At 36.3% G+C, this 124,750-nt stretch overlaps 2 protein-coding genes across 3 annotated transcripts; one reads left to right on the forward strand and one right to left on the reverse strand.

Annotated features, from left to right (window-relative positions):
- Positions 1-3,822: 3,822 nt before the first annotated feature.
- Positions 3,823-65,867, reverse strand: LOC110092967 (5'-3' exoribonuclease 4). 2 transcript variants are annotated; one of them, XM_020817689.2, is made up of 23 exons: positions 65,625-65,867; positions 65,433-65,535; positions 65,269-65,345; positions 65,017-65,196; positions 64,829-64,948; positions 64,680-64,742; positions 64,460-64,585; positions 61,728-61,892; positions 61,422-61,499; positions 60,034-60,111; positions 54,832-54,898; positions 54,597-54,670; positions 54,412-54,507; positions 52,054-52,124; positions 35,785-35,913; positions 35,405-35,481; positions 35,278-35,318; positions 16,991-17,065; positions 16,730-16,887; positions 11,443-11,547; positions 5,376-5,451; positions 5,203-5,288; positions 3,823-4,279 (listed from the first exon to the last, which is right to left on the reverse strand). In XM_020817689.2, exons 1-23 carry the CDS (start codon positions 65,826-65,828, stop codon positions 4,075-4,077), a joined length of 2,454 nt encoding a protein of 817 aa, XP_020673348.1. In that variant the 5' UTR covers positions 65,829-65,867; the 3' UTR covers positions 3,823-4,074. The 2 variants fall into 2 exon arrangements, with proteins under 2 accessions (XP_020673348.1, XP_028548120.1); XM_028692287.1 differs by lacking the exons at positions 65,433-65,535; positions 65,625-65,867 and having other exon boundaries at positions 65,017-65,192; positions 65,269-65,326.
- Positions 65,868-81,915: 16,048 nt separating this feature from the next.
- On the forward strand, positions 81,916-105,520 carry LOC110092958 (putative ABC transporter C family member 15). Its single transcript, XM_020817677.2, has 11 exons — positions 81,916-82,137; positions 84,713-87,075; positions 87,223-87,309; positions 87,693-88,364; positions 88,469-88,633; positions 94,111-94,405; positions 94,506-94,720; positions 103,885-104,190; positions 104,470-104,533; positions 104,638-104,877; positions 104,958-105,520. Exons 1-11 carry the CDS (start codon positions 82,122-82,124, stop codon positions 105,107-105,109), a joined length of 4,575 nt encoding a protein of 1,524 aa, XP_020673336.1. The 5' UTR covers positions 81,916-82,121; the 3' UTR covers positions 105,110-105,520.
- The last annotated feature ends 19,230 nt before the right edge of the window (positions 105,521-124,750 follow it).

Raw genomic sequence — 124,750 nt, forward strand, 5'->3', positions numbered from 1 at the left:
ACATGAGAATACTTTATGTAAATTGAAGCTGTACTTTTCTTTGAAAAAAAATGAAAGGGATGATTGTAATTTGAGTGCAATAAAAAACATACACACATACATAAGGAGTCATATAAAATTTATACTGATCTACGGGATATACCGTCATAACCGGACATCAGACATATCTCCATTGAGCACATGAAGCGAGAGAATCTCTTAAAATTTTTTCGTTAAGTTTCTATTCAGTTCCAGATTCGAAATTAATTTATCGTCCAGGATGATTGCCTCGTAACAATTTTCATCCAGACATAAATTACGACATGCGATGGTCCTCTGTTAAATTTTCGTCTAAAACGAAAGATAAATATCGATCCAAGGACGATCTGCGTTCTCTGTATACATTTCATCACAGACGTAAATAATTATCGTAATATGATGGTTCCTCTGTAAAAATTTTCGTCCATACGAAATAAATACTCCAGACATCTCTTCTCTGTAAACAATTTTGTCCGACGATTCAATTTCTCCAAATGATAACCGACTTAGAAAGTGTCTTCAGCAGATTTTCTAGAACCGACCTATAATAACCGTTCGTACCGGAAACTAAGTGTTACGGAAGGATCAGTTGTAGAAAGAATTTCGACACTTACAAATAGGTGGTTTCAAATTGTTTTAAGTAAAACTACGACGTCCACGTGAGACGCATCCACGATCGACGGGACGATCCACTGCGACGAATTGGCAAAACTTGCTTTTGCGTTTGGTTTCCTTACTTTTTATAATAGTCCAAAATTGGACTGACACCATAATTTTGTCATTGATCTTTTTATGCTCTCTTGAGAGAATAGCCAAGGAGAGAGTGGAAGAGTGCATTCAAGGGAAGGATCCTCACACTGGAGCTTGAAGGCTTACTATGGAGTCCAAAGCGTAAGAATCTCTACTTGTGAATGGGATTACTTACGTCACCCACCGACTACAGTCCTTTCGACCTCCGTCACTTGCAGACTATGGTCCTCCTAAGTTACGTCGCCCACCGACTACAGTCCTTTCGACCTTCGTCGCCTGCCGACTACTGTCCTCCTATTTTATGTCGTCCATCGACTATAGTCCTTCCGACCTCCGTCGCCAGACAACGGTCTTTATGACATTTGTTGCCCGCCGACTACGGTTCTTCTAACATCCGTCACCAGACTATGGTCCTTCTGACCAAAAGAACACATCAACAATGATTCTTTGTATTCCTTCAATGTAATGTACTCCATATGGTATACATAAAGCCAAGGCCTTTCCCCAAGGAAGGGCATCATTTGTAATCAACTGCAATACTATTGGATTCATTCAAATTGGGCTAGACCCCGTGATTTTTCCCCTTTTTAGGGATTTTTCACGTAAAAATCTTGGTGTCTCATAAATACTACACCGTCCCTCTTATCTGATTGCGTGCCAGATTTTCGTACAAAGTTTAGGCGTTAAACTTTATATTTCTCTACCACCGCGAATACTCCAGGACGCAACAATATTGAAAATGAATAACATGTTATTGCCTTCAATTTGGCCAAAACACATTTTGTAGCCTTCCTTGCACATTTAGTTATTGTTGATAATTGTTTATCAGTCCACTAATAATTGATTTACATGTTTGTGCAACCTTTGAATTTGTGTCACTGCTACTGCTGGATATGAGAAATTATTATGTGCGGTCACCGGACCGTTCGGAGGCCAATCAGGACGCGATATGTCACCTGATACACAGCGTTACATAATAACGATACACAATAAATTAGTGACATGACGCATTCTGATTGGTCTTCAAACGGCTTCCGATGACCACACGTAATATATCATAACTCATTCCTTCTATTACTCACAAAGGCAACAACATTAATGATGTTGACTATAGTCAAACATCACATCATGTGTTCCTTTGATGTCTTTAATGACTTAATCCACTATAATATACTGTGGCTCCCTCTAATTATTTTATGAAGGATGTTATACTATGTTTCACCCTACAATAATAGAAATTGTTTGAGTTGACAATTTACCAACATTTCTCTTCATTGTGATTTCCAAACAAGACTTGTTACATGTTAGCACTTTACGATGGCAGAGTCAACCTGTTTATTTTTATGGCATCGTACAAAGATCTAATAAATGCAAAGATAAAGCAACTCTAGGCTTTTTAGATGGAAATCTAGAAAAAAATTCATATGATTTAACCCAATTAAAATAATTCAACAGGTGTTTTTCATAGATTACAAATGATGCTACTTGTGAGGGATAGTGTTAGTATATAGTAAATATATAATGCATTACATGTTGAAAGTTGGAAGAGCGCATAGAACATAATCGAGTGATAAATTTCAGAGAATCATAGTCAAATAAGAATGATAAAAGGATTATAAGTGAGTGATTGTAGCTTGAAGCTCATAATTAGATGACAGTAGTCAGTGCACCATAGTTAGGTAAGGGGGGCCGAAGGACCCTCTTTAGTCCTAATTTGCTTGAATATTAAATTCTACCAAATTTTGTTTTTTTTTTTTTAAATGAGATCAATTTAAAAATTTATCATTGCAAATTATTATAAAAGATATTAAGAAAAAACGAAAAATCTACTTGTACTTTTTCTATCATCATGGTCTCCAGCCCAATCACAATTTGAATATCCTTAAAATTGAAATTCTTTAGAATGAGAATATTAAAGTCCATGATTTTGTGTACATTTAATATATCGAAGAATTCTCTTGACTGTCTATAGGCGTGTCTTAGTGGGAATTTTCATGTAGCGGCTAAAAATTCTAACTACATATAGAATGTCCGGTCTTATAACTGTTAGATATCTCAGGCTTTCGATTAAACTTTTGAACATAGTTGGATCTACTATCTTCCTTTCTTCTTTCTTTGATAGTTTGATTCCACATTCTATTAGAGTGCTTACTGGATTATAATTTTTCATGTTAAATTTTTTTAGAACTTCCTTTTCTTATGTTTCTTGTGTGATAAATATTCCTTATTTATCTTGCTTTACTTCAATTCCAAGAAAAAATGACATGAGTCTAAAATTTATCATCTCAAATTCTTTTACCATAGTTTGCTTAAACACCTTGAATAAAAGTAAATTATTACCAGTAAAAATAAGATCATCCACAATTCCATATATAAACCAACAAGTAATCTATCTCTATTATATTTCTTCACATAGAGAGCGTTCTGATAAGAGCATGAGATATAATTATTTTGTTTGAAGTATGAATCGATTATTGCATTCCATGCTCTTAGTCTAAGAGTCTTAGAGCTTGCTTTAACCCATATAAAACATTTTTTTAATTTATAAACTTTTGATTCATGCCCTTTCTTAATATATCTTAATGGTTGTTCGATAAAAACTTCTTTATCCATTTAAAAATGCAGATTTAACATCCATTTGTAAATAGATCGATTATTTTGTGAAGCAAAAGAAATAATTAACCAAATAGTTTTCATATGAATAACTGGAGAAAATGCCCCAATTTTTTTTTTTAACCTTGAATCTTAATTAATTGGTACTATATTATCTCGACCATATGTATCATCTTATAGGATATAATTCTTAATATATATAACATAAATAACATATATTAAGAATAATATCTAGTGGAAATATATTTTAAATATTTTAAACAATACATATGTAAACCGATGGAGATATATATATATATATATATATTAAAAATTGTTTTAAAAAATAAAAAAAAAATTATCCCAAACAAAACCTAATTAGCTCTTGTTTTCATATTTCTTTAAAAATACATCAACATATACATCTTAAACATCAAAATGAGAACCATGTTGCCTTAAGGATGAAATCAACAGTACTTTGTATAAAAACAAGCCAACACAAAATTCATCAATCCAATATTCTTCATGAGTTCAATCTAACAGAGTAACATAATAGATCACCATTACCATTATCCAACTAAATGAGGATCAGAATAATGTAATAAATATTAAGAAAACAAATTAGGTCGCCCAGCAGAATAAAAATAACTTCAGATCAAAAGAAGCTGATGATACATTCAAAGAAAAGAGGGCTAAAAATAGTAAATAAAAAGCTCAGTTTCTTCTCTTCTGACGGCCACTGCCACCACGGCCTTTCCAACTACTCCATTTCCTTTTTCCCAGTATGACCTTATTGTTAGTTCTCCCATTTTGTTCGCTTCCATTGTTTGGTTGTTTCCGGTGAAGCAAATGTTCTGAAACTGTAGGTCGCCGGGAAATTTGCGATGACTGCTTTGCATATACATTTCTAGAAACAGGTCTGCAAGGCATTTAACAAAACACGTTACAATAGATAGAAGCAAAAATCATCAGTATGTCAGCCTGTATAAACAAATATAGCAAATGTTTAAATGAAGTTAGATTAAGTTTTGGTTTGAACAGCTTTCTTTCTGATTCTTAAAGTAGTTTTTTAATATAAAAATTAAGTTAGAAAGTTGCTTTAGAAAAAGAAAACAGTCCCAAACGAAGCTTAAAACTTCTACTTATTAATAAAATGAAAAATATTTCTTATGTTGTATTTAGTAAGCTGTTATGGAGGAGAAATATTAGGTGCGGAGTCCGAAGTAGAGATACGCCTGGACTCCAATAAAATGTTGACATGTGGAATGGGCACGTGGATATTCAATTGAATTTAATTTTTTACTTTATATATTTAATCTGTCCGCGAAACTTCAAGCCAAGCGCACCAAAAGCGCAACCAAAGCATAGGTAAAGCACAAATAAAGAGCAGGTAACGCGCAATAAAAAAACGCAACAAAAGAGCAATCAAAACACAACTAAAGTGCAACTAAATCGCAAGTGTAGATAAATTGCACAAAAAAGTGCAACAAAAGCGCACTCCACGTGTCACATTTTAAGTGGTTTTCCGGACGTATCTTTGTGTCTGGACTCCGCACATAATAATTTCCTCAGATTCGTGTCAAATAAATAATTTAGAAATCATGCCTTAAGAGGAGGTTCCAAGACAAAATTAGAAGATCAAACATTAGGAGTTTCATGCATTAAGTAGGCCCTTCAAAAGGGGCCTATGACGGCTGCTATTTTATGCAGTCTTAAATTTTAATGTTATGTTCTGTGAATGGGCAACTTAGAAAGTGGCTCAAACCATGGCAGTATACAGCATAAAAAAGCATAGTTTAAATTCCCCAGATCAAATAACGAATTTTAGGCACAATATAGTACCTTCTCAAGAAGCCAAAACTTGGTGTTATCGGTGTCTCGTGCCAGAATCTTCTTTTAATTTGCTGCAGATCTCGTATGGAGATTGACTGGAGATAAGCAAGACAAGTACAAATGGTTAGCGAAGTGTTGAAGTGGAATCGACATATGTGAAGAATGAGGCTCAGATTGCAAACTTTTGCTGGGAAAATTACACCCTCTGGTGGTCTGGGCACGTGTGTTTTGGTTGCAAGGCTCTTGTAATATACAAATCTGTAAAAATTAATTGAATGCATTTATAAACAATACAGAAGATAAAATAATCCCACTTCTCAAACGGGAATATCATCCATGACGTCATAGGGTTTTGAATTTACAAAAACATAAGATGTGGTGCAAAAATAAACATAAAATATCAAAATTTGCAGTTCATTGATTATTAGTTAGACAAATTTTCTCTCGAAAATAAAAACAAATAAAACTCCACCAAATTATTGATCCAAATTGAAAATTTTCTGAAAGTATATTTTATATTGAAAGCATGAATATAATTTTTAATTACTGTTTCTAAAAACAGATTTCTAGTTCAAAATTTGTAATCAATCCTCAACATTTATCATGCATTGTAGTTTTTTTATTATATATAAAATAAGAAAAGAATAACAATAGTTTTTTTTAATATATCTAACATCATATTATGGATGCATTAATGAACACATATACATAAAATACACCAATAAGCAAACTTAGGGTATTTAGAATTACTTAAATTTTGTTGGTTGATTGAGCCAAGAGCTGCATTGTTGTCATGTATTCCATTCAATTAACCCGATCCATTAGACTTTAATTTGCATCATTTTCATTAAAATTTGAAAATATGTTTGTTTCCCTAATGTAACAAATTGAGTTTGAATCAATGAGATGTTATTAAATTTTTAAATTTTAATGCATTAGAAAACACTTGCACACATAGAGGCTAGTCTTGTTTGGTTAATCTAGGCCAATCCCCTGACTTGACATAGGCTAACTTAGGCTTGCCCTAGGATGAACATGCTCCTCTTTGCGCACATCATTTTGACATGCATAACATTAGAAATAATCAAGGTTCTTTATTATGCACACCTTTGACCTAGATTTATTCACAAATCTGATAGAGCAGGGTGGGTTTTGAACGATATAAATCAAGCCTTCCAGAGCACATCTGAGCACATTCACATCCCTAATACGCAAACATTTAGGGTGATCTTGTCTTTGAAATGTGGAGGTCATTCTCCCACTATCTTCAAATCAATCTTAGGGTGTCCCTTCGTGACATGAATTTTCACTTTCATTGGACCAAAATATTGATCATTGCTGATCATTCCTACATTCTCATCTAATTAGCAATTTTCTGGCATCCAAGCATACATGAAATTCAAAAAAATTGGCCACATCTAAGCCCTCTTAACCTTCATTGTGCTTGAACAAGCTTAACGTATTTGAGCCCTTCTGCACCAATCAGACTATACTCTTCCTGACCACCAGCACCTCTCCTAGGAAATTCACACTTACCTAGGTTAAAATTAGAACTTGAGCAAAATCAAACTCAAATCTGTATATATACCTCAATTCTATATCCAAGTGAACCACGTTCATCTAAATACTCTCTTTTCACGTGGGCAAATCTATATTTGTCCAAGAAATTATCTAGGAAAACCACACTCACTTGGATGAAAATCTCAGAAGCGTGTCAAGTCAAATATATTGATCCACTCATTCATATCTTAGCTGGAAATTGATGCAATCAAGAAAATTCCCCAACCAAGAGGGAGAAACTCGATATGCAAAATGCCAAAAAACACACTCCATATAATTTAAGATAAAACACAAAACAAGCTCCAAAAGCAATTTGGAGAACACCAAAACAACTTTAAGGACAAACTTAAACAATATGACTTTCAAACTTGTAAAATAAAACTAACACAACTTATACTTGGACTAAAACTTGAACATACAAAGACACAAGTTACAACTTATATGATATTTAAAAGCTTGGAGAGACTCGACAAAACTAAAATTAAAATGAACATCCCCTCAAAACAACCAACTAGTTGCCACCTCACATGTAATTGATAAAATAGGAAATTAGAGTGCTCTTTAGGAACATGCCAACCAACAGTCCACCACAAAAAACTTGATTCAATGCCAACCAACTGACCAACAACAACACCTCAAACCTTTTGTAGAGAAGAAAGATACAAATGGGGTGGAAACTTGCGAAGAGAAGAAATAGATAAGAAGTCCAAGATGAAGTTATAGAGAGGAGAAGAGAAGGGGATACATAGAGAAGAAAAATTAAAATGAACATCCCCTCAAAACAACCAAATAGTGGTCACCTCACATGTAACCGATAAAATAAGAAATTAGTGTGCTCTTTAGGAACATGCCAACCAGCTGTCCACCACAAAAAATTTGATTCAATATCAACCAACTAACCAACAGCAACACCTCAAACCTTTTGTAGAGAAGAAAGATACAAATGGGGTGGAAACTTGCTGAGAGAAGAAATAGATAAGAAGCCCGAGACGAAGTTATAGAGAGGAGAAGAGAAGGGGATACATAGCTTGCTAGCTATCCAAAAACCCTCAGGTTTTATTTCCAAAAATCACTCCATAACACTCTTTATCAACAGCCATCACCCCATATGAATAGGTAAAGAAGTCCAAAAGACCCCAAAGTAGCTGCCCCTTCCAACCAACCAAAAAGAAGAGAAAATTCCAAGGAAAAAAGGTTCGGCCAGCCCAGAACCCAAGCAGCCAGCATACCAAAAGCCAGCCCCCCCCCGTCCACTTAAGCAATCCATTTCTTCCTACGTATATCACATTTAAATGGGTTGAGCACTTCAAATTTCAAATGGGCAAAACATATTTGAATACATCCCTTCTTAGTGGGTTGAATCCATAAAGAATTCATTGCTTGGGCAAACTATTATTGATTAAGCATACTTTACATACCCCTAACAAACTGAGTGTTTGGACCCTTTTTGATCACTCAAAAGTTTTCTTCCAGGTGTTTAGACTCTTATCTAGGTACTTAAGCTTAGTTGGATGCGTCGTGAACTCATTTTCACATAATCACTTCACCATTATATTAATTAGCATACATGTACATTAACAATTTCAAGTCAGCACGTGAACTGGCTAATGGATTTAATTTTAAGTCTAAGATTGAAATAAAACATGATAGAATGATTATCATTATTAATGAATAGTTGTTATATAAGGATAATCAATCTGCTAAAGTAAAATCCTATATGATTAGTAATGATCTAAGGAATATCAATTTAACTCTATTTTAAAATCAAATTAACTAGATCATATATAAGGTCATATTCTGAAGCATATTATTTCATTTAAAATAAATAAAATTTATTTTAAAAACTATAACAACTATTTTTCAAATAACTTTATCTCAAATTAATACTTTTATTAAAACCTGATAAGTTAAGATGACAGTTCTTATCTTATTTGGATATTTGAGATAAGATCAGACTTGACAATCTTGCTCTAATTATATGAGATAACCCCCAAGGCCATAGTGACTTTTGCACATATTAGGTGTTGTGTTAGGAACGCATTAGACATTTGATTAGTCTATGGTAGGATGTAGCTAGAATTTTTTACTGTACAACCAATGTGGTATGTATTGTTTGCGTGCTGCATTTTATGATGTATTTTTGTAATGTTTTGTGATAGTGTGCATTATGAATTAGAGATATGCATGCATTCTTTCGTAGGAATCATGTCCACTGAGAAGGGTACGTAAATAAAATAAAAATGTATATATATGCTTTGCTTCTTCCGCAAATGTTTTTTTTAGCATACTCCTCGCAATAGGCATAAGCCCAGTAGTACTACCAAAACCTCTGTTTTGTAAAGATTGGTTTGCACATTTTATTTTTATTATTTACATTTTAGTTAGTCTATATGAAGTAAAAGTATGAGCATGAGTCACAGAGAACATTCAAATCTATATCAAAACCATATGGAGGTAAAGATCAGGAGCAGATAGCTGGTATCTCATACCTTCGGTATAGATGTATATTTTTTAGTCTTAGGATCAGGTTTAATATATGCAGAGCTGACCGCATCTTTTTCTTTAACTTAAGAATGGAAAAGATTATAGGGGAAACAAAGTTGAACATGAAATCGTTGAATATGGGGACTGAGAAGCATCAAATGTGATTATCCAAGTTGTTGGGAAGATCAAAGTCGAGTTATTGTAGAACCAGCATCTATTATTAAAGTTAATAATAATTAAAAAAAAAATAAAAAATAAAAAAGGGTCTAAGGAAGATCAAAGCTGAGTTGTTGTAGAACCAAGACAGTCACACAATTACACACTAAGAGGGCCCCAGATGCTACATCAGAGACGATTCGTCTCACCGAGAATATCAGGGCACATCCCCAAGTTGTTGCAGGAGTACCATGGCAGCACAATTGGAGGCCATTCAACAGTTCAAAAAACGTATAGTCTGTTGTCCATAGAATTATACTGGATAGAGATGCATAGAGGGGACACGGGCACATGAATTACTAATCAAGTGGAAGGCGTTGCCGAACAACGAAGCAACATCGGAGCCCTACAATACGATCAAGAAATAGTTTTCATCCTTCCACCTTGAGGACAAGCTGTGTCTTTTGGGGGGGAGGGGAGTATTGTTACGCCCACAGACAGGAGCACTCTGCCCGATTCAGAAGAACCGAACCCAGCAGAGATGTTGGGCGGAAACCAGAGCAGCAGGGAGGTTTTAGCCCCTCGTGGGGCCGAACAAAGCTATAATTCATTATGTAAGGAGGAGGAATCAAGAGGGGGATAAGTTTTATTTACAATTAGGAAGGAATTATTTAGGAAAGTTTTAATTACAATTTGGAGGGAATTAATTAGGGAAAAAAATCTAATTTGAATTCAAATATGAGAAGGAATTATTTAAGGAAAGGGGGGTGATTTGGGAGGGAATTAAGGGAGTCTATTTAAGGCTAAGAATATTGGATTTTGGGGATCAGACAATTTGTTTTCTACCGTAGTTTTATTTTGGAGAGCTTCCTAGCAACTTCTAGGGTTGTGGGAGAGCTGATCTACCTCTCGTATAGCATATCAATTGTATCTTTCATTCTTGTTGAAGAAGAAATACAAAACCAGCCCTAGTATTTGATTCCTGCATTTTTTTCTTCTTGTTTGCTTGCTGTTTTTACTTCTGAATCACATCAGAAAGCGAAAGCAGTTGCCAAAGAAGGCACCTTTTACCAAAGGCAGCGCCAACAGAGGATCCTAAACCAGAGAACTACACTACAGAAAAACCGAGGAGGAGAAGAAAACAAGCCAGCTACAATGCAGTGCAAAGATACTGCAATCCCTGATCCCAATTGCTTCTACAATAAAAAATCGTGTAGAAGGAAACAGATAAATGCAAACAGCCACATCCGAATACAACTACACAGCAAAATACCAAAGAAAACAAACAGCCACTGTTCTTGATTTCAGTAGACGGCTAGGAAGGAATGAAGCAGCCACAACTCTTGACTTCAGCAAGGAAACCAACCAGTGAAATAAATAATAAAAGCAACAAGCAAAACATCATAGATTTTAGAGAACACAATCTTTCTCATAGAGATCAAGGCTATATGCATCAGCATGTTTACATAAAAAGCGAAACATCAAAATAATGAAAATGAATCAAAACTCAAACTAATAATGCAGTTGTAAACTATTGCACAATAACAAAACTCTGTTTGATTCGAAGGAATCAAAAGAGAGGAAATGAAAGCAAAGAATGTAATTAGAAATGTTAAAATAATTAAATAGAAAACATTTTCAGCCATTTGTTTGATTGATGAGAAATTGAGTGAAAATTTTTATTTCTTCTTTTTTATCTGGTTAATATGAAATTGTTTTTGTTTCTTATGAGGGATCATGTTAGTCACAATAAAGACGGGATAATCATTTCTCCCATTTTTCACAAGATTGGGTATGAAATTTTCAATGTAAAAATTTCATGTGCTCACATTCAATGAAATCAAGTTACCAACTAATTACAGTAGAATCAAACACCCAAAACTAAATATGAAGTAAAATGCATGTCTTTCCACCAATTCCTTCGTTGTGATTTCTAATTGTATCCAACCGAAAGATAGAATTTAGAAATTTTAAAAAATTTCTAAAATAGGTTTTATTTTAAGCAAACAATAGACTAAACAAAGAAGGAAATAAAAAAAGTATACATACATTGTATTGTTGTTTATTATCGTCTCCAAGTCCTCAATAGGAGAGTAAACTTCCTCTGAATAAACGGTCTTATCAGAGATGTACATAAATCCATTCATTCCACCACTGCACAAACCCTAAATATTAGCTCCTCGGCAAACTAGTTTATAAATTCTATTAGTAAAACAAATCACAGAATCCAGATTGTTCTGACAGTTTGGTTGAAATATAAATATATAATCCGTTCTCATTTGCAGTGCGATTAAAGCAAAATTCAAAGAACATTTATTTTCAGCATGGTAGAAGTTGAAATTCTTCATTGACTAACAAGGAAGAGACAAAAGACGCCGTCTCTCTGGGTAACTAAACAGAAGAGCAGAAATCAGTAGGTTCCCCTTGACAAACAAACAAGCATTTGCAATTGAAACAGATAGAAAAAATTTTCTAGAATATCCCAACAAAAAATGTAAGGACAATCATTCTAAGCACCATAATTGAGCCTCCATTAAAGCAAAGTTATACATTAAAATAAAACAGTAAGAGAAAATTGTCAAAATAATCCCCAAACTATTGTAAGGGGTTATTTTAGTCCAAACTATATGATGTGTTCATATTAATCTATTGACTCTTCAAATATGATATAAAAAAGCCCCTTAGATGGATTTTTTGGATTATCTTTGAAGAATAAAGAATTAAAATAATCATAAGATAGTTTGGGACAAGAACATCCCCCATATATAGTCCAGGGACCATTTTTACTTCTCTGAGTTAGTAATCATCAGATGAAAACTCTCTAGATTATTGGTTCATTCAATATTAGTATACATATGATCTATAATAAGAAATACATGAGGTATATAATAGTAAAAAGCAAAAAAATAATAATAAAAGGTTATTCAAAAATTATATACAATTAGCTAGTTCATCAATGCAAAATATTGTGTAATTTGCTATTGCTAAAAAAAGTTTAAGAGATAATTACATACATAACACCCAAAAATTATTTTTTTTACAAAATTACCATCCTCCTACCTCCGTTTTTGAAGTTGACACTCAAATATCGGAATTCACACTAAAACTCCAACAAGTATTTTTTGCTTTTGTCAAATTACCAATGATTTGATTGTGGCATGCGCATGGAAGAGTTTGGTAATTCAAAAAATTAACATGGGTGGTAGGTTTTGTAAAGATCAAAGATTTAAATGTTATGTATGTATTCCCCAAAAGAGTAATGATAGGGAATAATTCCTCTCCTCCAACGATATCTTCGATAGCACCCTATGAATTCCATCTTTGGAAGCAAGTTTGGGTGGCCTTGTATAAGATTTTACTATATTTTGTTACCATATCTAAACATGGAATGCTTCCTTGGCAATGGAGAAGCATATTATGTCCCACTCACTATAGGCACTCAATTTTTTTCAGGGGATTCCTTGTCTACTATTAGGCCGTTCTAATGATGAAAGCATATATTTCAGGCTTTTGACTATGTGGGCATTCTTGAGTAAAGTTTGACATCCATGTGTGATTATTATACTCCAATAAAGACTACCTTTTGTTACAATGCCTTTACGAGTAAAGTGACTAACATAATTTTTTTATGTAGGTATTTGCAGTTCCAAAAAGGTTAGAGGCTTCTGTGTAGGATAGATTTTTTTTTAATAGTGGGAGACTTGTTGGAGGCGATATTTTTAGGAAAACATAAGGAGATTTAGTAACCATAAATAAGGGTTTGGTGTGATGTCCAAAAAAAGTACTTTATTTTTTCATACAAATTTGATTTAATTTATTATTTCTTTGAATCAACTCCTTGATCAATTGATATACTTAAAGATTTCCAAGAAAAATTATCACCTAAAAGTGAGAGGCATAATTTGGTGAGCTATTTCATTCTATCTTATTTCTTCTTTAAATCTCATAACTGCTTTTAATGTGAATGAATTTATTAAATTTGCAACAAGTGCATGTTTTCTTAAATAGATTGTATCATTTTCATGCTTCTAAGTTTCTACATGTTAATTTAAGAAAAAAAACTATTTAATTGCCATCAAAGTCAAATTTTAAAACATTACTCCTTTTAATGCAAGCGAAAAATAATTGAGAAAAATTAAGAGTTGTGACATGCAAAATTCCAATTGTGTGTGGCATGAATTTGTGCATTTTATCGTAAATCCAAATCAAAATCCTAGATCCTGAGACACATAAAATTTATTAAAAGACCTTAGGGTTTAAAAATTTATAATACAGATACACAATGAAATATGAAATATCTTGTAAAATACACAAAATTTCACAAGAAAATTATTAAGAAATTATTCGTTAAAAATTTGATGTATGATGGGATACAATTTAGTTTACAAAACATGCACCTGTAGAATCACACATTGTATCCAACTTGAATAAATTCAATAATGTATAAACATTGACAAACAAAAAGAGAAAAAAAATAAGGTAGAAGGATATAAGCCACCACATCATGCCTTCTAACTCTCCCGGAAATTTTCGAGCCTCTCACTTGATCAAAAGGTATACTAGAAGAAATAACACATCCAATTCAAATTTTATTCAAAAAAGAACTTGATTGATTAACCCTTATTAATAATCACAAAGTAGACTAGAAGTAGTCAATCGCCACCCACACAAAAAATCCCTCCAAACGCATAACTCATAAAATTATTATAATAAAAGGCAACAAAATATCATATAAATCTCGAATGAGGTTTCCCTACCCTACTGATGGAGAAAGTGGTCTTAAGATGTCGTTGAAGATCCTCCAAAAGGAGCGTGCGATGAGTCCGAAGAAGAGAGGTCTCTCCATATAAATGTTGCCATGCTTGAAAATTTTGACATTGAAAAATTGTTCAATCAATATTCTCCCATTAGATATTGCAGATCCCTAAAAGAAATATCCATGAACATTCACATACAAGTTTGTCTCTCCACCACACAACGTGTTTTTGATATCCACCATAACTAGTGAACATAGTAAGATTTCCAAGAGAGGTTATATCCTTGGATGGTTGATTAATGACTTATGTCCTTTTATCTTTTTAATTTTCTAAAACATAGTATTGGATTGCATGTGTGACAAATTTATTCAAGATCAATATAATCTAGGGTTTACAAGTGCATCGTTTCTTAACTAGATAGTATGGCGATGTGAAACCACCGGGAACTGTAGGGAAATAATAAAATTATTGTAAGCTCGCTTCTTTAAGATTCATAAACCATAGGAAATAATTTAAGAATTATTCGTTAAGGTTTTGCTCCGGCATGCAGTTACACTTTTAGGAGAATAGATCAATTTAAAACAATATAAAAAAATACAATAAAACTTGATGTACTCGTAATAATAATCCACAGGTTAATATCAAGAGCTTTCACCTTTCCTTCCTCACTCACGCTTTATAGGGCTTTAGCGGAGAAAGATCTTCAGCAAGCCAAACGATGCCATGAAGAAAGTTACGATGATGACAGTCTTGATCCACAGGAGAGTAGCCGGAGAAGGAGGCGCAGGTGGATGACCGACGAGTTTCCATTGTCCGGATGGTCGTTGTTCGTCGATCGCCTCAACGAGATGAAAGAGTATGCGATCTACGTAGCCTTCAACGGAATCTTCAAATCCCTAGTCAGGATCAAAGAAGGGCGATTGAAGGATGTCGATTTGTCCTTGAGAGCTGTATGCAAATTTGTGGTCGACTTCAGGATCGGCCATCCATAAACATGGGAGTCGTCTTTGTTATGAGCCTTGGAGGAGCCGGCGGAAGTAAAGAGTGAAGGGAGGGGAGGAGCTGGTGGTGGGGTTTCTCGGGTAGAGGGGAAAAAGGGAAGGGGCGGCTAGGGTTTAAGGCTAGGGAGGTGGAGAAGAGGTTTTAGAAAATTAGAAATTTATTTCAGAATTTTTTCTAAGAGAGAAAAGGGGTGATTTAATCTCCCAAACTATTCCCAAAATAGCTCAAGGGGGCCGACGGTTTAGGAGGGTTTAGGGAGTATTTAATTTGAATTAAGGAGTTGATTGGGGAGGGAAAAAGGAAGGTAGAGGGGGTCGGCCATATGGGGAGGGGAATATATGTCTAGGTTCAATGCATGTGGGCCCCATAGGAAGTAATTATGGATTGGAATCAAATTTGAATTTTAATTTCAGATTTGATTTAATTAGGGAAGCTTCCTAATTGGGTTTTAACAATATAAAGTATTTAGAATTCAAATATTTAATTGAATTCAAATAAGGGTACTTTCCTAAATGCTAATGGGTTAATTTAGGAAGGTAATTAAAATAGTTTGAGTTTTGAAATTCAAACGTTGGGGCAAGGTAGGCCGACGGCTAAGGGAGAACAAGGGAGGGAAACTAGCAATTGGAGGGTGGAGGACGGCGGCTAGACCGGTGGTGTGGGATGTCCGGCGGCTTGGGTGGAGGATGGGGGTTCGGTTTAAGGGAAGAATGGAGGGGGCCAGTGGGAGAGCAGGCCAGCGGTGGGGAAGGGACTAGTCGGCGACTTGGCACCAAGGGGAGGGGATGGTGGTTGGCTTGAACTGAGGGAAAAGTCGGACCACGAGTCCGAAGCACCTCCGCGACTAGTGGGTATTGCTTTGCCCACTCCTTTGGGACTTCACCACTCAAGAACTCACAAGCTCGAGAGAAGAAAATCAGAAATTTTATTAATCAATCATTAAAAACCAATACAAAGACTAAGACTGTCATATATAGGCCTCAAAAATAAATAAAACTTAAAGACACATATGCCCTCCGGACTACAACTCACTAAACTCCCTCATAGGAGTACAAAGGTCAAATAAAAGAAATAATGAAAATAATACTAATTCAATAACATATAATAACTCATAAATAAATACTCCTGATCGTGGCCATCGATCTGCGATGTCTCCTGTGATAGATGCGTTGGAATCTTCTACTGATGTCCTCATCATATGATTTCCTATTTCTGAATTTGTAAGACTTATTCTAATAATAAATTATTAAATTATCATTTGTTGAATTTTGTTGTAATTAAATTTTCATCGCAAATAACAACATCGATAAAAAATTTAAGGTTACGACCTGTGAAGTTTATTTGTTGAAAATTAAGAGATGTGCATGTTGTATGAATTTGCGCTTTTCATTATAAATCTATATCAGAAATCCTAAACACTACGACATCCTACGTCAATTAGTTTATATAAAAAAAAATTCTCAATAAAAAAAATCTGTGTTATTCCAATTGACATATTCCATAATGTTCAAGCTCAGATAAAAATGTGCTTTAGGAGACCAGAAACAAGTCACATCGAAGCTTTTTCCCAAACAAACCTGAATTCTGGATCAATTTTTCTTCTGACTTTAGTCATGGACAACTTTGGATGATGCTTTTTCCGTCTAATGAAAGAAAGAAATTTTGAAGATAAGGGATGTGAAACATGAACAAATAGCATATCCAAAGCCCAGCTGTTTCTTAGCTTCTCCTCCTCCTAAAGCAATGCACAATTAGATAAACAATTAAAATTTTAAAAAAGTACCAGTGAACAAGCAAAACTGTCAATAAAAAAAATGATGAAAAGATCATCATTATACCGTTAAAGTGTGCTCTACTTTTTCTATTTCAGCAAGAAGGCGAGATTCTTCAATAAATGGTAATTTGCAGACCGCCTAATCATGATAAAAATGTTAAACGGTAAATGAAATGCTCCACTATATTTCTAACAATATGCATTGGAAATAATCTTTCATCAAATAATCTACGAGAACTGGGGGTAATCACTTAAAATAAAATGCAAATCATTCATGTCATTCTTTCCTAGGTGGACAAAAAATAAGAATAGGAAGGGAGAACCATTAGGGGAAAATTATAGCACCCTAAATTTGTCGTTTCCTTCCAACCCAAACATATCTAAGATCATGAAGATAATTCACGATGGTAAAGTATTTCCATACCACTGACTGCATGTCCCAGTGGTATTACCCTTAACTTCAAGATGGGAGGTTTAAAGCTCAATTCCATAAATAATAATATTTCCATACATTATGCATAGTCTCTATGATGGATATATAAATATTTATGAAAAGAATTTTATGTTAATAGCTCTCCCAAAGAAAAATGTCCATAGCAAGCAACTTGATTGGAAAGAAAGCATGATCTAAAATGAAAATGAATAAAAAAGTACGTAAACTTTAAATTTAAATTACATCTATCAAGTGCTCATAGCCTCAAGTTTTACCAACATCAAAACAAACTAGGTAGCTTTGCAGCCAACTGCTCATCACGTTTCAAAACCCTAGGAGACTCGAAATAGGAAGGCGAACAGCAGCAATGCAATCAGAGTGGAGTGAGCAGCAACAATGACAAGTGAAGTTAAACGACAAAAAAAAAAAAATCTTATAGTTCATTTTTTGGAAAGTGGCTAAAATCAACTTCATGAAATGAAATTCAGTTTCAGTCTTTAGTTGAAAAAAATAATAAAGATACGTTGCACTATCATGAGATGGGGATTATAATTTTCCATGAACCTATCATAATGTGCTCAGTTCTACTCGTTGCTTCTTGGTCATGACCTAATAGCCTTTGTATCTGGCTTTGTAGTCAGGGTAGAAAGATGAAACAGGATGGCATATGTACTCTACATCTAGCAGCTATGTTGCACCGATACACCTATTTATGAAGGCATGTTGTATCTAATACACCGACAAATGGATACGCCTCCAATATGGCACTGATACTGTCGTATACGGTTGATGTGAAACCAAATGCACAGGAGCTTATTAAGAAATTTAAGAATAATTGGCAATGTAATCCAAATCAATAACTTATTGTAATAACAAGCAAATTCATTAAAGAATCTTAGTTTTCCACTTGTTTAGACGAAGGAGTACATGTAGATTAACCAAATCTCATAGATAAACAAAGATAGTAGCAATACTAAAAGCTTTTAATCAACAATCCACGATTTAATAATGAGAGTTTTCACCTTGGGGAATGATCACTCGACTACTAGGCTTTAGCGGGAGAAAGTCTGCAGCACACCCAACGATGCCACGAGGACGGTTGCGACACCAATAGCCTTAATCCACGGAAAGGTCGACGGTGGTGGAGAAGTAGTCGGAGGCGGAGGTGGCTCGGGTGGATGGCCGTTGATGGTCCACTCGTAGTCTGAGAATTGGTTGTCAATGACATCCATGAGGGTGGGGAGGATTCGGTTCAAGTAATCTTCAACGGTGTTGTCACAAAACCAAATCCGACGTCGAAGAAGGGTGATTGAACGATGTGGATGTCTCCGTAGGCGTCGAGTACAAGTCCACTATCAACTTCGGGATCGTCCATTCATCATAGTATGAGAAGTGAGAGAGATGACGGTGGGGAGGGAGATGGGCGGCGGGAGAAGGAGGGAGAGGGGCCGGCGGTTTCAAGGGGGAAGAGGGCTAGGGTTTGGGGAGATTAGGTTTGGATGGAGTGTTTAAGAGATTTAATCAAAATTTGAATTTAATTTCAGATTTGAGTAAATTTGGAGGGAGTTTAATTTGAATTTGAATTTTGGAATCAAGTGTATTGATTGCATTGAAGGAGCATTAAAGGGGATTCCACCCTAGCATGGCCGGTGGCATGTAGAGAGAGGGGGAGAGTGTGGGAGCAAATTATGAGTTTCCAAATCAGCACTTAGGATTTAGGAAAGTTTATTATGAAATCCTTTTGAATTTGAATTCAAAACGATTTGGATTTAAGTATTAGGATTGTCAAATAAGGAAAGTTTTTGAAATTTGAATTTCAAAATTCAAATTGTGATAATTTCTTTCCTTTCTCTTGGAGCTAATTTTGGCATGGGGTTAAAATGATTGAAATCATCATAAGGGGAGGATTTTAATGGATGGCCGGCGGTGGAGCTCGGAGAGAGGGACTTGGCCGGTGGGTATGAGCTCTTGGCCGGTGGGTGGATTGGGTGAGGGCGTGGTAACAAGGATCTAAGGGTGGTAGGAAGGTAGTCGAGGGGTTAGGTGGGAAGGATATGTGGCCGGCGGCTTGGGGGAAAGTTTGGGCCGGCGGGTGGGGGAAGAAAAGATGAATGGAGATGGAGGAAGTAGACCACGAGTCACAGACTCTTCCAATGACTGGTGGGTATTGTGCTCACCCTTACCTTTGGCTCTCTCTCTTCTCTCCAGTGCACACACAAGATGAAGAAGAAGACAAACAATAAAATTTCATTCAAAATAATCATCCCCTCATTACAATAAAATTGACCTATATATAGGTCTCATCATAAAAGAAGGAACAAAGACTAAATTGGGCTACAAGATGACTCAACTCATAATAGGGGTACAATAGGAAGACTCAAAGAAAATAAAATGCATAAATAATTAAAAATATAAACTTTGAATCGTGGCCGTCGATCTGCGATGCTTCCGGCGATACACATGTTTGAACCTCTGATCAATGTCCTCATCAACGGCTTTGCCGTATCCAATTAAAATACTATTTAATTTCAAAAGGTCACACGTATTCGATACGCGTGTCCATTGAAAAAAAAAAACGAAAAAAAAAACCCTGTCATATTTACTTCTACGACTGCGAGCGAGGTTCTCTCATTTTCGAGATGGATTTGAGTCTCTTGATGATATGAGAATATTAGAAATTGCTAATCTTTCACTTGACGAGCCTGAATTAGAAGCTATGATATTTATTGAAGATGATATAGAAGTTCAAAGACAAACCACTCAAGAAGCTAATCATATCATTCCTTCTATTGAATAGTTGAAACTTCATGTGATAGACAATTTATGTTTATGTTTTTGTTGTTGTACTAGATATTTAATGCTTATTTTTATTTTGATATTATAAGCTACAATGCTATAAATGATGTTACTTTCTTTCTTTTTTTTTTTGTAAGATAGAAGAATGCTTTTTTTTGTAAGCTACAATGCTTATTTTTTCTTGAGTGGTTTGTCTTTGAACTTCTATATCACATTCAAATATTATGCTTTGATTGCTTTCTTAATTTTTATGTATGATTTATAAATTATAATGCCGTGTTTGCGACGTACCCGTATCTTGTATTTTTAAGAATTGTTAAATAAATTTTGGTAATGGTAGAAAAAGCAACCATGGACGGTTCACCTCCTTTTATCATGATTATTATGGAAGACTACAATGCTTGTATGTGAAAAAGAATATTTCAAGAAAATTTTAATTTAGATTTAATCTGTAAGCTGGGGAATGTGATAAATTAAAAATTTTGCATTACTTAAATCGTTTACAGTAGGACAAGGTTTTCAGTGATCGCTGCAATGAGGCTTGTCCTATTTCCAACCGTCTGCTGGATAAGATGCTCTATTTTTAATTCATTTAGCATATTTCTTTGTCTCTTGCAAGTAAATTTATGTTGATTTAAATTTGTATGTAAGAAATGCATTAGAAGTCTTTCATATCACAAGGTGCATGTTTGTATCCTACAAATTAATGATCAAGTGTCAATTTTAAAATATCCAATCAAAAGTTTGAAGTATTACGTGTATTTTTATATTTATAAAAATATGCATTTTAAAAGTAGTATGACTACTAGCACTTCTAATTTACATATTGATGCTCATAATTGATTAAGTTGTTTTAAATGAACGCTGTATGCATTTAAATGCATAACAATGAAAATGAAATGATGCTAAGAAAAATTCATGTTATGTAGGATAGGACAATGATATGCCTATAATAACCTTACATGTACGACAACAAAGATGAGTCATTTTTAAGGTGCAAGGTTCCTCATGTAGTTCAATAACAATAATGTTGGGTTACACACTTACACTTAGGTTTCTTTCAACTTTATGATGTAGAATTCTACCTAGGTTTTCTACCCTATGATATTTGGTGTTGGTCTGATATAATCCTCTCATGATAATCGATAAACCTAGACAATACATGACATATTCTAAGATAAAATAAGATATTTCATGCTAAGAAATAAAGTTTATTTAAAAATATATAGTATGTTAATACGTGTACACTAGACAAATATAATGCATAGATTATTTGTACATTTAACATTTCCATGAAGATTTCCTTCAGTAAGATTACCTCACTTATTCTTATATCATATTATTTTTCAATTAATTTATCTTCATATTGATTATACTTAATGCAAAAGATAAATATATGCTCAAAAATTTATTTCCATATCAAATATATGGTTTGTATATCATGCCATTTCTTTTTCTTTTATATTTGAACCGTGCATTAAAGTTGTTTATGACATTGAACATTATAGCGCATTAAATATTATATGGATGTTGTTTTAGGTAGAGTTAAAGATAAGGTTGAAACTGAGTGAAATCATTATTTAAATCAACAATCCTATGTTTTGATGTAATACATAAAGCGCATTAAGCCATTAAGGTATGTATATAATGACAGTTTGATGGTATGCAGATAAACTCCCATGCATATTAGAAGCTTGAAAGTTGAATGAATGAAAAATTTTAGAGATGATTCTACTCACTGACATTGATTAATTTATTAGATATCTGTGAGTTTGGAATTGTTTGTTATATTTAGTTTAGGTCATTCAAATCAGTGATTTTATGCTTTTTTGCTTATGATATTCTTCTTGTTGATAAGACAAGAGAGGGAGTTGAAGGTAAACTTGAATTATGGAGGTCAGCCTTAAGAGTCTAAAGGCTTTTGTTTGAGTAGATCCAAAACTGAATATATGAAGTGTAATTTTAGTAATAATAGTTCTTGTGAGGGAATTGTGATTTTGGGTGATCAAGTCATTAATAAGAATACACGTTTTAAATATCTTGGGTCTATTGCTCAAAGTGATGGTGAAATAGATGGGGATATTATTAGTAGAATTCAAGTTGGATGGTTGAAGTGGAGGAATGCGTCAGGCTTGTTGTGTGATAGAAAAATCCTCCTCAAACTTAAAGGAAAATTCTAAAAAATGGTGGTTAGATCTGCAATGTTTATGGTGCAGAATTTTGGCCATTAAAAGATAAGCATAATATTAAGTTAAGTTTCGCAGAGATGAGGATGCTCAGGTATGAGTGGCTTTATCTCAGAGACAGGATACGAAAGGAGCATATACGTGGAAAGGTTGGAGTAGCTCCGGTTGAAGATAAGATTAGAGAGACTCTCCTTAGATGGTTTGGTCACATAAAATAGCGGCCTTCCAAAGACCCGGTTAGGAAAGTAGATGTATTAGAATTGACTTATGTTAAGAAAGATAAAGGTAGACCTAAAAAGACTTGATTTGAAAATATTAGAAATGACATTTCTATATTAGATTTAAATGAGAATTTAACTTTTAACATGACACAATGGATAAAAAATGATTCATGTAGCCGACCCCACAGATTTATAATATATCTAAACTTGCACGGTAAAATCTTATGAAATCAAGAGATAATGTATTTTTGATAGATTTAGGAGAGATAAAATCCATAGAATCAAAATCATTGAAAAGAGAAGAGCTTATTCAATTACAATGAATAGAACAAATTTGTAACCATAATGGCTGACAAATATAATCCAAAGGCTTTTCTCTCTCCTCTCTTCTTCCCCTCTTTCAATTTCTTCCTGGCCATATATATATATATATATATATATATATTGTTCATGGTCTAGCACCATAACACTCATTAGATCAACGTCAAAGCGCTCTACTTCATAATTTTCATATTTAAAAAACAAATTATTTTACATATTTGAGTTATTACATTCCCCGAGATTTGCAGCCACTTCATCCCCAGGATGACATCAGTGTTGCCTAACTGCAATGAGAGGAAATCCTCCCTCACATGAATCCCCTGTATGGTTAGCACTACTCCCGTACAGATGCCCTTGCCCGTCTCCACCTTCCCCGTACTCATCATCACTCCATAGCTCCCTATATTTACCAAATTCACCCCCAATTGATACACGACCTAATTAGAAATGAAATTGTGGGTAGCTCGAGCTGCTCCACTGTTGATTAACACAACCACCTCCCGGCCGACTATTTCCTCTTCACCTTCATGGTATGTCTAAGAGTGAATCATGTCACTAAGTTCAGGGATACATCTACCACATCCAGATGTAGCTTGTCCTCCTCCTCTACCCCTATATCACTCTCACCTCCCTCAACTTCCTCGTCAACACAGACGGTGACAATTTGAAGAGTTCAGTCTCTGCACCAGTTCCCTGGGATATACTTTTCATCACATCGGAAGCATATTCCCTTTGGCCTCTTTCCTGCACCTCCTTCGCAGTCATCTTTTTGAAATTTCCTCCACTTCCTTCTCCTACATGCTTCTCCCTTGGGGTCTCACGAAGGTTGTCTAATGTAGGCCCCTTAGGTGCTAAGAAAGTGGTGGTCATCCTATATGAACCACCAAAAATGTTGCCTCTGGCTTCCCTCTCCTGGAACTTCTGGTTCTCCACCAACTGAGCTAGCTCCATAGCCTCTTCCAAGTCTGAGGCCTCATGAGACTCACTGTTGCTTAGATCTCTATTTTGAGCCCCTTCATGAAATTCCCCTCTAGAATAATCTCAGACAGCTGATCCAGTCGACTTGTCAGGTACTCAAATCTCCCGCGGTATTCTGCTACCGAACTTTCATGTACTAGGGCAAAGAACTGTTCATAGAGTCCCCTTGCGAGCTGTTTAGAAAACGTTCAAAAAAGCACTCTTTCAACTCCCTCCATGATGCATTCAATAGCTTTCATTTTATGTTTATTTTTTTAAACTATTGTAATTTGTTTGTATTTTTTTATGTTTTATTTTTGTTTACCCAATGATGGAAGGCAACCAAAGATCATGAGTAGGTTAGGTGCTCTTGGGTCATACCATTCCTTTGGTTTGCTAGTTTCCTTGGTTCCTTGAGTAATTATTGTTGGGCTGAAGTTAGCTTAATAGGATTGCCCTTTGGATGTTTGGTGTTTGGGGTGTTATGGCTAATTGGGGGCTTTTTTTTTTTTTTGAGCAATTGGTTGCTTGGTTCCAGAGCTGTCATGCTCCTTTCTTGGTGTCTGTTTGGCTCCTGACTGTTCCGATTCTGGCTGGTCTTTTGAGGAGGCCTGGTTGCTCGGTTTGTAGTTCTGGCATGCCTTTTCTCTTAGGTTTTTCCTCTGTTCTGGTTGGTTGTATGGGGCGGCTGCTTTGGGTATCTTTTGAGCTCATTTGCCCTATATTTAGATGAGACGTTTGCTACTGTTTTTTAGGAGAGTGAAAATGTGATGATTTTTGGAAAGTGAAACATGTGGGTTTTGAATAGCTTGCGAGATATCCTCTTCTACTTCCTCTCTTCTAAAACTTCGTCTTGGACTTCTGATCTCCTTCTCTCCATGGTATCCACTCCATTTGTGTCCTTCATCTAAAAAATTCTATAAGTTGTGTTGTGCCTAGAGTTTTATTACAAGTTGTAAGTTGTTTTTTTATGTGAAGTTGAAAGTTGTTTTTTTTTTTTTTTTTGAAGTTGAAAGTAGTTTATTTGTTTCTTTGCTATGTGTCTTTGAAAGTTTCTTTTTTCCTAAAGTGTTTAATGTTCTCCAACTTGTTTTAGAGCACTTGTTTGTGTTTCTTTTTGTTCCCATCACTCCAACTCTATATGGGCCCCCTCATGTCTCTCCATTGATTCCAAGCCAAGCCTTCCCTTTCAAACATTGGCAAGCTATCGTCAATTTCCTCTCCTCCGTCAACTATTGATGGCAAAGTATCTTTCTACCTTATAAATCCCTCATGTGCATCCTCCTCCGTCAACTATTGATGGCAAAGTATCTTTCTACATTATAAATCCCTCATGTGCATCCTCCCCTTCAAAAATGAACATCTTTAGTTTATGTACCTTTTGATCTCCCCTATTTCCCTTGATTCCTCCATAATTTCCCCTTCCCCAAGTATCCTGATCCTTCCTTCCACATTCATACCCAAACCCTTCTTCAATTTCACCCCTCCCTTCAAAATTAGCACCTCTCTAGCTGTAATCCCCCTCTATTTCCCAATCAGCACCCCTTTGCTTATACCCCACATACACAAGCCTCTCCTCATACCTTCCACCTCTCTCCTCCACATGTAAATATTCCATATGGGGTCTACTCCCCTCTCCCTCTATAATCTTCACATCATTTTCATCCCTACAAATTTCAAAATTCATATTTCTCCCTACCGGCTCTATTTCCTTTGATGCCGCTATTTGGTTTTGATGATCCCATATCTTCTTAACCAACTTCTGATGATCCAAAAACTTGCCTTCTATGGAAGAAAGTCTATCCTCCACCGTCGCTTTGATTTGACACATCTCCCCCTCAAGACATTCTTCCAAAGCATACACCTTCTTGGCCGCCATCAATACCCGAATCTTTGTTAGACTCAAAAATCTGAATTTTGACCTCAAAAATAGCAAAAACCCATAGTTTGGAATCAAAATCTGCTTCAGGAAATCATCAAAACAACAAAAAAACAGTCTGAAAAACTGTTCTGATACCAATTTGATAGAAAATAATTGAAGAATCACGTGAATTGAAAAAAACAACAACGAGAACTCACCACAAATCTTCCACAAAATCAGGAAAAAAACATTAGTTTTATTGTAGGAAACGATGAAAGTGGAAGAAAAATAACAAGATACACTTGACCCTCTATTCAAGAGGAGGGTCTATCTCTCCAAATTCTCTAGACGCCGCTAGAGCCAAGAATGCCAAGCACCCAAATAAAAATTCAACAATACTCCAAATGCCCTAACCCTAATACAAAACTTCAATTTAAAGAAAACAAAAAAATAACTCAAGGGTAAGAAACCCTCTCTCTCTCTCTTTCTTAGGCAGTGGACCCCACCCCAAGGGGGGGGGGGAGCATTTGGAACTTTGGTTCAGCAGGCCTCCGCCTATTGAAGCACCTGAGCTAGCCCAAACCGAATGGACCAATCCAAGAGGGACCAGCCTATAAAGCAACAAGCGCAAAAAAAATCATCTATAGTGGCGAAATGAACTATAAGTAGAATGGTACTTGCGCATGTGGTGAAAGAAGACTTGCACTTAAAGCTATGGGTGTAAATGAGTCGAGCCAAGCTCGAGTTTGGACTAACTCAGCTCAGCTCATCAACTCCAAGGAGAGTTCGAGTTCGAACTAGAGTCAAACTGTGGGCTCCGACAATTTGGCCCTTACCTCCCCCACTGCTTTGCTATTCGGGGGAGTTTTAATGGATTAAGTTCCAAGGTAAATTTTGGGAATGAAGATGGGTTTGTAGATAAGACACTACCCCAAGATTTCGCCCTCATTTTGTGAGGACTTTATGATATGAGTTTTGGTTTCCTATAGGCGCAAGCCCCTATAGTTAATTACCCCTCTCGAGCACGAGAGAGAACCTTCGATTAAGGCTAGTCATCAATCAGATGCGTAGAAAATGTGTTATCTGTCATATAATAGCAGCATGGGCTTAAATGATTGTAAAGATTGATATTTAAAATTGAAGATTTCACCATCTTGCACTTAAAGTGGATGGTGAATGAGTGGACCCGATCAAGATCTCATGGTTCCGTCGTCCCGAGCCATTGTGATCCCTAGTCTACTTTGTCAAAATAGGTAGTCGACCCAACCTGACAAAAGGATCCTTGTCGGCAGCCATGGGATGCTTCGTCCAAGGGTACCTTGTAGACTTGGGTGAGTGTTTGTCTAAGGGGACAAATTTGAATCCACCTTAGCTGACACAGGGCTTTAAACCATATCAATCATATCCTATTAATTCATATCTCAATGATTTGATGGCACTAAGGAACGTATTGGCTCTGACCATAACCATAATTTAGTGGTGTCATTTGGCGGCAAAACTACTTGGTTCAGAGGGCCCTGGGTCATAACCATTTATCTTGTGGTACCATTTGGCGACAAAACTGTCTGTCAGAGGACACGTACCACATCCTTACTGACAAGAGATTATTTGAGAATGGATACTAATAGTATTTTCGACTAGGCATAAGCTCAATATGAGCTGAAGTAAATTTCTATTTGTCCATCCCGGCAAACTGCTATGGAGGGTGGGTAGATTTTACTTTAAGTGATTGATGGCTGAACTTCAAATTTTAAATATTTTTTGGATTTTGGATTTTTGAACTTTTGCGGGTATTTGGGAGGTATTTGAAATATTTGAAATTAACACATCTAATTAAGATCTACATTCAACATGACCGTCATCGGAGTGTTTGGGGTCATTACCATTTGAGGATTAAACCTTGTCGACTCTATCGAGCTATCGATAGAAGATTGAGTTTCGTAGGCTTTATGCCTTTGTTTATGAATTTCTTTTGTCATCGACCTTGAAGGTCTTAAATGAACATATAAAACGGATATTTTAATCGATGCTTTGAGAGTAAATCTGTTTGATAATTCGAGCCATGTTGACTCCTATCTATCCATATAGAAGGATCGGGCTTGAATTGAAGTTCATTTATTGACCCATATAGTATCCCTAGACGTTACGCTTGTAACCATAACATGCTCACCGAGGCCCATGCAGGTTTTGCGATTGCACTTGCCCCTTTTGTGTACATATGAGCATAAATATTATAGTGCATGTGAGAGGGCATTCTTGGAATATTTGTAAACACCTTCTGTCCGCCTTGCATGGATGTTGCGTATCTAGTAACGTGGCGTTTTACTGGTTATATGCATGTTTCGTACATATAGAATGTCGTGCACTACTTGTTGCTTTCTGTTGGTGGATTGTAGTGCAATAATGATTCTCCTGCTTTAGGTTGTAGATGCTTGCATCCATCACAATTCTTTTACATTTTTGCTTATGGTCTTTGATCTTTGCTGGGGATCTCTTGCATTGTGCTTGTAGACATCAAGTCCCTTACAAGTACTTGTAGGTATTTGCATTTATCAAAATATTTTTGCATTTGCTTATGGGTGGCATGTTGTATGCATGACAAGTTTCCTGCGGTGATTTGTAGGAGCTCGCACTTATTGTGATCTTTCTGTATTTTGTGCTTTTTCGTCCACAAACAGGTTGTAATGCGCACATAATAATCTTCTACATTTAGCCATAGGTATTTATACATATTGTAGGATTTCATCTATGCTTGTAAAAGACACCTTACATGAGTATCCATATGCATAAGAAGTTCATCGTATATGCAGCATACTTCCTATCATCAATTGCATGCATTCCTTATGCCTTTGCTACAATTTTCAATATTTGATGTACACCTGCTATTGTTGTTTGTAGGCATGTAGATGCATTCATCCATGGCTCGGTGTTGAACTGTTGATTACATAATATTGCATTTGCTAAAGCCCTTCTATATTTTTTGGCAACGAATTGGTGTATTTGCAGGATATTATATGGTGGTCGATTGTAAGGGTATAATGTACTTGTGCACAAGTTCAAAATGATTGTGTATAGGTTATTTTATTTGTTCCAAATTTCTCAAATTCATCTTGGTTAGCAATTAGTTGCATATTAATTGGAAACACACTTTTGTATTTGCCGAGAACCCATATCAGTATTTGCAAGGGATTCTTCATACCCATCGTATACTGGATATGCTTACAAGGGTTTGGTGTAGTTGTTCACAACTACATGACGTCGACCGTATGCAAGTTTCAATTCCTAATGCTTCTTTAGCTCTATTTAATCAACAATCCATTTCATGTTGGCTTTCTTTGCTCGTAGGAAATTGACATATTTGATTGGGATCGAACTGCTTGTTGGAGCATTGCATCCACACCCTTCATGATTATACTTTTCATGCATCTCATGCATTTATTCTTTGCTGCAATTGTCTTCATTGATTCGTGCGAATATATTTTATGGACAGGTCAAGAATCATGTATTATTACTTGCAATCAAAGTGTTTGCTCACATTAGTCACCCTTCATGAGCAAGATATAGAAATTTTAGTTGTTATGAGTTATTATTGTAGTTTCCCATTGACATTCATTTGAATTCTTTAGATCGTCGCTCATAATTTGTATAATTACAAATAATCAAGTGCGAGGCTCAATTTGTTATTGTCCACTCGAATTTAAGTATCTTGTAGTCAAGTTTGACTCAAGTCATTTGTTCAATTGAAAGCTCAAGTTCATGTTCAAATTGTTCAAGCCAAATCTTTTGTGTTTGTTCAAGTTTCTGATTCAGTTTATTTTCAAGTCTTCTGTATTTATTCAAGTCCCTTCCCTCAAGTCCCCAGTGGTCCTTTGCAAATTCAAGCCCAAGTATGGTTTGTTGTGTCACATTCAAGTCCAAATCCAAATAACCTTGTTCAGTTCAAGCTCTTTTTGATCAAGTTTGATTTAAGTGTTTTGCTCATTTATTTGAATTTGAGTTTAGTTCATTTGATGCTCAAATAAATGTCCAAATAAAGTCCCTTTTTTGTCCAAGTCTTGTGCATTTTCAGTCCAAATTTCGACATCCTCCCATCGTCGCCACCTTTTAGGGGAAACTAAAGGAAATCGGGCCTTCCCACAACGCCAAGAAAAGAGTGTATGGTAGGTGTCCTTGGACACCGCGGCCATAATCTTAGTCCCCCACCACGCCAAGAAAGGCATGTAGGGGTCTTCAAAGGTTCATGTTTAAAAATGCAATCGGCTTTCCCCGCGTACAGGTACTTATAAGTGTCCTCACCTCGCCGTAGGCACCGCACCGGGTTCCCATCTTACCACACTAAGAAAAGCGTGTATAGGCGATTTTTCGGTGCGCCGCAAAAGTCGATATTGAGGCTTTTGATGATTACCTGCTTCGACGCAAGCATCACAACAAACTTCCTCCCACCACGCTAAGAAAAGCATATATAGGTGGTTGTTTTGTCGCGCTGCAAGCGTCTAAATCGGGCTCTCAGAGTTTTAGGGATCAAAGGGTTATACCTTTGCATTATGGCGGCCATGGAGTTTTACAAAAATGCACAAAATCTTTTTCCCTCTTTTTTTTTTTTTTTTGTTTTTTTAGTTGAGAAGGATAGAGGAGGCTAGGGCAAGAGTTTGAGCTCTAAGTGCAGGAGTTGGGAAGGTTCCTGTAGGTCAATCGGAGGTCTGGATTGCGGCATAGAGGTCAGCGGGTGCTGGGTCCGGCGGGTTCTATATGCTGGAGGCATCTGATGGAGTAGTGGAGAAGATGAAGAAGCGTCGGTTTAAGGGGAAGATCGATACAGAGGGAAGAAGGGGCGGAGGCTAGAGTGGTCTGCGAAGTCTTGAGCTTGGGTCGAACCTTCGAACAAGGTCTAGTGGCTATTGGGGTTTCATATTGGAGGTCAGATATGCGACTTGGTCGACGGGATTGAGGGTTATAGAAGGCTACTCTTGCGCAAGAGCAGGGGGTCGAAAGGTATGAGGTAGATGGAAGTTCGTCTACGTTAGGAAGACAAGTTGTAGGTGGCTTCAGTCGAGAGGCTTAAAAGTGGCAACGAGATCATGGCTTGCAAATAAAGATAGGGAAGTTCGTCGCGAGAGGTGCGGAAGTTTGGCTTGGAGAAATCGCAAGCAGCGAATGGAGTTCGGCTTGGAAGAAGTGAGCGAGAGGAAGAGATGAATCGAGAAGAGGTCGGAGGGCTTGCGAGTAGGTAGCGAATGTGAAAGAAGAGAAAAAGGCTCGTTCTTATCTCCCTTTTATTGATCGAGTGCAGTGGCATCGAGGCGACTAAATTACAGGATTTGCGAGACGAGACTGTTTCGGCGTCTATTTGTAGGAATTTTGGCCGAATATCTGGAGATTTGAAGTGGATTTGGGAGTGATTTTGGCAGGTACGTACTTTGTATTTTTTTTTGTACTTTAGTCTGATGCAGAGGTCAACACGAACTCATATGGTGAGCTCGAGCTCAGCTTGCCAGACTTTCAAAAGCTTTGAGCTCGACTCCGAAGAAGGAAGTGAGGGCACATGGTCATCGGAGCGAAGGCCCGAGAGAAGGATTGACTCGCAAGTCGCAACGATTCACTCGCCAGAGTTACATCGGGCTAACTTGAAAGTGAGGACATTGGTGAGAAGAAGAAATGTTGAAGAAGGAAATGCTTTCTTTTAGGAGAACATACAATAGAGCATTAAAAGCAATTGATTTCTTGAGAAAATCAATAATAATTTTTTAAAAGCTCAAAAGTAGATGGCAACTCATTAAAAACAATTTGTCTTTGGCAGCTTTTATAGTTGCTTTTAAAAAGAAAATTTACTTTTTAAATTTTTTTACATTTTTAACACATTTTTATATATTTTTAGCTATACATTACTTAAATTAATAATAATATATTGAGCTCGCGATCCGACAAGCCAAGTCTCATCAAACTCCAGCACGAGTTTAAGCTAGAGCTCGAAGCTCATTAAGGAGACAAGTTCGAGTAGGCTCGACTCACGTACACCCCTACTTAGAGCAATTGGATGTAAATACAACTTTTCTTCAAGGTGACTTGGAGGAAGAAATTCATATGATGCAACTACAATGATTCATGTTATGGGGGATGAAAGAATTGTATGCAAACTTAAAAAAAAAAAAAACATGTATAATGATATCAAAAGGACTCCAAAATAGTGATACAAGAAGTTTGTAGCTTCATGGAAAGCAATATTTTTTGAGGTGCCATGCAAATTAATTGCTACTATATGAAACCATTGAGAATATATCGAAGTTGAAACAAAAAAAAACATTTTTGACAAGTTGAAAAAGGCATTGGATAAGAATTTGCAATGAAAGGTTTAGGTATTAAGAAAATACTTGGAATGAGAATTGCAATGAATAATGATGCTCTGAAGCTATCACAAGATGAATATTTAAAGTATGGGCTTAGCAGGTTCAACATGCAAGATGTCAAACCAATAAGTACTTATTGAGTTGGTCATAAGCCCAAAAGAAAAACGCTCCTTATGCTTCAACTATTAGCAATTTTACATACCTAGCAGTGGAATTGTAAGTAGGTACACGAGTTAACCAAGCAAACAATATTAGAAGATCATGAAGAGGATTCTCAAGCAACAGAGGTAATGTAGATTAAGTTTTGTTTTTCAGGAAGTCTGACTTGGAACTATTCAGGCATGGTAATGCTGACATGGCTAGAGATATTGACGATGGGAAAAACACTATTATGTATGTTTACACCTTATAGGTAGTACGAATATCAATTGGGTTTCAAAGCTTTAAAAGATAGTTGCTCTTTCTAATATATAAGCAGTGTTTGTTTTGACCAAAGTAAGCAAGGAGTAGTTTGGTTGCAATCATTCATAAGAGAATTGGGTCAAAAGTATACAAATAATAAGCTGTATTATAACAATCATAGTGCTATTCATTTAGAAGAGAATCGAGTTTACCGAGCCAGAACAAAGCACATTTAAGTTCATTACACTTGATGTGATGCACGGTTGAGTTACACAAGATTCTGAAAGAAAATTTACTAGTAGCTTAACCTCTTATAAAAGCATGCATCAATTCAAAGTTGGCTATAAAAATTCTTTGTGTTCCACTTGCTTAGGCAAAGACATTACAAGGAAATTAACCGTACGATTTAAGCAAATACAAAGGAGAACGTAAAGTTAAAAGCTAGTAACTTGAATTCAAAGATTAATACGGAGTTGTTCACCTTGAGGCCTTTCTCTCTCTTTCCTACGAAACTAGGTTGAGCGGCGGAAGAGCGTCCACGCTAGAAATGAGGTTGCCACGAGGATGGAGGAGCCAAGGAACGTCGTTGTTGAGAAGGAACTCGGAGATGGAGGTGGTACGGTGGGATGCTGTTGACGATCCAAGTGTAGTCTGAAAATTGACAGTCGATGACGGACACCAAGACGGGGAGAATTCACTCCAAGTAATCTCCAATGGCGTCGTCGTGCTCAAATCCCACGTCGAAGAATGGAGATCGTAGGATGTTGATATGACCGTAGGCGTCGAATACAAGTCCCCATTCAAGTTCGGGATCTTCCATGCAACATTGAAGTGGAGGGGGAAAGGTGTCGGCCGAGGTTGGGGGTTGGGGCTTGGGATGAGAGGGGGCGGCTAGGTGAGAAAAATTATTTAGGTAGTTTTCAAAGAAATCTGAAATTAACTTCAGATTTAAGAGGTTTTGGAGGGAGAATTTTGAAATTTGAATTCCAAGCTTTGATTGCAATTAATTCCTTAATGAGGGGAATTAATGGGAGGGAGCCCAATAAGGGCCGGCGGCATGGAGGGAAGAGGGGAGAGAGCTATGTGTAGAAAACTGAAATAGATTTCAGTTTTAATTGGGATGGGAGGGAGGTTTAATTGAAATCAATTTCAGATTTCAAAAATTAGAGGGGGTGCATTGATGGAAATCAATGTGGAGCCCAAAGAGGGGGCCGGCGGTATGGAGAGAGAGAGAGAGAGAGGGAGTTAAGGAAAGAGGGAGAGGGGTTTCCAAACATGAATGATGACTAGGAAAATTTTAAATAAATCCAAATCAATTTAATGTTAAATTTGAATTCATTCAAAAATTTCCATAAATAGAATTTTCAAATTTGGAAAGAATTTGAATTTTGAAATTCAAATTCCCAAGAAGGCTAGGGAAGAGAGGCGTGGGGGGAAGTGGTGGAGAGGGGAGTGGCCGACGGCAAGGTGGCCGGTCGGTGGAGCTAGTGGCTGACGGGTTGGGCTCCAAGGGTGGCGGCACTAGTGGGGGGTTCAGCTTCTTCCAACTCTTGGACTTTGCTTGTGGTAGTTTATGGAGGAGAAGAAGAACTATGCTTGTAATTACCTAGAGAACTCACAAAGAGATCTCAAACAAAGAACTCACCAAGAGATCTTCACGAAGGAACTCACAAAGAGAACACAAGAGTAAAATTTTTCATTCAATAATAATCATCCTCATACAAGATACAAGAGCCATATAAATAGGCTCCACATGACAACAAGTACAAAAGTCTAATATACCCCTTAGGCTACAAAAGCAAACAAATACCCACAAGGGTAAAAATGGAAAAACTGAAAATAAATGTGTAATACATAAAATGCAAATACAAATAATCATCAATAGTAAAGGCTCTCCATCATGGCCGTCGATCTCCGGTGTCGTCTCTGATAAACGCACCGGAATCTCCTGTCGATATCCCCATCAACACTACATTTGATTGGCTTTGGAAGATGATATTTTACCGTTTGAGAATATTTTTGGAAGGTTGAATCTAGCAGATATGTTGGCAAAGATTATTCCAATCATAAAACTAAATTTGTGTGCTGCTTCGCTTGGACTTATTCATTAGAGGTGAGAAATCATTGTGTTATGGTGGAGATGTAAAGATTGATTAGTTTTCAAGAGGGAGATCACCAAGTTGTGTCTCATTTTGTCCTTTGGAGACAACGTGGACCGCAAATTTAATTGGGAGTCGACCATGATGAAACCGATGATGCTTTGGAAATCTTTTTGTATTTTAACTACCCTAGGTTTTTTATAGGGGAAGGGAGAGATCTTATAATTGGGCTTGATAAATTAGGATTATATTTTCTCCACAATCAAATCATAGTGCAATCTACAGTGGCAACAATAAGATGCAGCCAACAATTAGGTGAACTTATATAAAATTATTGTTTTTCTTTGTTGGCGTTGACTTTCTTTTTCTATTTTATGTTCTTTTTCACTTTCAGTGTTTAGAACAAATATTGCCTATTTCGAAACATCAAAGGCCTAACATATAGAATCCACAATGTGGCATGTCGGGTTCAATTAAACTCGAGCAAACTTAACAAAAATTCACAGCGAAGTAACCTCTAAATTTAGGAGATTCTGAAGTTAAAAAAATAATAATAAGTAAAACCTTGGCGCAAATCAGCTCCTAATGCGCATTAATAAGGTTATAACTTTTCTAGGATGTTCTTATAGTATGTAAAATGTAAGAAAAAGATGGTGACATGTCTAATTGATAAATGAATCTTTAAAGAAGGATTGCACATGATTCATTAAAATTAAAGAAGCTGCAACTACCTGCCAGGAGAATCGCTTGCCATTCAAATCAAGCTCAAAATCTGTTTAAGGAAAGTTTACCAGTAAATTAGACATTCCACTGTGGACCATTTTAGTTATGCAAAGAATGTCAAGGATGTATAATGACCTGTTGGATAAAAATCCGCAATGGATGAAGATGGATCTATCATCAATTTCCTATAAAACAATGGCAATGCATGTGCACTGCAAATGTACACAAGATAGTTAGTAGATTCCCGTGGAATATAAGAAAAGAATAAATAGTATCCAGGTCCCTCGAGTTTGGACCATCTGATAAATAGGTCTACTACATTAAGATTTTATAAATAGGTTTCAATTATGTTTCCAAATTCATATGTATTAGCAAATAAAGCGAAGAACCCATATGAAACAGTTATAAAAACATAGGAAACCATAAAGTTTGAAATTTTAACTGATAAAGAACGTACCTTAAACAAATGTATTTAAATAACTTTTCTTCTTTGAGTAGATAATTAAAATTCTAACCTTGCTGAAGGTAAGACACCCATTAATTGCTCAAATGGTCTGAAAGGGATGCCAAGCTTGAAATGCATCTTCAAATGTTTCAAATCAGTAAAATCTGAAGCAAACGGAGCATAATGATATGGATAAAACCTGTAAAGTTTTGAAACAGTAAACGGAAATAGCAAAGAAACTACCGCAAGGAAAAGAACAAAAACGAACATATATATATATATATATATATATATATAGGGAACTCAAAAAGAATTGTAGAAGTGGGGATGATGTAACATGCCATAACAGATATTCAAATCAAAAGTGATTAATCGATTAGCTTCATACTTTTGAGGCTTTCTTTTATTAATCAAACAACATTCATATGGATTAAAAAAATGAAATTTCGCCAGCCATTGAGTCATTCAAGGGGCTTCAGAAAACAATGTTTGTATGCGTCAACGCTTGAACAATCTATTGTCACAAGCAAGATCGTTAGTAATAGTTGAAGTGGAAAAACATGTCATAACAAACAACTTAGATATTCTATTTATGAATCATTCTATCTTCTATTCCCGAATAATATTTTTAGTTCAAAAATGTCAAATGGGATTTAAGAGAGAAGCAGGTGAAAATCAAAACACGATACAAATAAATATTTCATATTATTCATTCTACAATTTGTGCGTTAATCCCTTGCATTTATATTTCAAGGTCAACTAATATTCAAAAGGGAAGAAAGCATATAACACAGCTTTTGATACATAAGCAAACCAAAGCATCTACCATTTATAAAAACTAGATAACTAGAGTGGGATGCTAACTGATTGATTTTTTGAATTGTCTATGCAGTTTCATTTAAATTCCAAACTGTCCTTTTGAGATTACCAGTACAAAGAGATTAAAGCAAAAAGAAGTACATAAGAAATTATTTCATCCTTTGCCTACAAAAGTGACTATATTGTGGATCATCATTAAAGAATATGTAAATTTTATGGTGTCAAATTTTGCCCTATAGATAACCAAGTTACCATCATGGATACTTTCTTGTCCTTTAATTTTTTTCTTAAAGCAAACTATTAAATGCTGTGTATTGTATACCAAACAATCCCCTATTTTAGATGCTATGCTTAACCATGTTTCACATAATCTATTAAACATGTATGACATAGATTACAGAAGTTGCTTTAAGAAATGAGCCCTACATTTTTTTTCTTTTACATTTTAGCTTGAGTTTTGGAATCTTGGCATTGAGTAAAAATTGAAATGGACCCAACAAACCAAAAACAGAAAGTCCAAGAGACTTTTTGATGCAGGACTAAAATGTTTTAAACGTATGTGATAAGAATTTGCACGATTTCTTGATTAGAACAATAAAGATTAAAACTAGTAGCAATTAAAACGACAAAAGAAAACAAAAGAGTGGTGCCTAGGTTTAGGCAAAGCCACTTGCCAAGCACTTGGAATATCAAAAACAAGTTAGAAGCTCAATAACATGCAAAGTAAAATAGCTTTCAACAAAATCCCTAATCTAACAATAAGTTACCCACATAGAAGGCACGCTCAATTCCTACGTTTACTAAGCTCGGTAGAGATAGGCGAACAAGACCTTCATGACTTAAATCAAACCACAAGAGAGAGTTAGACTATGAAAATACAATAGTAAGAAGATTGGAAGACCTTCGTCACGGCTTGGACGTAATCCTCCACTGAACGAGACCAAGTTGCTCCTCTATGGCTTCAACAAGGGTGTCTAGAATGCGCTCCACGTATTCCTCGACGGTGTTGTCGATATTCGGGTTGACGTCGAAGAAAGTTGAGTGAAGGATGTGCACGAAACCTTGCTCGTCGTGATCGGCCATGCATCGATCTTGTTGCCTCAAAGTATTAAAGGAGGTGGCCCTTTGCTGTCCTCGTCGTTTTCCCTTTGAAATAAGGGATTTCTCTCAAGACTCCAAGTAAAAGAAGGCAAGAGAAGTGGCCGGCCAAGGGGAAGAGGTTTGGGGAATTTAGGTTCAAATATTGGGAATTAAGGTGGGGGAAAAATGTTTCAATCAATCCTCTAATTAATCTCTAGGTTTGGAAATAATTAAGGAAGAGAGAGAGGGGGCATGGGCGGCAGCAAGAGAGAAGAGGTTAGGGGATTTGATTCCAAAATTCAATACTTCGATTTTGGAAAGAAATAACGAGGTGGGGGCTTAGGAAGTTTCGGCCAAGGAGATGGAGGGAAATAGGAAATGTTTCCAAGAGGGGTTTAATGGGTTTTGAAAATAAATCCCAAGGGAATTATTAAATGGGACCAGCGGCAAGGGGGCTAGGGAGGGTAATTAAGGAAGCTTTAATGCTTCCTTAAATTAGGTAATGAGATTTGGAATGAAATATTTCATTCCAAATTAAGTTAAAATCAAATAGGAAAGGGTTAAAAAACTTTCCTAAAATAGCTTTCTTAAATTAGGAAAGAATTCTGATGGGGACATCAGAGCATGGAAAGTATATCAGAGGCGTGGCCGTCAATCTACGGTCACGATCGAGTCGATGTATTTTTTAGTCATTTCATGTATTTGCTTTCTTTTTATTATTATGTTATTTGTCTTTTATTATGTTATAGATGTTTTCCATTTTTACCCCTTACTTAAGAGAGGTCGTATCTAAGCCCTGAGGGCATTGTCGTCTTTCTTATTTTGAGTCCTTTTGTACGAGGCTATGTATAGCCCCCTATGTTTCTATTTGAAAGTTTAATGATTGAATGATAAAAAAAATTGTGTCATTGCTTGAGTTCTTGAGAGATCTTGAGAGTACTTAGAGAGATAGAGAGATCCCTAGGAGAGGGAAATCGAATCATCCACTAACCTTGGAGACAACCGGGTTCGTAGTTCTTCTTTGTTATCTTGTTACCGTCCTTCCCTCATCCCCTAGCCACTGGCTAGGAGTTCTCCCGGACTCCTAAGACACCGGCCATCTAAACCCCCACCACCACTCGCCGCCTAGGCGCCCAACCCCCATTCCCCCTTCATGGCCAAGCCCTCCCACCACTGGCCACCCTTGGCTTCTTCCCCATCCCCACGTGCCACCACACCTTTCTTAAATTAGGTCTCATAATTTTGGTAACTTTATTTATGATTAAATTAAAATCAATTTGAATTTGAAATAGTTACCTAATTTATGAATTCCTATTTTAGGAAACTTACTAAATCCCTTCCTATTTAAATTATAAATTAAAATGGGATGAGATATTTCTTTCCAAACTTAATTCAATAATTTAAGCAAGCATTAAAGGCCTCATTAAACTCCTCCCTCCCACTTAATCGTCGGCCCCCCTTGTGATTCAAGTTAGGAATTGTTTCCTAAACGCCCACCTCCTCTCTTGGAAACAATTCAAACTCCCTCACCCCTCCTTAGCCGAAATTCCCCCCATGCCCATGTTTATTTAATTTCTTTCCAAAGATATTCTCTTCTATTTGGAATTAAATTAAAATCACTTTCTCCCCTCTAGTGTCGCCGCCCCTCATCATCCTTCCCCTTCTTTAGTTATTCTCAATCTAGAGAATAATTAGAGAATTGATTGGAAACAATTTCCCTCCACTTTATTTCCCAAAATCTGTACCTAATTTCCCCAAACCTCTTCCCTCTTGGCCGACCACCTCTCTTGCCTACTCCTACTTAGATTCTTGAGAGAAATGCCTCTCTTTCAAAGAGGAAACAACAAGGACAGCAAAAGGGCAACTCCTTCAACACTTCGACGCAACGAGATCAATGCATGGTCGATCCCGATCTTGACTACGGCCTTGCCTACGATGAGCAAGGTTTCGTGCACATGCTTCACTCGACTTTCTTCGACGTCACCCGAATATCGATAACACTGTTGAGGAATACGTGGAGCGCATTCTAGATACTCTCATCGAAGCTATAGAGGAGCAACTTGGTACCGTTCAGTGGAGGATTATGTCCGAGCCGTGACGAAGGTCTTCCAATCTTCCTCTTGTATTTTCATAGTCTAACTCTCTCTTGTGATTTGATTTAATTCATGAAGGTCTTGTTCGTCTATCTCTGCCGAACTCAGTAAACATAGAAATTGAGCGTGCCTTCTATGTGGCTAACTTATTGTTATATTAAGGACTTTGTTGAAGCTATTTATTATGCATGTTATTGAGCTTTTAACTTGTTTTAATATTCCAAGTGTTTGGCAAGTGGCTTAGCCTAAACGTAGGCACCCCTCTCTTATTTTCTATTGCCGTTTTGATTGCTAAAAGTTTTAATTTTACTTTATTATTCAAGAAATCATGCAATTCTTATCGTATACATTTAAAAACATTTTAGTCCTGCATCAAATTCAAATTCAAATAATTTTGAATTTTGAATTTAAACCTTCCTAACTTAAGAGTGGTTTCTTATGGAAAGTATTCAAGAGAGAGTTGAATTTGTGGAGGGAAGATGGGGAGGTGGAGTAGGGTCGGCGGCTTGGTGGGTTTGTCGGTAGTTTCGGTGGAGGGGTGGTGGGGGTTATGAAGGTCGGCGGCTTGGGTGGTGAGGTGGGGTTAGGTGGCCGGCGGCTAGGTGATGAAGGGAAAGGGAAAATAGATAGAGAAGAAGAACCACAAACCCAGCCGTCTCGAAGGTTGGTGGGTGATCTAAATTCCCTCTCAAAGGGGCCTCGCTCCAATCTCTCAAGCTCTCATAAGAACTCAAACACGGGGAAAATTTTTTATCATTCAATTATTAACTTTTAAAGAGAAACATAAGGGTTATAAATAGCCTCGTACATAGGGACTCAAAAATAAAAGACAACAGTGCCCTTATGGCTTACATATGACCTCCATTAAGGGGTAAAAATGGAAAAAAAAAACAAATACAACATAAATAGCAATAGACAAATAATAAAATAAAAATAAAAACATGAAATGACTCAAAAATACATCGACTCGATTGTGGCGGTAGATCGACGGCCACGCCTCTGATATATTTTCCATGCTCTGATGTCCCCATCATTTTTCCTACCAACAAAATAAAAAGAAAAAACTCAGGAGACTTTTGTCCTATCAATTATACTTTATTAGACAATGTACACCATTCATTACTAATTTCTCTTTTCATATAAAAGGTAAATGACTTCTGTCGTAGTTTCAGAATAGTTTCAACATAGCTTGAACTCAAACTGATCAAGATAGTCAACAAATCATAGATTTCATTTTAGATTGAGAAAAAGATCAAAATGACTCTTTATAAAAGATCAGAATAGTTATCAACTATATTAAAGGACCATTTTGGTCCCTCAACTCCTTAAAGATGTATCAAAATAGTATCACTATGAAATTATTTTGATTTTTTTTTAAGATTCGATAGACTAAAATAGTTTTTTAATATAATTGAGGATAATTTCAATCATTTTCTCGGTTTAGATTCATAGATGACAAATATATCAAACTATAAGTTGAACCCCACTAAGCATTTCAAGCTCAAGCATTAGGTACATAGACTAGTGTAAAAAAGGACTCTTACATGAGCTTAAGTTCATGTGATGTTCCCGCACTTTTGAAAATGAAAGATAGTTATTGGTGTATGAAAATGAAAGATAGTTATTGGTGCATGAGTGTTAACATTCATGCAGTTAATAAGTTTACTATAAAGTATAGTTTTCCTTTGGTAATATTGAATGATGAGGTCACTACAGTTTTCCAAAATTAATATTTAAGGAAAGAACGAAGAGATCCTGATTCATCCTGAACATGCATGAAAGAAAACATTCAAAGCATCTGGTCAGCTTTATGAATGAACTGTCATGTCTTCCGGATAGTATAATACATAGAATTATTTTATGGAACCAACGAATCCAGTGTTTAAACAATTAATTGGCAATTTTTTAGTTGTGTAATTTGATGATATATTGATTCACAACTTGACAACTAGACAATTCTGTTAAGAACCGCTTATATTAAGGGATGACAAGTTTTACGATAATCTCAAAAACGCATGTTCACGCAATCATAACACATATTTCTTGTCTTTATGGAGTGCTTTAAATCCTAGAACCATATCCATAAAATATTAAGGAATTAATGATTAGTAAACACCCACTTCTATCTCTAAAGTTAGGACTTCTGATGGGTTGAAGTACATTCTATAAATATTTTATTAGGAACTAGAGCCTAATCAATGCATCTATAACAAAAATTCTAAAAAGTGATAAATTTGTTGGACATCATATGCTTTTAAAGCCTTTGGACAAATAAAGGTGCTGATGATTGAATCACCAATTTTAAGACTTCTTCACAATAGAAAGGTTTTTGAGATCTATGATGATTCCTCTTGGTTGGTATAGGTAGCATCATTAGCCAAGGAGAACACCCAATCTCTTATTTAGTGAGAAGTTGAATAAGCTAAGCAAAAATACTTGTGATAGCAAATTTAATGCCTTCATTCAAGCTTTAAAATATTGGTATAATTATATGTTGTCATAGAAATTTCTTCTCATTTATTATCACCAAGAATTGAGAAATATAAATACCTAAAAAAGTTTAATCTACATGTCAAGTGCATTAAGTACCTTCAATACCACACGTTATCTTTAAACATACACATAACAGACATAACATACACACAATACTCATGTCCATAATATACACACAATACTCATGACATGCACTTTGCCAAGTTTATCTACTACTAACTTCCATATGCATCAATGTGCCTAATTTTGAAAGAACAGAAGAATACTTCTGATGCAGGACTACGTAAACGAAAAGATTATGAGTTCATTTGGGTATTGCACAACTCATGATTAGAATAATACTAAAACAAGATTACTAGCAATTTAAAGCAATGAATAAAAACTAGTAGTAGTTATCTGCTTAGGCTAAATCACATGGTAAGAACTTTGAAACTTCCAAAAATAAATAGAAAAGCAACACAATGAGCAGTAGTAGTTTTAAAACTAATCCCTAATCTAACAATGAGAATTAGGATGCATCGAGGTGCACTCGAATCCTACGATTACTAAGCTTAAGCAGGAGCAATTGGAAGAGTCCGTCGTGACTGCAATCAACCGAGGAGAGTTTAGACTAAAAGGAATAAGACGCAAGGGGAAAGATAAACCTTCGTTAGGGAGAGGTGGAGATCCTCCACTCGACGCCTTCAAAGTGTTCGTCAATGGCTTTCGTCAAGGCAAATAGGATGCGCTCCACGTAGGCTTCAACGGTACAACCAATACTCGGGTTCACGTCGAAGAAAGTGGATCGTAGGATGTCGGTGAAGTCGTCTTCGTCCCAAGTTATCCCGTACTCAATCTCCGGATCCGCCATTCTTGGATGCTTGAAGCACTTGGTAGGGCTCTTGAGTTCAATTGAAGAGAAAGAAGTTTCTCTTACAATTGAAGGGAGGAAGAGCCAAAAGGAAAACCTGAAATAAAATTTCAGATTTAGTTTGAAAGTTAGAGAGCTATTGAGAGAGGAGAGAAGTGGAGAAGAGAGGGGCGGGTTGGGGAAGGGGGCCGGCGGCAAGATGGGGGGAAAGGTTTTAATTTTGTTTCCAAAAATAAGGGGTTCACTTTGGAAACAATTTTAAACAAAGAGAGGGAAATTTCGGCTAAGGAGATGGAGGAGAAAATTAGAAATATTTCTAAAGAGGTTTAGAGGGGAATTAGGAAACCAATCCCCAAATTCCTTCTATGGGGGCCGGTGGCATGCATGGATCAAGGGGGCAATTAATGTTGTGTATATGGTTCCTAGAATTGGGACTTTAGGAAATATTTATTTAAGATCCTTTTGAATTTTAAATTTCAAATAGATCTAAATAAATACTTTCCTAAAATAGAAATGTTAAATTAGGAAGGTTTTTGAAATCAATTCAGAATTTTTTTGAATTTCAAAATATATCCCAATTTATCTAAGGCCCAATTAGGAAACACAAGATGAGAGGGGCTAGGGCTGAACAAGCCGGCGGCTAGGGGTGTGTGGCCGACGGCAATGCTCGGGTGAGGGCTCTAGCCGTGGGTTTGAGAGAGGAGGAGGGGCTCGGGTGGGGCTTTGGTCGTGGGGATTAGGAGAGGAGGAAGGGGTTCGGGTGAGGGGAGTAAAGGTGGCCGGATGTGGTGGTGAGGGAAGAGAGGAGGACCAAGAGCCACCGGTGGTGACTGTTGGGTACGACAGGTGGCCTCGCCTAGGCTCCACCAAGATCTCTAGCTCTTTCTCTCAAGCTCTCGCATAAGCTCTAAGAAAACAATCGTAAGGTAAATTCTCATCATCATTCATTCATTAACTTAAAACAATAAACAAAGGGCTATATATAGCCAAGTACAATGGACTCAAAGACTAAAAGACTCAATTGCCCTTTGGACTCATACATGACACATCCCGTCAAAGGGGTACAAACGGAAAGACCAAAATAACAATAAGCAAATAACACATACATAAATAATGAAATGACAAAAGGACTCACAAATACAATGACTCGATCGTGGCCGTAGATCAGTGGTCATGTCTCTGATAAACCTTCCACGATCTGATGTCCCCATCATTCTTCCAGGGTGGGAGAAAACTCGACTTCGTCGAGTAAGTATCTCTGGCGCTCTCGTAGATCTTCAGTGCATCCGGGTCAATCTGCTGCAACTCCTCGCGATCTAGCCACGTATCTTCTGACTCGGGCTTTCTTTTCCACCTGATCAAATACTTTCTTCGTCCTCTTGTGGATATGATCTCATCACTTAAGGCTGCCTCCACTTGCGCTCTGCTATGGGAAATTTAGGGATATCTGGTAGTGGAGGTAGGTTCGGGATCTCACAAGGTGGGTTCACACAAGGCTGCTTTGATAGTGGATTTTGTGGGTTAAAATCAGGACCCTCATATGCCATTAAGTCTTCTATGTTAAAAGAGGGATTTATATTGAACTATGCAGGTAGATCTACTACATAAGCATTGTCGTTAATTTTCTTAAGTATTTTGAAAGGTCCAGCACTCTTTGCATGCAATTTCTTACCTGTTCCGGGAGGGAACCGTTCCGAACGAATCCGCACCATCACAAAATCACCAACCTCAAAAGTTTTAAATCGACGTTTTAAATCTACATGTAATTTATATTCATGATTATTCTTTTCAATTTGTTGTGCAATATCCTTATGAAGTTCATGCAATGAGATGCAAATGCTGATGCAGACTCAGAAATCCTATACCTAGAACTCATAGGTATCAGATCTAACGGCTGTCTAAGTTTGAACCCATATACAATTTCAGAAAGACTTAGACCCGTGGTTCGGTTAATGGAATTATTATAAGCAAACTCAACAGTAGGTAGAATGGAATCCCAATCTCTAATGTGCTCACCAACCAGGGACCACAACAAATTACCCAGACTCCTATTAACTACCTCGGTCTGACCATCCGTCTGTGGGTGAAAGGCAGTGGAAAAGTGAAGTTTGGTGCCCATTTTCATCCACAGGGTTTTACAAAAATAACTAGTAAACTTCACATCCCTATCCGAAACAATGGTTTTGGGTAAACCATGTAAACGGACGACCTCATTGATGTATAACTTCGCAATATGAGAGGCATTGGATGTTTTAGAACATGGAATGAAGTGTGCCATTTTGGAAAATCGGTCAACTACTATACAAATCGCATCGTGCCTACGGAGTGTCTTGGGCAGGCCTAAAATAAAGTCCATACTAACATCCTGCCAATGACAACTGGGGACAGGTAGAGGAGTGTAAAGACCAGTGTTCTGCTTACGCTGCTTGGCCAGTTGGCAGGTGTGACACCGACTGACCAGTCGACCAACATCTCTCTTCAGGCTGGGCCAAAAGAAACGGTACTCCACGGCTTCGATAGTCTTGTCCCGTCCGAAGTGCCCAGCGAGGCCTCTGGCGTGGAGTTCCCAGACCATAAATTCCCTAAGGGAGGTGCTCGGAATGCAAAGCCTCTGGGCTTTGAAAAGATAACCATCCTCCAATAGGAAATCGTCCATAAAGCGCGTGCTACCTGTGGACAAGAGAGTGTAGGTCTCTTTGAAGTCGGGGCATTCCAAATAATCCCTCTTTATTTGGTCAAATCCCACGACTTTTGCTCTCATTTCAGTGGCGGCATCATACGACGACTGAGAGCATCGGCAGCCTTATTTTCAACTCCCGCCTTATGTCTAAGGGTGTACGTGTATTCCTGAAGGAACTCAACCCATCGACCATGGCGTGCATTCAATTTCTTTTGGGAGTTGATATAACGCAGAGCTTCGTGATCCAAGAAAATAACGAATTCTTGCGGGAGTAAGTAATGTCGCCAATAACGAAGTGATTGGATCATGGCGTAGAACTCTTTGTCATAAGTAGAATAACGCTGCCGGATATCATTGAGTTTCTCACTGAAGTAGGCAACTGGGTGACCTTTCTGGGAGAGGACTCCTTCAATTCCGACCCCCGAAGCATCGCAAGTTACTTCGAAGACTTTGAAGAAATCAGAAAGTCGCATCATTGGGGCTTCCAGCATTTCTGCTTAATCTCATCAAAAGCTCTGGTGGCGGCCAGGATCCAGTGGAAATCACCCTTCTTTAGGCAATCAGTGATAGGAGATACGATAGTGCTGAAATTTCGTATGAATCTCCTATAGAAGGTGGCTAACCCGTGGAAGCTACGGACTTCCCGGATAGTTTGAGGGATAGGCCACTCTACAATGGCCCTCACCTTCTCGGGGTCTGTCAAAACCCCTTGGGCTGAAATAATGAAGCCCAGGAAAATGACGCAATCAACTAGGAATGCTCATTTCTTCGGATTGGCATATAATTGCTCCTTCCTTAAGACCTCACAAACTTGCCTTAAGTGGTCTAAGTGCTTGACTAATGGAATGACTGTAAATAAGAATGTCATCAAAGTAGATGACGACAAACTTTCCCATAAACGAACACAGCACTTGAGTCATGACTCGCATAAATGTGCTAGGGGCATTGCTGAGCCCAAAAGGCATGACTAACCACTCATAGAGACCATCCTTGGTCTTGAAGGCAGTTTTCCACTCATCACAGGGACGGATCCGGATCTGATGGCACCCACTCTTAAGATCAATTTTGGAGAATAGCGTGGCACCCGTCATCATATCGAGCATGTCATCAATATCGATGATCTTGTTGATAGCACGGCTATCAACACACATTCTCCAAGATCCGTCCTTCTTCGGAGTGAGAATGGCCGGCACCGCGCAGGAACTAAGACTCTCCTTAATGAAGCCTCGCTGCAGTAACTCGTCGACCTGCTTCTTAAGCACAGCATGTTCCATGGGGTTCTTGCGATAGTGGGGCAGGTTTGGGAGGGAGGCTCCAGGGACGAAGTTTATAGCATGTTGAATGTCTCTAAGTGGGGGTAACTGATCTGGAAGATCATCGGGAAAGACATCAGCATACTGTCCTAAAATAGGCTGCACCTCCTGAGGAATGGGCTCGTCAGATTCGGTGGGAATCTCATGGCCTACTAAGGCAAACAGAGGGGCGCCTTGAGCAATCTTACCAGTCAAGACCTTAGCGGTGACAAGGTTCACGCCTTTCTTAGATTTGACTAGGTTGGATTTCGTGGCATCTGCGACCCGGGGCTGCGATGGCAAAAGCTTAATCTTTTCACCAGCACGTTCAAACACGCAGGTGTTTGAACGCCCATAAATGTGGACATCGTTATCGTAGATCCAGGGGCGACCTAGCAAGATTTATCCAACATTCATAGTCAACACATCACACCAGACATTCTCCTTATAAGTGGCAAAGGAGATGGGCACGTGGCTTCGTTCCTTCACCTCCAAGGCATTGGAGTTGACCCACGATACCTTATACGGGTTGGGATGAGGAACGGCCGACAGACCTAACTGGGATACCATGCTGGATGAAAAGCATTTATGCAACTACCGCTATCCACTATGACTTTGCAGTTCTTGTCTTTGATTTTGGTGTAGGTATGGAAAATCGAGGTCCTACGCCAGTCATCAGTGGGTGTCGGGTGGGATAGTGCACATCTCACCACGCATATGGGAGAGGTATCCAACTTCTGAAGGCAATTGAGGACCGTAGTGTCGTCATCCTCCTCGAAGTACTCGCCTTCTTCCTCGACTTGGTGGATCTGATCAACCTCGGGCTCGAGATCGTCCTCAGTAATCTCCTCGATGATCGAAACCTTATAAGGACTGGAGCACTGAGAAGCGATATGCTCATATCCCTGGCATCGAAAGCACTTGGTCCCGGGACTGGACCGAGGGGTATCCGGTGGGGGAGGTTTGCTACAAAAATCAGATCTAGGTGTAGGTGGACCCGTGGGTGGTCGGGTCGTGCTCCCAGCAGTGGTGTTCGGGGTAGAACTACCAGCATGTCTAAAGGAGGGCTTAGAATCATGTGAACGACTCGGGTGTTGTGAACGGGACTCCTCTAAATCCAATACCAGGCTGTAGGCATTCTCCAGTGTAGTGACGTTCCGGTCAAACAACTCATTGCGAAGATCCTCTCGCAACCCGGTACGAAACATAGATAGGATCTGCGCAGGGGTGTAGAGGTCTCCCCTTTGCAGCGAATCAAGTAGTCATCGAAAGTGGTGATGTACTCCTTCACTGGTTTATTGACTTGAGTCAGTCTATTCCACTTGTCCAATAGGCGGAGGAAGTACGACTGAGGTAAATACTTCTGCTTGAGTTCCCGCTTCATGGACGGCCAATCAACTATGGGGTACTCATTCCTAACTTCCCTAAGACTCTCTAAATTGGCCCAAAACTGACTCGCCCTACCCGTGAGTTTAGTCTCCGCAAAGCTGACTTTTCTAGTCTCAGAAATGTCATACCACTTAAAGAAGCTATCTATATCTTTGATCCAGTCCAGGAAGAGCTGGAGATCGAGTGTGCCATCAAAGGTAGGAGTGTCAACTTTAATGTTCTTCATAAGTGGTGCATCAGGATCATGTCCGCGGTAAGGTGCTCGATGATTGGCACGGTGATGTCTCTCATCTAAATCTGGATCATGACGTGGGTCATGTCCGTGGTAGTGAGCTCGATGATTGGCCCGATGTAGCCTCTCATCCGGGTAGGTCTCATCCCCATACATAGAAGGTGGTCTAGATGTGGTGTAGGGAGTATGGTGGTCTCTAGCTCGCTCAAGTGTATCAAATCTCTCGGTTGTGTTCCTACGAAGCTCAGCTAGATCCGACTGGTTTTCCTTGAGTTGCTGACTAATAGTGTTCATTTGACCTACCAAGAGGTCTAAGGTCCTTCCTAGTTGTTCCGGGTCCATTCCTAAACACAATGGGGTACTAGGAGGGCTTCCTAGGAAGTGGACAGCAAAATAGGGGATGGAAAGGCACTCTAAAATGACCCTATATGGTGCAGGAATTTCAGGGACAGCAACTACACTTAAGTACTAAGTCACTCTAGCAAGTAGTAATGTTTGCGAAGCTAAGGACAGCAAATAAGCACTTGATAAGTGATCCTAAAGCATGCTAAAAAACTGCATAAATTTTCTGGACAGCACACTTAAATGAGGTGTAAGGGTGAACTAAGATGTTTTATGCATGTAAAATGAAACACGATGATTTGGTAGCACCCTAGGGATAAATTGAGTAGCTTACTAGATGAAACCAATGCAAATTAAATGCATAAAAGGAAAACTACCAGGAATCCTAAAACATGCAAGAGCATACCATGCTCTGATACCAGATGATACAGGACTACGTAAATGAAAAGATTATGAGTTCATTTGGGTATTGCACAACTTGTGATTAGAATAATACTAGAACAAGATTACTAGCAATTTAAAGCGATGAATCAAAACTAGTAGTAATTATCTGCTTAGGCTAAATCACATGGTAAGAACTTTGAAACTTCCAAAAAAAAAATAGAAAAGCAACACAACGAGCAGTAGTAGTTTTCAAACTAATTCCTAATCTAACAATGAGAATTAGGATGCATCAACGTGCACTCAAATCCTATGATTACTAAGCTTAAGCAGGAGCAATTGGAAGAGTCCGTCGTGACTGCAATCAACCGAGGAGAGTTTAGACTAAAAGGAATAAGACGCAAGGCGAAAGAGAAACCTTCGTTAGGGAGAGGTGTAGATCCTCCACTTGACGCCTTCAAAGTGTTCGTCAATGGCTTCCGTCAAGGCAAAAAGGATGCGCTCCACGTAGTCTTCAACGGTATGGTCAATACTCGGGTTCACATCGAAGAAAGTGGATCGTAGGATGTCGGTGAAGCCGTCTTCGTCCCAAGTTATCCCGTACTCAGTCTCCGGATCCGTCATTCATGGATGCTTGAATGTAAAATCTTCTTAGCACTTGGTAGGGCTCTTGAATTCAATTGAAGAGAAAGACGTTTCTCTTACAATTGAAGGGAGGAAGAGCCAAAAGGAAAATCTGAAATAAAATTTCAGATTTAGTTTGAACGTTAGAGAGCTATTGAGAGAGGAGAGAAGTGGAGAAGAGAGGGGCGGGTTTGGGGAAGGAGGCCGGCAGCAAGATGGGGGGAAAGGGTTTAATTTTGTTTCCAAAAGTAAGGGGTTCACTTTGGAAACAATTTTAAACAAAGAGAGGGAAATTTCGGCTAAGGAGATGGAGGGGAAAATTAGAAATATTTCTAATTAGGTTTAGAGGGGAATTAGGAAACCAATCCCCAAATTCCTTCTATGGGGGCCGGCGGCATGCATGGATCAAGGGGGCAATTAATGTTGTGTATTATGGTTCCTAGAATTGGGGATTGACTTTAGGAAATATTTATTTAAGATCCTTTTGAATTTTAAATTTCAAATAGATCTAAAAAAATACTTTCCTAAAATAGAAAAGATAAATTAGGAAAGATTTTGAAATCAATTCAGAATTTTTTTGAATTTCAAAATCTATCCCAATTTATCTAAGGCCCAATTAGGAAACACAAGATGAGAGGAGCTAGGGCTGAACAAGCCGGCGGCTAGGGGTGTGTGGCCGGCGGCAATGCTCGGGTGAGGGCTCTAGCCGTGGGTTTGAGAGAGGAGGAGGGGCTCGGGTGGGGCTTTGGCCGTGGGGATTAGGAGAGGAGGAAGGGTTCGGGTGAGGGGAGTAAAGGTGGCCGGAGGTGGTGGTGAGGGAAGAGAGGAGGACCAAGAGCCACTGGTGGTGACTGTTGGGTACGACAGGTGGCCTCGCCTAAGCTCCACCAAGATCTCTAGCTCTTTCTCTCAAGCTCTCGCATAAGCTCTAAGAAAACAATAGTAAGGTAAATTCTCATCATCATTCATTCATTAACTTAAAACAATAAACAAAGGGCTATATACAGCCAAGTACAATGGACTCAAAGACTAAAAGACTCAATTGCCCTTAGGGCTCATACATGACACATCCCGTCAAAGGGGTACAAACGGAAAGACCAAAATAACAATAAGCAAATAACACATACATAAATAATGAAATGACAAAAGGACTCAAAAATACAATGACTCGATCGTGGCCGTAGATCGGCAACCACGTCTCTGATAAACCTTCCACGATCTGATGTCCCCATCAACTTCATATGTCCTGACTTTCATTTGTTTTATCACAATCACCATCTTTGTAAGTGAACTAATGCACTCAATGAATAGTTCGGCTTGCCTCAATTAAAACTTGTTCAATAATAATTGAATAAGTATGAGCATATATTAAAAGCTTGAATATTAAATGAACCAAACTTGAACATAATCCAACTTTATTATTTACCTTCACAAACATCTTGCATATTGTTCAAAACATAACCTGATAAAGGCTTGATGCTAGGCTTGATGATTACTCGTCTATTACTTGATTAAAATTTGCTTAATTGTAACTTATTTGATTATTTGTTTAATAATAATATATTATATATTCATTTTTTTAGGCTAAGTTATTTTCCGCCTCTCTTATTTCCCTCTTTCACGTATCTCTTACACTTTCAATGCTTTCGACCTCCAAAATAGAATCGCCTAAGTTTTAGTCAAATACATTGAAGAACTATAATAGTAAGCTGAGAATATTTACTCGAGCAAGTAAATATGCATTATAATGTGAGAAATGGATGTGATGTTACATGACATGTAATGAAACAAATCTTTAATGCTTAAAAAAATCACATATGACTATTTTATATGCTCAAAACACCCAAAAGCCTATATTTAATTATCATATCTTCAATAGGAGATGGTCATCATCTATCTAATAAAATCAATTCTAAAATTATTTATAATTTTGTCATACATTCATCTTAACTGTAACATTTCCATCACAATTAATTATCTAACGTGACAACTTTATCAAAAAAATTATTGATGGCATCAAAGTTCACATATAAACAAAACAATGCATTAAGATTATGCACAAACCATTGCCATGAGCACACGCCTTCATAATAATAGTGCATAACCCAGCATATTCCTTCAAAATATTTCTTGACCTAGAAACAGAGCAGATTCATAAAAATTAAAAAATTAACTCAACTTTAATTGATTATAATTATAACTAATGCAAAATAAGCACATCCAAATAAAGTTCAAAGGGGAAAGGTAGAAGAGAAAGGAGACTGCATGCTATAGAATATTGAATGTAACTTTTCAAGCACTATTGAACAAGGAAATGTTTTAGAGGCAGTTTGGGATCACTTCATGTTTTTCACTTTTATTTTTTTCTTTTCTTTTATTTTGTTAATATTTTAACATGAAATAAAATATGTTTGTTATATTTTAAACATGGAATGCTTTTATTTTGCATATTGCAGAAATTAATTTATGTGATAGCAGTGGAGATTGCAGACAGTGGTCAGAGGTGGTTATTAGTGATGATGGAGGTGGTGGTCAATGGCAATAGCAGTGCATGGGGCAATCAATGGCAATGGTAGCGGCCGATGATTGTTGAGCCAACGGTGGTTGATGGTACTAGTTAATTTTAGTTGTTTTAAAAGTTATTAAAAATACCATGATTTGTTTTAAGAACAAAAAAATAAAAAATGACAAAATACAATATAATCAAACATGTATTAAAAAAACTAAAAATAAATTGATGCCAAACAGCCATTTATAGCATCATGGAAATTGTATTCAAAATTTTCAAACTGAAATGTTGAGCATAGTACAATCCTCCTCCGCAATATAGTTTCACAGATTATATACAATTTGAAGCACTTGTGATGGCCAAATTTTAGCGAAAGATAGAAGACATGTATAAGACCAATCAATAAAATATTGATGCACATTTCAATTTTATTTTTAATTTGTACTTTATTATAATTTGAATTTTATGATTTTTTATATTTTTTCTAAACTATGATGGAAGACAATCAATGATCATGAGTAGGTTGTGCTCTTGGACATAGCAAGTCTTTGGTGTGCTAGCTTCTTTGTGGTGGTTAGACTTGGGCTGATTTGGGTTTGGTCTATTTGGGAGTTGGTGGGTTCTTGGTTGCTTGGGTTGGCTGTTCGGTTCCCTGCCTGCTGGGCTATTCGGTTCCCTGCCTGCTGGGCTGTTCGGTTCCTCTGCCTGGGTCCCCCGGTTCCTATTTCTATCCCGGTTCCTGATTGTGTTTGTTCGATTTCTGGGAGCCTTAATTGTCCTTTTTTCCTTTTTTGTTGGTTGGTTGTTTAGGGCGTTTGAGCTGTCTTTTGGTCTCTCTTTTGTGGCTATAAAAGGGAAGTTTTGGTGGCCATTGGAGGAGATTTTTGGTGAGTGATAAATACTAAAACCTGAGGGTGGTTTCTTCTTTATTAGCTTGTGAGCTATGTTCCCCTTTCTCTTCTCCTCTCTATAACTTCGTCTCGAGCTTCTTATCTATTTCTTCTCTCTGCAAGTTTCAACCCTATTTGTATCTTTCTTCTAAAACTTTTGAAGGTGTTGGTTGACCGGTTTGTTAGCATTTGCCGGAGAAGTTTGTGGTGGACATTGGCCCAAAGTTGCTGTGGTGGACCACTGGTTTGCATGTCTTTGAGCACTAATCATTTTACCTACTATTTCGATGCATATAAGGTGACCACTAGTTGGTTGTTCTGAGGGTAATTTTTTTTATTAATTAAGTTTTCTCATTGTATAATTTCTGATTGTTTTCAAGTTTGTTTGGTGTTGGCTTACTAAGTATTGAATTGAGTCAGGTTCTACTTTCCCTAGTGTTCTCCTTTGATTTTTTTAGTCTATTGTGCTAGCATCAAATATTCAAAAGTGCCCCCAGGTAGTAAGACTAGACCCCAGTTTCGAAAATAATTTAAAAGACAATAAAATAATGCACTGAAAATTTGTCTTCACCAATTAAGTTTAGGGAAATTTACATACATACCACTTTATAACATCCTATTAACATATCTAACACCTAAAACTTTAATATTACATCCATACCACCCTATATTATTTTAATATCAAATATACCACTTATATTTCTTTCCTACCACTCATATATTTCATTTCTACCACTCATATTTTATATGAAAATGAACTATGGATGGTATTTATGTAATATTAAAGTTTTAGGTGTTAAATATGTAAATAGAATAGTATTAAGTGGTATGTAGGTAAAACTCCCTTAAGTTTAACAGACTATCTGCAATTAAGCTCTTGTGACAGCCACAAGATCAAAAATTTAGCTAAACATAGAAGGCATGTATAGAGCTGATGAATAAAATATTCAAGAGAGTCCTCACATAGTAAGATTAGATCCCAGCTTGCAAATAACGTAAAAGACAAGAAAACAATGTGCTAACCATATGTCTTTTGATTTTCTCTTGATCATGTACACTACTCGATTCTAGTTTTTCAGCGTAGTACCGTTCTTTCCATCCTTCCTCTCCAAGTTTCACCTATCAAAACAAATTTCAATATTTCTACAAAAACAACTGCCAGCGCCACCAAGTTCTTAATGAGATATCATAGGCAGAAGATATCAAACCTGGTCAATTGTGATTCCAGGTTTTCCATCATTTGACGAAGTACTTGTGGGGATGTTACTGCAACTTCTAAAATCTATTTAAGAATCTATTTCATGTTACCGAAGGAAATGAGCACTATTAAGTACTTTAAAACAAAAAAGCTTTTTTTACAAAAAGTAATTGATGAATATTTTACATTAGGACTACGGATAATCTAAACTCAAAACTGTCCATACGAATGAATAAAGGAGCGACCTGAGGTTCTATTTCCCTTTTTAGGATCTGAAACGGTCCCCAAATGAACAGCCCTCTCCTTCTGTATCTGTAATAATAGGCGACTTGTCACTGGAAAATCAGTGGATAAACAAGTAGACAAAACCATTTGGATGATGATAAAGATAGCAATGGGAAAGTATATGCATAGTTCTAAAAGCTAAAAGACTTCAGAAATAACGAAGCAGTATAAGCATTCTTAAATTGCTAAGAAGGAATTCAGGTGCCAGCTTGCAAGTTGGGAAAACTATTATTCAAAAAATATGCGATATTGGTAGACGTAAAATCTTATTTAGTTGGGGAAATTAGGTATAGCAGTCTACATGTGGCACTGCTGGACCCATACTTTGAAGAACCCTTTTCTAGATGGCTAAGGATGCCATGGAGATTACAATAATCTTGCGTATGGAAATGCCAACTAGACAAGAAACATTCTCTTTTTTAAGTAAGGTACTGAAAAAAATGATGCCATAGAAGTTATTAACACTACATCACAAAGTGGCCATTTATCAAGGATCCTTTGAGACCATATTAAGTGGCATCTCAGCTAAGTTCTGCACCCATTATCTGTGCTCCTATTAATTTCCAACTTCATCGACCACAAATCACTAGGTTCCAAATTAACATTTTGACTTCTCTCACACTCTCTTTCATCCTTAAACAATAAGGCTTTTCTACATTCTTTCCCTATAACAGCATATAAACTAATCCGCAAATCTCAAGCCATAAAGCACAGCCACAACTCTTTCGTATTAATTTAATCCAAAAACATAGCCTCAATCCAAAAAACAATCGAATTGAACAACAAACAAAGCCTTTTGAGGAAATTAATATAAACTAAAGTATATTAGAATTAGGCTTCGTTTGGGACAGATTTCTTACTATTTCTTAAATCAGCTTTCTAGTAGAAAATTTTTATTTTTTATAATAAAAAATTATTTTAAGAAGCAGTAAGAAAGTCATCCCAAACAAAGCCTTAATCTCATAAAAATAAACTAACCTAAAACAGAAAAATAAAATAATAAATAAAATCAACCAACTAATGAAAATAAATATATAAATTGCATATAAATTAATGTTTGATATGATTTTAAGTTTCTAACATGAATAAACATGAATATTTTCATCAATTCTATTTAGCTTGGACAAATTTGGTTCTAAAAAACTTATCATTTGATACTCATCAAGCCAATAACTATAGAATAATCCATGAATCATCACAACTAGGTCTATCTCACTAGTAAATAATATAGATTTAAAATATAACATCACTAATGGACATAATCTCATCATTTAAAATAGCTTCAAAATTAAGTTGCCTAGAAGTATCTCGTAAAGAATTGGATATGCACTAACAAGAAAGAGGCAGCAAGAGAGTATAATCAAAGAAATTAGCGGTAGGCTCAAGAAATAAGGTATAATAAGACAAATTCAAAATTGAGTTTATATCAAATTTTCCTAGAATTTTCAATTTGCCGGCATAAGTCTTACATAACTTTAAATGTCCCCTTCCTTCCTTACATTCAACTTCTTAAAAAATCTAGATTTAGATAAAGCATGATCACATCACCAAGTTTAAATTCAACATATCTCATATTCACATCAGCATAAAACTTGTAATTTTCATAAACCGAAGCCAATTTTATTTGAATATCAACGTACAAGTCATGCATATGTTGTACAAATAATTATGCAAATTAAATAAGACAAATAAGAAAATATAAAAGGAATAATATCCATGCAAAGAAATTCTTAGAAATAAATTCTTACAAGCAAACAAACCATACAAGTATGACATGTATATATAAACGGGTAACATCTTTAAGGAAAACTAATTGAAATGATTTGCATATAAGTTGTAAATTGTAATGCATTATACACTTTTAGAATTGACAATATATATGAAATTTTAAGTTTTAGATTTGTTTTAAGGTGTGATATTAATGATTTCCTGAAAAATTTTGTTGCAACTTAAATTTCCCCATAAGATTCTATTTATGAATTAGTATATTAAAAAACAAAGAACTTAAAATAAAGTCAACATCAATCTCATCATCCATCGTATGAGTCCTATAAACAAAAAACTCATTCAAAGCTGCATTTTCAGATTGTTGCATTTGATCAACAATATCAGATACAATTGATTCAGTTTAACATTCAAACATAGGTTTAATTTATATTAAAAATTCAAGTTGAGGAATAATCTCATGTCAAATTTCATAATCAAACTTTGAACTATTAATGAAGTAGAGATTCGAATTCGTGAGCATGATCTATTGTAAATATAGATTCAGATTCCAAGACATTGAATGTAGATTCGGATTATAGCTGCAAATTATATATTATATCTAATAAGTCCTCAAAAGAATATTCATAAATTATCATTTCTTCAATTGAATCAACTTCGATCATACATTTATCTTGCATTAGTTTACTTTTCATATGCTCCAAATAAGAGGTTATTGAGCTTTCCTTAGGAATCAATGCGGTTGCACCAACCCTAATAGAGCACTCATAACATGTCGCAATACACAAAAGTTTAAATAAAGTCTCAGATAGTCTTTTTTGGTAAATTCTTTTTATTGCATTACTAAACTCTCATCTAAGATCTTTAATAAAGCAAATAGTGATATCAAAATAGCATAAAGACGAGCAATGTATAGTTTATAAGACATGTAAAGGTTGCAAAATGTTTAAAACGCATTAGAATATATTTTTTTTTATAAATCTAAAACTGATTATGCAATCTATTTATATATTCATCAAATGGTGGATACTTTTAACTGTACATTTAATAAAGCTATCCTATATTGATTTTTTTCCACTTGAAACACATTGCAAAAATAATTAAGGGGCCGTTTGGTTAGCTAAAAGAAATGCAATATATTTGAAATGTTTTGTAGTTATTTGGATGTTTGTAAAATAAATGCAGGTAATTAATTTTTTTATTTGGCTTTAAAATAAAATGAATGCAGTATAAAGCTCAAACATTAGTGGTGGCAAATGGCAGTTGTGTAAGGTGGATACCGCACCCGGCGCTAGCAATGAGCCAATGACAGACAATTTATAGTATATTTAAAACTTGGCCAAATCTACAAATTTCCAAATACACCAAATTGAACTAGAGGGTGAATTTCAAATACTTTTAAAAGTTACTCTGGATTTTTTTATTTCAAACCAAACACCAATATTTTTAAAATCCCTATTTTTGGAATACTTCAAATCCATTTTAATTCAAACCAAACAGCCTCTAAACATATCCCACTAATTTTCCTTCATAATTTACCATTTTATCAATCGCAACATTTACAATGCTTCTGCTAATTAGGCCCATTTTATTTCAACGGGGGCTCTAAATAATTTTATTACGAAATAGCATGAAAGAAATAGTGCCAAAATAGTTTGAACACGTGTCCACGACTACTAAATTCTACTATTACATCATAAGTTCGTCGGAGAATATAATTTCTTCACTATACTAGAAACAGAAAGTTAGGACATTGCAAGTAAGGTTGATGTAAAAATTGAACTTTTCAAACATATGCTAATGTTCAATTCAACTGAAAAGATCCTTCAATTTATCTAATAATCTAATTGATGAGATCTTAGCTAAATTAGATTGTTTCTTCCTTGCCTCCTATCATATGCTATTTTCCCTAATGGAGGATAAAAAGCAACCACTAAACTATTTTTTTAATAATTTTCAGGTTTATTTTAATATAAATCTCAATCCAATTGACTATTGTCATATCTCCAATCTGATTGATGGAGTTAGCCTAATTGGTGAAGGGGTTTTCTCTACTCAAGATGATATAGTAAAAAGGTTATTTAAGAAACTTACACAGCATAAGAGGTGTCTTAAGACTTGGATGAGGCACCAAAAAATTATCAAGCAGCAAGAAAGACCAACATAATAGCTAAACTTAATCAAATTTAAGTCAAAGCTGAATAAAAGGAAGAAAGTGGCTTTACAACAAATTACAGGAAGAAATTTATCAGCACCATAGGCGGAAAGTCGGAAGAAATAAAAGAAATTTCACAACAAATTCAAAGAGATGGGGGCTTTATTACTAATCCAAAAGAATTGTTATCAGTTTTTACTGACTACTTCAATAACCTATTCAAACATAATGCTCCAACCAAATGCTCGTTGATTTTCATAAGTTTTACCCTTCTAATGATCATTACTTAACAGATTTGGAGTCACCCAATTTCTTTAAAAGAGATTAAAGGATGTTTCTTTCTCTTTCAAAGCTTCTAAATTGCTTAGACTTATGTGGAATTTTCAACGAGCGTGAATCTACTCATTTTGATCTGATGAGTACATCTGAAGATATTTTTGGGTAAGGCATTTCTTTGATGCTTGAGCTATGCTTTAATTTGCCTTAATTCTAAAAAACTGTCTGTAAGAACTATGAATATTTTAAACCTATTTGTCTTCTTAATGGGACCTTCAAAAATTTTACCAAAGCTTTAGTTAACAGACATAAGAACTTCCTTCTTAGTTTTGTTAATCATTCTCATTGTGCTTTCATTGAAGGGAAAAATACTTTGGATTGTATCGTAGCTGCTCATGAACTTAGCCACTTTGCAAAAGAAAGATTCATTTATTTTCAAGGTTGATTATGACTGTTTGCTAAGAAATGATTGAAGTTGAAAAACATTACTCTTTGAGAGGCACTCAACTGTACCATTTTAATATTATTCTATTGGTACAATCTAAAATGCAAAACTAGTCTCAGAACCTAATTGGATTTTGATCTGCATGCTGGACATAAACCATGAAATATTAATCATATTTCGTCTTGTCAACTAACTGTAACCACTTATAAACATTGATGTTGTCAAAAGCCATTTAGCAAGCATAAATTTACGGCTTTTAGCGAGCATAAATTTACGCCATTTCTGCAACATCAAAATTAGTGAACTAACACTTTAAGAAGAAATCTACAAATCACGCATTTATACTACATTAAAGCTGTCTTGAAACAGCATATGTTAAAAACTAAAAAACAAATGCTACAAGAATGAAGAGAAACAATGCCAATAATCAATTATGCAAAATTCACGCAGTTTTACCAATTTCAGTAAACAAATCATCTATACTGGAAAGTGGCAAAATGCTATATGTCTATTTATAAAAAACAGAAAATGTGAAAGCTGCAAGTATCATGAGCTAGGGACCTGATAACGCTTTTTGAAGATAGCTACTTCATAGGATCCAACTATTTGTAAGAAGTGATCCACACGTGCGAAATCCACCTGCAGATCTTGAAGCAAGCGTTGTCACATATGCGAATATGGAAATCACGAAAAGAAGTGTAGTAATAAAAGATAGTTCAAGGTTTTTATGAATATAAGGTCATAATTATAAAAAAAAATTGTTAAAAAATGAACAGAAGCTTGCAATTCAATGAATTCATGGTGTCTTCATTTACAAAACAGAAAAAGTGACAAACATTAATGGCCAATTCTGGCAGAACAATCAAATATATTAAGATAAGCATCACCATCATCATTAGCCTCAATCAATTGAGGTCAACTGAACTCTTACCATGTTAATTTATCGTCGTCATAACTTGTGCTTGGTTCTGTGAGCATTCTTAATTTTACTCATATTTTTTACAATTTGATTTTTTTATTGCAGTGTATTTCTTGATCAAAGTATAATTTTGTTTTTTTCTAAAATTTCATGAAGTTTCCTGTTAGACCCGTCCAAAGAACACCGGTCCAGCCGGCCCAGCCTCTTGGGCCGGCTCAGCTCGTATACGTCAGGAGGAGCCGGCGGAAGCAAGAAGAGGGGAATTAGGTGGGGTCCACTTGAAATTCGAATTGAATCTTGGAGCCAAAAGTAGGGTCCTTTTGTATTAGATTTGAATTGTATGCATTAAGTAGGGAGAAAAGAGGGGATTAGGGTTATGTCATATTTTGAGAGTTTTCTTGTTCTTCTTTGGTGGCTAGGGCTCTAGATCGAATTCTAGAGATTGGGAGAGTGCGATCCTCCTCTCGAATAGAGGATCCTTGTATCTTTGCTATTTTTCTTGCACCTATTAGTAAAATACAAGTCTTTTCTCCAAATTTCTTGCCGTTTTTCTCTGTTTTTTCCACTGTTTTGGGCTGTTTTCCTGCTGTGGACAGCAGTTTGTATTGCTATTTGTTGTGGAAGTGAATAGGAAATACTTGAAATCAAGTATTTCCTATCATTTCCTCATTCTAAGCAATATTAAATTATCATGTCGATAGTCTTGTGGATTTCTCTATTGTGTTAAAAGTGGATAAGCAACTGTTTTAATTGGTAGTTTCTAACCTGCAAGTTCTAAATATTGAATGTTTGTATATCATGCATCCCATCATTTACTTACATTTGAAAACTTGCACTCTAACACATCATGTACCAAAGAGTAAATACACGTCATGATTATTATATGCCAAAAAAGAAGTTAAATAAATGAAAAAGTGGTCCAAGAGATAGAATTAACTATCTGACATCTATAAATTGTCAACCAAAAATCATAAACGAAAAGAGGGATTGCTCAAAACATAAAGAATGCAAAAACTTTCTAACAACAAACCTTAATGGACTCAGTCAAGTAACCGCCCAATGTATTGAACTCCTTACAATAGACTGCCATTAGCAGATCAATTGCACCCTACATTACAAGTTTATGTAAGAAAAAACAAACATGTGGTTTAAATGACTTTGAGAATGCAAAGATGTGGAACAGTGCATATGTAATTACAGAGTATCATTTAAACAGAATATGAAAAACATTATATAAACGAGCTTCCTCCTATCCTGCAAATGCACTGAAGAACTGCAGAAGTATTATGCATAATAAAAGATAAGAAAAGAAAGAAGAATAAGATGTAAAAATTACCTCATTAATTTCCAGTGAGGGAATATGAGGAAGAAAATCATTTCCAACAAACAAACAAATGAATACGAAGTCATCAATCAACCGTTCCAAATCTATCTTCACCACTGGATCCGGTATCTTTAGGTCACGTGATAGATACTCCCTAAGAACCCAAATGTTGAGAAACTGCGATGAAACTGATTTAAGCTGTATCCGGACAAAAAGCAATTCACGAAAACAAGTAAAGATGTATCATAAGGAAATATGAGATACGATAAGATGATCTCTGAGCATAAAGATTATGCATGGGTAATCATTTCTGACATTGGATTTATAAGTGAGATTTCAATGACTTGATCCATCTGCACTATCAAACAAACAAAATAATCTGTACAACGGTATAATCCCTATTATTCATGAAGGGTTTACTTGATATAATTTTCCTGGATTTCTTAAGTACCCCGATAAATACTAAAAAAGAGGTAAGGTGACATGGACGTAAAAAACGATTTCCTCTAATCATATTCTTCTTTAGTGAAAGAGCCGGCAAAGTTTTTGCTAGCTCATCAGTAAAGTATTATAAGGATTAACGGGTAATATCTTCCATGCAAACACCATGATATTGCTTTCCATTACTGATCCCTAAATGAATTTACGCACTACATGAAAGCAAGGCTACAGCTAGCATCAGACAACTACATTGTGAGGGTTTTAGTGGCTATCAAGCTGAAAATAATAGCATTTCTTTGTACTTAGCAATACTATTTGAATTTATATATTTATAAAGCAGAAAGGAACCAAATGAACATCCATTATATGCTGAACAGCAATTTTTAGGAGTTAAATGAAGAAATATAATGGAGTATTATCCCTGATTTAAGGGAGTAAATATCATTGCCTCAAGACTAAGGGTTCATTTTGGGGAGTTGCGACTACCTATAAAAATAATTTTAGATCTGTTGTGAGCAAAGTATAATTTTTTAAGTTGTTTTTGGAACTATAAATTATTCCTATATAAAAAATTTGATAACATATTTCTTACCACCCCTAGCAGATCCCATCGTAAAAAACTGCTTATTATCATAAAAGTTTTCAAAAGCAAGAACAAAGTTTTAGCAAAAAAAAGATAAAAAACAGCAAAAGTTGTCTGGAAAAAAAGTTGTGGAAAGGCTACCACAAATAAACCCTGATTCAAAGAAACAAGACAGGCTAGTGTTTTGATTAAATAGTTCAGGATCTGCATTTCTACCACAAATAAACCCTGATTCAAAGAAATAAGCCAGGCTAGAGATTTGATTAATTAGTTCAGATCCTTCATTTCTAAAGCAAGGCCTAGCAGTTTACTAAGGTTGATAGATAAATTAATTGATAGACAAACAGGTAGGTAAACATATAAAGAAAGAGAAAGAACAAATAGGATAAGAGAGAGATTCTACAAAGCCACCTTCGAACCATCAATTGTCCCTTTTATAATAAAATGGAAACACCACCCCCACCCCCCATAACACAACCCACTACCTTTTGAAAGTAAGTAAAAAGAATATATATATATATATATATATATATATATGTGTGTGTGTGTGTGTGTGTGTGCGTTCTGCATGTACAAACCAGCTAAGCTAATTATCAATTAAATTATCTTCAATAGATTTCACACAACAGTTCCTCTAATATGATCATTCATTAATTTTCTTCCTAATGTTGTCACGCATCATATTTAAATTCTCTTTTTTATCACACTAAACTTAGATATCAATGAATTTTTTAATACCCAATATTTAGATCCACACAGACCAAATTGTGATCATCTAAAATCTACCTTTAAGACTTTATGATATCATCTAATCACACAATACTCATAATGTCCATCCCCAATTAATCATACAATCTTAACTCTAGTTAATAGCAACCAAACGCCTAATAATGATCACATATAAATTATTTTGAAGAAAAATCACTCTTGAAAAATAAATCATATCGACATAAAAGCAATTTTTATCAAAATGATATTCTTCTTTGTTATTGAACAAGGTGGCAAATTAGTATTCCTACTTGGAAAATAATATCCACCATCCACAAGTTTACCACACCATGAAATAAAAATTAAGAGAGGGTTTAACAATAAAGAGGGAATAACGAAATTCTTACTGAAAGTTAACTTTCATTTTAATGATAGAAAGGAATCAAATAAATGTTGAGATGTTATAATATCCTAAGTTTGACTGAATGCATGCACATCATGCAATATACAGCACATTTTACTGAAGAAAACAAATGGAAAAAAGAAGAGATGAGAGTATACATAATGCCTGAAAGCAGGGTACAAAGTGTTGTTTCTTTTGCTATATTTGAATTCAAATTTGAACAAGAAAACGATGTTATTGATGCATGGAAAGTTAAATCTATTAAGAAAATACTTCTATTCATAGCAATAGAGGGAGGAATAACCAAAAAACTTTTATTTTGCAAAAAAAAAAAAAATCTGGGAAGATGGAGTTTACATATAGTGGTTGGTTAGAAAAGTTTTTCACTTGACAACAACGGTCACTAGGTAGGTTACGATCACAACAATGATAAATTTGAGGAATATATAAGAAATCCAAGAGAAATCCAATTTAATATACATTTGAGGAATACACCATATTGATGAAGATAATCATAGAATAGGACCATTTTTCATTAAAATTGATACTTTAAGTCAACAAGAAAACACCTTATAAGAAGCCAAGGTAGCATGCAGTAAAAGAACAAACCTGAAACCTCTTTGTTGTAATGCCATTGGAAATTTCTGTTTTGGATTTATTTTCTTTGTTACAGTTTGCCTTGGCATTCTTAGCAAAGTTAATGGCTCTACCATTCTTTTGAGCCATGCGAACATCCTATATCACACAACCATATGATCAAAGGTGCATTTAGCAGGAAAAACTGAGACAACAAATCAAATGGGTTTGTAGACGCTACTCAGATGCTAACCTCTCTAAGTATTGAAAAGTGTATTTCATGTGTAGCCAGTGCCAGCATGATCAGGTCAGCATCCTGCAACAAACATGCATAACTCACTTATTTCTTAAGAAAACCATCAAATCATTGAGAAAAAGAAAACGAAGAGGAATAGCATTTACCAACCCATACAAGCAATGCCGTGTATTGGGGTCAAAACCAGGAAGATTTCTCTGTAAACGAATAAATGACGCTACCTTATGCTCTCCTTCCCCAAGCACATTGGCGTCAGAAAGAATGATCTAGGAGCATATGTGAGTTACTAATATAATAACATAATGCAGACAAAGAAAATGAAACTGAAACTTACCTTGACGCCCTTCCATCCTGGATCACTATTCAATCTCATGTGAATGTAGTACTTCAGCGCGGAAGATAAAGCCGCCATGAATTCAGTTCCAGGAGTTATAACATTTGAATCCAGATTGCTTCTTTCCTTAGATTCAGTTTCTAACTGTGAGCCAGACTGTAGCTTCTCTAATTCTACTGCCTAAAACAATGCACACATGTTATCAAATGAATAAGATGCAGACCAACAAAAGGCATTTTCAATCAAACCCACTGCATCAGCAGATTCTTTGGCAGCTCTAAATCGCCTTGCTCTTTGCTGGTTCATCTTTGCTCTGGGTGCAACTCCGTCTAGCACAAATATAAGATAAAATAGAGCTCAGCCTGTATGTCAAAAGAACTGCTTTACAAGTTAAAGTTTTTTGGCTCCCTGCTAACCGATTGACATAAAAAGAAGCTTCCTCGGTCGAACTATAGAGAAGAGGTGATCGATGTACTTGAAAACCGACTTAAATACCTCGTCATACGTTTCAGGGGAAGGCTGGCGACAAAATTAGGTTGCGAAATGAAGCCGAATAAAAGGGTTAAATGTTTGTTTAATAAACTCATTACGAAAGTAGCACGCCAAACCTGGTCTTCTGGGTGGAAACAAGGGTGGATGATTCCGTTCATGTCAAGGTAGAAATTGTCAAACTCAACACCGTTAGGGTTTGGCCTGCTGGAATCGATCGGCACCGAAACGCCATTCACAGACTTAGTGTCTTCTTGGCGGACATCGATGACTGAAAGCGGGTACTTGCCCATTAGCCAACGGTAGAATGCAGGAATCCCCATTGATTAGTTCCCCTTCTAGCTATCTTCTAGCTGCGGTATCTTCTCTTGCCGCGCGGAATTTGGTGCTAGGGTTTAGGTCAGAGATTTAGGAGGTCGCTGATGCGGAGCATCGTGTCTTAAATGGAACCGGGAGGAGTAACTTAACACTTTTTTTCTTTTTAGCCGTTAGAATGTGGAATCTCCACTATCTTAGTACTATAGTTAGTTACTTAGTATATTTTCTAGCTTTTTGCCTTTATGCCGATTACTGCAAAGGAGTGCGGATGGTTTATATCCCGCTGGGAGCTCCTAGATGAAGCAGTTTTTCGATATTTCCCTTCAATACAGAACTTAGTTCTCTGTTATTTTGCTTGCTTGTTTCTCTGTTTCCATCTTCTTGCAGGTATCTACATCAGTCGCGTTCCGAAAATAATTTAGCATATATAATCCTACTGGATTACCGTGAGTATGGCTTAGGATTTTTAGACTGAGATTAGTGTAGTTCAATAATATAATAGCAGTAATTTCATCATAAACTTACTATGGGCTTCGTTTCAAAATAGGCTAAGGCCCGATTCAGGCCTACAAGCCCACGATTGAAAGCCTGATCTTAGAATAAATAGGCTTGGATGACAAGAGCCCACATTATTTTACTTATTTACGATGTCCGGATGAAGATAATAGTTATTTTCAAAGTTGTTCATTGGTGGCATCAAAATTTAGTTAGTATGGATCAAACTAAGAGGAAAAATAAGTTGGGAAAAGATAGTGTATAATGAGAAGTTCTAAAATTTTAATTTTATTGCTAGAAAGTATAAGTTGAGAATTGATTTGATATATCAAGTTTAGTGTGAGACTAAATTTAAATAATATAAATAAAATACCATAACAAGATTTAATAAGCATTTTCTATCAGAATATATAAAAAATTTCAACGGAGATGTAAATAAAGAACTAGTTTAGCAAGATTTAATAAGTGATTTTTATGAAAATATATATAGAATTTCTACGGAGGTCTAAATAAAGAACGAATTTAAGTGGGCTATGGATTTCATAATATATATAGTACTATTTGGTTAAAAGGATTTTCTTTGACATATTTTTCATATGTTAGAAGTTTGGAAGGGGATAAATGATGATTTATTATGTACTTTGTTGGGAAGGGTAACACCTTAAAGTCAGGCACAAGTATGATGACTCACAATGTAATTCCTACTAAGATGAGGGCTAGATGGGAAAAATGAAATAATAGTTCTGGTGTATTTACTCTCCTCCTATCTTCTCCATTGTGGAATCTAAATAAAAGCTATTAAATGATATGATTAAGAGATTCTTCTCATACTAGAATCATAAATAAAAACTGTTACTCCTTTTTTTAAAGTCTCGAAGAAATCCCCTTAAGTAAATTTTTTTTGTTTACGCTCATTTTCTCTCTCTTTCTCTCTCTCTCCTATCTTCATGACTTCTTGTTGTAGTTGATTTTCTTCTATTTTATAGTAGCATGATAAGTTGGTATGAGTAAATGATTAAGGCTTCGTTTGGGACGGTTTTCTTTCTGCTTCTTGAAGCAACTTTTTAGTTAAAAAATTTTAATTTTGTATTAAAAACTTGCTTAGAAAGCAATAAGAAATCTATCCCAAACAAAACCTTAGCATGCCCATAAGTGTCGATCTTTTAAAATATTTTTATGAACAAAAACATCATTTATATTAGTTCTACATTTTTGTATGGCACCCCCTCTTCTCTCCATCTCTCATACTCTCTTATATTTTTATTATTGCTTCTTATTGTGGACACATAAAACTAACTATTTACTCTTACATATTCAATCATTACATCATAAGGTGGTAGATGCAAAGGCTTAAATGCGAATGATAGTAGAGAAGATAGCCAACATTTTTAAGAATTAATTATGAATAGATATTGAATTGATAACCAATAATCTTAAAATATAAAATATGAATGATTTTCAAATTTGATAGGCCCCAATCATGAAAATCAAATCAAAATCAAAACTTATCCTAAATAATTTATTAAATATAGACTGCACACTTAACAATTTACTAGTATTCAGAAATACATTTATATAATATTATATACAATAGTTGCAGGCCTGATTGGTAAATCAGCCGTGAAGCTAACAACAGTTTTGTTTCATTGATTGGTTTTACTTTACTAAGCTTAGCTAATCCTTGGACTGTACTTCTTGTCAAATGCGCAAGTGACTGATGCCCTTTTGATCTTAAATTGGATCAAATATTAAGGAAAAAAAAACCACACCTTAGCTTAAGTTGGTTGGTGGGCGAGTACGGTTGGGTACCTCCAACCCATGTTCAATTTCCCTCGAGCCGCAGCGCCTCTTAAGTAGGAACAATTATTATGTCCTCCGACCGGACATAGAGGAACGTCCGGTCGGAGGCCAAATCGCGCCAAAAAACGGGAAATACCGAGCAATACCAAACAATAACGAGGAATACCATCACGTGAAGACCAAATACCGAGTTATACCGAGCATGCAATACCGAGTTATACAAAAGTTGTACCGAGTTTTTCCTAGGAAAAACTCGGTACAACTCGGTATAAGTTGTACCGAGTTTTTCCTAGGAAAAACTCGGTACAACTCGGTATTGCTCGGTATAACTCGGTATTGGTCTTCACAGAGCGGTATTCCTCGCTATTATCAAATAATACCTAGCAATACCGAGCAAATACCGAAATTTTTGACGGAATTTTGCCTCCGACGTAATGTTCCTCTACGTCCTTACACCGGACCTAATAAAAGTTCTTTAAGTAGGCCCCAACCAAATGCGGGCCAGGAGGTTTCTGTGATGGGTGCCTCTTCTAAGTCAACCGAGAGGATTAGCCATGCCGTCAAGAATCCTTTCAGAGGTGACAGCGGATGAATACCCCGTTCCACACCAGTATATTCTGATAAAAATTTTGTCCAAATAAATTTAACTGCCCTCATATGGTTGCTAATATTAGATGTATATATCACTAATTTTACTATAAATTCAAAGTTATATATGCCCATCTTGATAAAAATTCTACATGATTAAATTTTTATTTGTATTTTATGCTAATCGTGATGGGTGTAATAGTTATTTTTAAAAACATTCCAAGCATATAAAAATTAGTTTGAATATTTTAAAATAAAAATAAAATAGGTAAAAATACAATAAATAAAAATATTTAAAAATAAAAACAGAATCAATAAACTAAAAATGATCCCTAGCTAATAAGCACTTAGATAATTAGAAGAAGAAAAAAAACTTTCAGAAGGAAACAAAACTCTCCTCTCCACTTCCATTGCATGATGTCCGCCATTTCTGCTGCTGAGCAGGCGGGATGAAGAGTAGTCGCTTTTCTTGCTTTTCTGCTTTGGCTCACTATCCACCATTGCAAAAAGATTAAAAGAGAAGCCACTGATGATTTGAATCTTTCTTTTTATGCATGCTTGATTCTCTTCATTACACGATAGAGTTTCCACCATATATTTTTTTCCATGTTAGTCTTTTTCATGGCATTATCTACCAAAGTTTCACCAAAAAGGAATGTGCTAATTAATCTGGATACCTTCATGTTGATTTGGATTTATTTATAAATTTTTAAATGAATCATTGATTAGGGAATTAATTATTTTCTAGTTAGTTGATTTAATTGGAGATTTAATTTGGAGTTGATTAGGAGTTGATTGTGAGTTGATTGGGAATTAGTTTAGGAGGCTTTTTTACTAAATTTTTCTATCTCAAATCTATAAATTAAGCCTTGGGGGCTGTTTTTGTATATATGTGAGCACAAGAAAGAGCTTGAGAGCAATTATATTTTTTATTTGTTTATTCAATTTAGTGAAATCATCATCCCCTCCTCGTGGACGTAAGCATTTTCTCCGAACCACGTAAATCGACATATTCTTTGTTATTGTTTGTGTTCGTTCTTGACTTTATTCCAGTTGTTTTCACAACTAGTGATATCAGCCGGATTTCAGCGATTTTCAGTAACGGCGTGAAGAGTAGGATATTTCGTCCTATGATCTTGTGGTTTCATCCAGGCGAAGGAAGACGTGCTCGACTTGTAAGAGGGAGGTGCTCATGTAAAGGAGGCAGGTGTGCGGCATTTGAAGCACGAGTTTTCGAGCATAAGGCAAGGCCAAGCAGATCACATTTGGATGGAGGTTGAATGAAAGCGTGCTTGCCTAATGCTCAGTTTCTCGTGGTCTGATCAGAGCAAATCAGGCAACGTGACTTCCGTGCACGGGGAGTCTATACTAATATGGGTGACCTAGGCACAATTTGGCTCGACAGCAGGGCACTCGACTAGGTTGCATAGGCGTTACAGGCGTGTACCAAGAAGCGGAACATGTCATGCAAATTGAGCAAAGGAGCACATTGTCGATCTCACGTCAACGTGGAGGCACGTGAAGGTTTTGGATTAATTGGTACTGCACATGAGTAACGTTTAGTGCACACCTGAAGGTGCAACTACTTGGGTCATAGACAGATCACAAGACACAAGATCAGGGAGGCTCGATCGGGTATGGTGCCACACAGAGAGGACTTTCACTCAAGAACAAGTTTCTGCTAGGTGTGATTTTTTGCAAATCAAATGGCTTGCGGGTCACACAAAGGCTGAATTTGGACTTGAGCATGAGATTGAGCAGTTTTTTCTCCAAATTAGCCTTGGGAGGAGAAACAATCAAGCATATTTTTTGATTTTATAGTTGTTTAATTTATATTTTGGATCATTGCTGGAAGCATGTTGCGGGACAGATTGGTGCAATTCTGACATCATACGGAGACTACAATTTAGTGGAGCTTATGCAATCCAATGGAGCCATGGATACATCCACCTCGATTGTGGAGAATGCGTCGATCCATCTGGTGGTTACATATCTTGTTAAAATCGATGTCATAAAATTTGACAACAAAAGAAACTTTGACATGTGGCAATGTAAAGTGATGAATAGGTTGTGCTCTTTGAATCTAGAGGATGTTTTGGACAGTGATGAATGTCCAAAAGAGACGTCATAGAAAGGTTGACTAAAAATAAATCGGAGTGCTTGTGGCTTGATAAGAAATTGCTTGTCTCAAGAGATTAGGTTTGGGCTGATGATGGAAACTTTTATTGTGAAGCTGTGGAAGACTTTAGAGAATAAGTACCTAATTAAGCTAGATCGTGGAAAATCAACTTCATATGAAGCGTCACCTCTACAAGTTTCAGATGATACATGGTATTGCAATTGATGAGCATTTGAATGACTTCATAAAGCTGTTAACATATCTTTTGAATATGGACGAGGAGGTTGGAGATTAAGATAAGGAGCTCTTTCTACTGAATTCGCTCCCTGATGAGTACGTAAACCTCACGATGATGCTCATTCATGAGAAATGGGTCTTGAATTATGGTGAGGTGATCACTGTATTACTGAATCATGTCGGGACAAGGTGTATGCAAAGATAGATTCTACTAATGCTCTCACACTCCAACAAGGAAGATTTGAGAAGAAGAAAAAGGGCGATAACAAACATGGTATGTCTCGTGGGCATAATATTGGGAGGAATCAGTGTGTTTTCTACGTGGAGATTAGTCATTGGAAGAAAGATTGCTCAAAGCTGAAGGAGAAGGGAAAGAGGGTTTCCATTGAGGCTAATCATAACGGGAAGAGTGTAACAAAGATTCAAATGTATCACTATTTGTGATCTCTCAGAGTTTGTATTTAGATAGTTTATGTTGTACTTTAGATAATGGTGTTACCTATTTTATTTGTCTCATCATGGAGTAGTTCTATACATAGAAGGGTCTTGATAATGGTGTTGTGAACATGGGAAATGATCAAGCTATCGTATAATTGGTGTAGGGAGAATCTTCATCAGAATGTATAATAGTATTGTGAGAGAGCTGACTGATATGAGGTAGATTATAGATATCATGTAGAATGTGTTGTATGTTGGGGCTTTAGAGACCAAGGGATACAAGGTAGTCATTGAGGCAAGAGTTCTAAAGATATATCATGGATCACTGATTTATATGAAATGAGTTTGTCACCACAACCTTTACTACCTTCAGGAAAGAACAATAATTGAAATGACTATTGTTGTTGATGATTTTTCTAATGTCAATGAATTATGGCATATGCGGCTAGCTCATGCTAGAGAGGCTTCTCTTATGGCTTCAGTGAATGAATGATTAAAGGAGCAAGTACTTTCAAGCTCAATCATTGTGAACATTGTGTGTGGCAAGAAGACATGTGTATCATTTGGTAAAGTCGTCCATAATATAAAAAGTATTTTGTAGTATGTTCATACAGATGTTTGGGGCCTAATGAAGACAACATCATTCGGCAGGCGATGATATTTTATCTTTTTTATTGATGATTGCTCCATATATGTTTGGGTGTACATCATAAGGCGCAAGAGCTAGGTATTGGAGATTTTTAGAAGTTGGAAGAAACTGATCGAAACTCAGACTGACAAAATTATCATATACATCAAATCAGACAATGGGGCAACTACACTTCGGATGCATTCTTGCAAGAGTGTCAGAGATCTAGGATAGAACATCAATTCACTATTAAGGAGACACTACGACAGAACATGATGGCAGAAATGATCTACCTAACTTTGGTGGAGAAAGTTAGGTTTATGTTAACAAATACTAGGTTGGATAGAGTATATTAAGATGAGGAAATAAACTGCATGTCACTTGGTGAACAATTTGTTTTTTGCAACTATTGAAAAGAAAACCTCAAAGGAGATATGGTCAGGGCATCTTGCTATAGATTATTAGCACTTGTGGGTGTTTTGGTGTCCAACTTATTACCATGTTTAGAATGATTAACTGGAACCAAGGGAAAAGAAGATAATCTTTATTGGCTTTATGCATGGAGTCAATGACTTCAAATTCTATAGTCAATTAGAGAAGAGGATTGTCATCAGTAGGGATGCTACTTTTGATGAGGCTAACATGTTGAAGCTTCGAGACTCTAAATAGATGGAGAGTTCTATTGAGATCATAGATGTGTTGCAAAAGTTGGAGTTTGATGCAACTCCATTTTCTCCACAAAGGCATATCATTTCTCCGTAGGTACCTGATTCAACTGCAGATCGAGAGGTAGAAGATGAAGTTGAGGAGATTCCTGCTCATGAATCTATTACAAGGAATAGGGCTAAGCATCAAAACATCTCAAAACTAGCTTGATTTAGGGATCACATTGCATTTATACTTTCAACCACAGAGGCTGAAGTTCCTAATTACTATGAGGAAGAGGTAGACAATCTTTATTAAGATTTATGGAAGAGGGTTATTGGGTGAAAAAGGATGCATGCAAAGAAGAAATGATCTCATGGAGCTGATATGCAGTACAAGGCTAGGTTGGTGGCCAAAGGATCTGCACAACGGGAAGAGATTACTTATGATGAGGCATTCTCCCCAATGGTTAAGAATCCATCGTCCCATGGTTAATTGGCAATTGTAGAACAGTTTGGTATGAGTTTAGAGCAGCTTGATCCAGACATTGCACAAATTATACACTACAGAAAAATCAACGTTTACCTGCTGCATTTTCCGGCGAAAAATGATCAAATTTCCGGCAGTTTTGTAAATTTCCGGTGGCAAATTTGAGGCCGGTAAAACACGCGTAGGAAAAAAATTTGCGGCGGTATTTTTCGGCAAAAAAAAAAGCGGGAACAAAATATTTTAAAAAACCTGCCCGCTGCCTGCCATAAGGACTGCCCGCGCTGCCCTGCTTAACCGGCTACCCGCCTGCTGCCCGGGCGCACGCCTACCCTGGGATTCGAACCGAGTCAAGTTTGCTAAGTATAACTCCGTCCAACCTTACGCTATGAGGGAAAATGTGTTAATATGCTTATTATTTTTTATTTAAACTATATTATATGAAAATTATAATTTAAAATAAAAAATAAAATATTAAAGTTAATAATTAATTAAATATGTTATTAAATTAATAATTATTTAGACTAAGTTATTAAATTAATAATTAAAATTAATTAAGAATTATTATTTAATTAAAGTCGCCAGAAAAATTAATCAAAATTATAAATTATATAAGGAAAAGCGGCCGAAAAGTCGTCGGAAAACCGCTAGTAATTTTTTTGAAAAATTAGGCCGTCGAAAAGCCGCGCGCCGAAAAATTGTCCGCCGGTAAGCCGCCGGAAAAATCCGCCGGTATTTGACGATTTTCCTGCAGTGATAGGCATTATGAGTAGGTTCATACATGATACATGAAAGAGTCATTTGCAAGCTAGGAAGAGTATCATGCAGTGGCGGAGCCAGAAATTATATTCAGGGGGAGCCTTGATACATCATCAAAAATTATCTTCGTCGGATACGAATCTCGATACAAAATCTTTTCAACTGTGCTAGGCCCCGTGGTTTTCCTCATTTTCCAAGGTTTTCCACGTAAAAATTCTTGTGTTCTATGTGTGTGAGATGGATATTCGTGCAACGCTAAGATGTAGAATTACAATTCTATCGACACGTATATTCTAGCCCGCAACATGTCTAAATTAAAATAGTTATGCTTGTCGTCTCATTTGGAATGTTAGAATATATTAAAATAGTTCTGTTTGTCTCTCGTTACCGGAGCTAAGAGGAGCTGTAAGATCAAAATTAATAATGCAAACATGAACCTTTGAGCTTATAAGGCATAAACTTATGCCACATACGGTCTTTGTTTGGGGGTGAGAGAGAGCGAAAGGGAAAACTAAAGCAGTGCTCGAGGTCGTGACTCGTGAGTCGTGAGAGAGAAGTAAAGGGGAAAATGAACCATTGATGCTTTTCATGTATTCAGAAAAAAATGTTTGTGACTTTTATGGATTAATAAATAACTTTAAAAGGAAGAGTTATACAAATTAGAGCATGTTTTCTCGTTGACGAACTTGTTGCTCTATTAAGCCACCAAAACAATTAGATTTAAGCCCTTTCGGCTTTCAGTTTTAGCTTTAGCTAAATCCTTTAGAGGAGATCTCTCGTACTAAGTATAATTTTTTTTTTTTTTAGTGGGGGCACGTGCCCCCCCATGCCCCCCCTCCCTCCGCCTATGGTATCATGAGATATCTGGAGGATATAGTTGATACATGCTTGGAGATACTGTCACAACGACAGTGGTGCATGACTCATGACTAATTGCCAACTTGTTTGAAGAACTTTGTTCGACTTGATCCCTTGGGAGGGGGTTACATAGGCAACCATTTAATCGTTCTAATATTAGAGCCTGATTTGTCATCTTCCACTTTTTGAAGCGAAAGATGAGGTGGAAACTATTGATTTAGATTTATTTCCAAATCATAATAAAGCTTTATTTGTAAATCTTTAAATGCCTCATTGATTAGGGAATTAATTAGTTTTTAATTATTTGATTTAATTGGGAGTTTATTTGGATTTGATTGGGAGTTGATTGGGGATTAGTTCACAAAGCGTTTTCCTAAATTATTCTATCTCAATTCTAAAAATTAAGCCTTGCGGCCTATTATTGTATGTGAGCACAAAGAGAGTATTTAATCCATATTGTTCTCCAATATAGTGAAATTATTATCCCCTCCCCGTGAATGTAGGCTTCTTCGCAAAACTACGTAAATCACCATATTCTTTGTGATTGTTTGTGTTGTTTTATTGATTTTGTTTCTGCTATGATTGTTTACACAACACTTTAAACTATTTTTTAACAGTAACATGAATTCATTGGTGTATTCCTTTTCCCATTTGTCAGCTTTATCATATTATTTTGAGGGATTTAAATGGGTTCAAGAAGACCTTGACTGAGAGCCTGCTTGAACAACCTATAGCTCAAATTTAGTCTAATGCTTCGTTTGAGACAGTTTTTTACCACTATTTTTTTGCTGTACTTCATGAAATTTTTGTATAAAAAAGATGTTGTATAAAGTGGGAAAAAAACGGTCTCAAATAAAACATAAGTTTAAAATTTCTTAAGACTCATGTCGTTGAACTACATCTCAGATGATTAAAATCACACGAGGGAATTACTTAATCTCTCATTAATCGTGGTTATTTGACCAATAAAATCTATCAAAACAAACTCTCCTATATTCAAAGCTCACTTGAAGTTCCCATGGCTAGCATTCATCTACAGGTATAACTAGTATACTGCATTAGATAATCACACCAAGTTTAATCTATTCGCGTTCCATACATTTATTATTTATTTATTTTTATGCAATTGGATGATATTGATATTGATGTTTTTCTTGCAAATAAGATTTCATTTATGATCATTTTTTTATTGTTTTTTAAAATAGAGTTTTAGTACTAAAATTTTGATTTAAAAAATAATAAAAAATTGTCACAAATGAAGCCTAATAAATCACTGATAGAGATATAAAATCTGCTAAAAAAATCATCTGAAGAAGCCACATGACATTTCATTAGAATTCTTCATAAAATAATTTTCTCTGAATTTTAATTTTGTTTTTGTCTCAATCTTCTCTTATCAAAAGAGATAGGTCCACATCTCTTTCTCCTTCTTTGAACTCTATTTTTTATTTTTTACAATTAACTTTGAATCCACTATGAACAACTTTACATCCAATTATTGAAGCCTTCAGATCTGATAAGAACATGAGTGGATGGCTGAAAGGAATCGGCGCCTGCTGTTTTATCTAAATGAGACTTTTTGGCTTTACTCCCGTCAATGATGAGAAAAATTATTCAATGATGACGTCCGGATGTAAATCAGAGTGCGTCATATCACTTTTTAGTTATGTATCGATGATGTGTATTAATATGTAGCTGATGACATGACGCACTCTGATTTACCTCAAGATGATCCGGTGACCGCACATATACAGAATAATTTCTCCCATGACGAAGTAGAATGGTTAAATAAATAATATTCAAATAATGGGAAAGAGAAAGGAAAATAGAAAAAAAGCTTGACTTTGACTAGTAATTTGGTGGAAATTTTTTAGAAAAAAAAAAAAAACACTAGTGATTGGTTCCTAACTTCCTCCAGTTTCAGCTCTCTTTCTTTCTTTGCAGCATGTGCTCCTTGCCTTTTGTCCTCTCTGCTTGTAGCTTCCATGGTAGCAATATGCAAATTTTCTGCCAGGAAATTTAATATTAACATATAATTTAGATCAACATCTTAACTTCAAAATTTGGACTGCACATGAAATTATTCACATATATAAGAAATTAAATATATTATTTTGAGCCAATAGCTCGAATAATTATATATATTATATTGTATTTAATTTTCAAATAAAATGAACTCACAATAATGATTTATTATCAACTAATATATTTAGCAAATAAATCAAATACGAATTTATTTCATGAATGCAACACTCAACAGAATTAGGACCACACATTTTTTTTTTTCTTTGGCAATTTCAACGTCACCCATGACGAACTTTAACGATCCAAGATCAATATTTAAATTAATATAGGGATTTTGTTAGGACTCGGACCACTTAAGGATGAATATAATATTGAGCGGCAGGACATACCCTCTGGTTGTCACATCTACATTCTGATGCCAAATCCTGCTTTTGAGCCCTGTGTGCTGGCAAATTTTAAATAAAATAATATTGTATGACAATATACTGATTAAATATATTATTCAAGACATCTGTCAGCTCCTAATTGGTTGAAGGATGGAGAGGTCAAAAGGCTTCGATGAGTTACTTTTCGACTAGTCCAGTAATACTGAGTGGGCAAGGGTGAGTGCTGAGATGAAAGGGGGACCAACAGCTGGCAGGTTGGTTGACGTGGCCGGCAACCTGTATGGAAGCTCTGGGACTGCCTGCGAAGAGAGAGACGAGTGAGATACTATCGTAGGAAGGATGAGCTATTGCTTGGATGGTGGTGAGAGTTGAATTGAGAAACCTTCATATGAGTTTGGTAAGATTGGTTGCCAAGTGAGAGTGAGTGATTGTGAAGTGGTTCAAATATAGGATGAGTGCTGTGCAGTTAACTCTGAAGATGAATCCTCAATCTGACATGCATAGGGAGAGCTCCTTAGAAGGCCCAAACAAGCAACAACTATTGGTCCTCCCGTGAGTTTCGTAAGTATGTCCCCTAAAACGACAAGATCCGTTATAATGGCCTATCAGCTACCTACTAAATATCTATAAAGATAGTGTACGAGTATACATAATTTTTTAATTTATTTATGCATTATGTTGATTTGAAAATTAGATTAATGATATTAAAATTTCTTATCACTGTTTTTTAGAATATTCTAATAAAATTTTACCAATTTAAATTGGCCGACAACGGTACGCCAAATTCAGTAATTCTCACAGCAATCAATGTAATGTAATGTAATGCAGGTTAGTCGGTATTCAGATTAGGCACTCGATTTTGTTTCAAATAATTCGCCATTTATGCTCACGCAGTTAGTTTTATTATTATTTTTTAAAACTGAAAGAGAAAATTATTGTTCATGCAGCCTATTTTGTCTTATTGATAGGGAGCCAAAAGTTTATGCTCCCAATCAAAATGTAACGGGCTAGAGGCACATCTACATGCGAATCTATCCAATAATCTAATAATCAAATACATAAATATTCAAAATATTCTTATAAAAAAGAATCCCAACAAAAAAATTCCCAATTTTTTTTTGGAATATTTAGGTTAATTAAGTCAAATTTATACATAGGGCTGCAGCCTGCAAGTGAACCAAACGTTCGACAAGCTACTCGTTGTTCGGTTCGATTAAAGCTCGTTTGAGATTGTTTAATTAATTAAACAAACAAACTTGAACAATATTTTAAATACTCGATTCTTAAATAAACAGACTTGAACACTAATGCTTTCGGCTCATTTATGTTCGCGAACAATATCATTTGAAGTTCGTGAACAAGCTCGAAATTAAGCTCGATAAGAAGCTCGATTAAAACTCGATTCGTGTTCGATTTTGAACTCGTGAATATGCTCAATGAAAATAATTAATATTTGACTATAGAATTAATAAATATAAATAATAAATACCTTTGTTATATAGACAATTGCTTTTATTATAAATGTGTTTGTTCATAGATATGTTCATGAACGTGTTTGTTTGATAGTTAAAAAAATTAGTTAAATATGTTCGCGAACAAGCTCGATAAACACTAAACGAATGAACATGAACTGCACATGAACACTCTTTAATTTAAATGAACCAAACATGAACACAAATGCTAAAGCTCGAACAAACATGAACTAAACATGAACAAGCTGATATTAAATGAACACAAACATGAACACTCACATACTCGGCTCGGCTCGGTTCGTTTGCAGCCCTATTTATACACACATAACATATGAGATATGGTTGTCAATTTAGGGTCACGGATTGGGTTTGGGTTGAACTCGGAATTGATCTGGGTTCAAATGAGTCAACCTTAACCCGACCCGGGTATATAAACGGGTCAGAAATGTAGACTAGGACCCGACCCGTCTGGTTGCCAGGTTGACTTGACCCGACACGGGATGACAAATCGCGCGGACACGGGTAGGCGCGTCGTGTGCGAACACGGGTACACGCAGGCGATCTCGGGTGCGTGGGGGCAATTGCGAGTGCGTCCGAGCAGGTGTACGGGCGCTCTGGCAAGCGCTGTCGCACGGGCAGATGGGTGGGCATGGCGCGGGCAGCCGGGGCAGGTTCGCGGGCAGGCGGGGCAGTGCGGGTAGTTGATTTTAAATGGGTTCACGGATTGATCCGGTAACCTGTCGGGTCAACTCGAACCCGACCCGTTTTTCAAACTGGTCGAATTCTGGAACCCGAACCTGACTCGTTCTGAAATCGGGTCGTGTAAAACCAGAAATTTTCGGGTCGGGTTGAGTCAGATTTTCGTGTCGTGTCAAATATTGACACCCCTAATATGAGACTTGACTTCAAAATCTTAGAGGCGAAATCAGCCTTAATTATGAGGGAGGCAAGTGACAAACTTATATATATATATATATATCGCTTTTGACAAACTTGTTTGTTAGTGTTAGAAAAGTTCAATATAATAGGATAAAAATAACAGGAGGCCAAGAGGCTTTTCAGATTTTGGAAGGGCAAATTGCGGGAAAAATCAGGTTGGCTAGGGGCAAAAAATAAAATTAGAGGGGTAGGGGGGCATATTGCAAAAAACCTTTACTATACTAAAAGTTTTAAATTTGTTAAGAGGGGCAATTGCAATACACAGCTCCGACTTTCTTCAAAACTTCTTAATTGATAGTCAAAATTCTTAACGAGCATATCAAAATGAACCGCCTAATTCTCACAACTCAATGAATCATATTATGTGATCAAACAACGAATATATTCTGTTTCCTATATCATGAAAAGGTTGCTTTCCGTCACCTACTTTCCACGCCAGCCGAGCATTTCATCGAACGCCTTGTTGCTCTCCACCAAACTAAATGAGCTCCACTACAATTCAAACATTGTGGTCACCACCAAGACGTTGCTTTTAACCTGATTCAATGAATATCAACTTGTTTACTTTTCCAAAAAAATTTGAAATCTAATTCATCTTATATTAAAATTGGAAAAGAACAAAATCTTATCATGGTGGCAACTCACTATGTTTGATGGGAGAAAGGTTTCGGCTTTGTTCGGGATGGTTTTGTTATTGCTTATAAAGTAATTTTTAAGTATAAATATTTCTTGAACTAAAAAAATTTATACTAAAAACTGCTTTTAAAAGCATTAAAAAAGCTGCCTCAAACAAAATTTCGTTTGGAACAATTTTTTTTTACTTCTTTGCTTTTTAGACCGCAATTATAATTTCTACCAATATTTTTTTTTATTTAAAAAAAAAAATTTACACTAGAAAACTGTTTTTTACAATAACTTTAAAAATTTATTTTCTCAACAGTAATTTTACAAAACAGTAAAAAAATTATCATAAAAGAAGCATAAGTAACTATCTTAGCATTATTTTGAGTTTTCCAGCTCAAAGACAAAAAAATTTACTAATCACTATTTTAATGTTCTATTATTCTCTGCAAGAGCTAAGCTTAAAAATAAATAAATAAAATAATTCGAGGAATATATTCGAGGGCAAATCATTGAGACAGGACATTCCCTCTAAAATAAATGCAATAGTCTCCCAAACAATAGTCAATTAAGTAATTTTTTCTAGAGATCTATGCATTCATATTCAGAGAATATTCCTGCAAGGATACTAAGCAAAGAGCTGTTAAATAGCTTTTCAAATTTGCTTATCCAAGCCAATCAGCACTAAAATGATATATTCTCCATAAAACATAGATGAACCTAGAGATTGACATTGGGCCAAACCATTGTCAAGACCAAATGTGACATAATCGTCACAAGATATAGGATCTTCGCCTAATCCTCAAGACGGGAGAAGAAGGTGAAAAACTTAGCAAAGCGGAGGATTCATATTAACGAGAGAATAGCATCGCAAGCTCCAACCGACAAAGTGAATCACAAAACAAGACCAACAAGACGCGATTGGTGGGTCACGAGCAACAAGCTAATAAGTTGCAAGCATGATTGCAAGCAAGCGAATCACAAGAACATGTTGTCAAGAGAATCATGGAGCAACAAAATCCTGGATGACTGAATCTACACATTATCTTGTCATAGGATCCCCACGGGATCTTAGTTTCTTCACGAGATCTTCATACAACAATAATATCAAACCTTTATCTCATTATATCGGGTCGGCTATATGAATCATTTTCTTCATCACATCTTGTATCCAACATGCAAAATTTTTATGAAGAGTAAAAAAGAAAAAAAAAATTAAGGAGATAACTCTTAATAACCATGATAGAAATATAAAATTTTTAGCTTAATAATTCAAATACCAGTGCAAACATTACTACATAAATGCTAAATAATAGAAAAAAAAAGAAAGTATAATCAATAATAATATCCTGCATAATAAGGCGAATAATTTGTTTGTCTTCTATTATTTAGCATTGATTATACTTTCTTTTTTTTACCAAATTCTTATAAAATATCAAATATATTAATATCATACCATAATAAGGCGAATAATTTGTTTCTCTTCTAAACGCCAAAGCCTCAGCCACGAACACGGAACGCCATGCATTAATCTATTCCGCGTGATGGGCCCCCTTTCTTCTCACACGACATTATAAGACCTTCCTCCTCCTCCGGTTCTCTGCTTTCTCCAACCCCCCTTCTCTCTCATCTTTCTTCTGGAGAAGCATTGCACTGAAGAGAGAGAGAGAGAGAGAGAGAGCGAGAGAACTAGAGCTTTTCTCCATTTGATCTCTATGCGCTGAAGAGGTTAACAAAAAAGGAAACAAAGAGAACAAAGGGAACGGTTGTTAGTGCTGTTTTGCACACTTGCCCAGTTAAAAATGTTCGATTTAGCAAGTAAGCTTTCCATTTCACTTATATTATATAAGTTTAATAGACAAGTCTAAGAGTAATTCAATAGAAAAAAGATTCATTTTTGCTTTTGTTTATTTGCACTAACCAAGTAACCACATATATTCTTAATATTTTAAGCTAAGAATCATGAGGAAATGCTTTTCTTCGTTGTCAGTATTGTATAACCTTCCCGTATATAGTGATTTTGCAGTTGTAGAAACAGAGGAAGCACCAGCAGTAAATTCGGTTTTGAGTCTAGTTTTCTGGAAGGATTCTAAATTAAGGAAATTTCTGGCCTAAAGAAATCTCTGTTCAGTTAAGAAGAAGAAAGTGATGTAAACATATAGGACAATATTGTTTCAACTTTCCTGGCCATTTAATATCCTCGAGCTGCTTCCCTCGATCCAAAGGAACTTGATGTGACAAAGTCAAGTTATTCTGTGACCTTTTACTTTATCAAGTAGTTAGACAAAGTTCTTCCATTGAGCTTTGTTTTCCTCCATAGAGAAATTTCTGAGGCATGATCCATGAAAGAGCAAATGAAGCACATAAGCACAGAAGAAGCATGTGATGGCGATTTACAGTTTACCTCCATTATCTGAGTGTTCAACTGTACGAATCAAGATAGTCTAGGTTTCAGGTTCAAAACTTGGCTTTTGAACTTCTATTAAGTGCATTAATGAACTTAGAAATCATTCAATTAAGCCTTTACTTTACACAGCTCGTCTTGGTATGTTTATTGGGAGCTTAAGCTACCAACTAAGAGGTCATGAGTTCTAGACTTGTGTATGCGTTATGTGTGTGAGTATATCTTAATCGGCCTAAATGTCCCCCCCCCACCAAAAGAAGAAGAAGTTAAGTTTCAATCTTCAAACGTCAAAAGAGCAGTACTAAAAAAGAAAACTATCAGAAAATATGAATATTCACGAAAATAACAAGGAAAAGCAGAAACCAAAAAAGAAAAATAAATAAAATAAATAAAAGAAAAAACGTAATTTATGTAATAGTTTTAATATTTTTCCCATATAGATTGTACTCAGCAATGGAGACTAAAAAATACAGATCAATAATGAACTTCTATATCCAAAAGACAAAAATTACAGAGCAATGTATGCATAAGACAATCCATTGAACAACTGGACATTTTGGTTAAAATGTTTTAAAAACCTATAAATAGAATAAGAATATCGTAAGAAAAGCCGGTAATGTTTTATTTTTTATGTGGTTAGCCATAGCTGTGTAAGTTACACTGCTTCAATGGACCTTATAGATGCAATTTCAATTAAAATATAAGCAAGATAGATACAAAAACGAGAATAAATACAAAAGGCAGAAACAAAAGTAGCTGGACAGATAACTTGCATGATAGACCGGTCCAGTTGACAAAACGAAAGCATAAATACAATTTTAAAGAAAATTGAGCCACTGATGGATTTCAGGGATATGGGTAAGTAAAACTAGTCTGAATGACACAACAAGATTAACACTGATGTGAATCGTTTGTACTTTGCAGTAATATCTAAAAGAAAATGTAACTGGAGGCTGTGGTGATAATTTTTAAATGAGTAAAAGTGTCTTCAGGAAACAATAAATTATATTGAGAGAGATGCAAGTTTGAGTGTTTTGGGGGCAAACAAATCGAAACAAACAAGATAAAAAACAACGGAAAAAGAGCACCAGAATTTTCATGGAAAACTCAAAAACAGAAAAATCATAAAGGCACACCACGCTAAGAAATTCACTATAAAAAATGGGGTGAAATTGTACAAATCTTTAACTCTACTACTACTACTGCCTCTCTCTCTCTCTCAGCCTTCACACTCTCTTACACTAGAGCATGACCCCCCATACGGTTACAACCCACAACACGGAAAAAAAGCACGAAAAACATAAATAAAAATTGACTCAGTGGGTCCACAATACCTTCGTGCTGTACCAAAGAAAGAGAATCAAGTCAACATTACAACTTGATAGATCAAAACAATCAGATTCCACAAAAAACTAGCAAAGGTCAGAGTTTGACTATAAATTAATCTTTATAGTTGTATAAATTCATTCCTGCAAAAAATAGATTATCGGTAACCTACACATAACTAGAAATGATGCACCTTATGACACTCAAAGCAATACTGAATACAATGGCAAGCATTGCTTGAATTCGATGCATGTAGGAAACTCCTGCAAGGCGTGCAACGGCTTGCGATCATGAAAATTCTAAAAGAGGTTAAGCTGGTCAATAGTTTTTTTTATAAATTTAATTGCAACCCAATATCTAGACCTGCTACCCATCAGAAATTGCTACAGGTCCTTTAAAGCAAATGAAAACATGCTTGATTTACATTGAGCATGGCCATTAGTGCAGCACGAAGATACAAAACAGCTTAGCCCTCATAAATTAGTTGTGATGAAAGGAAATATCCAAATATTCCTTACTGATTGCAGTAAGCTTAATATATGAATTCAGTAGTAACTTGCACTTTAAACTGTGGCTTTGGTTCCAAACTTATGTATGCATGTTTTTGTTAATAACTAAGTCCTCTTAAAGTCTATATAAAGAGGTGTTTTTCATGCTCTACAGGATTCCAACTAATTTCACACTGGAAAGAATGGTTGCAGACGAGTTCCCCATGCTTTTGGAACGGCATTTTTATACTCCTTGATCTCTTGTTCCTCATTGTTTTTTCAGCTCAGTTCATATTTAAAATAATTCTTAAACATAACGCAAGAAAATCAAAAAACCTGGAGGAAGAACCAAAAAGCTTAGTAGGAAAAGCTATTCCTGGAAGCATAAGAGTGGGAAAATCATATCAAACCAGCAAATGGTGTTGCTCATTGATTCTGGTTTGTCAAATTCTGGAGCTCATATTGTTGTCATCAAAAGGGTCTGAAGTTCAATGTGAACTCTCAGTATTAGTTTTGTCTGAAATAATGAAGGCGCTATCATGCATCGTTATGCTAGTAGCCATTTTCAGTTTTCGGATAAAAGCTACCATCAAAATCCCATGGACAATTAGATTATTGTGCTCAAGCATCTTCCTCCAGTCCGCAACCAGCTTAGTTTTCAAACTCCAGTTTATCCTTTCACGCAAGCTGAACATCGGAGCAGAAGAAATTTTAAATATGATATCTCTTGTTTTCTGCATGAGCCTAACAGCAATAACAATCAGGGGGCAAACAGGGATCAGCTTAACCTCAAGTAGTGTAACAGAACCGCTGCTGAATGGTTCGGTGGAAAAGCAAACTGAAACGAAAAGAGAATGCCCATATGGGAGAGCAAGTCTTTCTGAACTCGTTACTTTCTCCTGGCTCAACCCATTATTTTCCATTGGAATCAGGAAACCACTGGAACAGCATGAAGTGCCTGATATTGATGTAAAAGACTCTGCGGAGTTCCTATCACATTCTTTTGATAAATGTCTCGAAGAAGTGAAAGAGAAGTATGGATGGACGAACTCATCTGTTTACAGGGCGATGTTCTTATTAATCCGAAAGAAGGCTGTAATCAATGCATCTTTTGCAATCGTAAGCGCTGCTGCTTCCTATGTTGGACCTTCATTGATAAATGATTTTGTAAGTTTCTTAGGAGGGAAGCGGAATCACAGACTACAGAATGGATACATTCTTGCACTGGCATTTCTTAGTGCCAAGTTTGTGGAGACTGTGACTCAAAGACAATGGATTTTTGGAGCTCGACAGCTTGGTCTGCGTCTGAGGGCAGCTTTGATTTCTCACATTTATCAAAAAGGAATTCATCTATCAAATCAATCTCGACAGAGTCATACTAGTGGGGAGATTATCAACTATATGAGTGTTGACATCCAAAGAATCACAGATATTATGTGGTATGCAAACGTTATATGGATGCTTCCCATTCAGATCTTGCTAGCAATTAATGTGCTTCATAAAAATCTGGGCCTTGGGGCCTTCGCTGGATTAGCAGCTACATTCCTTATAATGGCAGTGAATATTCCACTTACACAACGGCAGAAGACATTTCAGTCCAAAATTATGGAAGCCAAAGATGATAGAATGAAATCAACCGCAGAGGTTCTCAGGAACATGAAGATTCTCAAGCTTCAAGCATGGGACACGCAGTACCTTCTCAAACTAGAAAACTTGCGTAAAATTGAATGTGACTGGCTGTGGAAATCTCTTAGACTTCAAGCAACTTCTGCTTTTATTTTCTGGGGTGCACCAACATTCATCTCAGGAATCACTTTCGGGGCATGCATAATGATGGGAATCCCTCTAACAGCGGGGAGAGTTTTGTCTGCATTGGCAACATTCCGAATGCTACAAGATCCCATTTTCAACCTTCCTGATGTGCTTTCAGCATTAGCCCAGGCAAAAGTTTCTGCTGACAGGATAGCTTCCTACCTAAAGGAAGATGAAATAAAATCTTATGCAGTAGAAGTCATTCCCAAAAATGAAACAGAGCTTGACGTTGAAATAGAAGAAGGGATGTTCAGCTGGAACTTGGAATCTGAATCTCCAACGCTTCAAAATATACAGTTGAGAGTAAGAAGAGGGATGAAAGTAGCTATATGTGGGTCAGTTGGTTCAGGGAAGTCTAGTCTAATATCATCCATTCTTGGAGAGATACCAAAACTGGGAGGGAGAGTAAAAATAAGTGGCAGCAAAGCATATGTTCCTCAGTCCCCCTGGATATTAACTGGCAATATAAGGGAAAATATTCTATTTGGAAATCCATATGACCATGATAAGTATGAAACAACTATCAAGGCCTGTGCTTTAACAAAGGATTTTGAGCTCTTCGCCAGTGGAGATCTAACAGAGATTGGAGAACGAGGAATCAATATGAGTGGTGGTCAGAAGCAGCGAATACAAATTGCAAGAGCAGTTTATCAGGATGCTGACATATACCTTCTTGATGATCCTTTCAGTGCTGTGGATGCTCACACAGGAAACCAACTATTTAAGGTTCGTTTCTTGTGACTCACTGGTCAGCTCAAAGAATGTAAACATTCCTCAGATGAACAAAGAGGGCTAACATCATAATTTTTCAAGAATGAGAGTTTTTTTCTCTAGCTAAGAGTTTTATTTTTGTTTTTAATGATCGTAATGCAGGAATGCCTTATGGGGATTCTAAAAGACAAGACTATTTTCTATGTTACCCACCAAGTGGAGTTTCTTCCAACAGCAGACCTTATCCTGGTTAGTGAGAAATAAATGATGAGTAGAAAATTTTCAGATTAGAAACTTGGCCTAACATGAAGGTTTGATTTAGTGAAAACTTGATGTTAAGTGTTTGCATGTGAAGTAATTTTCTTGTATTTGATTTGCAACATCTTCACAATCAGCTGAGAAGTAAATGCAGCCCAATTTTCCTGCATTTATTTAACAGGTGTTTGTTTTTCATGTATTTCATTTCCAGCCAATTAATCTTCCCTTTAAGTTTAATACAAATGGACTACTAAACTATTACATGGTGAACAACTGTATTACCAATTTAAGCTATGTCCCAAGTAGTGGTTTTAACTTCCAACTGTAGAGCAACTAAGACTAAAGCTAATGAAACATATAATATCAATCAATAGGTGATGCACAATGGAAGGACAGCACAGGCTGGAAGTTTTGATGAGCTTTTGGGCCAAAAGACAGGATTTGAGGTTTTAGTAGGGGCTCATAACCAAGCTCTTCAGTCAATCTTCAATGCAGAAAACTCAAGCAGAAGTTTTCAAACTGAAGATGGTAGTACAGAAAGAAACTCAACAACTGGTGAATGTGATTTAGAAAATTCTGAAGACACTCAGCTGCAAAGTATTGAAAAGCAAGAGTCTGCTCAGGATATTTCTCAAGATGTTGCTGAACGAGGAAGATTGACACAAGAAGAGGAAAGAGAGAAAGGAAGTATTGGTAAAGAGGTTTATTGGTCATACCTGACTGCTGTGAGACGTGGGGCTTTAATTCCAGTCGTAATCACAGCACAATCACTCTTCCAGATACTACAAGTGGCAAGTAACTACTGGATGGCATGGGCTTCCCCTCCAACAACAGATGAGCCGGAAAAAATAGGAACAAGTTTACTTTTCACAGTATATATAATTATGTCACTTGGAAGCGCAATTTGTGTGCTGGTACGGGCAATGTTAGTAGCAATAGTTGGTCTTTTGACATCACAAAAGCTTTTCAAAGGAATGCTTCACTCTCTGCTTCGTGCACCAATGTCCTTTTTCGATTCAACACCAACAGGACGAATCTTAAACAGGGTTAGTATTTAAATACTTGTCTGATTACACATTCCATTCAAAATGACATTGAACTATTGAATGAGTAGTTTAAAATGATTATAACCTGCATGACTTCAAAATAGGCCTCAACAGACCAAAGTGTGCTAGACTTGGAGATAGCAGGAAGATTAGGATGGTGTGCCTTTTCAGTAATACAGATCCTTGGGACCATAGCAGTTATGTCACAAGTTGCATGGCCAGTTTTTGTTCTATTCATCCCAGTGACAGGCATATGCTTCCGGTGTCAGGTAATAAGTAGCAACTTACACTGAAGGGTGTACCTGTCTTCTTCTTCACTGCGCATAAAGTAGCTGCAATTGTAAGCAATGTAAACAAAATGATGCGGGTAACTTCATCAGTAATAATCTTGAAAAAAGAATTTCCTAATTCTGAAGTCCATCCTTAATCTTTCCATTTTGTCAAATAAAACAAAGGTGGAGCAATGCATAAGGCTACTGACTATTGCATTATCAAGAGAAGGCTCCTGGCAATTGCATGATCAAGAGAAGTGTTGATGTGCCAAATCTTTACCCCTACCACAACACAGGCTATTTTTATGATTTAAGGCTTCGTTTGGGACGACTTTCTTACTGCTTCTTAAAGCAGCTTTTCAGTACAAAAATGTTATCAAGAAAAGCTGCTTTAAGAAGCAATAAGAAAGCTGTCTCAAACGAAGCCTAAAACTATGGCCTACATAATAAGGGCAACATAATCAATGCACCCATACGTTTTCCCTTTATATTTTATATTCAGACTGCTTTGTCATTAAAACTTGAGACCTCCATGAGACATTGGTGTGGGCTCCGAAAATTCGGCCTCGGCCTCCCCGCTCGCTTTTCTTATTTCGGCGAGGGAGTTTTAACGAGCTAAGTTCCGAGGTAAATTTTGGAAGGCAGATGAGTTTGTAGATAAGACACTACCCAGAGATTTCGTCCTCATTTTGTGAGGACTTTATAATCTGAGTTCTGGTTTCCTATAGGCGCAAGCCCCTATAGTTAATTACCACTCCCGATCACGAGAGAGAACTTTCGATTAAGGGCTAGTCATCAATCAGATACGTATAGAATACGTATTATCTGGCATATAGTAGCAGCAATAGGCTTAGGATATTGGTAGAAATTGTATTTGAAAATTGAAGAATTTGGTTTGGAAGATTTGAAGATTTGGATTGGGATATTTGGAAAAATTTTATATTTAAAATAGAAATTTCACCATCGTTCACTTAAAGCGGATGGTGGGGGAATGGATGATGGGCCCGATCAAGAATCCCATGGTTCGTCGTCCCGGGCCATCGTGGTCCTGGTCTACTTAGTCAGAGGAGGTAGTCGACCCATGACAGAAGGATCCTTGTCGGCAGCCATGGGTTGCTTCGTCCAAGGGGACCTTGTAACCGAGGTTGAATGTTGTCTAAGGGACAAATTTGAATCCACCTTAGCTGACAGAGGGCTTTGTGCCCTATCGATCATATCCTATTGATTCATATCTCAAGGATTTGATGTCAGTAAGAGCGTATTGGCTCTGGCCATGACCGAGATATCGTGTGCCATTTGGCGGCGAAACCACGCGGTTCAGAGGGCCCCGGGTCGTCGTAACCGTTTATCCTGCGGTGGCCATTTAGCGGCAGACCGCCGGTTAGAGGACACGTACCACGTCCTTACTGGCAGGAGATTGTTTGAGAATGGATCCTAGTGATATTTTCGACTAGGCATTTTACTCTTTTGTGAGCTGAAGTAAATTTGAATTTGTCCACCTCGGCAAACTGTTGCGGAAGGTGGATGGATTTTGCTTTGAGCGATTGATGGATTGATTTCAGATTTAAATATCTGGGCTTTGAGATTTGTGGAATTTTGGATTTGGACTTTTGGGAGGCATTTAAAAATGCCTGAAATTAACCCCTCGGTTGAATCTTCTTTCACACGGCATCATCGGGGTGACCTTAAGGTCATTTGAAAAATATTTGAATTTGTAGAAGTTTGAGGGCATTTTGAAAATATTTTTGTGAACCCTCCGTTGAGATCTGCATTCAACACGGCCATCATCGAGGTGTTTGGGGGTCATTTCTATTTTTGGATTGAACCTTGTCGACTCGGCTGAACTGTTGACCGAGGATCGGGTTTTGTAGGCTTTATGCTACGTTGATGAATTTTTCTTGATTTAGGCATTGAGCCTAAAAAGAATGTATTTGAACAAATACACCGGTCGCTACAACCGTGTATTTATTTAAGGTTCGAACCCTGTCGACTCCTATTGATCCGTATAGAAGGATCGGGTTCTTTAGGCTTCATGCCTTTGTTCATGACTTTCTTTGTTGAAGGCCTTAAAGGCCGAATAAGAATGTTGTAGACGCCTTCTGTCTGCTTGTATCAGTGTTGCAGATCCGGTGGCGATGCATTGTAGTTATAGACGCTTCTGTCTGCTTGTATTAGTGTTGCAGATCCGGTGGCGTTGCATCTTGATTTTGACTCCCCCTTTCTCATTCACCGGGGAAAGATCTTCTGGATTTTTGGAGTCAAAGACTACTTGATTTGGAAGAACTCCTTTTAAGCTCTTCGGCGTAGTAGACTTGCTATTTTCGGTGTTTGTGGGCACCTGAATTGCTTTTCTTCTAATGTGTAGAATCAAGAAGAAGCTTTGGAACATCAGGAAGTTTGGTTCTAATTTGTTTCAAACATCTCCTTCTTCTGTAGAGGTGTTCTTCGTACATCGGGCTGCTTTGTACCGGTGTACTTGGAGATTTTGATTACCGTTGCTGTAGGTGATATTCATACTTGTGCCCACAGTGGTTCGTCGTGCCTACGATATATCCACTGTTGTTATCCACAAGCTGTTTGTAGCCATTTGCAGGGGACTGTTATACTCACTACGACCTCCTGAAGGTATTTGTAGGAGACCCATTGACATCAGTATTGTGTCCACCTTTCACCAATCTCAGGTGATCCACCCTTTCACCAATCTCGGGTGGGTTTTGTCGATTGTATTTGTTTGTAAGAAGGCGAGTCTTTGATTGCTGATCTCCAATATTGCCTTCTCAATCAACAGGCGGTTGTAGAAATTGTCTTAGGAGATGTACTTGTGTCCACAGTGGCTCGCTATATTTACGAAACTCTCACTGTTGTTATCCACAAGTGATTTGTAGTTGTTTGCAGGGACCCATTGTATCCACTCGAGCACCTGAACTGTTTCGTAGAACCCATTGTTTCCTACATCATGCTCACCTGTCACCAATCTCAGGTGGGTTTAATGGGTTGCATTTGTTTGTAGAAAGGCAGATTCTCCATCATTTGGTCTTCCGTATCGCCATCTCAATCAACAGGCGTTTGTAGGAACTGTCGTAGAGATGTTTGTACTTGTGCCCAAGTGGCTTGATGTGTTTACGATATGCCCACTGTTGTTACCCACAGGCGACTTGTACGCATTTACGGGAACCCGTTGTAGCTCTGGTAGTAGAGTCGTTGTCAACTTTTCATCTCCACCTTTCACCAATCTCAGGTGTTAGCTTTGACTGGCGTTGAATGTGAGAGGGCGATGATGCTCAAACCAGGCTTAAGTTCAAGCCCTTTCAGGATCAATTTAAATCAGGTTCATGAGCTCAATATGCAAGTTCAGTTCTGTGTCCTTTGTAGTCTGAGTCTTGTTCAATTTTAGTGCCCTTCACACTTAGTTAATTTTAATTTGAGTCTGAGTGTATGTTCAAATGACTGTTCGAATCTTCTGGAATCTTTGCAGGTTCAGTTTATGTTCAAAATGGCTTGCATTTGGCTCCAACTTTGATTTTTGTTTCATTTGAATTTGGTCTTTATTAGTCATTTGAATTTTGTTCAGGTCCTCTGCACGTTTTTCAATGAAGTTCGGCGGTCTACAGATCCGCAGTTCATGTTCATGTTCATTTGAATCCCAATTCTTGCATGTCTTTTGAGTTCAAAATAGGTCCCGAGTAGACTAATATTCATCCGAAATTTCGGCAGCTCCAGGCGTCTCCCCGTTTAGGGGAAAATGACGGAAAACTGGGCCTTTCCCACTACGCTAAAAAGCGTGTATGTAGGTGCCTCTTTCGAGGACACCGCGGCCGTGTAAAGTCTTTGTCCCCACCAGCTAAGAAAAGCGTGTATGGGTCTTCTATCGGTACCTGTTGCAAGAGAAAAAGCAGTTGTTTCCCTGCAAGCGGGTACTTATGGGCATCCCGACTTCGTCGTACGCATCGCACCGGATTCCCTTCCACCACGCTAAGAAAAGCGTGTATAGTGGTTTGCCGGGCGTTACGAACTTCGAAGGAGGATTTGGAACCAAGGATCGCTCGCCTACCTTGTCGTAGGTGTCGCGCCGGTTGCCCCCCACCACGCTAAGAAAAGCGTGTATAGGCAGACCGCGACTCGACACCCAGGACGAGGTAGAGAGAGCAAACAAGGGTCCAGAAGTTATACCTTTGGCGGCTGGCGACTAGTGGACGCGGGTCGAGGGCGGAGAGGCTCGAGCATTGAGGTAGGATGGCGAGGCAATTGTACTTTATAATTAATTATAGTAATAATTAAGTAATTATAATTAGTAATTAATAATTAATTAATAATTAATTACAATTAATAAGATAACTATAATTATAATTATTTAATAATTAATTATAATTAATCAAACTTAACTATAATTAATTAAATAATTATAACTAATAATTAACTATTAATTATTAATTAATCTTAATTAATTAATTAACTATAATAATAATTAAATAATTATTATCAATAATTAATACTTAATTAAAATATTTTTAATCCCTCACCCCTCTTCTCTGTTCACGGGATCCGGCCAAAGAAGCGCATGGAGGGGAGAAAGTTACATTCACGGGCAGTGAGCTCCCGTAGTTGCTTTGGATCGAAATGTCGTAACTTCCGTTCCTAACAGGAAGGGAAAGTCGTATGAGCAAAGTCGGACAGCCAGGGAGTCGGGCACGGTGGAGAGCTTCACAGCTGAGCTCCTGTTCTAGTTCCGATCAAAATGTCGGGATTTCCGATCGCACGGGCTGGGAGAGTCGTCGAAGGAGCTTCGTCGAACAGCCGGGAAGGAGTCGGAGAAACACACGGAAGGGAGAAAGTTATCTTCACAGCCGAGCGAGCTCCCGTTGCAGCTTCCGATCAAACTGTCGTAACTTCCGATTCCGACCGGAAGGGAAAGTTGTCGATCGAGAGAGGGAGGCAGCGGAAGAGGGAAATCGAGAGAGAGAGAGCGTTCGCAGAGGAGAGCCGAACGTGCGTAAGAGCTCGGAGAGGCCGAAGGCCTTGCATCTGCGGCTTTTTAACGACTCCAAGCGAGTCGTGTGGGCGACGTGGGAGAAGTGACGCGAGGCGTGGCTTCGTCGTGCGAAGAGCTGCGACGACGTGCGGGGGCAGAGAGTAGGTGAGCGAATGATTTGATTTTTTTTTTCTTTCTTTTTTTTATATCAGAGGTCAACAATTGGCAATGAATTCACCACTGCAAAGACCTCTCCCAATATTTACACATTTAGCAGAAGTACCTATATGAGTTAGAGAAAGCTCAGCGTACTGGATAAGTCCTTTTTATTTTGAAACTATTTGAATGATTTGATAATGCAGAGATATTAAAGCAATATCTTTATTAGTTATACTCAGCCTGAATTCTCTATAGTTTCATGATTTACGTGCTCACAAGGAATTCGATGGAATTAACATTTAACACTTAGAATCTTTGATCTACAACTATCATTTTCTTACTGCAGCGATATTACATACCAACAGCAAGAGAACTTGCTCGACTGTCAGGAATCCAAAGGGCTCCAATCCTTCATCATTTTGCAGAATCTCTTGCGGGAGCTGCAACTATCAGGGCATTTGGACAAGAAGACCGCTTTACAAATGCAAACCTCATTCTTATTGACAATCACTCAAGGCCATGGTTCCACAATGTATCTTCAATGGAATGGCTTTCATTCAGATTGAATATGCTTTCCAATTTTGTATTTGCGTTCTCTCTAATTTTGCTTGTAAGCCTTCCTGAAGGATTTATCAATCCAAGTAAGAATAATGATCATAAAAAAGCACTTTTATTTATTTATTTTTTAATTTTTTGTAAGCCATGATATCTGACATTTGGCATTTGTTTCATCCTCTGCAGGTATTGCAGGATTGGCAGTCACTTATGGTCTTAGTCTCAATTCCCAGCTGGCATCTATCATCTGGAACATTTGTAATGCTGAAAATAAAATGATCTCAGTAGAAAGAATTCTGCAATACTCACGGATCCCCAGTGAAGCTCCTTTGTTGATAGAAGAAAACCAACCACGACAAAATTGGCCAGAAACTGGAAATATAAGATTTATAAACTTGCAGGTAATGTCGAATTCAGAGATTTGAGAGGGAACAACTATAGCTTTATTGCACAAATTAATCCCTATTTATAGATCTATACATGATATCAAATAAAGAAACAAAATAAATTATAGAATCAAGCATTATTATCCTAATACAATCCTTTCTAAATCAGCCACCTAAAAATGGAAAGAAATTGGTGATTCATGCAAGCCTACCACGGATCCCATTGGAAATCATCATTTGGGATTAGCAATGGAAACCATCGACTGGGATTTAACACCTCCCCTCAAGCTGGAAAATATAGATCTATCATTCTCAGCTTGATAACCAATCCTAGAAAGGCGGAGTTCTCCTGATGTAGGACTACAATGCTTGAAATAACTTGATAAGAACTTGCACGACTTATCGATTAGAATAATAATAATGATTAGAACTATTAGCACATAAAACGATAAAATAAAACGTAAGAGCGGTCACTTTTGTTTAGGCTAAGTTGCACAATAAGAGTTTTGAATCATCAAAATGATAAAGAAAATCAACGACATGCAAACATAATAGCTTTCAACGAAAATCCCTAATCTAACAATAAAATTAGAAACAAATGAGCTGCACTCAATCCTACGTTTACTAAGTTTTGGGCAACGACGAAACAAAACCTACGTTTACTAGCTTAGGCAAAGGTGAGGCTCGGCTCTTTGTGAATTGTCATCACCTACAAGATTAGAGGATTAGAAAGATAATTTAAAAAGGAAAAAAGTTCACCCTTATCAAAACCCGGAAACAAGTAGTTGAGAGATTAAAGACGTTCATTGTAGCTCCCTTTGAAGGTTCAATTGGAGAGAATAAAATTTCTCTCATGCGTTGAAGTGTTGAAAGCAATGATCCTTGGCTCGCCTTGAAGAATCCCCTTGAGAGAAAGAAGTTTCTCTCAAGAAATCAAGTGGAGGGAAGGATGGGAGGTGGCCGGCCAATGGAATAAACTTGGAGAAGAATTAGGTTCAGAATTTCATGATTAGGTTTAGAGTTTGGAGTGGGAAAATTAGGTGGGAAGGCTGAAATATCTTCCTAAATCAAAGTTCTTTGATTTGGCAAGAATTTGAATAGCCTAAAGGGGGAAGAGAGGGGGCAGGTAAGGCTAGGCTGAATTTGGATTTAATTCCAAAGAAAGAGGTTTAATTTTGGGAAGGGAATTAAGTGCGTGGGCCCTTGGGAATTTCGGCCAAGAGAGAGAGAGCTGGCTAAGTGTCTAGATGCAATGTATTTGGAGTTAAGGCTTTAATTAATCAATCCATCATGATTTGATTGATTGAATTAAATAAGAACCTTTCCCAAAATAGGATTAAGAGAAAAGAAAAGATTTGAAATTTGGATTTAAGGCTTTAATTAATCAATCCATCATGATTTGATTGATTGAATTAAATAAGAACCTTTCCTAAAATAGGATTAAGAGAAAAATGAAAGATTTGAAATCTAAAATTGATTTATTTCAAATTCAAATCCTTTCCAAAAATAAATTTGACTTAAATAAGGAAAGTGGTCAAGGAATTCCAATTAACTTGAAATTCAAATGGAGTTTAATTTAGGAAACTTTCCTAAAGTAAAATTTATAATTTTAGGAAAGATTTTAAATTTCAAATTGAGCGAATTTGAATTCAAATTAAATCTATCCAAAATTATGAGAATCTAGAATAGGAAATAAATCCAAGAGAGGGTAAGGGGCTAGGGGCCGGCGGCTTCCTTGGGGTTTGGGTAAGGGAACCGGCGGCTAGCTGGAGGTGACTTGGGGAGTTGTAGGTGGAAGGATGGTGGGGATGAAGGTGGTCGGCGGCTTGGAGTGAGGTGGGGTTAGGTAGGAGATGAGGAAAAAGGAAAATAGATAACAAAGAAAACCACGAACCGGCCGTCTCCAAGGTTGTTGGGTGATCCAAATTCCCTCTCCTAGGGATCTCGCTCTCTCCAAGCACTCTCAATATCTATCAAGAACTCAAGCAATAGCATAAATTTTTTTTATCATTCAATCATTAACTTTAAAAGAAGAATATGAGGGCTATAAATAGCCCCGTACAAAAAAAAAAAGCAAAAAAAAAAAGATAAAAGACGACTTTGCCCTTAGGGTTTACATACGACTTCCCTTAAGCAATGGGTAAAACGGAAAAAATAATTACAACATAAATAACAAATAACATAATAAAATAAATACATGAAATAACTCAAAACACATCGACTCGATCGTGGCCGTTGATCGACGACCCCTCAGATATTCTTTTCATGCTCTAATGTCCCCATCACTCCACTCCCTTAGAAAGGATGTTTGCAAGCTAATCTTTTGATGAGACGTGGCAGATACATATAAGACCACTGTCTAATTTTTCTTTTATAAAATGTTTGTCTACTTCTATGTGCTTGATCATGTCATATTGAACTGGATTGTGAGCTATGTTGATTGCTGAGTTGTTGTCACAATGTAGCTTTTGCTGGAGTGGGCTACTTCAATTTTAAAAAAATATTTTTGTCTGCCAAGTTCTTTGATATCAAAATTTTTGAAAAGAAATTTCCTTAGAATAACTTTATCCTTTTCATCTTTCCCAATCAAGATAATATCATTCACATAAACTAATAATATTGTGCCTTCCTCGGAGTCTGAGTGTTTGAAGAATAATGTAGGGTCTCCTTAACTCTGTTGATAACTATTAAGAAGCATAAATTTTGAGAATCTTCTAAACCAAGCTCTAGGTGACTATTTTAGCCCATATAGAGCCATTTTTAACCTACATATCTTGTCACCCCCAGATTTTTTCTTAAATCCTAGTGGAACTCCATAAATATCTCTTTCTCTAAGTCCCTATATAGGAATGCATTTTTTACATTCAGCTGTTTCAAATGCCAGTTATAATTAGCTACTAGTGAGAGTAATATCCTAATAGTGCTCATCTTGGCCACAGGTGCAAAGGTTTCCTCGTAATCGATGTCGTATGTCTGAGTGAACCCTATTGCCACCAACTTGCCTTATACTTTTTTAGTGTACCAGCAGTTTTGTATTACAGAGAACAACCATTTGCAATTGCTGGTTTTTCCCCACTAGTAAGTCGACGATCTCCCGAGTATTATTTTTTTTTTCAAGGCCTGCATTTCATCTTTTATGGCATTTTTTCCAATTTTTATTAGATAAGATCTCATAACTATTATTAGAAATATGAATATCATTTAAGGTAACCAAAACGTTTTTGTATGAAAATGAGAAGTTATTGAAGGATATAGAGTTGGTTATGCGGTACAAGGGAGGTTTTTACGGTGAACTTGTTTTTACATCGATTTCAGGAGATGGTTCAGATTCTTGAATATGCTTTGGAGCATAGTTTGGACTTGTACATTTGGAATACACATTCCCAAACCTAATAACATTTTAGTCCTCAGTTTCCCTACCTTTGATCTCAGGTGGAGGTGGAAGGTCAAGAAGGGCCAGCTTATTTTCCTCATCTTCCTCAATTTCAATCTCTCCCTGAAGATGAGGTTTGGTGAAATAGGAATTTTGTTCATCAAAAGTAACATCAACAAATACAAGGTTTTTCTTTATGGGGGGATGATAACACTTGTAACCTTTAGGGGTGGATGAATATTCAAAAAATATGCATTTGAGTGCTCTTGGATCTAATTTTTCTCTATTCTGGTTGTATGTGTTAATATAGGCAGTGCACCAAAAGATTCAGGGTGTAAAGTTATTATGGGTTCGAAACTCAAGGTAAAAGGATGATAAAATATCCATTGGTATTTTTAGTTCCAAGGCTCTTAAAGGCAGTCAGTTTATGAGATATGTGGTAGTTAGGGGGGCTTTCCCCCAAGTAGAATTTGGGTATATTGTGGTGGAATGGGAATGCATGGATGGAGGCTAGGAGGTGACCATTTTTCCTTTCTGCAACGGAAAAAAATTTGTTATGGGATGAGAACGCGGGAAGACTCATGAATGATACATTCGTTTTGAAAGTATGAGGAAAGAGTTTGGTTAAAGTATTCTTTGGCATTGTGAACAAAATTTCTTTATCCCAAATTGGTTCTACATCATGGTGTGAAAAATGGTAAGAATGGTGCTAACATCATATTTATTTTTTAGAAGATAAATCCAAGAGACACAAGTACAACCATTAATGAAGGATACAAATCAATGAGCCCCAGAGATGTAAGGGATTTTTTAGGGTCCCTAGATATCACTATGAATAAGATAGAAGGGAATATCACATCTCTTATTTTTATTTGGGAAGAAAACTCTTTTATGTTTGGCTAACTCACAAATTTCACAAAGAAAATATTCATTTTCTAATTTATAAAAAAAATTTAGATACATGTTTTCTGACATCAAAAGATGGATGTTCTAATCTAAAACGATGAACCCAAATAGTAGATTTTTTATCAACTAGGGATAATATAGAGTAGCTATTTTTAATTCTCTTAGATTTATTCAGCTCTTCCAGGTAGTACAATCTAGCTCTTTCCTTAGCATGTCCAATCTTCTTCGTCGATCCCTAGCCCTGAAATAGATAACAAGTATGGTTAAATAGTACTTAACAATTATGGTCACTAGTAATTTTTTGTATAGAGATTAGGTTTGTGGATAATTCAGGTATGTGGAGCACTTTTTTTAGAGTGAGGGAGAGAGATAAGGGTATGTCTCCTTGTTCTGCAACTGTAGTAAGAGAGCCATTAGTAGTGATGATTTTCTTATCACTTGGGCAAGGAGTATGATTGATAAAGTGGTTAGTGTATTGTGTCATGTGATCGCTAGCTCCCGAGTCAATGATCCATAAACTTTTCCAATGATTTCTAGAGGCACTTAATCCGATGCAGTAGATTCTTCAAGAGATATCAGGAGTTATTTTAGCTTATCAATGTTTTCTTTATTGAGCTCTCTGAAGCTGTGATTGGATGACTTGTTGTAGTGTTGGTTTGTGATGTGTAATTTTGTCCACTTCTATGATTTCATTCTTTATTGGGGGGTTGTTCATGGATCTTCAAACATACCACTTTTATATGTCTTAATTTCTTGCAATAACTGCACCAAAGAGAGTCTGTCTTTAAATTTCGAGGAATCTTTACATTTTTCCTTCCATGGTGCTTCTCTGGTTCCATGGTGCTTCTCTGGTCGTTACCATTGTTGAACCTTTAACAAACTTTTCCAATAATTTCTAGATTACTCATCGGCTTTCTTTAGTGCGAATAAGAGAAATTGCCTCATTTAATGATGGTGTCTCCTCTTTGTTGAGGATTTGGACTCTCAACTTATCAAACTCTGTATTAAGTACTGGAAGAAAATCATATATTCTATCTTTTTCAATAAAATTTTTTAGGATATCAGCATCTTCTGAACATATTGTCTCTATGCATCTTTAGTGATGAAGTTCTTGCCATAGGTTTTGAAGAAGGGTGGCATATTCTGTCACAATCTTGCTTCCTTGTTTTGTGCTTCCCATCTTGATTTTAGTTTTGAAGATTTGGGTAGCATCCCAAGCTTTTGAGAAGTTTTGTCTAGCGGCATCCCATATATCTTTTGCAGTTGAAAAGAACATAAATGTATCATTAATTTCTGTAGTCATGGAATTTCACAATCATGATATAATCATGGAGTCCGCTTCATCCCAATGAAGGCCAATGCTTGTTTGATTAAATAGGAATTTAGTATATCCTATTTGGTTCGGTCAACCCCGCTCCAGGTCACAAGCACGACTCCGTTCAGCTCAGTTGTGTATGTAGGAAGCCTAAGTCTTGCTTAGGTCGACTCCTTCACACAACATGTGCTCACAGCCCGACTCCAGACACATGAATAAGAAGGGACCCTTACAGAACCGCTAGGCCTCTTCTTCCAGATGCATGAACAAGAGCTACTAGCTGTCTTGCGTCCGATTTTGCTCCAGCGACGACGTGAGAGCCGCTCGTCCTTCAATAGTGTTGTTCCGCCCGATTCTTATGCTCGAGAAATTCCATGCTTTCGACCTCCTTTCTAGATTGGCTATTCTGGTGATGCAGACATTCGATTCGCATGTAGAGAAGGTTTGTTGGACTCAGCCCTTTCTGACCGCAGGCAGGAAGTTCGCGCTCGGGAGATCTCGTTTGTCCCATTCAGTCTTTGCTTCGCCACTAGAAGGACCGTACGCAAGGAGGGTTGAAGCTGATGGTTCGACGATCAATCTATACAGCAATGAAGGTCCCCCTCTCTGCTTCCTTCATATCTTCTATTACAAAGGTTTGGCTATTGGGTCAGGTAACCTGATGTAGAGATACATCAGGTACCCAATAAAAAAATGCCACATGCACTTACTTTTTGTTTAAAGCTGAGTGTTTTTTGTTTAAAGTGCATGTGGCATTTTTTTATTGGGTACCTGATGTATTTATACATCAGGTTACCTGACCCAATAAAAATTCGTTGATTTGAAAGACTTGAGATTGAAAAATCATAGCTTTATTGCACAAATTCATCCCCTTTTATATATTTATACAGGATATCAAATAAAGAAACAAAATAAGTTACAAAATCAAACAATATTATCCTAATACAATCCTTCCTAAATCATCCACCTAACAATGGAAAGGAATTGGCGTGATTCATGCAAGCCTCACATGGATCCCCGTGGAAATCATCGACTAGGATTAGCAGAGGAAACCATCGGCTGGGATTAGGGCTGCAAGCAAACTAAACGTTCGACGAGCTACTTGTTGTTCGATTCGATTAAAGCTCGTTTGTGATCGTTTAATTAACTAAACAAACAAACTTGAACAATATTTTAAATACTCGATTCTTAAATAAACAAACTTGAACACTAATGCGTTCGGCTTTGCCCATGAATGTAATATAATGGTGTCGTTTAGCCCAAAACCACTAGATCAGAGGGTCCCGATCATAACCGTTTATATGTAGTGTCATTTGTTGGTAAAACTATTGGTTAGAGGACACGTGCCACGTCCTTACTGGCAAAAGACGGATTGAAAATGAACCTTAGTGATATTTTTTACCAGACATTAGCTCTTTGTGAGCTGAAGTGATTTTTAATTTGTCTATCCCGACAAACTATTGCGGAGGGTGGATAGATATTTTGCTTTAAGTATTTGATGATTTATTTTAATTTTAAATATTTTAAATTTTGATGTTTTGGGATTTTGTATTTTTAAGGGCATTGGAGAATTTGGGAGACATTTTTAAATATTTGTGATCCCCTCCGATTGAAATTTTTTGTCAACTCGGCTATCATTAGGAATTTTATGGACAGTTTCACTTTTGTCGATAGAACTTTGTCGATTCTTCCTACTTGTCGGTAGAGGATCGGGTTTGAATCTAAATTCATTTCTTAACCCGTGCAGCATCCTCAGATGTTGCGTGTGTACCTACGAAACGCTCGTCAGGGCCCATGCGGGTATAGGCTATTACATGCATTTTGCATTATACGATTGTTATACATATGTAGTGGGTTTATGCGATGCATCATCAAGTGTCATGTATATTGGCTTATGTATTTTGCATTTTGTATTTGCAAATGATGCTTAGAGGAATCGAGCATAGAGAAAGGGTTTGAAGTCAGATAGTAGGCAACAGGTTGGAAGTGTGGGAGCTTGAGTTCAGTGCTAGAAGCGGGATCGGGCTTACGGTGTCGATCAGCTTGCGACAAGTTGAGGGGTTCGGGTATTCAAACAAGGCTGACTATGGGGATCGAAGCTAGAGGTGAGGCCGATTATTTGATGGGGTTGTGGATCTAGCACAGGGAGATAGGGATTCAGGATTTTGGTCGAGGTCAAGTCGTGTGTGTCGACATAGTGAAGTTAGGATCGGAGCTTGGATGGCTAGGTCAGACAGAGGCTGCGAAATCGAGATAGGGGTTGGTTTCAGATCTTAGAGGGTCGGAGTTCAAGCCTTAGAGGTAGTTCGAAGGTTGAGCCTCAAAAAATAGATGGAACAGGGAAGGAGAAGAAGAACGAATGATTCCTTTGTTCTTGCTGTAATAATCGCGAGCAGAGGCAGGCAATTGAGGCGGGTCGCGCGAAGAGAACGAGCTGCATGCGGAGTTCGTGCGGTTTGACATGGGAGACTCATCGTCGACATGCGGCATTCGTGCAGAACACGACCTTGGACAAGTACAAGGGATCTCAGCAAGATTTTTTTTTGGCATTCATGTGCATGTCAACATTGCACTAAAATTACCATTACCATTTTTAATGCAAGAAATTTTTATAATAAAAATAGATATCTAAGAAGTAAAACTATACTTCCTGGAGATTAGTTGAAGAATTGGCAAAGCTCTTGTCAACATTTGAATTTTCTTCATTAGGTTTTGCCAAATTTCTGATGGAGAATTTGAAACATGACACATAGAATGGTAGCTAGCAAGCAAATGAACCTAGTTCATAGAGTTAGGAAGTGCGCTCAAAGGGGAATCAAAGTTAAGGCCCGCTCTAATAGTCAAATATTAAGAGCTTAAGCCAATGAGAGTGGGCCAATCTTTATGAATTTTTACATCAATATATTTTTAAACTATTCAATATAGAACTAAATCAATGCTCACATGTCTTAATAACATTTAGATCAACAATCTTCAATATTTTATAATTCTTGAAGAGACAATTGAATGATGTTCAACGTGTGGAAGTTCTTCTATCTTGTGGTAAAACAGTAGGGAATGGTGAAGCATTATAATACAGTTATACATAGTCATATTTCATCTGTGAAGTGCATTTGTCTAGGTCCATTTCTGAACTTAATTTCTCACTAAAATTATTTATTCAATGAAGAACATTATCTTTTGCGTTTCAAGATTTGTGTGAGTCTATAATTTAAACGCATTCACTAAATTCCGTCCTGATGAGGACATCGTCAGCATTTTCGACGCCGGAGATCGACGGCCACGAGCATGACTTGTATTTTGTCATTTTATGTAGTAGCGTATTTTATTTTGATGTTTTTCCGTTTTTACCCTTATGGGCATTTTACGTTTCACATCACGTCCATTCCCAATAGACTGAGCATTACATTTTCAACTTCTTGTGTCAAGGGGAAATGGGCATGGTTAGTTACTATGAAGCAGCTAAAATAGAATACACGTCTAAATCATTGAATATATCCAGTTAACATCACAACTTAAACCTCTACTTCTAGACTTTTACATTAACAGACATGTTTCTTTTGTATATTTTCTCTTTTAATACAGGTTAGATATGCGGAGCACTTGCCATCAGTCTTAAAAGATATCACATGTACAATACCAGGTCGGAAGAAGGTTGGTGTGGTAGGAAGAACAGGAAGTGGGAAATCAACTCTAATCCAGGCACTTTTCCGCATTGTTGAACCCAGAGAAGGCTTCATCTTAATTGATGGTGTGGACATCTGCAAGATAGGTCTTCATGATTTGCGGTCGAGGTTGAGCATCATTCCTCAGGATCCAACATTGTTTGAGGGGACAGTAAGAGGAAACTTTGACCCATTGAGGCAGTACTCGGATCAAAAAATATGGGAGGCAAGTTGGCATTGTAACAGCTCGACATTCAAACAAAATATCACATTCTTAGGCTTCATTTGGGACTGCTTTCTTACAGCTTCTTAAAGCAGTTTTTTGGTATAAAATTTTTAATTTTTTTACTAGAAAGCTGCTTTAAGAAGCAGTAAGAAAGACGTCACAAACCAAGCCTTAATTTGTTAGAAGAAGTTTGGAAATAGTATATATTTATAACTTTTGGTTTGACAATTACCAATTGCAGATTACTACTAACCCAAAACTGCTGTGATGATTCTGCAGGTATTGGACAAGTGTCAGCTTGGTGAAGTGATACGCAGCAACGACAAGAAGATAGATTCAACAGGTAAAGCATACAGTTATAAACAAAGTAGAGCAAATGGTCCAAATTGCTTCAACAATAAACAGGATTTCATCATTGTATGGTTATTGACATGTATATTATTGCAGTTATTGAAAATGGAGAGAATTGGAGTGTTGGGCAGCGACAGTTGTTTTGCCTGGGAAGAGCCTTGCTCAAGAGGAGCAGTATTCTTGTTCTTGATGAAGCAACAGCTTCTGTGGACTCTGCTACAGACGGAATCTTACAAGAGACCATTCGCCAAGAATTCAATGAATGCACTGTAGTTACCATAGCTCATAGAATTCACACTGTCATTGATAGTGATCTCATTTTGGTTCTTAGTGATGGTAAGAGCTTATGCACTTTAAAAAAAGATTAAATTTCCAAACCAAGAATTTAATTGTGAATTACATTCCTGGTCAAACAGGAAGAGTTTTGGAATATGACACACCAGCAAAGCTACTTGAAAGGGAAGACTCGTCATTCTCAAGGCTCATAAAGGAGTATTCAATAAAATCGCAGAGATATAACAGACATTCTACCATTCAAGGTTCAAAGGAAATCCCTTTGGATATCTGAACTCAGCTGATGAATAATGCTCATTAAGGTGAAGAAGACGATGACCATCAACAACATTAATAATAAAGTAACTCCTTTTCAAGAGCATGAAGATTGAATCAATGACGACCATGGATATGAGCATCCAGGTCAAGAACAAATCTTGGTTGAACTGTATTAAACTAAAATACACTGAGAAATGGACCTAAGGGTCAGGAGGTTTCTAATGCATTACTTATTTGGTAGACCATAAGAAATCTTTATTTGAATCTTTATTTGGTTAGCGGCGCTAAAGCCTACAGCAGCATGTACTAGCCAAGAAAAAAGCATTCATAAATTTTAAAACAGAATTAAAAATTTTGTAAACATCCATTTCGCCAGAGGCATGCATACTTCAAATTCTTCATAACCAACTTATATTTTTGCTTCTTCCATTACTATTGCATGCATTGATTTTTCCAACATAATACAATTATGATGGGGACGGATCTCGCTGACCACATCACCTATTCTGAATATGTTGTCTCATTGGTTGATAGTGGGGACCCATTGAAGTGCAGGTTATTCTTTACTGCATTCAAAGAATCGCCTCTTCCGTGGTTCTTGCATCTTCCCCTTGACGTGATCACTTTTAATTTGTTGAAATCAAAAGATGTTTATCACCCAGTTTGCTAATGCGCAAAGGTCTCTTAAGAATTTGCTAGTTCTGTTGCCAATGAGGAAGGATTTGGGTGAGTCATGAGGAGCTTCATCACTTGGTTTTAAAGAAGATGCTTAACGTGATGGATTTAGACCTAGTTGTGGCTAGAGCTACGTTGACACAAGATCTACGAGAATGAACTTTTTGATCTGCACTCGGCTTGCAATAATTGAGAACTTCAGCTAAATTATTGAAAATTTTCAACAATCATGTAAATGCCGAAGAGTATAATACTGGGACTAGTTTAGCAACATTGAGGAGGAAAAAATATAATTAAGCAGCACTGAGGAAGAAGAAGCACCACTTAGGAGAAAAAAATTTGGTAATTTTCTAGGGACCAGAGAGGTTGGCCCAATGATCAAAGGAGTGAAAATAGATTCTATAGCGATCGGAGGAGAAATGGATACTCCCAATGAACTCATTCTATTGAGGGGTGAGTGATAACTAAAGAGCAATGACCTGATCGCCACTAGGAGAGTTCACTACTACATCAAATTTGCCAACTACTGACTGTCTCAAGCTTTTTAAGGCTAAAGAATACTTCAAAAGACTAGTGCTAATGAAGTTTAGAGGGCTCAGAGTACCTTCGTGATCAATCAAAATACTGTGTGTGCCACCGAGATAACGATCATGATATCGAGGAGTGCCGACAACTAAGGACTATGGTGGACCAAATAAAGGTTGACAAGCTAAAAGAATGCCATTTATGATGCAAGGAGGAGTTCACAGAAGGCACAATGGAAGAAGCTCAGAATGAATCAGTCTTGACATAAGGAAAAAAAAGGGATTCATATTGAGGGAGTGGTTCTAGCTATGCATAAAGGACCACGAGAAATGGTATCTTGTCTGGCTAGCCTTAAATGATTTCACTTTGAATAGGTGAACTCTACATACATCTAGAGCATATATTACTAAAGTGTCACCTACATGTGGAATCGGGTTGTACTGTTGAATTAGATCTCGATTATGTCAATCGAGCTTGTCGAGGGGTTGCAAGGGGGCAGCGCTCCCCCTGCTTAGGGTTTTGAGGCCTTAGAATTTTTTTTAGTACAAGCATTACAGTAACATTGTCGTTGCAATGTCCCAAGTCTTGGATGAGAAAAGTGGAGGGTTGCATTAGGTCCCGACAGCAAGCGTAAAACTTGTCGAATAATCATGACATGAATTCTTTAAAAAAATGTGTTAATTCTAGGGCACCCCTAGAAGCGACGCGCTGTATGGCCTGAATTCAGTGACAAGTGTGCAAGGGCTGCTGCACCGACGCCCGGATGCAGTGTTAAATAGGCAAGGATTCTCACATCAAGTACGGATGAGGGCAAAGAAGCTAGTCCATGAAACTAAAATTAGGATAGAAACTTGGAATATAGGCTCCCTTACAAGAAAATTAATGGAATTAATAGATATAATGATTCATAGGAAGATAAATATTATGTGCATTCAGGAAACTAAATGGGTTGGAGAGAAAGCTAAGGAGATTAATAGTTTATGATATAAACTTTAATATTCGGGAAGGAGTCGTATTAGAAATGTTGTAGGTGTGATTATAGATAAGAGTTTGAAAAATAATATTATACAAATTAATAGAATTAGAGATAGAATTATAGTTCTAAAGATCGTTGTTAATGTTAAGATTGTTAATATTATAAGAGTTTATGCTCCTCAAGTATGTTTGAATATGAGTTCAAAATTAAAATTTTGGAATGACTTGGAAGAATTAATATAAAAGATACATCTTGAAAAAAAGAGTTTTTTATTGGAGGAAATTTAAATGGACATGTTGGTAGAGAGATATATGATTTTAAAAGTATCAATGGTGGCCATGAGTTTGAAACGACAAATGAAGGTGGTAAGACTATATTAGATTTTTCTTTAGCTTATATTTTCTTAATAGATAATATCTTATTTAAGAAGAGAGATGAATATCTTATCACTTATAAAAATGGATATAGTAAAACACAGATTGATTATTTTCTTATAAGAAAACTAAATCGTTTAGATTACAATGATTGTAAAATTATTCAGAGTGAAATTTATGTAACCAAAATTGTTTATTAGTTTTGGACTTTAAGATGAAGGGGCAAAAAATAAAAAATAAAAATAAAGTAAAACAATTTTATAGAATTAGATGGGGGAATTTAAAGAATATTAATAAAAGAATTTTTGAGAGAAAGATTTTAGATCTTAAGATTTTGTCTGTGCATGAGGATGCCAGTATTATATGGGAAAAAGTGTCTTGCGACATTAAGATTATTGCAAAAGATGTGCTTGAAGTTTTGAAGGGAAAAACTCATAATAGTAAAAATTGTTGGTGGTGGAATCAAAATGTGCAAAAAAAGATAAAAAATAAGAAGATTTGTTATAAAAATTAATTTATATGTAAAAATTTTGATAATTGGGAAAGCTATAAGGAGGCTAGTGAGGAATCTAAGAAAGTTATTTGCGATGCAAAAAACTTAGCTTTTAATGATTTATATAATATATTAAATACTAAGAAGGGAGAAAGATATATGTATAAGTTAGCCAAACAAAGATATAGGAGTAGTAAGGATTTAATTCAAGTGAAGTGTTTTAAGGATGAAGATAAAAAAGTACTTTTATTAGAAAATGATATTCAACAAAGGTGGATGAGGTATTTTCACTATTTTGTTAAACTTTTCAATGAAGAATGTGAAAATACGATTGACTTTAGTGACTTTATCACCCTAAATAAAAATAAAAATTTTGGTTTTTATCGGCGTATAAGTAAAACCGAAGTTAGAGAGGCTTTGAAGAAAATGAAGTGTGGAAAAGTTGTTGGACCTGATGATATTCCAATAGAGATGTGGAAATGCTTAGGAGATGAAGGAATTTCTTGACTTACTAAACTTTTGAATACTGTTTTGAAGACTAAAAAGATGCCAGATTAGTGGAGAATGAGTGTGTTAATTCCTATTTTTAAGAATAAAGGTGATGCGCATGAGTGTGCGAATTATAGAAGAATTAAGTTAATGTGTCATACTTTAAAACTATGGGAGCGAGTTATGAAGCATAGGTTGCGGCGTGATACCAATATTTCTCAAAATCAGTTTGGATTCATGCCGGGTAGGTCGACTATGGAAGCCATACATTTATTGAGAGGTTTGATGGAGAAATATAGAGAAAATAAAGAGGATCTACATATGATATTTATTGATTTAGAAAAAGCATATGTAAAGTTCCAAGAGAAGTGCTATGGAGAGTTCTTGAAAAGAAAGGAGTTAATAATGCTTATATTCAAATCATTAAAGATATGTATGCAAGAGCTATTACTTGGGTTCAAACACAAGGTGGATTACATCAAGAATTTCCTATTCGGTGGATTAACATCAAGGATCATCCTAAGTCCATATCTTTTTTGCTTTAGTCATGGATGTTCTCACTAGACATTTGCAAGAGGATGTACCTTGGTGTATGCTTTTTGTAGATGATATTCTGCTTGTTGATAAAGACTAGAATGGAGTTGAAGGTAAACTAGATTATGGAGGTCAACTTTAGAGTTTAGGTTTTTGCTTGAGTGGATCTAAAATTGAAATATAGGAGTGTAATTAGTAAGCAATAGATCTAGTGAAGGGATTTGACTTTGGGCGATCAAGTCATTTAATAAGAGTACACATTGATATCTGATCTATTTGTTAGAGTGAGTGTGTGAAATGAGGGATATTATCAGCAGAATTCAAGTTGGATGGTGAAGTGAAGGAATGCATCGAGCTTATTGTTGTGATAGAAAAGCCCCCCTCAAACTTAAGGGAAAATTCTATAAGATGGTGGTAAGACCTGCAATGCTTTATGGTGCCGAATGTTGACCATTAAAAGAGAAGCATAATATTAAGTTAAGTGTTGCAGAGATGAGGATGCTTAGGTGGATGAGTGGCTTGAACCTTAAAGATAGGACACGAAATGAGCATATACGTGAAAATGTTGGAGTAGCTCCAGTGGGAGATAAGATTAGAGAGAGTCGTCTTAGATGGCCTAATTAGGAAAGTTGAGGTATTATATTTGATTTATGTTAAGAAAGGTAGAGGTAGACCTAAAAAGACTTGGTTAAAAAATATTAAAAACGATCTTTCTTTATTAGGTTTAAATGAAAATTTGACTTTTAACTGGACAAAATTGCGAAAAAAGATTCATGTAGCCGACCCCACATAGTGGAACAAAGGCTTGATGTTGTTGTTGTTGTTGTAGTACAAGCATTGCAGTGCTCTAGGTTTGGGCTAAAGACAGATAGTGGAATGTTGTTGCGCTCCAACCTCAATGTCGCGACTCTGTTGGCTGCAGCGCGGCCCAGTAGACTCAAACACAGAGAGTTAAGCGCCGCGACACTCTAATTAAGCAGTTTTTATTCTCTCATTTTTTTCATTTCACTTGAAGGGTTGCTTCTTTAGGTGCATTGAAAAGCATGTCATTGTCTATTTTTAGTGTAGAACAAAGAAAAAAGTGAAGTGAGATAAATAGAGAGTGAGAGAGAAAGAGTGAATATCATATTCAATAGTGTCTATGAGAAGATGAATTTAGGCGCTTCTCACCTATTGCTACTTTTGAGCCTCGCTTTTCTGAGGAACAAAGAGAAACATGAGTGATTGCATTGCTGATCACTAGGGAAAGGTGAACGAAAATTCACCGTGATGGATGGCTTCATAATATTCAACCCACTAATTGCATACAACACCATCTTTGGTTGACCACTACTTAACACTTATAGGGCAGTCGTCTATGCATATCATGTCACTATAAAAATCTTTTGTATGAGCTTATATAGAGATAGTAAGAGGCGACTTATTGCAATCCATGGCATGTTACTTAAAGACAGCAAGAAATGTGCAAGGGGAGATTCTTCAACTAAATGTTTAGAAAGGATCCAGATTAGAAATTGTTAAAGTTGTTCAGAAAGTACCTATCTCCAAGGAGAATCAAAGGTGCGATCTTTGAATAAGCACATAGTATGATGGGAAAAGAAAACTGAGTTAATTGCAACTCTTAGGGAGAATGTTGATGCATTCATCTGGTCAACTGATGAAATGCCAAATGTTGATATCAATGTCGTCTATCACAGGCTCAATGTTGATAAGAGGTGAGACTAATCAACCAAAAGATCAAGCCTATTACAATAATGATGGCCAAGCTAATTCACAGTGAAGTTTAAAAACTTGTTGAGGCCAAAGTCATCTAGAAAGTTTAATACCCGAAGTAGATTTTGAATTTCATATTGTTGTAGAAGTCGAATGATAAATAATGGATGTGCATTAACTTCGCTAATTTGAACTCGCCTTGCCCGAAGGATAACTACCACTCTCGTGTATTAATGCTTTAGTCGACTCCGCAGTCAGCGATCTAGTAATAATCTTTTTTTTATGCTTTTTTTAGATATCGTCAAATTAAAATGCATCTTGTAGATTATGAGAAGGCAACTTTCATCGCAGATGATGACTTATAATGTCATAATGTAATGCCATTTGATTTTGAAAAACAAACACAATTTATTATAGAATGATGGATTATGTCTTTCAAAACCAAGAAGGTTGGGGCCGAATGTGTATGTTGATGATCTAATAATCAAAAGCAAAACCCCAAAATGGCACGCCAGATCATCTTAACTTCGGACTTCAGATATATCCTACTTTCATGGTAATCTGATTCTATCCTAAGTTTTAGAATGGCACCTTTTGTTCCTCGCTGGCAGAAGATCGAACACCTTGTGCGCAGTACAGTAGATTCGAGATGACACCGTAATAGCGCAGCGGCGGCAGTAGCGACGGAGAAATGAAGCCTGAGGGAAATATAGTAAAAAAATTAAGAACCAAATATTTGCAAATCATAGAACATGCAATGGCTTTGACGGAGGAAGCTAAAAAATAAATCATCCAGTTCTCTTGAGAAAGGAAAGCCGGGCGGAATCCCTCACTAATTTTGAAAAAAAAAAAAAATCTCAGGTTCTTTTTGTAACTTTATTTATCTTTCAATCATTTTATCTAATTTGTGCAATTTTTAATCTCATTCTTTCAAAATTTTCCTTATAAATGTTTGTCATTAGCTCCTGCCAAAAAATTCATTTTATACATCAAAATACAATAATATTTTAAAATACAATAATTTATCTCCAACCGAATTCTATTTCATAACATCAAAAAAGAGTATACTTCCCAGCCCAAAAAATATGGAGAGAAAAATGGCATTGATGAACAGTACAATGCCACTGAAACTGGCGTTCCGTCGAAAAATTATTTTGTGCAGACTTCGGACACAACTAAAGTCCGAAATCCGATGAAAATACGCCACGTCACCTGATACCGAGTGATGTGGCATATTTTTATTGGACTCTAAACGACATTCGACGTCCGCACAGAATAATTACTCCCATTGAAGGGCATTCAATTGGAGATGAAACCTGCATATTTATATGTATGTTACGGCTCATCTTCTCATTCCAGATACCTTGACATTTCTTTCTTCTTTAAATTTGGTTTTTGTCCTAAAACATTTGATCATTATTACAGCACAACATTTAATTATTATTTCAGCTTTAATAATAACCATATGTTTACATGCAATAATATCATAATTATATCTATTTATCCAATAATTATATACTAAGTTGAAGAGATTATTACGTGTGGAGATCAGACACAAAGAACCATTCAGATTTGTCTCTATAAATAGTAATAACACATTAGATATCTTATCATAATTATATCACAACGACAAATCGGATGATTCTTTGTGTCCGATCTCCGCATATAATAATTCATCTCTAACTTGGGGGTTTTTTTATTTGGTATATTGAAAATGTAATTTTTTTTTTCATGCATGGGTTATAAAATAAAATAAATAAAATATTTTTTATAAGTACATAATTAGAATACTCCTAAAGGTGTCTCATTTTTTATGAATTTAAAATTAATCAAAATCAACAAATTCAAACACATTATTGCACGCGAAAGAAAGATCATAACCCTCCTCCTTTGTCTGCTCCCTCTGTCACTGCATTTTTTTTTTTGGGGAAGAGTAAGAGTAAGAGTAAGGGCAAAGCTCAGTTTCCATTATATAAAGAAAAAACTTACTAGTTACATGTGTAAAAATGAAAAATCAAAAGTGAGGAAGGGCCCTCAAATTAGCAAAAAAAGCTCACCCAAAGGAACAATTATTACGTCCTCCGACCGGTCGGAGGTCAAATCGCGCCAAAAAGCGAGAAATACCGAACAAATATCGAGCAATACCAAACAATAACGAGGAATACCATCACGTGAAGACCCAATACCGAGTTATACCGAACTATACCGAGCAATACCGAGTTATACAAAAGTTGTACCGAGTTTTTCCTAGAAAAAACTCGGTACAACTCGGTATTGCCCGGTATAGTTCGGTATAACTCGGTATTGGTCTTCACAGAGCGGTATTCCTTGTTGTTATCAAATAATATCTAGCAATACCGAGCAAATACCGAGTTTTTTGGTAGAATTTTGCCTCTGATAGGACGTTTCTCTACGCCCTTACACCGGACCTAATAAAAATTCCACCCAAACGGTGTCAAAAAGGAGAAGTTACACATGTTAAAAACTAAAAATCTGCATAGAACAAGAAATCTCCGATCCAGTAGAGATAGAGGACTCAGGGAATATAATAGTTGCATTCAGAAATTCCGGCACAATGGACATCATCGCCCAACTGAATAAAACCAAAGAAGTTTTCATGTCGCTTTCAACATCATCCCAATTTTCGGCCTTTGAGTACTTCCTCTCCCTTTGGATCTAGCTCTACCCCTGCCTCCGTCTGCCTCTTCCTCTGGGTTCAGCTCCAATTTCGCCTTCATTTTTGACCATAGGCGGAACCAATCAAATAATTCAAAGTAATAAAAATGTATAATAGTTACTCAATACTATATTTTTAAAACACATGTATCCTAAAACATTCATATGAAAAACACCAAAGATTGAGGAAGGAAAGTATAGAGCAAATATATGACAAAGACAACTTATGAGGTCCCCACAAAAAGTGGTGCACCTAGTTAATGTTAGGGATGAACGTAAACACCCCGATAAAACAAATAAGAAACTAAAAACAATCGAAAGTAAACGACGCTAGGATTTAACGTGAGAAAAATCATGATTGAGAAAAAAGCACAGAGCCACACTTGATGCATCATAAAAAAAATTTCATAATCGGGCACAAATCTCGAGGCAAAATCAAGTTGGAAACTTCCGAAATTAAAATAGGGACCATCCGAACTTCGATTTTAGAAAACTTACACTCGAAATGAACGTCTCGAGAATACAAGCCCAACGGTTTACAAAATCGACTCAATCCGAACCCAAATGAGTCCAATCAAGGACCCGAAGCGCCGTTGGAAGGTTCAAACCACAAGTTGGATTACTAAACGGTTTTTAAAAGTGACATGCTTATTATCAAATCGAGCGGCTCGACGAGAAAAATCCAACGAGCCCAAGATCACTGAATTCCGTCATTATTAAGACCTTCAAATGTCTAGCAAATGGTCCACGATCAAGGGATTTAACATCGGTCGTCCATCTGAACAACTCCTCATTTGCCTTTGATTTTCCTCCTATTTACGAGACATGGAGCTCTAAAAAATTTATAAATAGACCACTCATTCTTCCTTCCAATTTCTATTATGTAATGTATTCTATATGATATATATCTGTTATATCAAGCCAAGACATTCCCTCCAATGAAGGGCATCATTTGTAATCGACTGCAATAATAGTTGATTCATTCAAACTGGGTCAGACCCTGTGGTTTTTTCCCTTTTCAAGGATTTCCACGTAAAAACTATGGTGTCTTTTATGAACGCTACGCTATCTCTCTTTTATCTGCTTGCGCACTGAATCTTCGAATAAAGCTAAGACGTTAAATTTCATAATTCTCTACGACCGCGAATATTCTAGGATGCAACAATACTAGATAAAGAAATACACTGTGAAAATGGAAAGAAAAAAAGTACAAATCACTCATCTCTCTTGCTCTCTCCTTGCTTCTCTTCTTTGACACTGTTCTCACAAAAAACATAGGAGAAAGTAAAGTAAATAACACCTAGGGATGCCACCCTTAAGAAAAACTGTCCAATCCACCTCGCAGCATAGCGGCGCCAATTTGGAGCACATCGGCGCTCAAGTCTCTGTCATCATGATGCTACGACGCTCAAACCCACAGTGTTGCACCACTATACAGCACTGCGGTGCTTCGCTATATGCCGTTTCTCTCAGTAAGTTTTGCAGTGCCGGGTCGCTCAAGTAAATAGCGCCGAGCTAGGCATTGTATAGGAAAAATTTTTGTGTACAAAGCACCCGAACCCAAGCAAGAGGTAAACTCTCTGCATCCCCCGTGAGCACGAGAAATTGACTTAAGGTCCAAGGCAATAACACAATCCAATTGATCAACACAATCATATTCCACACTAACATTTAATGAAGTCATATTGCAAAAGCTTGGTCCGACTGCCTCTTGAAAGCAAGGGGAGGAATGCATCTATCATGGTCGAGCAATAGATGATCACCCCCACATTGCTAAGTAGTTAGAGCTTTTTTTATTTTCATTTTCTTTTTTGCAATAGTCACCATATTAATGAACTTGCATGACAGTGGCTTCTAAGCACGGGTGAAACCAGCAATTGCCGCCCTTGAGATTTTTTTTCTTAGAAGAATAAATATTTTAATTATTTTTTTTATTTTCAATAAATACAATTGTCTAAATTATAAGAAAAAAAAATATTCATATAATTATACATTTCATAATTCTAGTTTATTCACCGTCAAAAAAAAAGGTCGATCCTGTTGGAAAATTTTTATATGCGGTCCCATTAAATATATACATATAAATAAGGTATTATACATTAATTAGTAGCTATCTAAAAATAATCCAACTAAAATTCATGATCTACTTAATAATTAAATTATTAGTTTGCTTATATGGCATCTCAATTAAATTTGTATTGAATTAAATATTGTGTAGACACCAAATATATATATATTTTTTTTTAATGATAGACTGAGATAAAATAAATATATTTAGAAAATAGAAGGGTCCTGCATCCTGGTACCCAGTTTAAATAGTGAAGTTCTCATTTATTTCATTTCACACCTTAGTGAAAAGAAGGTGTCTCTCATTCTTTTAGAGAATGCCGCTTCAAACGTGGGACGTCAAAAACCTCAATTCTGCATTTCAAAAAATTCAGGTGCAATTCTAGTAATTTTCTCGATTATTTGACATGTATTTCAAAGCCCATAAAATTATTTTGTCTCCACTGAATCTTACAGATTTTACCCCTACTTCCAAGAAAAATAAGTTGCCAAATAGAAGTTTATTTCCCATAAGCCATAGAGATAAGTGGTCATTGCATTCCTCAGCCAAAGAACAAAGAATGCAGGCGAAGATAATCAAGGGAACCATACATGGAGATTGTGGGTCTTTTTAAAATTGTCTACACAGGCTTTTCACAAGGACACCGAGTAGCGAATGGAATACTTCTGGATGTAATAATGCCGTTAGACTTTTGGAAGAGAAAAAAAGAAGAAGAAAAATCTTCAGTCTTATTTAGATTTTCTGCCTCCCAACAGAGACTTTTGCCATTCTCCAAAGAGATTCTAATTCAACATACGCATTTTTTTTTATGACTGAATAATTTTTTTGAGAAATGAGGTACTCAAATTATTAGCTCAGATCAACATATAATTAATGTGAAATTGAATGAATCCCAATATTTCGCTTTTTTGTGTGGTCAATCATAGGGGTGTCAATTTCGGGTCACGGGTCGGGTTCGGGTCGAACCCAAACTGACCCGGGTGGAAAACGGGTCGACCCTAACCCGACCCGGGTAGAGAAACGGGTCGAAAATCCGAACCCGGACCCGACCCGGCTCGTGTCGTGTCAAATATTGACACCCCTAGTCAATCACATTAATTATTTACATGTTGAGCTGTGAAAAGAAAAAAAAAAAATAAATAAAATATTATTCTATTTCTTTTTCTTGCTCTATGAAAAAAAAAAAATCTTTTATGTTGCTTGTAACGAGGGAAAGCCTCTTAAGTCACAAGCGAGCGTTGCTTGGAGAAAGAGAGAAGAAAAGAGACCTCACATAATATTGCATTGTGGGATCTCAAATCAAGATGCCGTTTCGATGAAGTTAGTTTGTATTATTTGATTTTTTAAAATTAGACAGTGAAGGTTTAATTACTAAGAGCATATATTTTTCTTCTTTTTTTTTTTTCCTTCTTTTTTGTTTTTTCTTTTGTTAATTGGAGATTTGAGAGCATATTTTTAATTACATAAAAAACTTAGATTTGAGAGCATACAATAATTAGATTCCATTCTTGCTCAAAATCACAATAGAAAACCTATGTTGGAAGGCCTTACAGTTTGAACATTTGGGCGCTTAATTAAGCATTTATTTGGCTTAGAATTTGGCGTGTTAGAAAAGTTTTTTAATCTTTTTCTTCTTTTATTTTTTTTTAGGTGGAGTAACAAAAAATTGTGATTGTTGGACGCAAAACCACAAAACAAGTTTTAATCAATGGATTAATTATCAATTTAAGACTTGAAAATATATAAAAAATGAAATACTAGCACAATTAAATCAATGTTTAAATTGGAGGAGATGACGCTGAGTCTTGGTCGGCCATTGGAAACGGATGACGCTGTTGAGCCGTGGGCTCGGATACCATGAAAGAGCTCTAGCCTTGCTAAAGGCGTGGAGATCTTCACAGTTTCAAGAAAGAAAGAAGATGACGAAGAGAAACATATTTGTATTTCATTCTTAACTTGTTACATGGAAGAGTACTTATACATAATATGATAAGTACAATTGATTATCAAGAAGAATGCTAATAACGATGATGGCACGTCAGCATGTTTGTTACAACAATGTTCTAGAGATGCTGACGTGTACAGGTGTTCTAAATATCACATCACACAATGCACTATGCATTGGGTGATATGGTGGCTCCTGATTGGTGTCCGGACGAGTTCGGCATCAACACGTAATAATTTACTTCACTTTAGTCCATCTACCTATGAACTATACAAAGACAAAAGCAACTTGACAATGATATGATATTTTGTAGAGCAATTATAATCTAAAAGTAGGCCAAATACTAGTTGTATTGAAGGCATGAAATATGTAAACTTATTAATGTTTAATCATCATAACTTATGTTTGAAAGAGACAAACGGAAGTATTTTATGTTTTTATGAATCAACAGAGGAAAAATATGATTGACATATTTGGTATATTATGGAAGACGAATGAGCTAAAATTTGTTGACAAAAGATGACATCGGCGCGTGCATACATCATGTTCATGAAATGATAATATAATCTTCTCAAAGATAATGTGCAAGATGAGGAGATTATGGGAGATAAATAAAGAAGGAAAGAAAAAGTGAAGGTGGTACACTAAAAATTTTATAGGAATATGATCTAATGACCTATGTGGACTCTGATGAGGCTTATCATGATTATTTATTGTGTTTCATACAACACAGAACAATGGTCCACGATCATTAAGACTTTCAAATGTCTGACGAATGATCCACGATCAAGGGATTCAATATCCGCAGTCCATCCAAACCGCTCCACATTCCCTTGATCCTCCTCCTGTTTACAGGTCATGCCATCCTCAAAAAATTATAAATAGCCCCTCATTTCTCTTAAGAGAGGACCCAAGTAAGAAGAAGGCGAAGGAGAGAAAACAAGAAGGGAATGAGGGAAGAAACTCATCATCGACCACCGTTGGAGTTCCGCCCGACTTTCAAGTGACGCCGGAGTTCCGCCCAACTTTCAAGTGACGCCAAAACTCCGTTCGATCTCCAAGTGACGCCGGAATTCAATCCGATCTCCAAGTGACTCTGAGATTCAGCTCGAATACCCAACATCATTGAATCTCAAATTCTTGTTTGTAACTGAATTTCAATCCGGAAGTGGATTATTGTAATATGATCGTCCTAAATTTTAAGGGCGGGTCAGCCTCTTGTACCTCAAGCAAACACTAATTGAATTCTTTCAACTGAGCTTGGCCCCGTGGTTTTTCCCTTTCCATGATTTTCTACGTAAAAATCTTAATGTTCTTTCATCGTTTGCTTGTTTGTTAGATATCATGTACAACGCTGAGACGAAAACTTTCTAACTCTAATGCGGTGTTTATTCTAGCCCTCAATAGGAGGGAAGCTGAGTTCTGCCCCAAATTACATAGCAACACAGCCTTGCGCTAAATTCTTTTTCTTCTTTTTTTTTTTTAATCGAGGAAAATAATTTTCAAATGTTTGTAATGAAATTTCTGATTTTTTTTTTGTGCTGCAGCCTTTATTAAAGGATGTTTTAGTAAACTTTATGAGGCTCAAACCTTTTATGAAAACGCTGCTTTAAACTATTTTTTAGTTTTTTTTTCTTTATATTAAGCAGTCAAAAAGCACTCACTCCAATATAATTTAAGTCTCGGTCTAGGCGAGGTTTTATAATGATTTCTAAAAATAACTTTTTAAAATTTTAATAAAAAATTACTTTAAAATATAGTTAAAAAGTTATTCCAATGAAACTTTACATTTAGGATTCGTTTGAGACTACTTTTTGTTGCTTTATGAAGCAGCTTTTAAGTACAAAAATTTCAGCTTTCTTTTTACTTTTTAAAAAAACTTTTATTAGAAAAATTCCTTAAAAGAGAAATTTTTATACTAAAAATCAGTTTTAAAAAGCATTGAGAAAGCCACCCCAAATGAAACCTTATTAATTAAGATTTTATTTGAGGCAAATTTCTTAATATTTTTCAAAGTATCTTATTGATGTAAAAAATTCTTAAATAAAAAAATTTTGTACTCAAAATTTATCGCAAACAAAACATAAGGTTTCATTCAGACTTATAATAAAAGTATTTTTTGAAAGTAGCAAAACAAGAAATAGCTAAAAGTTGTCCCAAAGAAGTCTAAATTCCTTATTTTGAACATAAAAAAGAAATTTTATTTTATAAACAAAGATATTATTTATGATTAATTTATCATATTATATTAAAATTAAAATAATACTTTTATAGTTTTCTTAGCTCATTTAGTCACAATAATTAGTGACAAATTATTAAAAAAAAAAAAGCTAAACCGCCATAGTTGTGGGCTAGAATATATGCGACGATAGAATTAGAATACTACGTCTTAACATTGCACGAATATCCAGCTCGCACACAGAGAACACAAGATTTTTACGTGGGAAGCCCTGAAAAAATGGAAAACCCATGGGGCCCAGTCTAGTTTAAAAATGATTCCACTAGAACTTAAGTTGGTTACAATGGACTGACTCGCCTCCAAGGGCAATCAGATTACAAGTAACAACTGTAACACAGAAGTCCGGGTGTAAGGTGATGGTCCGACGGAACTTTGGGCTTCATGTGGTGGTATGGCACTTCGGGCCTTAGGTGGTGGTCCGGCAAAGGCAAGGACCTCAGGTGGTGGTTCGGTGAAGGCGAGGGCCTCAGGTGGTGGTCCGACAAATGTGAGTGCCTCATGTGGTGGTCTGACGAAGGCGATGGCCTCAGGTGGTGGTCCGGCGTAGGCGAGGTCCTCAAGTGGTGGTCTGACGAAGGCGAGGGCCTCAGATGGTGGTCCGGTGAAGGCGAGGGCCTCAAGTGATTGTCCGGCGAAGGAGAGGGCCTAAGGTGGTGGTCCGGCGAAGGCGATGGCTTCAAGTGGTGGTTCGACAAAGGCGAGGGCCTCAAGTGGTGGTCCGGCAAAGACGAGGGCCTCAAGTGGTGGTCCGGCAAAGACGAGGGCCTCAAGTGGTGGTCCGGCAAAGACGAGGGCCTCAAGTGGTGATCCGACAAAGGCGAGGGCCTCAGCTGGTGGTCCGACGAAGGTGAGGGCCTCAAGTGGTGGTTCGGCGAAGGCGAGGGGGCTTAGGTGGTGGTTCGGCGAAACTCCGACGGTGGTCGAGGAGGAGCTTCTTCCTTATCTTCCTTCTCTTCTTTTCTTCTCTCCTTGCTTGGATCCTCTTTCAAGAAAAATGAGAAGTCTCTTTATAGATTTATGGATTGTCATGGCTCGTAAATAGATGAGAGATCAAGGGTAAATGGGGAGTGGTTGGATGGATGGCCGGTGTTGAATCCCATGGTCATGAACCGTTTGATAGACATTTGAATGTCTTAGTGATGTCAGAATTCGTTGGGCTCATTGGATTCGTTTCGTCGAGCCGCTCGATTTGATTATAATCATGTTATGTTTGGAAATCGTTTAATAATCCAAATTGTTGCTTTAATCTTACCACAACGCTTTAAACCCTTGATTTTGACCCATTTGGGCTCGAATTGGGTTGGATTTGATGTCGTTGGGTTCGTATTCTCAAGACGCTCAGTTTGACTGTAAGTTTACTGAAATCGGAGTTGAAATTCTCCTAATTTTAATTTTGAAAGTTTCTAACTTGATTTTTCCTCGAGATTCGTGCCCGACCAAGATAATTTTTGACGATGTGTCAACCATAATACTTTTGTTTGGGATTTTCATTGAATTTAATTTCAAACTCATACAAACCACATGTGCAACATCTTAAATTCAAAATCTCTTAATTAGAAGCTTAAGCTCCTAATCAACCAATTAAAATAGGCTGCATACTATTATAATACTTCAGATAAGAATTTCAACAAATAACTTTGTTCCTTAGCATTAATCCATCACAGCATAATAACAGTGAAGTACAACACAATTTAACATAACACAACATTGTCAAATATAGTCTAAATTTTCTTCTTTTAAAAATTGTACTAGAATATACTAACCAAAAAAGTGTATGATTAATATCAAAGCCCTCATATTAAGTTTAAGATATCTTAGCTAGGTTGCATGAAATACATAACAAGACGTGATTTTTGGTGCATATATGCAAGTCTTATAAGGAGATTCATCATTATTTTTATGTTTCATTTGGATTATTTTCTTTTTATATTTTAAAGTAGTTTTTTAGCACAAATTTTTTATTTTTGTACTAAAAATTTATTTTAGGAAATATTAAAAAGTCATCCCAAATGAAATCTTAGACTTCATTTGGGACAACTTTCTATCAGCCACAAGTACATGTAAAAATCTTATGCTTCGAAATGGTTTCTTTATTCATATGCACTTTCTTCCTGCTTCTTAAAGGATTTTCTAGTAAGAATGTCATACAAAACGAAGCCTTAGTTGAACTAACTTAACACACTAAAATTCGAAGATCATATACTTTTTTTGTAGGGTTTTAATTGTTCTGTCAAAAAAAAATTTTAAGGGAATTTTAATACACAACTCATCTTGCCCTGTTGGTTGAGAGCTTAGGCTTTCAACTAACAGGTCTAACGTTCAAGTCTTTGTGTATGCGTTGTGTGTGTGAGTTTGTCTTAAATGACCTAAATGTTAAAAAAAAGGAATTTTAAACTTTTTTTCCCTGCAATAATGAATTCATATTTTTTTCTATTTTTTTTTTCAACATATGCAAGATGAGTAATTTGCATTGCAATAATATCTTTTGCAAGATATAAAAAAACTTTTTATATATCATTTAATGGGTACATTCAATTGAATGAAATAAAAGCTTCAAATTATGAAAAAAAACATAAAATAGCAAGGATTAATAGCATAGCTCAAACGTATTAGGGTTCATTTCCTTTCCTGTATATCGGATTGGTCTGATCAGTTCAGCTGTGAACCGATCTGAAGGTCGATCTGAGCTGAAAACCAACTGTGCATCAAATCGGCCCGCATTTTATTTTGACCTACTTAAGTAGCATTAATGCTTAATAACTAGTTTAAATTTATTTATTAGGGCAAATTGCATTTTCTCTTCCTGGGTTCATTATCTTCAGGAAAAATAAAATCTTCTTGGATTCCAAAGGTTCTTTTATTATTAGCGTTATTTATTTATTTTTCATTAATTGGCACTCATTTATGTGATCATTCTCCAATTAGTGTGGAGGCGTCACTGGATCCTTGTGATCTTTTTGGCTGGCTGTTCGATAATTCTTCTATTAAATATTTCATTGAATGCGCAATTTATTATTCCCGGATCCGAATCTTTTTTCTTGTCCGCACCGCGTGATAAACTGTAATAAATACTACACTTTATTTTAAAATTTAGAAATATTATTAATGCAACAAATGAATTTTAATTTATGAGCTGCATAAATATATAATTATATACAAATTAATATTAACTTATGAAAAAAAATATAAATTACGTATATAATCTACATGTGAATAAATATATAATTATATACTTATTTATATATTTCAATTATGTGAAGCAATCATGCATTAATATGTAATTGGGTACTCTAATTTTATAGTTCAATTAAGAGTACTCCATAAATGTATATATAATTATGCACTTAACAGTTGATTGATTGTCCACATAGAGAGCTATAAATGTGATTTATGCATATTAAATTCTTTTATTAATGAGCGCCTATGATATTGGTGGCCTTCAAGATGAAGATAGATTATAACATGCGGAGTCTGGATCCGGAGAAATGTTCGATTGTGTGACTATGAACAGTAAAAGAACAGTTCATTTTCATTAATATGTATTTATTGTGCTTTTACTGTTCACAATTACATAACCGATCAGTTATTTGAGTTTGAATTATGCACTTAATAATCTCTCCAAGATGAAAGGCTATATTGCTACTATATAGAGTATGATTACATAAATAGGGCTGCAAGCGAACCAAGCGTTCGACGAGCTACTCGATGCTCGGTTCGATTAAAGCTCATTTGTGATCGTTTAACAAACTAAACAAACAAACTTGAACAACATTTTAAATACTCGATCCTCAAAATAAACAAGCTTGAACACTAATGTGTTTAGTTCATTTATGTTCACGAACAACATCATTTGAAGTTCGTGAACAAGCTCGACATTAAGTTCGATAAAAAGCTCGAATGGAGAGAAATGCAATAGGTAAGCTTCATTTAAGAATATATTCATATAGATTAATCATATTTTTATTTTAAATAGATAACTGCTTTTATTATAAATTTAATTTTCTGAACAAAAGACATTTCACATTTGTCTATGTTGTTAGATTGTTTGTTTAAGATGTTCATAAACAAATTCAATGATTGTTTGTTCAATAGATTGTTTGTTAAATATGTTCATGAACATAGCTCGTTAAGTCTTGTTTGCTTAAAGCTCGATAAGCATTAAACAAATCAATCATGAATCGAACATGAACCAAACATGAACACCCTTAAATTAAACGAACCAAACATGAATACAAACAATAAAGCTCAAATCAAACATGAACAGAACTTGAACAAGCTAATGATAAACGAACTCAAACATGAACACCCTTAAATTAAACGAACCAAACATGAATACAAACAATAAAGATCAAATCAAACATGAACAGAACTTGAACAAGCTAATGATAAACGAACTCAAACATGAACACTCGCATACTCGGCTCGGCTCGGTTCGGTTCGCTTGCAGCCCTAGGCATAAACATAATGTGATGACATATATTCATATCTAATGTGATAATAATTCTTGAAAATTTACACTAAGAATACAAATACGATGTCATTGTGTGCAAATTAAATAATAATGCCAATAGAAAGGATTTTATGTCTCTACTTAATTTGAACAAGTTTTTGCGCATAGTTAGAAAAAATATATGAGCAGAGAATATTAGATTTTCATTCCCGTGAAAAGAAAATGCAATTGGTTTTTGTCTATTCTAAAAAGTCCACTTGCTTGCTTATTTTTTTTTTACAATTTATTATCGTTCCAGAAAGTTAAAGAATAAGTTAGGATGTAAGGTTAAAAAAAAGGCCAAAACTTGAAAAGGAATTCTCACGTACATGGTGGAGACAATAATAGAAATTTGTTGAATTATGATGTAAGGTTTAAAAAAAAAAGGTCAATAAACTTGAAAAGGAATCTCACGTTACATGGTGGATACAATTAATAGAAATTTGGAAGTTATTTTTTTT

Source organism: Dendrobium catenatum, unplaced genomic scaffold (assembly GCF_001605985.2).
Source record: "Dendrobium catenatum unplaced genomic scaffold, ASM160598v2 original_scaffold_161204, whole genome shotgun sequence".
Taxonomy (NCBI): domain Eukaryota; kingdom Viridiplantae; phylum Streptophyta; class Magnoliopsida; order Asparagales; family Orchidaceae; genus Dendrobium; species Dendrobium catenatum.

Excerpts from the sequence above, each read along its gene's own strand:
- LOC110092967 (XM_020817689.2), bottom strand. The coding sequence starts at position 65,828 with ATGGGGATTCCTGCATTCTACCGTTGGCTAATGGGCAAGTACCCGCTT. Across the intron at positions 65,536-65,624 it reads GTTTCCACCCAGAAGACCAG|CCTTCCCCTGAAACGTATGA; the intron begins GTTTGGCGTGCT and ends TTTTGTCGCCAG. Across the intron at positions 5,452-11,442 it reads ATAATAAACAACAATACAAT|ATTTGTATATTACAAGAGCC; the intron begins GTATGTATACTT and ends TAATTTTTACAG.
- LOC110092958 (XM_020817677.2), top strand. Across the intron at positions 87,310-87,692 it reads CAACAGCAGACCTTATCCTG|GTGATGCACAATGGAAGGAC; the intron begins GTTAGTGAGAAA and ends ATCAATCAATAG. Across the intron at positions 88,365-88,468 it reads CAGGACGAATCTTAAACAGG|GCCTCAACAGACCAAAGTGT; the intron begins GTTAGTATTTAA and ends ACTTCAAAATAG.